The sequence below is a fragment of the Gymnodraco acuticeps genome, unplaced genomic scaffold (genome assembly GCF_902827175.1).
Source record: "Gymnodraco acuticeps unplaced genomic scaffold, fGymAcu1.1, whole genome shotgun sequence".
NCBI classification, from domain to species: domain Eukaryota; kingdom Metazoa; phylum Chordata; class Actinopteri; order Perciformes; family Bathydraconidae; genus Gymnodraco; species Gymnodraco acuticeps.
In genome coordinates, this window is record NW_022991375.1 from 579,627 (window position 1) to 696,798 (window position 117,172).

Sequence of the window (117,172 nt, forward strand, 5' to 3'; positions counted from 1 at the left end):
TATGGCTACTCCCCTCAGTGAGAAAGGGCAACACAGATGAGAGGGAAAGGCCAGAAATGTCCGTCATCCTTTGCTGTGTGAAAACTACCGCAACACGGTCAGTTGGTCATTAAGGTCAGGACTGTTACTGGGTCGTAGGTGTCAGAATATGTCAACACTCTTCTAGGGGCCTCCGAGAGGTCAAATGGGCGTCATACAAAGCAGATTACTGAACAACACAGCTACAAGACTAACCCTGAGATACAAATGTGACAAATACCTCAAGGAGTGGCCGAAGTGTGTGTGTGTATCTGCTTTTGAAAAACACCAAGAGAATGCAACAGCTGCCTGGACTAAGACAGATGGACGGTTGTTATGGTCAGTCAGCCAAGGGAGGGGAAAAAGGTGCCAACATGCCACAAAAAGAACACACACACACACACACGCACACACACACACACTTGGAGCATCTTCACTATCTGATTAAAGAGCAGTTACATGCAGGCGTAATCTCATAATGGCTCCCCAGCAGCTGAATTGGACGCATCGTTTCTGAACCAGCTGTTATGGGTCTAGGGAAACCAACACCGTGCACATGTGTGAGCAACGCTGCATGATTTGGACTTCCCACATTCACAGCATGCCAGAAATTCCTCACTGAGGGATGTGTGGGAATGGCAGGGATTCCTTGGAGCTGAGGGAGTGGACAGGAATAGGCGTCCATGACTTGGACCCTGACCTACATCCTGATCAAAGACGCTCTGACCGAAAAAAAAGCGAGCCAGTGTAGCTTCAGTTGACTTCATGCTTAGTTAATCTATTAATGTTTCACTGTGGGAATCTCTGAAATGATCTTGATTTTGACATTAGAGATTGATAAACTCATGTATGCAAGCACATTTTTTTTCTATAATCCAAATGTTAAGTGTTCAGGTTGCTGGGAGATGAGGCTCAGTATTTAAAAAATGGTTCAAAAAACGTTATCACAAGGACGTAACGTAAAACAAATACTAAAAGTGGCACGGTTTATCCTGCAACTCGGTATCCCTGTACTGACCAATCAGGTACCCGCACCAATTGAGTACCGGGTCTCAATACCCATGTCAGAGGCATTTCCTTCTCTAAAACTACAACTCTAGAATAAAACTATAAAAAAAATACTAGAAAATTATCATTTTTAAATCATCGACATGCTCTCTTCAATAGATGTATTCCGTAAACAAAATTATAACATTAGGAGATTATACTGTTTCATTCAGAGTTGTTTGATTTCAGAACGGGGAGATACTAGGGTTGTAAAGTTTTTACATATCTCCCAACCCTAAGACAAACAGGCTGCTGTTTTTGCGCTGTTTAAGCTTAAGGCTACTGATGTTACTGGGTGTTTCTCAATGTCGAGGACGCTTCCTTGGTAGGACAAGTCCCACCGAGTCAGGTCCTTCGGAAGCGATGCAAGAATCCTTCCTAGCCTCAGAAAACGAAAAATGGTGGAACAGGCCAACCGGTGTGCATGTGTGCGTCATATGCGAGGCCCCGCCAAAGATTTGGAAATTGGTCCGTGCGCAAAGCATTGTGGGGATTTTAAGACCGTGGAGAGTACACATGTGCAGCCTCGAAATTTCCCGCAACGAAATTTCCGTCCGCGGGACTCGATGACGTAGCATCCTTGAAATAGTGGCTCTGGAGCAGCCTTCCTCGACATTGAGAAACACCCACAGATATCTCCGAGATCCTACTATCGAACATGACATACCTTTTAAAGCCAGTCTACATACTCAAACCCATACATTCATAAAACTAAATGCTCCTTACACTTGGATTAATGTTGGGTTACTACTGCAGGCGAATGGACAAGCGAATGCTATATCAAACTAGATAGACACACTGATTAACATGTGATTGTGCTTTTGCTGTTGGAGAGCTGCCATGCAGAGAAATCAAAAGCTAGATAATTGCCTGGTTACGGTTGCCCTGCCACGGTTAGAGAATCAACGGTCAGTCGTCAGTAAATCGCTGCTAACCTGGATGCGTTTTACAGTACAAAGACATGTAGTGCTACTGTCTGTGCCTGGAAGTTGGCGCTGGTCATGTTGAGCGCATTCATTTTCCAGTCATTACACACTTTTCCGACACCCTAGGCAGTTTAAAAACATGAACCCCCTGTATTTGTGGTTCTGTAATTACTACATGTGGCTACAATCCCGCCAACTAAAAATTAGCAGACGATTACAGATAAATGTTAGAATGTGGCAGGTGTCACTTATTGTGTCAGAAAACAGAGGCTGAGACACTGAGGATGTTATCGGTGATCACAGCACTGTTCATCAACTCCATTCTCCTATTATGTTTACTTCTTTATAATGTTCTCATCTGACTCGCTGCTTTTTAGTGCTTTGTGTTTTTATAAACAGTCAGCTAAACGGTCTTGTGTGTTCCCTGGCAGCTGTCCACCCGCCCTTGTTCCTATTAAATAAGCTTTGATTGGCTGCTGCACACGGACATTGATGAAACAAGAGGGGCTAATCTGATTGGCTGTTTTGAACCGACATAGCTGTGCTACTCTAACAATGCCCTTACTGTGGGTACAGCTGGCACCGGCTCTGCCACTGTATACACGAAACAACAAGTGAGTAACTGGTTAACAAGTAACAGGTAATTACGCCCTATTGTTTCAGTACCCGTATTTTAAGTTGCCATTTGTGCCAAAAAAAAGACATTTTCCGATTCTTTCAAAAGAAAATCAGGTTTAAATATTCAGGTTGAGTCTCCCTAGGGTAGCATTTTAAACTGCATAACACATCTCTTAAACTAGCTGTTTAAGGCAGAAGGAGGCAGGATATGTTAGAGCCTGACACTCCTTAACTTGTGAATACAATTATACTTAACACCCATACAATAATTCCTCTGGAGATGATCGAAAAGGTGCCATTTTTAAAGTGATGTTTGTGTATAGACTCGTATAGACTTTTTTGAAAACTATTTTTCTTTTCTGTATTACTTTTAATATAATATACTTTAATATTGTTTTAATATTGTCTGCTTATCTGTATTATTGTGTTGCATTGTTGGAGAAGCCTGTGACCTAAGATTTTCAACGACATAATTACTCTGTAGCTATGTTAGTTTGACAATAAAGAACCTTGAACCTTGTGTAGTACTTGCTGCATTGAAAATCAGGCTGCGTCGATGAAAACTGGGTATCATTATCTAGAAACACAGAGCTGACAGTGTGAGCGATTAAACAGCCTGGGTGTTTGTTTCCAGTCCACTCCACTCTCCATCTCCTCGCATTTTCTTATTTTTTGTCCCCAAATCTGAGTTTATGCCTGGGAAACACACCATCTTTCCTTTGCCTCCGCCTCTTTTTGTTCTCTCCATCCGTCCAGACCTCTAATAGCAGGGTAGGCTAACCGAGCGGAGAAACAGGCCAGGGTTACCCCAGTGACCCAAACACAGCAGGGGAGTAGCAGAGAGGGAGGAGGGAAGAATGAGAGAGAGAGAGAGAAAAGACTGCCTGTTTTTGGTGCCAAGAGTTCATTTGTCTGGGTCTTTTAATGCCACCTGATGTCATTCAGACAAACCGTGACGATACAGAGAGAAAGCACTGTTGGCAACTCTAAGATTTATATAGAAATGTGATAAAGACAGGAAACCAACAACAACAACTCTATTTGAGTGTTGTAAATACTTCCACAGTTCCCTTCCGTCACCAGCTGAGATTCAGTTTTCGAGTCTTGTTTTCAGCTGTTGACTCCGGCTGCAGTTCACCGTCTAAAGCCAACAGCAAGCCTTTTTCAGTTTGAGCTATCGGCACGGATACGCCATCTGGAGGCAGCCATGAAATGAAATCTCAGCTTGCAGAATGCATTGATCACTCAAAATTCACACATATTTAATTCAGCAGCAGAGCTATATTTTTGACTAGTGAAACAGAGACGGACGAGGATGAAAATACTCGAGCTCACAACACTCAACTCCATGAAAAGCATTCTCCAGCACATCTGTCAAGGTCCAAAGGCATTTACATGTATTACATAACTGCACCGCTCCCCTCCCCTTGCAACCCACTCTTCAGCTGCCCAGTCAGACCAGTGGCTGAGGAGTCCAGGCCAACAGATGGACAGGCCTAATCCCCCCCCCCCTCTAACCCAGGAAGTGATAACTGGCAAGCACCAGGAAGCTAAGAAACACACTTGCCCTGACAGTGTTGCACAGACAAGCTGATCAGTGGCAATGAAGCCAAGTATTGTCTAGATTTAATTGCATTCAGGTTTTTTTGTTCATCTCCTTTTTTCTGCAGGCGCTAGAGCTGTCTTCATTGGGGCCCTCGGGCACCAGAGCAACCTGCCAACTCGCTGCCCTCTTTTATATCTAGGGTTGGAGGGGTTTCCTTCTGATAGTTATGGACCAAAGCTACTGAAAGTCAAACGTTTTTCTGTGTCTCTTTTTCATAGTAGAAGGCATTGTCCATTAAAGATTAAACATACCCCTGAAGCACGCGGGAGTAATAATCTTATACTAAAGTGGTCATATGGCTCCCTTTAAATGTCACATCAGAGGGGAGCAAATATAAATCTTTTTATTTTCGGGAATAAACCATCATTACATTACTTGAAACAACAGGAATGTCAAGTGTGACTGAGACGGAAAGGTCATTTTAGGATGAGCTAATGGCAAGCTGGGTGATTAAATCATAATGGACGATACAGCAGGAGCAACTGGACAAATCAACTCCATAACCAAATTATAGTCTGAGAAATAAGGCTGGAAACAATCCTGAGAGAATGAAAGCTACAGAACCTTTCCATCTGAACTCATCGTTATCTCATCACCACGAGAGTCTGCTGTCGCTACGGAGAGTGGGTGCTAGACACAGGTAGCCAATCACATGCTGGGAAATAGGGTATGTGATGGAGGGGTGGGGGGGGGCTGTCAGTGAGATGTGAAAAATCACGATGACAATGACCTGTCTTTGTCAACGGGAACACTGAAATATTAATCGTGTGTGTGTGTGTGTGTGTGTGTGTGTGTGTGTGTGTGTGTGTGTGTAAAAAGCACACTCCACCATTGCCACACTAACTAAAACCGACATTGAGGGATGGAAAAACAGCAGCAAACTTTAGATTGCGTAGATTTGGTTATTTATGCTTGTCTTACCTGCTATCTGACTCGATACATCTCCTTTTGGCTCTTTAGGGAGGGATCCATCTGTAAAAACAGACATTTGATTTTTATGACCAACAAAGAGATAGAGCTTGTGAATAAAAACATCATAAGGAGCAATGGAGAGGAGCATTAACAGGAATATATCTGTTGATGACTTTGGGGCATTATTACAATGCTGTTCAATTCACTGTGCCAAAAAAACATATTTGATATCCACTAATACAGTACTACCAGCACTAACCAGTAGTCCCACTGCTTTGCCGACACTTAAGATCCAACAAAATAAGAACATTCTATTATGAATATGCTAAGAAAACATCAAACTATGAGAGAAAATGGTCATGTTAGCAGCTGTGTGTTGCCTTATTTGGGCAGTGCTATCATTAGCATGCTAACATACTATTAAGCAGGCATTTAAGATGAACAAATGTCTTGAATTGAATTTAGTGAGTTATCATGCTAATATTTGCTCATTGACAAGTAGAACGTATGCAAAAGGTATTGTTATTAGTTTCACTGGAATTATTTGGGAACAAACCAAAGTGTAAAAATGTACAAACGCACCACATAAAATGTCAGGGGATCATAAAAGTCATTATAGTTCATTATGAAGAGGTCATGAATGTCTGCACCTAATAGTATTCCAATCTATTCAATAGCTGTTAATGTATTTTTCCCCTAAGGACAAAAACTATCAGGCTGACATTGCAGCTGGCGTGGCAAAATAAAAAAGTTTGTACCAGCTGCCAGAAATCTGCTGCATTGCTAAACAGCAAAAAGAGAAGTTATATTGCATTACGTATTGGCATATGGAAAACTCTCCAACCGTAGTTTGTTCAGTCAAACAAAAAGCCAACGTATCAACATTTCATAAGCACAGGAAACAGTTTAATTAGAAACAGTCTTATGAGCAATACAACTGGTGTTAGAAAAACTAGCTACTATTAGCCTCTACAACGATAATCACTCGTTTATATGACCAATGTACCATCAATTAATAGGACATGTCTTGCTGGACCAATGCATGCAGAAGTTATCTTCTCATCACCCTATACCTCATGACCGAGGCCCAGTGGTTTCTCAGTGGATGCAACAATCAGCCCATTGATGGAGCCTATAGCCTGAGAGAGACTGCTGTGACTGAGAAGAAGATATGGTCAGTGTCATGTGCTGTCAACATGTAAACAAGCTGGACGCTGCACTGGCTGACTCAGTGAAACACACTGCCTCTGTTCCGAATCAGGCTCACTCCTTCCCGTTTAACACCACGGAGCACGGCATTAAGGCAGAGGGAAGCTACTATATAGGATCTGTCAAGTATCTAACAATATGGATGAAGACGTAGGTCGATTTCTATACTTAACAAGACCTATTCAACATGTAGTAGATGCAGTTTAGGATTGATGCACTGCTTCCATAGCTCGCAGTGCTTCTCAAAGTGTGGTCCGCGGACCACTGGTGGTCCGTGAGCGCCCCCTAGTGGTCCGTGAGTATATTGGTAAAATTTCACATTTGAAATAAATAAATACATTTAAGTTTTCCGCACTCTCGCGGGAATATCTCCGCAATGGAGCGAGCTTAAGTTTCACTTTCGATTGCATGATATAGCCCAGATAAACACCTTCATCACACATGTGGCCACTTGTTTGTACCATTTTCAGGCGATTTGTAAAAAACGGTGTTTTTGGATATTTGTGGAATTAGGTGGTCCGCGAGTGTTTTTTTTATTGGTTAAGTGGTCCTTGGTATGAAAAAGTTTGAGAAACACTGCTCTATAGAGATAGACTTTTTTATTTATCGATTAGTCTGCACAATTTCTTTGATTATTCTTCTGATCTTTGACCAGTATAGTGTTATCAACAGCTCCCGGAAACGTAAGTTCTAATATTACACTAGATAGTAAACTAGAATGCTTTTCAGCCATAAACCTTGAACAATTAAATTCAATGATTCTCTCTTCTAAACCATCAACGTGCATGTTAGACCCAATTCCAACTAAGCTGTTGAAGGAAGTTTTTCCATTAATTAGCACTTATTTATTAAATATTATGAATATGTCTTTATTATCAGGCTATGTTCCACAATCATTCAAAGTAGCAGTGATAAAACCGCTTCTTAAAAAGCACAACCTCGATCCAGAGGTTTTAGCCAATTATAGACCTATTTCCAATCTTCCGTTCCTCTCAAAAATTCTTGAGAAAGCGGTCGCAAAACAGTTGTGTGATTACTTAAAAAACAATGATTTATTTGAAGATTTTCAGTTTGGCTTTAGAACACATCATAGCACAGAGACAGCTCTGGTTAAAGTCACAAATGACATTCTAATAGCCTCTGACAAGGGACGTGTCTCTATTCTTGTTTTGCTCGATCTCAGTGCTGCATTTGATACTATCGACCATGATATCCTATTGCAAAGACTAGAGCACTTAGTTGGCATACAGGGAACTGCTTTAGACTGGTTTAGGTCCTATCTATCTGAACGCTCTCAGTTTGTACGTGTCAATGATGAATCTTCCACGCAAACCAAAGTTAGCCATGGAGTGCCACAGGGCTCAGTGCTCGGACCTATTTTGTTCACATTATATATGCTTCCGTTAGGCAATATTATAAGGAATCATTCTGTACATTTTCATTGTTATGCGGATGATACTCAACTATATTTATCAATCAAGCCTGATGAAATTAATCATCTAAATAAAATTTTGTTATTGTACTTGGCCCGAAGAATCTACGAAACAAATTATCTAAGGATATATTAACTATGGATGGCATTAATTTGGCCTCCAGTGAGACTGTAAGGAATCTTGGTGTTATATTTGATCAGGATTTATCCTTTAACGCCCACATAAAATCAATTTCAAGGACCGCCTACTTCCATCTACGTAACATTGCAAAAATCAGGCATATCTTGCCTCAAAACGATGCAGAGAAACTAATCCATGCATTTGTTACTTCAAGGCTGGATTATTGTAACTCTTTATTATCAGGGTGTACCAAGAAGTCAGTCAAGTCGCTTCAGCTGATTCAAAATGCTGCAGCTCGTGTACTAACCAGAGTTAGGAAAAGGGACCACATTACTCCTGTTCTGGCTGCCTTACACTGGCTCCCTATAGAACACAGGATAGAATTTAAAATTCTTCTTCTCGCCTACAAAGCCCTTAATGGGCAGGCGCCATCTTACCTTAAAGAACTCATTATACCCTACTGTCCTACTAGGGCATTGCGTTCCAAGAATGCAGGGTTGTTGGTTGTTCCTAGAGTCTCTAAAAGTACAATGGGAGCCAGAGCCTTTTCTTATCAAGCTCCACATTTGTGGAATCAGCTTCCAGTTTGTGTTCGGGCGGCAGACACCCTATCCGTTTTTAAGAGTGCGCTTAAGACCTTCCTTTTTGATAAAGCTTATAGTTAGGGCTGATTAGATTCAGCCCCTAGTTTTGCTGATATAGGCTTAGTTTGTCGGGGGACATCTTACTTCTTCCTTCTCTCTGTCTATACTTGTGTACTCTCATGTTCCGATTAACCCAGCTTCCCCAAATGTCTTTCTTTTTGGTGTCTGTATACGCCGGGATCCGGAGTCATGGATGATCCTGCGCTCCTCTGTCCTGGATCTTGAGTCGTGGCTGTGGTCCTGGATCATAGGTCCTGGATGGATATCCTCGTGGATTCATCTTCCTATTATACACACATGCATTTCCAAACATTTGGACTACCTATGTTGCAAATGTATTATCTTTTCAATTTACACACGGCATCTATTGCACGTCTGTCCGTCCTGGGAGAGGGATCCCTCCTCTGTTGCTCTCCCTGAGGTTTCTCACATTTTTCCCTTTAAACTGTGGGTTTTCTTCAGAAGTTTTTCCTTGTACGATGTGAGGGTCTAAGGACAGAGGGTGTCGTATTGTCATACTGATATTTTGTACAAACTGTAAAGTCCACTGAGACAAATGTAACATTTGTGATATTGGGCTATATAAATAAACATTGATTGATCTATAAATGTCAGAAATAAGGAAACGTGTCCCAGTTTCTCATAGTCCAAGTTGTATTTTTCTAATCCAAAAACTAAGAATCGACAGTGAACATCAGGAAATGTACATGCATGAGGCTTCAAAAAGTATTTTCTGATAATTTTGCAAAAATAAAACATTTGGTCATTTTGTGTTGATCGACTAATCTTTGAACACAACGATACAGAGTTTCTATGTGTTTTTGTTATTTTGGATCATGTACTCGCTTTTGGCAAACTGACTCAAATCAGGATTGTTTTTCCAATATGTACAACATGTGGCAGTATCTACAAGTATACCTTCACATGTACACACCTAAAATAAAATGCAACATGACACACCCCAACACGGCATCAGTTGTGACAAATTTAGCATCCACTTCTACACGCATGCAAATCAATAGTTATAGCACTCTTTAGGGCTGGGCGATTTGGCCTAAAAATAAAATCGCGATTTTTTTCTAACTAATGGACAATTTTCGATTTAAACCTCGATTTTTTTTCTGTGTTTTTCTAAACAAACCAGACCAAGGCTCTTTTAAGTGAACGACGGGAGCCGGCTCTCGCCCGCGAACGAGCCGTTTTTTTTGCGGAGGGATCTAGATCGGCTTGAAGGCACATTATGCAATGTGCACATCATCCCGCTTATTACACATGGCCACATTCTCAACAAAGTAACGACATGACTCAATATTAATTGAAATGCTTTTATGGATTTAGAAAATGATTTTATTGACTTAAAAAATAGTTTTATGTATTGATTTAAATTGACAAGCATCCGCTAAGAAAAGTAGTCCGTTGTTACCGTTTGAACTAACGTAGCAACGGCAGGAACTGCTTCGATAGTGTTTTTGAGGAGCTTTTTGATTACAGATTTGAAAACATCGTTGCTTGCTTTAAAAGTAGCACAATTCATGATGTCAGACCTTGGGAAGTATCTAGATATCCCTGCCCTAATGCCAAAGTAACTGCCAACTGAATATGTGTCGCCGTTTGATGTCTATGTATGGGCTGCTGCGTAAAAAGGAGGGTTTCTGCCCCGTTACTTCTCTTCTTACTTCTATAAGAATAAAACACGGAGGACGGAGATCTCTTTTCCTCCCCCTCTACAGACCGCCCAGCAGCTGATCTCAGAGCACGCTCCCCTCTCCTGCAGGGGGGCGTGGTCAGCTGCAGCTCACAGAATCAGCCCCCTGCAAAAACAGCGCTGGAAAAAGCAAATGGAGCGAAATGAGGCATGGCTAAAATGCAAGATATTTTTGGTATTTTGAAAGAAAAAAAAATATTTATATACTTTATATAGGTCGATACAGTAGCCCCTTTTTTTTTTAAATAGTTTGTATAGGTGTTGCTATCTGTTTTGTGTAGCGTGGTTCTACAAGCAAGTCAATGCAATTGGGTGGTATCAGAGATTTACACGGGTCTGTAAATGCAATGAAAACAATTGGCCACAGCAAATCATTTATATTATACTTTATTTACTCTTGAATACTTCAGTACAAAGGATGTATTGAATAATTTAAGTGATATATGTGTACACAGAGCTGCAGATCGGGTAGTCACAGGCAATGTGGCTGAGTTTTGTGCACGTTCTGGAAAGTGAGAGAGTAAGCTACTACGGAGTCCCTTAAAGCAAAACAAATCTGCGGAGTCTAGAAATGTTTTTAAATCGCGATTTTTCGGTTCAGCCATTTCACAAACCGTAGGAAAGTAAAAATGCAAATTAATCGTTAAAACCGAAAAAATCGCCCAGCCCTACTTGGAAGTACCCGGAAATCTGTTGACATTGCACTCAAACATTTGTGTTGTAAATGTCTGGACTTCCACTGTTGTTTTTTAGTTGGGACTGGCATGCTGTAATTACAATCAAACCTAAAAAAGTAAAACTTCAACAAATGTAAGTTGATACCTCTTCTGTATTCAGTTGACTGCATCAGAAAACAACAACCCTCTTGCCTACATGTTTGCACTTGTAAGCTCAAAGAAGTGTGATCCAACTTATTCCTGCTATATCAGATTGATAGACGGAAACCAAAGACTTCTTGTATGACTGCAAGTTGTATGTGGGTCAAATGATACTGTGGATTAACCAAATAGAAACATGGATTACATTTGGATTTAACTGACTTGACAAATGGACTTAGTGGCTATTGGATCTTAAAATCCGCCCTTGTGTTAGTGGGTGTGTGTTGCAGTTAGGCACCTGTAAAACAAAACAATCCAGAAAGTCCAGTTTAAAAAACAGATTTAAAGGATTTTAAGAAGCCAAGACACTGAACAATGATCTGTTTTTTGCCAAGACAAAACTCTGGGAACGCCGACGTGAGGCAACTACTCTCCAATCTTTCATTGTGGCGATCGGGAAAGTGTTCACGTAGCAAAGTAGTTACAGCGCTGATGTGAATGGTAGGAACACATGGGAAACTTTTCATTCCAAATACTGCAATCTGACATAAATGTGTATGGCTGCCAACTGCCACAAATAGGGGGGACTGTCCGTGTCTGTTAACTGGAGGGTCCAGGTTCAAGGCTTGTTACCAGTAAGTATCTGCCTTGCTAAGAACTCAACACGTCTAGCTTCTTATGCAACAGGCCATGACCTCTGACCTTCAGAAGCAAGAGAAAAGAGCAGGGTTTCCCCACACAGACTTTACTTGGGCGGGCCACCCAGGTATATTAACGGCTGCCAAAGTATATTTCGCGACCCATTTAGGTTTAATCTTTTTTTATCCATCCGCGAGCACGACGCCATCTGCGATCGATTAACTACCCCTCCTGTTCGCTCTGCTATCGCGCTCCGCAGTAACCCCCACCCCCACCCGTTGATGTGTGTGCTCCACTACTTGACAATTGGTTCCCTTCTGTAGTGGATACTAGGATCAACTTAATAGACAGCTATGATTTGGCAATATTTTTGCTGGTAGCTGTTTGCATTAATGAACATATAGCATCAGAGAACACAATACATGAGCAGACTTGCCGGCAACAACTGCCAATGCCACAGGGGCTCATGTTTATAAGGAAAAAGATCATATAAACATGGCACAGGAAGTGAAGTGCAACGATCTCAAAGGATTTTTTCTCCAATGCCGTTTACCTGGGAACTTAACAGAGAAGGAATGGGATGAAGAAGAAAAGAAGGGAAAAGGAAGGAAAGAGAAAGACCAAACACCCACATACTTCACATATTTGTAATGCCAAAGATGTCCACTTAAGCCGCAGTGTGCAACATTGTAATACCAGACTACAGTAGTGGTTGCCCACATCTTATCGCAGTGTAAACAATCAGAGTTGTAGCTTAGCCAGAAGTCAAACACTCATGGACAAAAAGGAGATAAAATGCATTGTATGTGTGCATACAAATTAGCTGTGAATGGAGACTTTTCCTCTGAGATGGGACCGTTAACGCAGAGGTTGAATTCAACAACAAGGTTCAAGGTTCTTTATTGTCAAACTAACATAGCTACAGAGTCATTATGTGTTGAAAATCTTAGGTCACAGGCTTCTCCAACAATGCAACACAATGTGCAAAGACAAACACAGAGACAATTTTGTTGCAGACCATAGTAGGATAAGCCCACCACTAAAAACGTCAGCCTAGCTATTTGGATAAACAGACACACATCCAACGACCGTTGAGGAACTAAAATGCAACGGTCACAATCCCATAACACATCCCACCTCTCCAAAACACTCTTACAGTGAACTCACCTAGACCTCCGCTCTGCTGAACACTAGCTTTACTGTATCCCAAACTGAGTTCCCCTCCGCAGACAGCTCCCTCTTGTCCCGACACACACTGCTTCTGTCTCTGAGCCCACGTTAACACAAGACCACCCTTTCTGTGGGCCCCTGCCTTTCCCTTCTCGGCAGGCACACTCATCGTTTGACTCATACGCCAGTAGGAAAGACCCTCTTTCATTTAAACATACCTATTGTCTGACTAAAATGAGGCGTGAGGCACAACAACAATGAGCAATACCCCTGCTGTCAAGGCTGTCTTTGGAGTGAGTAGATACTGCTGTAGGGGTTTAGCAAAGGGCCATGAACAACAAATTTCACAATATATTACCTGAGGGATCGCCCTTTTAAGAGTTTGTTGGTGCCAGGTAAAAACTGTAGGTGGTAAGATAATAGTGGAGGGAGTGAAACTTGTAGGATGTCAAGAGGTAGGAAATATTGAACTTCAGATGATAATAAAATAATTTTGTGTTTTTGTTATCTCTGTATAAGTTGGTATTTCACCTCCCAGAGATAACCTCTTGGTCAAACAAGGCGATTACAGCGGTGAAATTGATCTGTGCTGATTTCTATAGAAGCCATTTTTTTCTGCAACTGGGGCTCCTCTCGTTGCTATAGTTCGGCTATGATGGTCAGCAGTTCACAGCTAACTAGGTTTGATTAAAAGTGTTGAGGTACAGGTAGAGAAAGAGTCCCGGTCAGATTCTTAGGCTTCAACCACACTAATGTTTTGAGCAAAAACTATCAAGCATTTTGGTATCATTTCAGAAATAGTCGTGGTCCATACTGACACACCTAAATCGCATATAGAATTGTTTTTCAGGTCATCTGGGCATTCATGTGCAATATGTAGGGCTGATAGGACAGGGTAATTGATGCAAATCTATCCAACAGCGCAACAGCTGCTAGCTAAAACAACAAAATTGCTTGTAATTTATTATTCATCATGTTACATTTACCAATATTAGTCAAGGCTGATGTTTTATTCAGGAGAAAGGTTGTGTGACAGGGGTGTGATAAATCAGGAAAGGAGACTCAAAAGGAAGCATTTGTAGGTGTCTGCTTCATCATTTAAAACGTCTCTTTTACCATCTGTCCAGACTAGAACTCAGCAAGACAGCATGAGCAGTGTTTTCAAAAGTCGTCATTTTAGATGTTTTGAGAAAGCTGGAGTATTTTGGTAGTTGGGTGTGTATATAGCAAAAGCTTTGTGTTTTAAAAAGAAAACATATCACTTTGGATGCAGCCTGACTCTAACATTAAAATCTAATAAAAAACGCTGTCGAATTGTAGTGTGCCTCTTTAACCACATCTTAGGACCATGATATACTTGCTTTTTTCCTTGCTAGGGATGAAGCAATCCGGCATGTCGGATCCAGATCTGTGATACTGATCTTAATTTAGCGGATCCGTCAGAAGTGGCCAATCCACATTAAACACAGTTTGATGTCATGGCATTATAAAATGATTGTTTCTGCAAGTTAGCGTACATTCAGTCAGTCATTCTTGAACTCAAACAAGCGTTCGGTTTGGTCCGACAGTCACAGTGTTTGTCTCTGTAACCCTGAAGTGATTGATTATTGAATCTAGCCAGTTCTTCTTCATTCTAGTTAAAGACTGAATACATCAGTACCAAAACGCAAGGAAATGCGGCACAGCCGGTTTCATCCAAAGATAAACAGACTAGGAAGACTAAATCTTAAACAGCTGCGAGATTAACACTTGGCGGACTCACTATGTCTATGATAGATAAATACATCAATATTCTTCTTTTCGATAGGACAAGAAATACTAACTGTGAAACGCTTTGTTTTGTTGAACCAATACTACTCCTTGTTTTCAGTCCTAATGCTGAAAACTGACATTTTTCTGTCCAACCATGTGGTTATCTGCCCTCCTCTGAGATCCCAGGTGCAAAAGAATCCCTCTTTGGAAAAGCTTGGCTCTGCCCTAAAGATCAGTACCAAAGACCATGGCTTTTAACTGCTCTTAATTTTTTTTCTCTGGCCCACTAGGACCCTTTCAAGGAACTCAGTGGTCCATAGCCTTTGCTTTGGGACACAAAAGGCTACTGACTGTGAGGTTTACAGTGGATCAATTTCCCTGAGTTCTCCGGCCCTTAGCAAGAGAGAAAAGGGGAGAAAAGTAGGAAGAGAAAGTGAGCGAGATGGGGAGGGCAACGGTGAGATTGCACTTTTGAATGCACTGGAGACCCAAAGAAAAATGGAGTACAATGGTCTTTCAGGACTTGTCCTAGTTTGGTTCAATCTCTCTGCGTGTCGCTTTCTACTTTCAAAATAGGAGAACATTCTGGCAAATCTTTCACACTGATCCTAATCAATTTACAAGCTGATTCAATTATTTTACCGACCTCTTTCATGAACCAATAGAAACTTAGTTAACACAGCTTGGCACACTCCTCCTCCCTTCATTATCTTTCCAAGGTCTCGCTCTCGCTCCGTCTTTCACTTTCTCCCGTCCACCTGAGCTGAATAGACTTCCTTATTTCCCTCTGAGAGGATAATAAAATCATTCACTCACTGTAAGGCTTATTGTTTATGCTCCTTTTACAAGAGTGCGTTAAGAAAATGGTTATCAGCACACGTGACTTCGCGGCCAATTGTAAACCTGCGTACCCCGCCTCCCTCGCGACCTACCTCCCATCTCCTCCTTCTCCATCTTCCCTCTATTTTCCTCTCTGCCCCCTCCGCGGTTTTCCCTCTCTCGTTCCAGCTTGTTTTCATAAAGACGGCGGTGGGGCGGCAAATTTTCCCCGAGCTCACACCAATTAGCTATCACGCCGGAGAGATTACTGACGAAGAGCACAGCAGATGAGAGGGAAAAGTGGGGCATGCTACTTTTTAAGACACAGAGAGGCGAGAGGTTTGTGTGTGTATGTGTGCGCGCATGTGTGTGTTAAAATGGCTCCTGAGAGGGAATTTGAACAAGCCAAAAACTCTTATTTACACATCTGACAAACATCCTAATGCTAAAATGCCCTTGTTAATTGACTGAAAGACTTAATTTGATATTATTATATTATACTTTTAAATACCTATCCATCAGCACAAAAATATTACTAGCCAAAGCAAATTGCCCCTCAATGCTTTTCATCTCTAAATTCCTATTTGTAAAGGCTCTGCTTGCCCTGAGTATTCTGATTGACAGCTATGTGATTTGTAGGTGAATTAGGGTTGCAGCACGTGTACATACGATCCACCATTCAACTCAATGGCCCACATCGAGACCATAGAAAGGGAACGTCCATATGAGCTCTTATCAGCTGACCTTTGGTCTTATCTAGTCTGTGTCAGGGTGGAAACGTGTGTGTGTGTGTGTGTGTGTGTGTGTGTGTGTGTGTGTGTGTGTGTGTGTGTGTGTGTGTGTGTGTGTGTGTGTGTGTGTGTGTGAAAGCTTTAATGATAGCACGTGTCTTTGGCGACCCAGTTTACATAGGCTTGTTAGTAAAGACCCAGAAGACATGGTGGCTGTTGTTACCATGGTGATTAGACTGCCAACCGAGCCTTTCTTGCTGTACATAAAAGCAGGATTTAACATGTATACTATCTACAGAAAGAGTCTTTATTATGAATAATTCTTCTTTGAATTACACTGTTAATGGGGCCTCAAAAGTATACACAGCCTTATTGTTTAATACTGTCTTTGATACCCTCCCAAAAATCTCCATTGCACTTAGTTTATATGTAACTAAGTCCTGAAAGTTGGTTAAGAAAGATCATAATAGTTTTGTGCTTATTCTTTGATCAAATACTTCTTGATGAAAGTGTTAACAATTGTATACTCTACTTCATTAAGCTTGAGTATGCACAATATTTAAAGGAATAGTTCAAGATTTGGGATGTAACCTTTCATTAATTTAAGGGCGACTGTGGCTGCGAGGGAGTGCGGTCGTCTTTCAACCAGAAGGTTGTGGGTTCGATCCCAGCCCGTGCAGCCAACATGTCGATGTATCCTTGGGCAAGATACTTAACCCTGAGTTGCTCCCGATGGCCAACGGTGTGTGAATGTTAGGTCCTAGAGCAAGTGGTACTGCTCGGTGTGAATGGGTGAATGACATGTAGTATGTAAAGCGCTTTGAGGGGTCGTAAAGACTGGATAAAGCGCTATATAAGTACAGTCCATTTACCATTTAATTTATTCTCAAGAGAAACGACTCTCATACCTGTATATTAAAAATTACGCCACAGCCATAAGACATAATGGTTAACTTAGATTGGAAACAGATAAAAACAGTTAGCATAGCGCTGTCTGAAGGTAGTAAAATCCACCTACCAGAACATCTAAAACTCACATCCATATAATGTCTTGATCAATCCGTTAAAAAAGTTTAAAATGTTAAAAAAAGGGCAATTATTTGTAATACTCCCTTGAAAAGGAAAGTGGTCGGATTTTGGGCTACATCCCAAAATGCAGAACGATTCCTTTAACCTTGTTGCGTAGGGATTAGGGGAAAGTAGATATTCCTTAAAGCAAAGTATTAAATAAAAGTATTGTTTTTCTGTGTGCATGTGTGCAAACATGTGCAAATCTACCTCAACGCCTTTACAGGGAAACACACAAAGTAATCCCAGAGAATAAACACCAGATCAGATTAGGTCAACCTGTGTAATCCAATGAACTCTCACCTCTAACATGCCTAATGTTGTTAGAGCTGACAACATCCCACCACAACTCACACACCAACAGGGTAAGGGGCTTGTGCTGCTGGTGCATAGCTCTGCTTTCCAATAACCCTGTATATACAGTATTTCTGTTTAAATGAGCAGATTTGTTATTAAAAACAGTCGTTGGGCATTCTGTTTTCCCACACACTCCCTACCCTTTAAGACGATCTGCAATCTGCTCACTAGATTATTTATAAAATACTGACTCTCTGGCATCAAAATATTGTATTCTCAGTGATACATGTTTAATAGTAACATATGTATCTATGGAAATATAATTTAAAGGTCACCTCTAATGCAAAATCCACTTTTTCATGTATTTTCTAAATAAACATGTGTCCCCTCTGTGGAAAGAGACTCTGAAAGTTTCAGGAAAAAAGATTCGCTCTGATCCATTTATATAAAAACCTGTCTGAAATGAGCTGATCAGATTTTGGCCACTTTGTGATGTCATAACGATGTTTTGGCTTGTGTAACCATTAGCCAATCACCAACCAAGGTAACCCCCCCCCCACCTTATCACCTGAATCTCCTCCTAGAGCACCATTGTGTTATTTTTAACCAAATATCTCTCAGAGGGGCGTGGGGAGTGGCTCCTGATTTTCATCTAATGGCGCATTTCCACTACACGGCCTCGCTCGGTATGACTAGGCCTCGTTAGGACTGGCTCACTTTATGGCGCATTTTCATTACAGTTTAGGAACTGGGGTAGTATCTATAGTAACACAGTGTAGGTGGAGCCGTGACGTCATCTTCAATGAGAGCCCCAGAAAAACAACACAGCCGTTAGCTCTTAGCACTCAGAGCTCACAGCTCCTCATATCTGTTCAGAAACTAGACAAAAGTTAAACAAGTACAAACCACAGACTGTCATGGCGAATACAGTCGCTGGTTTATTTATGTCTGTATAGGCCGTTGTTGTGAGTGTGGACGGTCGGAGCGTTTACAACGTTAGCTTAGCCGATCTCCATTTAGACAACACGCATTTTAAAAGGTTTTTCGCCTGCCGTCTGTCTGCAGACTTGTCAAAGCATTAATTCATGGTTTTTACTAACCGGTATCAGTATGTTGTTACTTGGGCATAATTTTGAAACGTGTATTACAATTAAATCACGGTCAAATATGTTCATCTTGTTGTAGTTGTAGCCCCCTTGCCAGCGATTCTCTCTCTAGTTTAGCATACTCAGCCCGACTCAGCCTGGTTGTTCCTGGCCCTAGAACCACAATTTTATGGGGCCAGAAAAACTGTGAATTAGGACCCGATAGCCGGTACTAGGCCAAGTGGAAACGCAACCAAAAACGGGCCCCGCACGTTCGGCACGCTTAAAGCGAGCTCCACGCTGCAGTGGAAACGCGCCATAAAGTAACAGACAGAGAATCAGCACTTTTGAAACAGGGCTGAAACAGAGGGGATTATGGGATGCTGCAATGATCTGTTTGGTATTTCGAGCCAAACACTTCAGAGACATGTTTTGTATATATCTGAGACCTATGATATATTGATGAAAAACAGTATAATAGGGGACCGTCGTTAACCCATTTCTGCAATGACTTTATTGCAGCATAAGTATGCTACACAGAGGATCAATTGATATGTCCCTTTTCAAATCATACACAAAACTCATGGTAAACTGTTACAGGACGCTCTTTACCATGTATAACATATCTACTAACAAAGAGAGACACAAAACTTGTTTGCAAGCATCTGACAGGGAAGTGAATGTTTTTCTCCCTGAAATGCAATCCGGTGCTTTTTGTTCTGGTTTAGGGTTGTATTACTGTGGTATAACGCTGACATCATACATGCTTCGGGCTACAAAAGGACTCAAGCTCTGTCATTCATTTGACTTAATGGCTTCTCTGGCCCTGTCCTGATTGAAAGATTTGTGTTTAGACTAACCAGATATCTGTGGGTCAGGTTTTCCGACCATTTCTGCTTTGGACCCCAATCTGTGTCTTAGTACCATGGCAGTCCCCAAAAAACGTATTTGTGTCAGCTATTTCTCTATTTACATCAATTAACAATTAACTTCATTAACTGAATCTTACCTGTTCTGCATTATATATATTAGTAGATTGTGGTTTACAGATTTCAATGTTATGTCCACTAAACAGTGTGGATCATTTTAATGCCAAAGTAAACACGACCCCGATGCCCAGTCCTGACAAGCCTGTGAAATGATACGCATTAGCAGCAAATGCCTTGAGCAGGAGGATATATTGCGCAAACTTGGCATCAGATTAGAAAAGAACACATTCAACCAAAAGTATTCCAAGAAAAGTCAACTGAATACAAATGAAGTTTCTGAAAAACTCATCGGGTTTAACAATAAAAGGCGCTTTAATCAATCATTTAACATTTAAAATGGATTCCACGAATACCTATATTTGAATTATTTGCTAACATAAAGCTTAAAGCTAAATTACTAGTGCTGAATCAGTTGTATTAATCAGTGTTTCCGCCAGACCAGGGCTGAGAGGGCGTCACGCCGTGAATTTTGAATTGAGCTGACCCTTATATACTATCTCTTTAAGTATTAGTGATCGGAATTCGGGATCTTTAGAGCCGGCTTTTTCGGCTTCGAAAACTCAGTTTCGCCGCTGCGAGGCTCTGGCGCTCGCAGTTATAATCCCACCAGACTCCTTTTGCCCCCTCCAACAGAGAGATGTCCTTGTCCTTTTTCCTTTTCGTCATTTCAAGCGATAAAAACTCGATCTTCTCTCGAATTTTTTTTTTTTTTGGACACCCTCGGCTCGAGTTCAGGGCGTTCCGAGCTGAATAAGGGCGTCAAATGACGGCAAGACGCCCCCACGCGGAAACGCTGGTATTAATCCAATTTCGTTTGAGTGAGATCAATAGCTTTTTGCATGTATGTGCTGGTCCTGCTTTTGCTGTATTAGTGAAACCAGGACAGGTTCTCCAAGCTTTACGAGCAGGTCGTTTCTGTCATTTCAAAAATAAATACGTCTCAGACTACGTGCTCTTATCCTGATCTGCCATGTCATTCTTCTCTTTAAACCAAGTCTGGCAACTCTGGGTTTGAATGCTAATGATTGACCAACATTTGGATCCCACTACCATGGCCTTCAACAGATGAGAATGCAAACAAAAAACAAAAAGAAAATCACAATCCTCCCTCCCACATAGCAGATGGGTGGGGGGAGTTTTGGCATGCTTGGCTAGCTGTAATCTGCCTTTAAATTTTAATGTACATGCACCTGTTATTAGACATGAGAAAGAGGATGCGTTTACACAACTTCTCATGGGAAAATGAGAGCAACTTAAATTATTTACTCTTCACAGATCTATTTTCTTTACCATTGTTTAGCCATTTTCTCTACAGAAATGTGAGTGTATGACAGAAAATGTGTTTATAAGGACATGATGATCTGAGAAACTAATGATGCCTGCACGGCTCATCTTGTTACCATGTGTTCAGTGAGTATTTGTGCTTCATTTTATGGGTTGAATGGCTTTCTAAATTAAACATCATATGTTTATGCCACAATAAAGGAAACAGTTAGAGCAGAGGGTTTTTCATATACCCATTTTTCATCTTCATCTCCAGCCCTTTCTAAAAAAGCTTTTTACCCGAGCTTTCCATTCATTGTTGCCTGGCTAAATAAAAGACTAAACACTCATAACCATCATCTTTCCCTCCAGCTGGCTTCCATTTATTAAATCTGCTCGTGTCTTTTGTACAATAGAGAAGTTACTTATGCTGCTTTCACAACAGCGCTTTTCCCTTTCTAGGTCCGAGCTAGAGCTTTTCTGGTTCAGCTCCGGTTTCCCTTTTCTGCTCCCGCTCTGTTCACACCGCCCAGAGTCCGACTGGTGCTGCCGCTGCTGCGTCATGACGTCACCGTTTACATCGCTGATTTGCTTTCCAACGGCGTTACGGCGCTCACAACAACGGAGAACTGCGTCGGGTCGATGATCGTGTTGCTTTTAATCACACAAAGCCAGATTAAATTAAATAACGACTTCACCAACCTTATGCTTTTCTCCAGAGTGCCGTGGTTCATTGTTTATTAATGTGTTTCTGCGGCATTTACCGACCGCTGCAGTGTTGACTGCTCTTCCACAGGAGTTTATTCTCCCGTTAGCTCACACTGCAGCGGCCGCTCTAAAGTATTCACTGTCCGACTCACACAAGCAGCTGAATTGATGCCGTTTGGCATCACAACGCTGTTATGAAAGTTTCTCTGGTATAAAATGGGTGATGTTAGCATAGCAACCGAAGCTAAACTGACTACTACTACTACTTGCTATTACTACTTGCTATTGCTATTCTATTGTGGCATAAACCGTTTTCTACAGGCACATTTTACCGGCGTATTTTTTATTATGATTCTACTTGTGATAGTCGGACACGACAACCTGTGCAGCCCATGTATTGATTCCATCCGATAGCTGCTATAATACAAAACGTCTGCCTCTCTCCACAATGATCAATAACAGTGAACGGATGGTCAAAGTAAGGTACAAATAAACAGAATCACACGAAGCCTGGTTAGTGTTGCCTGACTTTATAAAGTGTGTTTATAAGCACTACTGCTTGTAGGCAGGCATGACAGTCGACCCATGTTCAGGGGAGGTGGGTTTAATTTCCTGCACGCCTCGACGTAAGAGAGACGTAAGCGACGCCACCGCTTAGCTCCGAAGCTCTTGCCTCTAGACCGACACATTTTTGGAGCTGGAAGTGAACCGGATTCCGGAGCTAAGAGCTGGCGCCGCTGCGGTGTGAACAGGAAAAACCGGCGCTTTTCAGGCTCCAGCTCCGAGCAGGAGCTGAAAAAGCACTGGTGTGAAAGGGGCATTAGTCAGTGTGAAAAGCAATTGAGACAGAACAGAGGCTGACTATCATGAAGCCCCTCGTACTGCAGAGCACATGACGCCTGAGTGTCCAAAAGAGTTACCCCCTGATGACTCAGCTGGAGCTTCTTAAATGTTTCTTTCCAATGCGAAGATTTTTGTGCTCCGACACTTTTTTGCAGCGCAGTTCTACCTCTGTTTTTATCTTAAAAGTATCAATTCATTAAAACGGTCAGTATCTGCACAAATACCAATTTGGACCATCCTTTAAAGATCCTTCCCTTTAATATCTTCCTTGATGTATGAGACTGTCAATTGATTAGATAAATACAATGGTGTAAAATTGCATATAAAAGACCTTTTATTGGTCTCGTCAGTCTGCGTTAAAAGCATTATCTACCAAATGGGTGATTCTCACGAACTTGGTGTAACATGAGCCAAAACAGTTCGATGCAGATTTTGAAAATTATTTTTCTCATTAGTATCAACTAAATGAACTAGCCCTAGTAAAAGAAAAGTTCTGTATATGTTTTAAAACACATTTTTAGAGAGTTTTAACGAGTCATTGACCAAATAAATTCATTACCGTAACACATTTTCAATTGATAACTAAATATTTGAGTAAATGTTTGGCATTTTATTTTTTAACGTATGCTGCTGCCAATAGTCACAAGTAGTCACATAGTGTAATAATTCAGGTAAATATAGGGATGCACGATATTGGGTTTTTGAAACCGATACCGATACCGATAACTTCCTGCTTCTCAAGACCGATACCGATAATAATATAATATATATATATATATATTAAATGTACCTGTAGTTTTTGCACACATGGTGGTAAAAAAAAGACTAGTAGTGAGCAAATGACATGGGCATTACTACTATGAACAAAACAAAGCCAAGAACAGTTTTGACTCTTCAAAGTGACCATATTTATTTTCCCAAATAAAGTTCTTGCCTTTTTCAAAAGCCTCGTCGATAGGTAAAAGCCCGGTGCCTTTGCAGCTGGCTTTGGATTCGCTGCTAGTTTAGCAGCGCAGGCGTCTTCGTACGCTTTTAACACACCATCATAGCGATGGCGATGTTTCAGGTGAATAATCAGGTTTGAAGTATTATACCTCGTTGCCTTTTTCCCTCCTCGTGGAACTTCTGCATTGCATTTGTTAATACAAATAGCAAGCGAACTATCTAACTCTGGAACTTTGAAATAGTCCCATACTACCGACGAGTCGACATGTTTGTTTACTGTCCTGGCTTCACGGCCGCACAGTCGCACACCATTTACGTCACAGCTCCAGTTAGGGAGCGCTGGATTTGTGAAAAACTCCCCTCTTCCTAAACCACTAATACCACAGTACTGGCAAAACGGGAGGAGCCGAGTGAAAAACAAGCGCCCATCATCCCAATCCACCCACACCGCAGTATTTTTTCTTACCCAAAAAATATATTGTATATTATCGGGGCTATTAATACTTTTATCGGGTTTATCGGGATGACGTCATAATTCCTAATATCGGACCGATAATTATCGTGCACCACTAAGAATAATATAATAATTTTAGTTATTAACTTCATTACCGTAACACAATTTTATGTTCCACACATTGACTTTTACTGTGGTGTAAATTGTACAATTGATTGAAAAAAGACAATTTTAAAATATGAACAGACATACCAAACATTTCCTGTACAAAATGAAAATTTGAAGGTTTTCCATATTCCTATCAAAATATTAACTTATTAAGGAAGTTTTATGGTAATGAACAGAGCATGTCGGTAATGAAAAGCTTTTGTTATGGTAATGACCTTACATGGAGAAGAGATATACTATTGCTTTATAAATACTATCGCTTTACGTATATATGCACACACACACAATTTTGAATTGCACCGTTACTTTTATATACTGTCTCTTTACACACACACACAAGACAATAGTAACGTAAGTTACATGATACATAATGTACCTGTATAAAATCACCGCTGCCGGCAGGGACACCGCTCCTTGCATGGTCCTTGGAAAATGCAGCAGTGTTTTTCCACTCTAAACTTTTCCAGGGCTCTGTAGAAGTCAAACTGTTCAATGGGTGGTCCTTCAATGCAGATTCAGTCGAGATTTTCTGCTTTTATTCTTGCCCTGCCCTTGGTCTTTATGCGATTTTGAATGCTGAATCCACGTCTGCACGGCACCGTGCTCATTGGAATGACCGAGATTGCAGCCAGGAGCTTTGTGGTTTCAGAAAGGAAGCCAGCATGTTGTGTAGCCATGATCTTCACCAACTCCTGGAAGGAATTTTTGCTGTAGTTTGCATGGACCAGCTCCTTAAAAAGGTGACCACTCTGCGCTGCAGGTGTCCGTGTCAACGATAGGTTCCCGTCCCGCTGGGCACAAGTGATCCAGGATGGTCTGCAGCTCATCGCGTCCAAATCGCGCACGTTCAGTGTTGTTCAGTGTTGTTCCGTGGCAGACACCGTGGGTCAAATATGCGAAAAGCGGAAAAGAGGCCGATGTCGGGGAAACGATCTTCAATATTCTGGATGAGGGTGTCGAGGAAGCGCTGCCTTACACCATCCACGGCCTGCCGCATTGCCCTGGTGGCCTTTATCTTTTCTCCCTTAAAATACATCTCGCCGTTTTTCTCCGCAATGTTGGCCAGGAATTCTTGGAATTTTGGGCCGCCTTCATCTCCAATCTGCATGGCTCACAGCGCATTGATCGTTGAGGTTACAGCAGGCTGAACGTCATCAGTGTCCAGGATGACATGCATTTCTTTAAGCCGTGCTTGCCGAGAGCTGCTGTTGGAGAAGTATCCATAGATGCTGCCCACCGTCCTCTGGTAGCGCTGGAGGGATGGTATCGCCACAGCAGCCTGCTGGGCACACAAGTTTAGCTTATGTGCCACCGATGGCTGGGTTTTCCCTTTTAAAACGCGCCACGAACCCATTTTCTCTTCCAGTCATAACCGCTGCCCCATCTGTATGGACGCCAGTTACGTCGTTCAGGTCGATGTTGTAATTTTGCAACTGCTCCTTAATGGTTTGCGTTACGGTAGCAGCGTCGCATGCAGTATCTTTGTGTTGCACAAGCAGTGGCGGCGGGTCATTAGGGGCAGGTGGGGCACAGCCCCACCTAGTGTCAGAAGAAAGTATTACAAATAATGATTACAAAAAAATACTAAAAAATAAATAAAAAAACATATAAAATATATTTTAAGGTCATGTTTAATAATCTGATTCGTCTGTACATTTCTGTTTTAGTCTGTGTTCTTCTAATTAGTGTCTAGAGTGCCGTTTTGAGCTGTTTAGAGCCATGTGGGACAAAACCCGATCCTGCCCCTCCCTCTCACAGTCTAAGTGAACGGTGATTGTAAAAACTACACTGCGCATGCTCAGAGTATTTTTCTATTTAATGTGTGTGGCAAAAAAATAATGACCGTAGGGGCATAGTGCTCCCATCCCCACCATACGTCATCTCACATAATTCAGAATTGATTGGCTGTAAGTACTCACGTGTGCAGTGCTGCGAAACGTCACGTGTAGTTTGAAGAGGAGACGAGAGAGCAGCATATAGCTAACATCACCAGCGATTAAAAGAAGTAAAAAACTGAAAGAAAATGAATGAAGTTGACCATTTACTGGAGCACACATTTGAGACACTTAGTCTCGGAGAGAAACTGGAGGTAAAGCGCCTCGGTGCCCACCATCCACCGGATTTCCAAATGGTCCAGACTGCGGGCAAAGTTAAACGTGGGTTTAACGCTGAGTGGTTTGCTAAAAAGAAATGGCTAACGGCGAGCATCCAGAAGAATTCCCTCTTTTGCTTTCCTTGCCTGCTTTTTGGTGAAGATCAAGGTACTTGGTCGAGGACAGGTTACAAGGACTTAAAGCATCTTTCGGAGAGGACAATGAAGCATGAGAGCAGCAACAGTCATTTGGAAAATGCCGTAAAATTGGGATTACTTGGAAGGGTGAATGTTGCAGCTCAGATTGACAGCGCCTACAGACGCGGCATTGATTCTCATAATAGGAAGGTGGAAGAAAACAGGTACGTGCTTGGTCGGATCATCACCTGTATTAAACTGTGTGGGAAATGTGAGACAGCACTGCGGGGCCACAACGAGTCGGCGGACTCTCTGAATCCAGGGATATTCAGGTCAATTTTCGAGACAATGTGAGGGCGATTCCAGGCTTCAACGGCACTACGAAGCTCAGCTTGTTTTCAAAGGGACATCAAGCACCATACAGAATGAACTCTTGGACTGCATGTATGATGTGTACAGGGAGGAAATAGCCAAGCAAGTGGACAACACATCATTTGTTGCCGTTCAGGCCGACGAGACAACCGATGTCTCCTGTAAATCGCAAATGGTGATTGTGCTGCGATACATTATGCCTGACCTCACAGTTACAGAGCGTTTTTTGGAGTTTGTGGAAGTAAAGGACAAAACTGGTGTAGGTCTCTCTAACAGCATCAAGGCTGTTCTGGAACCCCTGAAGCTGAAAGAAAAGCTAATCGCTCAGACCTATGACGGGGCGGCCGTCATGAGCGGTAACGTGCGCGGGGGTACAGACGGTGATGAAGGAGACGTACCCAAACGCTCAGTTTGTTCACTGCTACGCCCACCAACTGAACCTGACCCTGCAGCAACTGTGTTCAGCAAGGATGAGCATCCTGAAGGTGTTTTTTGCAGATCTAACTGCTTTTTCCACTTTTTTCTCCGGTGCTCCAAAACGTGTTGCAGCTCTTGCAGAGGCAACACAGAGACGCATCCCACGGCCACCGGCTGTGAGATGGAACTTTAAAAGCAGAACTGTGAACGCGGTTTGGGAGACCCGAGATGCACTACTTCAGTGTATGAAGCATATACGCGCACAACCAGGATGGGATGCGGTCACCATAAGTGAGGCATACGGCCTGTCAAAGAAACTGCGGGACCGAGCATTTATGCAGCTCCTGGAGTTTTTTTCGTTGCTTATGCCAGAAGTGGATGTTCTATACAACACTCTGCAAAAACGAAGCATCGATGCACCTGGGATCAACAGCGCGCTCTGCCGTTTCAAGGAAAATGTTCAGAAAATGAGGCAGAAAACTGATGCATTGGCCGCCACTGCTCATGATGGAACAGACGAGCCAGGCCGACGAGTCAGCAGCACAGCGCCGGTGATGAAGGAGGCTTGTGACACAGTCATCTCACAGGTGGAACAGAGGTTCTCTCAGAGTGACCATTTGATCGCTGCAAAGCTTGTTGACAGCTCATTCTTCCCACAGCATGTCCTGTCATTTCCTACACCTGAGCTTGACTGCGCCGTGAAACTGTGGCCTGCGTTGGGAAACAAGGAGAAGTTGAAGTCTGAGCTGACCACGCTCTACCGCCACAGTGAGCTTCACACTGGAAACACTGCCCTGTCTCTGTTGAAATCCATTCACGAGAACAACTTGGAGGAAACGTTTGCTGAGACTGTTATTTTGGTCAAAATAATAGTGACAACTCCGATGACGACATCCGAGTCAGAGAGGAACTTTTCCACCCTCAAAAGGATAAAGACTTTCACTCGCAACACCATGGGACAGCCGCGACTTAACGCATTGGCCATGCTTTCAATTGAAAGCCAGTTGATCCAGCAACTACAGGACTTCATCCCCAAAGTGATAGACACATTCTGTCAGAGGAAGGAGCGCCGTGCCGCTTTTCTTTTCAAGTGAGCCTTCAGCTTTGGTAAGTTCATTTATGTCATATATTTTGTTGATCTTCTGTGTTTTGCCTCTGCTGGATCGATTGATATTGTGACCTCGATGATGAGTGTCTGTGTTTTCCTTATATTTACAGTCTATGGTGTTTTAATGCTAAAGCATTACGGTTGTTGTTATTGTTAAGAATTACTTTGTGATGGTGACCTTTACTCCATGTATGAAGGTGCATTACTATGACATCCCCACGCTGTGTACGTAAATGTATGCGCTCAGTGTTGCTCCTGTGGTCTTCAGTATGTAATTTGACACTCCCCCTCTCTCTCTCCTCCCCCCCTCTCTCTGTCCCCCCTCTCTCTCTCTCCTCCCTCTCTCTGTCCCCCCCCCTCTCTCTCTCTCTCTCCCCCGACCTCTTTCTGCCCCCCCAGTTTTGTACACCTAGAAACGCCACTGTGCACAAGTAGTGGGTTTCTAAGTCACCGCCATTTATTAGGTTAACATATGTGCAAAGAAGCTTTTCCACCGAAATGTCCGTGGACTCGTCAGTCATGAGCCCCTTGAATGTTGAGTTATTTAACTTTGCAATTAAATCCTCCTTCAGCACATTACGGCGCACTGCATGTCCTGCACTATGTCGTTGTGAGGGCGTTCTCTGAAACGCGTAGTTCTGCCAAGGTTTCACTTCACTGCAGAATGCACAGTTCATTCAAGCTTTTGTTTTTGTGAGTCAGCAACAGTTCTTTTGCCAGGTAATACACGTTCCTCTTGGCCGCAATTACCGCCTTTGATCTGGCACAGACCATTCGATTAACGGCAACTTGAACGTTGTTTCTTCGTAAATGCTGTGCATCTAGCACTGCTTTGTGATCCACCCCCTTTATGTGCATCTCTATAGTCTTCACCCTGAAGTTGGACGTCCCCGCGGTGCTTTTTTTCCCTTACACATAGTGTGCAATACATTTGATGACTTTGTTTGTTATAGCACAACCACGGGAACTTCATTTTCCAGGTTCCGACAAACTTCCTTTTGTTGTGGCTGACCGGTTTCTCTTCGTGGCTTATGGGTCTAGAAGTGACATTGTCAGATGGCGTAGGCTCTGGGTGGGGTGGGAGGCTAGATGACGAAAACTCCGGCCTCGGGGCACCTGCACGGGCGGGGGATGCTGGTGGAGACTAGGATGGCGGCAACTCAGGCTCGGGCTGATAGCCAACGGCAAGGCTCGCTGGCAGTACACTTTTTTCCGTCACAGGAACCGGCTTTGCTGGCGGCGAAAAAAATCCCACCAGCCTCCTTTGCCCCTCCAACAGAGGGATGTCATTTTCCTTTTTGTCATTTAAACCAGGGGTTCCCAAAGTGTGGGAAGGTGAGCCTCCCCTCAGAGAACATAATCACAGCCGCGCCCCCACTCCCAATTATTATTGCTATTATTATTATTGTTGTTGTTGCTATAATGCAGGGGTATTCAATTGCATATCAAAGAGAAAATGTAAGGTGAGAAAATGTCATAAAATGCTCTGTTTTCGCTACCTTCCTATTTTTTGATTGGCTGAGCGTCACCTCCTTAAAACATTAAACAATAGCTTTTTTAAACCTCTTTATCTTTATGTTTTAAACATGTTGAGGTTAAGGATGGCAGCTTCCTCATACGTTGCACTCGGAGAGAAATAGTTGAGACGGAGATGTCTTTAGCAGCAGGGAGGAGTAACGTTTCACCAATGTTGTGAGGTTTACCTGCCTTAGCTATCCGTAACGCCACTCGGTATGATGCTTCTGTTGCCTTTGTATTCATAGTGCTAAATGTGTCAATGACATTTTTCTGTGACTGCAATTCCTTGGGCTTCCGGTCAAAAAACTCCTGTGGCTTGGTCACCAAACACGGGTGTTCCGTCTCAATATGACGCCGGAGTTTACATGGTCTCATACTATCATTAGCTAGCACCTCGTTGCAGATAACACACTGTGGCAGTGGAGTGTCATCAGGACCGGTCCATGAAAATCCTAGCTTCAAATAATCATTGTCATACTTCCTCCGTTTTCTGACAGACGCTGTCTCCTCTCTCACTTTAGGTAACTTCACTAAAAATCTATCCATATGTTGCCGCTCGCATAAAGTTAGCTGAAGTTAACTAGCTAGATTTCACTGTTTCTCTTTCTTTTTTTTTAAGCTCTCTGGCGCCCCCAGGGGAGGCGCGCCTCACACTTTGGGAACCCCTGATTTAAACGATAAAATTGTCGATCTCTCGGATAAATCTTTTTTTTTGGGCCGCCTCGGCTCGAGTTGAGGGCGTTCCGAGCTGAAAAAGGGCATCCAATGACGGAAAGACGGCCCCCTGGCGGAAACACTGGCTCAGTCTCTCTCTGTCTCTCTTTCTCAGTCTCTCTCAGTGTCTCCCTCTTTCTCACTCACTCTCTCTCTCACACACAATGTGAAGATGTCCTGTTCTAACCTCTCTCTTTCCTTCCTTCTGTACTCTTCCAGCAGCTCTGGGTTGCTGTACACTTTCTCTCTGTGCTTCACCACCCTCACCTTGGAAGCTGCCCTTTTCCTTTCCACCTTTTCTGAACTTAATTTCAAGAGGGATTCAGTATTCATTAAATAAATTAGATTCAAATAATATACAGTATATAAATTATTTCTTTATAGTTAAAGCTCACCATACATAGCTGCACACATTTCTTTCATTACCGCAACAATTTTGTTCATTACCGTAACAGCATTACGGTAATGAATGACCATAACACTAGCTAGCATAATAGTTAGCATAGCCATGATGCTACAAAAGAAATATTTGCACTATCATTCTGGCTCTATAAAAGCTACTTTTCTATTGATTTTGGAATCAATAACTTTAAAAAACCATTATCTAATACCCCATTACGGTAATGACAGTTAGTAGTGTACACTGGGGTGTCAGTAAATGGAATCTTTAACATATCTATAGCTTGACCTTGAAAGGACATCTTACCTTGTAGCCATCTTGCATCTTCTCTTCCATGCAATGCATCATGGGTAAAAAAAAAAAACTAATTTAAACAAACAGGAATTGTAATGGGGCCAAATCATGGATGTATAATAAGAACTGGATACAGCGTGGGAGGCGGGGCCTCATTCATTCCTATGAGAGTTGCTCATTAGCGCATGATGATAAAATGGCACAACTTTTGAGAGAGTGAAACGTCACAGATTACCCGGCATGCCTGAGAAGTACCCGTATGTGCGCTCATAGCGCATGCGCAACTTTAACCAAAATGCTCGTTCACATCAAGCACGTCAATTTGCGTACACGTAACAGCACCGCGCGTTCATGACAGCATGGTAATGATTTGTTATTAAGATGGATTTGATATTAACGAGGCGGCAGTTAGCGGCTAGCTAGTCATTATGCTAATGTACACATCAATCGTTATGTACTTATATTACGCTGTAACAGGATCTAGTGATATCCAAGCAACAGAGCTTCATTTAGCATGAAAGAATGATTGCACTGTATATATATATATATTTATAATAAGTAATATTAACTTTATTTAATACAACATTTATGGTACACGATTTAATCATACAGCCCATGTAGTATGATAATGAATTATAGCAAACGTGCAATATATCCATTATTACAGCTCCGTGGGATGGCAGTAAGACGATATGGGTCCGTTCTTATTGTGCATCCATGGGTAAAGATAAACGCAACTCACATTGGTTTTTCAAACAGCATCTCTGTAAACTACGTGTATTGTATTCACTGAATTTCACTCTCTGCCTTTAACGGCTCGTTGTAGCTCCAATAGCTCCAGCCAGAGCCTGGCTTCAGCACCCTTCCTGTGAGCACAGTGTGCTCTGATTGGTCGAGACACGTAACATGAACGTGCCGGGCGGCGCGGTCCCGTGGGTTAGATGCGCGTTCATAATGCAGAGGGAAATAACTCTCAGAATAACGTTATTAGCACATTATTACAACTTGAGGAACGAATGTTTTTAATAAGGGCTATACAAGTGTTCATACTGGGTAGTTTATTCAGTTTTTAAAAAATTATCCAACGATTTACAGACCACTCTTTCCCCATGTAAGTCAATGGGAAAAAGTGTTTCCGGGCCTGGCAACCAAACGGAAGTGTAGTACCGCCGTTTGGCCAGCACGAATATTTTCATCTGAGTCCGGCGCACTTCCTGGGGTCTTGGGCCAAATAGGCAGTGCATCGGTAATGAACTTCACATGCTCCGGACACACACATTAATCCAAAAATATTTTAATTCATAAATCTTAGACCCAAAATAATTATATTACCAGCAAGAATGTACCATTTCAACAATTTTTTGTATTTATTAAATTGTGCAGATTTATTGTGATATTTTTGGGGTTAAATGTAAAAAAATAAACTCATTACGGTAATGAATTTCTACATGGAAAAATGGTGAAAAAAATATGAATTACTACCTCAACTACAAAAATAGCAATAGTACCACATACAATACACAATGCAGTTTGATATAGAATTGATTATTTTGATTATTTTTGTAATTTTGTCTGTCAATTCCTCACAGACATGACCAAAGGTGGTTTCGTGAGAATCACCCAAATATAGGAAGTACTTGGCTGGCAAAACTGAGGTTTGGTTGAGGGGTTTGAAGGGGCACTCCTCTGAATGTACACATACGTTCAGTTAACTTGGAATGAAGATGCCTAATCAGCCTATGAAAACAAAACAGTTGTCTTTAGTGCATCTGAAGGGAGCTTTCCAATGTCAGAATAGAATAAAATGATTATGCCATCAGGGGCTATCAAGTAGAACTGTGGGAAATGTTGTATCCAGTGTTTTGGGGGTGTGGCTCTTACTAGGGGCTTAAAAGACGGAAAGTAAATAAAGTCAGGTTTTTGTGGGAGGCCCTCGATCAGAAAACACACATTTTTTAACAAAATTATGTTATAGATATTGGGTGGATAAAGGTGTATCCAGGAAAGAGAGTATTACAAACAAATTGTGTTTTTTTAACATAACATGTAAGACAATCTCGAACCCTCCCAAAAAAAAGTACAAGCATGGAAAATGTCCAATTTAAAATCAGTCTCTCCCAAGCAATATGATCTTGAGTTATCAGTTTCTCTCTGATCACAGGTTCAGAGCAACCTGTCAAGTACTTAGGTAAAACATCTCGTTTCCGGAAGGGAAACAAAGTGACAACAAGCCCACCCTTCAATCAGTCGTTTGCATTGATCTGTGATGCACTAATCCTATGCTTAGTTCCATCCCATAAACACAGGACGATAAAGAGAATCTGCTCTGTACAGCATTAGGGCTTTAGCCTCTGCTGTGTGTCTGACTTGGCAGCTTTAAGCCTGGAGGAAACCTTTACTGAGGGAGCCCAATCAGTCTCCATCTCCTGGATCAATATCCATTAGTGTGTAGAGTGCATGTGTGTGTAAGTGTGTGCAGACCTCATCCTGGGTGAATGGGCCTGAGTCATAAATGCAAGCCCTGGATCAGATTTCTCTCCCCCCTTTCTTGCACTAACACACGTACACTGCAATGCTCATTCAAACATACAACCCAACCTCTTCATTCATGAAGTGCCTTTTTTTCCCACTGTGAATACCACACTATCAACAAGTAATAACTTTATGAAATCAACACTCCATCAGCCTCTTAGTCACCAGTGTAGCCAAAGATATGTTTAGCGTAGATAATAACTTGATGATTGACAACATGCCACAACAAAACTCCCCGTCTCAGAGCTCTGAGGCCGGGGTATTAATTCCAGTCTGGAAGGCAGGGGAGAGAGATGAGGGGAAGCGCATTTTTTTTAATAAGTTGTCATTATGCATTAGGACTGTGGCCCGACAAGAATAAGGGAGGGAGAAAACATGGAGCAGACATTGGCGAACGAACACTAGGACAGCAGGCAGTCGGACAGAGAGAAGGGAAGAAAGCAAAGAGGGAGGACATGGGAAAGACGAAGAGTAGGAATGCCAAAGGATGGAAAAAAGAGATGTGGAGCTGGGAATGGAAAAGCATAGCCTGTGGCAAGACACTCAAACCTGTGCATGTCAAAACAAGATTCTTAGATCTATAAGGAGGAAGTTCACGAGCAAAACAAAGAGGCGGGGAGAGCCAGAACGTGACACTGAAGCCTTCCAACGAGCTCATTGCACAAAAGCCATTGGTAGACTATACACAGGCCTGTGGTGGTTTCACTACTGGGTTGAACTCTGAATCTGAAAGAGTTTCAGAAAGGATGTCTTACTTTAAAACTGTGTTTGAGTTGAAAAACTGTACAGCAACTGCTTTTTGCACTTCCTGTATATTCTCTGCTTCTCAGAATAGAAAACAGCCCTTGTCTGGTTTTGTATGTTTTGCTTGTGCAGACAATAATATAAATACTATGTGACTGCAAAGAAAGAATACAAAAATGGTTTGAATGCATTCAGTGCCAGTTTAGTTTTACAAAACTTTAAAGAACTACAGATTGGGTGTAGTACCAACAAGACACAGAGCAGGAAAGTGTTACTACAGCCATTTAACATGGTATGGAGACAGATGATGTACTTTAAAACAAAAATCTAATCCCTCTTGGCCAAATCCAGTCTGCCGTGTACAGTAAATATCGGTCCACGGTTATCATTATCTCCAAATGTAGGTGGTCTTGTCAATCACTCTCGTGTTGCGCTCAGTGACATAACAGTAGTACTGATGGTGCCAGGTTCTCTCGGGGAGAACAACAACACTAAGGCCGCAGCTAACAATAATCAGCCGTACCACCTGAAAAAACGTGGGTCATATTTAACATAAGGACCTGCTCAGTGACACATAATCATTGCTAAGTGTAGCTTTAGGGGTTTGTTTAACAAGGTCTGTTGTTTTTGGAGAAAAAAAACATATACTCCTAAAGTCCTCAAGCAGCTTATGATAGCATTTTGACAACACATGGTTTATGATTGTAGCTGAGTGCCAGTGGGACATTTGTAGGTTTAAGGACACAAACACATGGATTCCAATGAACTGTCAGGTTTGAGTTAAGATCTCGTTTAAGATCAGATGTAGTAGAGGTCTGGTTAAGGCCTGCTTTGTCCAAAGTGCGGGTCTGTCCATTACTGTAGCGAGAGTAATGGGCAGAGAATGCTTCAAGTACAGACAGGCCTGACATGTTAATCATTCTAATTGTTAAATATTTGTGTGATTTTTAATTACACCGGCAGCAGAATAATAAAAGTGTATTTTTATGCAAGACAGACACAGATTTATTTTGTATTTAATCAACAATATATTTTTTATTATTTCAGAAGGATCCCCACTGCTGCTCTAAAAATGTAAGACAGACAAAAACAATTTATTCGTGTCACTTCTTCTGTTAAACAAACCAAAAAAAGTCAATTTAAGTGCTCTATTAGTAAATAAAAAGCTATTTCTAAACTACAATATGAATCTACAGCAGATGGCATTGTGGTAATAAGAGGAGGCATATCTAAACATTTTTTATTATGCTACAAATTAGCAGCAGATTTGATTAACAATGAGGCAGAAGGGCTGCAGCTGTGCACCATCAACAAAACATACAAAGTGTGGATGCAAGTGAGTTACATGATGCCTCTCGCCTCTCTCCATGAAAGGAAGCCATCGGATCAGCTCAATACGGATACTGAACTTCCCTCTGTGGCTTATTATCTCGCTAGACACAAAACCACAGGAGCCAGAGGCTGGATGTCAATACTCTGCATTCTCCTGCTTGTTTACTCCCCTCCAACTCTGCTTCAAAATCTCACTTCCACCACAAAAGGTCCCACATGTGACAGTGCATTTCAACTGCCAGGGTTTTGGCTTGGGAATGCATTCCTAGTTTCTGTTTTTCAATTTCTCTCTTATGCCACAGTTTCATATTTGAGTATCGCACACTTATGCAAATGTCACCTGGCGAAATAAACTCCCCACTACTACTACTACTACTACACATATAAAACACAAGCTTCAGCTATTGATCCATGGATAAACTTGTTTTAAATGCATATAAAAAGTAAGCTGCCAAAGAGAGGGGAGTTTTATGATGACACTGGCAGACATGACAACAGGCACCGGATCTAATTCACTGCTAGCTGACACTGAAAATAGCTGGAGGGTTATCTGGCATTTCCAAGTGCAGCCCATAAGCTCACAGACAGGCATTCACCCATGGATCACTATTTAATGCAACTGTATCTCAGGAAACTCCAATTACAAACATTGTGTTATTTTTGTACAAAACACTTACACTGATATGGACATGGAAATTAATAGAAAATAAAATATTCTTAAACAGTTTCATAATGCAAAGTCTGCTGGGTAGAATAAAACATCTATATATTTCTCAGATCCCTTCATTTTTATTAGGACCACTTGAATTCTCATTTAAAACCCGTTTAAGGGCCATTGTTGCAGCCTTTAAAAATCACTGTAGGCCCGTGTTGGGACTTCAAGTCACAGTCCTTGCTGATTAATTAGCCTACTTAGCTATTGTTAGCGACATGAACATGCAAGTTTCCCACATATAATAATGTCTATAAGCAATAGTTCATATGTAAATCACTGTCACTGACATTCTCGGGTGTTATAACAACCAACAGACCGTGTTATTGATAATAGGCAGCCCTTTTTGGCCTTGATAGCTATGTTGCAAAGCTAGCTTATCCTGCACAGTGCACACCCAGGCTCTATGTGCCACGCCATGTATTGTTTACATTGCTTCCACAGTTCTGCTATTTTCTGACAGCACAGAAAACGACAAACAATAAGTCATTGGGATAGTGTATTTAAAATACACCAATACTGTATTATGTTTTGTATTGAATACACATTCAAGCTGTTCAGATACACGAGAGCTTTGTCAACTCACTGGCAGGCTAGCGATGCTAAAGTAGCTAGCATGGCTAACCAAAGCAGACAGCCAGGATTCGCTGAATCTGATTCAGGATCACTAGCTCACATGCTAATACTGGAAGCTAATATTGAAACTAGTTATGAACACTCAAGTCCATTATCGGACAGCTCTGACCTGCTTATTTTCCTTCCTCTCGGCAACGTCTACATGTTATGCACTGGATATATAAAACATAATATATAAGATATACGGATTTATATCTGCGTTTTCATTTTAATTAGAAAAAGTTGCTTGGATTCAATTGTGATGGGGTCTAGCTGTACGAAAATCATATGTTTGCAGTCCTTGTGTTTTCCTCTTTTCTTACATTTACTGGGTCAAAAATACACTTTACAACCTAATTTTCACACCTGTCAGTGGTGTTAACGAGCTTAAGGAGTGTCATGGAAAGATAAAAACACAGAATAATGTATTTTTAAAGAAAAGTACACGGAGAGCTTTGACAAATCTAGGGGAGGTGTCCGAAGATGGAACTTGGAAAATTAGCGATGTAGCTAACGTTGCCCTGGCTACACCACTCTGAATCAAATACTGAAGCGTCTGTTAGATAAATGCATTCAAGAAACACATGTTAAGTGATTTCCACGACTACGTTAGTCATTGCTATATGTTGTACACTTCATTCACAACAGTAATTGGGCATTTTAATCCCTATTTTTCCCTGTACGAGCACCCAATGTCCCTAATTTGTGCACCAAGAGGAGCAGCTTCTCAGTAAATACTACTCCGACTATCCATCTCCTTTTTCGGCTTACCGTTCTTGAAGAACGCCGCAATTTCTCCAGCGTCCTTCGTCGTTTCCTCCGCTCCTTCCCCGGAGCTCATGGTTGCCACAACCCGGACCTGGAGCTCAGAGTCTCCCAAGTAGATCCCCCAAAACACACGACAGAAAGATGGCACAAAATCACTTCTGTCCTGAGAAAAGCTTGATTAAAGACACAGAGACTCGTAGTAGCTAGCAGTGCCATCTGCAAACCTCCATCTTGGGGTAACGTAATTGGAAACGATCAGCCGGGGGGCACCGGGTTCCTCCTCGGAGTGAAGCCGAGGGGAGAGTAGCTGTAGCTGGGAGGAGGAGGAGGAGGAGGAGGAGTAGGAGGAGGAGGAGGGAGGGGTCGCTGCTCGGTGAATCTCCGTAAGCTTTCGGAAATGTGCAGACGGTGGGTCATCAAGGACCGACGGCAGTCATCGTGTGGCCGATTTACAGTGAACAGGGGTGGAAGAAGTACTCAGAAATTGTATTTAAGTAAAAGTAGAAAATACCAGAGAGTAGAAATACTACAAGTAAAGTACAATAGCATTAGCATCAAAATACCTTTGAATTGAAGTGGAGTAGAAGTCAATGTTCCTTACTTGTTTACACCACTGACAGTGAAGCATGGCATATTAAAACCAGGAGAGAAACTACAAATGGATTAGATTATTAGAACAAACCATGGCTGTCAGTAGTGATACTTATCTCAATGACAGGTTTATTGTCTATTTAAGCCAAATCCTCACTGTCACTGATGGGAAAATATCAACTTTTAGGGAAGTTTAACAGACTATGATTAATTAACTGTTGATTGTGCAAGTGGGTGAATGTTACTCATGCGTAAATGGAGGACTAGAGTGGTGAAAGCTCCCGGATACAAACAATTGAAATAGAAAAAGTCAGCTGTTTGGTTTGAAGGAATTATTTTTATTTTCTTTGTGAGCCGAGGTGTGTTACTGAGGCCATCTGCTGGAGAAGAAAATATAAGAATAAGAAACTTTTGTTTTTTTATTGTATTGACACAAAGCATACTTCTTGTTTATTGTTCCATCCTTCACTGTCTTTCAATCGGGTTTTTTAAAGAAACAATTCAAACAAAAAGCAGACCCACTTCATTAAATATTACAGATGATCAGTTTTGGACAAGATACTATTGTAGATAAACAACGACCATCGTTCATTTTTCTTACATTACATTTATTTAACCAACACTTTTATCCAAACACATGAAATAGGAACAGAGTGCCCTTTTCTTATCACCTTGGGTCTAGTCACCAAAGAAGAAACTCTAACAGTTTGTGCATGTCAGGGGCCAGGGCAGGGGATGTCCAGTTTTCCAGTGATTGCACCGCACTGATTGAAAGTCTGCGGTCTAGTCAAAGCAGGATTTATTCTGACGCCTGTGTTACTGATCCAACATAATCAGGATAATGCGGCTGCTTACTTGCGGATTATTACACAGTGATCATCCACAGCTTGTTGGTTGGTACTAAGTGACATTTGGGGCCTCTTCAGCTAATGCCAAATAAATAGTTTCTGGAAGAGTCCTCCTGAGTACTGAAAGCATCAAAGTTCCCCCACACAAACTGCACTGCACAATGCTCCATATGACTTTCAGTTTTGTATATAAACCAACTGAAGTGGAAATGTAGCAGCATTAACTAGAGTGATTTATTTATGAGACAGCATTATCATTTGTTTTAACTGGGAACTCAACATAGAAAAGGACCTGTAGCTGCCTGTAACATATTCATTCAACACAGTGGAGGACTGCAGAGCATATTATATGAATTATTTAAATAATTGTTTAGCACACCTGATGGACTGTTTTTTATCTGTTCTCTCTTTGTGTGGACATGTGTGTCCTCTGTCATTATCATTGGCTTCATTGCTTATCAATACTTCATAGATGCATTAACCAAAAGCTGATAAGAACTGAACAAATATGTAATAAAAATATATATAGATTGCTTTGACTGTTTACGGTCTTTTATACACATAAAATAGGTTTTATTTTGTTAATCTTGATGTATTACTTGTCATGTCCAGCAGGGGGAGGCTGATACAAGTGATCAACTCTTCTCCTCTTCCATTTAATAGTTTTGATCAAATAGCATGTACAGCATCACTGTTTTAAGTACAAGAAAACAACAAGAAAGAAGCAGATGATTCAGGAAAAAAACGGCTTTCAGGGCCTTTAACCTTGAACTTTAATAACCCATATTAGAAATAAATGGTTGTCCGGGATAGTTAAAATGGTTGTCCAGGTTAGTTAAAATAATGTTTCTGTTGCTTAATAATAGATATGACCTTCATTATCACTGATCTTTGTCCAATGAATCCTCATTACCAGTTGAATATGTGTTTCAGGCTTCATTGTGATACGAACTTCTTTCCAGTAAAATGTACTTTTAATAATATACTAAAGCAATTCAATTGCCCTATAAATAAAACATCATCTGAATCAGGGGAGAAAAATATGCATTATGAGAAGAAGTCTCAGCAACACTGGTACCTCCTTTTAATAAATCAGGGCCATTGAATGACTGACTGCTGCCTTCAGGTGCATTCATTCCCACTGTGTCGCTGCCAAATAGCAATATTGCCTCCTGAAATGTCAGCAGTAATTACTCCTGTGCTCAGAGACAACCTCTGAAATGAATGAAAGCAGGTGGTGATCATGCCCCCCCCTCTTAGTCCACATGTCCCCCCTCTACGTCACAGTTGTTGGAAACCTCTTGAACTCTGCTGCTGATTTTTTGGCAGTTTTATCCAACATCTGGGCACCACTGCTCTCAGTGAATTTCAAGGCTTTGTTCTGTGTGTGTGTGCGTGCGTGTGGTGTGTGTGTGTGTGCGTGCGTGTGTGTGTGTGTGTGTGTGTGTGTGTGTGTGTGTGTGTGTGTGTGTGTGTGTGTGTGGTGTGTGTGTGTGTGTGTGGTGTGTGTGTGTGTGGTGTGTGTGTGTGTGTGTGTGTGCAGAGGCTTTAATGCCACACAAATAAGGTGTTTCTCTATGTATTGTCTGTATTCTCCAAAAGGGAAACAGCCAAGAGGTTTACCAAACCAATTATTAGGACAATACCCACTTTTTCAGGACACTTTCATTGCAAAAAACACTGTTTCAGTGGCGGGTTAACGTGTGTTTATGTCCATTTGTGTGTCTCAAACTAACATAATGCTTATTTTGTGTGCCACAAATTAAAATAACAAAACTGTTTTTAAAATGTTGAATAAAAAATATACTGGTTTTATCAGCATACTCATAATTCTCTTTTCCGTTTATAAATGTTCCAAATATAATATTTATATAATACATCTCTACATAGTGCTGAGGGACTGTGAGATTATTTATAGTCTATTTGAAGCCCCAGCAATTGGACTTTCTTGTCACCTATAACTGAAACACATATTCCACACTGTGCTCGAGGCAAAGTCTTTCCAGAGCTATAAATTGATTCTGCAGCAGATGCAGGGAGAGACCTTTGAAGGACCTTGAATTGACAAGTGTTATTAGAATAAAAGAAGACAATGGTGCAGGGATGACTATTTTGTAAAAACTCAATCAGCTAACAGACAATTTAATAGGTATTTTCCTTATGATGGAAGATATTTTGTTACTTTATCGAAGACATATGTATAATTTTACAACAGTTCGATCCGTTTTTCAAAAGTTCAACCTGTATGTACACTTGTGCATCACCTACTCCCTATTGAACTTTAGTTAAAGATATATCAATACAAATCAATAACATACTTAACATAGATACATGAGTTACTCATCAGTTAGGTTATTATCTCATAAATCAGTTTCATAATTGGAATTTAGCAATCATCTTATGAGGGTCACCCAAAGTTGCCAAGTGAAAATAATGGAAGCGTTATCAATAATTGATGGTAAAAGCATAGCAGCTGTAACAACTACCTTAATAAACCCAGGAGTGGCTTTCCTCTTTCCGCTGCTTTTTTTTCTTTCTTGTGCCTCATGAAAAGGGGTGCATTAGAAACGATTATCAGGTCATATCATAAATTGTGCCTTTCGTAATTTCAAATAATGAAAATGTGGAGAAAGGAAAAAAATAATTCAACAAATGTATTTAGAGGACAAAAGCAGCATTGGTTGGCTAGTATTCCCACACATTGATTTAATAACAATGGACATCTCAATGTGTCATGCTTCAATGTAAGGACATTTAAGATAAGACTTTATTTATCCCAAAGGAAATTGTTGTGCCAGAGTAACAAAAATACAATAAACACAGCAGCACAACACTAAAAGTGCAGTAAAAAGAGCAATTAAACATCTACAGAAAACATGAAACATAGATGGTCACACAATCAATGCAATTATTAGCAGTATTTAGTAGTGCAAAAAATAAAACGTAGTGGCAGTTACGTAATTGCACGTTATCATAGCATATTATTAATAATATTGCACATGTTATATAGCAGAGAGATTTGAAGAGATGTTCACATACAGAGGTAACTAAAACATGGACAATATCAATAAAAAAGAAGACAAAAAATACATAAACATTTTATAATGCCAAGGTTACTAACTGAAAGATCTCGATAGCTGTTTTGCTTAAAACATTAGAAGTGACATGTCCTTTTTTATGTATTAATTCATTAATACAGGAAAGTTGGCCGACCACTTTTTCTATAAATATGGAATTTCCCCCAAAAATGTAATAAATAGTTCTATGATATTCAGTATTTCTTAATCTCATATTGACACAAATATAGCATGAATTCTAATATATTCATATTCAGTTTATTTTAGCTGCATAGATCCATAACTTTCTTATATAGGCCTACAGTGAACACATCTGAGTTTTTCTTTTCCACAGAAATCACTCTTCATATCAAATACACATCTTTCTATAATGTTGTTTGTTAAAATGTAGACACTTCCTTTATCTTGCATTTATTTAAACATTTATCACACATTTTACATGCTTGTATTCTTGATGAAGTGACAATAACATAGCTAAGTGTTTTCCCAATACATTTGTAAAAGGAATTTTTAGTTTGAATCTCTAAAGTACAAACAAACAAAGAGCCCATGAAGGCAGCATGCCAGTATCCTAGCGACCACAGACGCCAGTCTCTATTAACTGGGGGATTCAGCTTGATCTTTTTAGCTTTACTAACTATAATAAGTGTTTGTTTTTAACCGAAAAGATGGACGTTTCCCTCGAGGCAAAAACCAAACCACTTGCCCTCTTGTCTCCCTTCAGTTTTATCCCACCACGACGAAAGGACCCAAAGGAAATGTCGTTTTATAACCAAGACTCCAAGGTAACGTGGTGGAATGTGAACTGTTGTTGCTATTCAAGCTAGCTCTAGCTAACGAATCATCGCGATATTGTGACAATATCAAGCAGAAAACATGTTTGAATTGTATTCCCATCGGCCACACTGTCCACACACAGTAGATAATCTAATAATATTTGAAAAGTATTGGGTGATCTGGACAGAACATGTCAGGGTAGTTTGTTAAAGCTAAAGCTAACTAGTTTAATTTAAAATGTTTTCTTTTTTAAAACATCACCTGCACTTATTTTCCATATAAACAAACATACGTGATGTTAAAAGACACAAGAAGAACCATTTTATACATGCAACTGTAATAATATTTCTCAAATGCACTACAGATACAATTGTGCTCCAAGGATAAAGAGTACACTGTAGTGATCACTGGTTGACATAATTCACCACGGAACTGTGGGGTTGTTGTTGTATCGCCGGTGGGGATGCCCTCGACCTTGTTGGGCCCCTACCCTCTCCTGCGGCCCCGCCCTCCTCGGCCCCTGTGGTGCTTCCTCCCGGACGCGAGGATTGTGTCCATGGTTGAATTCTGGGGGGGCTTGTGTAGTGATTACTGGTTGACATAATTCACCACGGAACTGTGGGGTAGGGGTATTGTTTCCTTACGGACATATGTGTTGCTACCTGTATATATTGTGTGCCCTCCTGGCTTTCTTTCTCTTGTCTACTCGGACTGCAAGCCAGTAACATGTCCTTTTCTGCTCCTCATTAAAGTTCCCTTTTGCACCTTCGATGCACCGCCTCCGACTCCTATCTCTCGGCACTACAACACTAGAGTTTATTATAACCTATTAAGGCGATTGAGATCACTTCATTTAGAAATACATTTGCAGAAACAATTCAAGTTAGTTGATAAACGTTAAAGTAGTTTTAGAAGGAGATGGAAAGATCATGAACCTTTGTCCAACAATGTCATAACACTCTGATTGACAACAGAAAACTACAGTTACACCATTGTATTTTATTTGTTTTCTTTGTTTAACTTGATTTGAAGAGGTTGTTTGGATAATTGCTTTAATTTGACCCCTTTTCTCCTTCAGCCAAATGAGCATTTAGGACGCACTAGTGTTTGACAACATGCTTTGAATGATCAATGTCTTCGTATTTAAAGGTCCTGGAAGTTTCCATGTACGACCAAGTGTTCAACCAGACCGGGAGCTACGACATGAGGCTGCACCGAGATGACAGGAAACACCATAAAGGGACAGGGCTGGACATAAATGAGGAGGTAATGATTACACTTTAAACTGCTTGCTGATGAGCTCCAACTTATGATTATAACAAGTGTCTGGCCTGGACTCAGTAAAATATTAGCATTGTTTGTCCTAGTTAGGGAAAATTGTCTCTTTGTTTCTGTTGTTCAGAACTCCTGAATTTCATTTCACTTATGCAGATTTTACATACCATAATAACATCTGTTATCAGTGGTTATTCTTTGATAACATTTCATGTACACCTAACAAACATAGGGACATGTATATAGCCCTAAACATATTTGTTTATATGATTTATATGATTCTTAAATGTCTCTCATATTAAAATGGTGGGGCAAAGACACACATACTTGAAAACAGAAGCTGATATTTTACATACAGCTTCTATATTTAGAAATGTTCCATATGAACCGTGTGGTAAGTGACACATACATCTAAGTTTTATGACATCTGTTGATGGCTCCTTTTGAAGCCATTTCATCTCCACAGAGGAATTATTTATGTCCAGTAAACTGGCTCACAGAGAGTTTGTGGGTCCCTGAAAGCAGAGAGGGTGTCAAAATAACACGCGCACGCACACACGCTCAAATGCAAACTCAAACACACACACACACACAGTGGAGTTTATAATTACAGTGAGTCAAGAGGCTTTCTGGCAGTGATGGTGACAGCTCCCTCTGAATGTAGATGTTTCTGTTCAGGACTTCACATTTGAATGTGAATTAAAAACTATTTTTTGTACAAACTATTCAGAGGATAATGGCAGCATGTTATTATTTGATCCTGTCACTAATGGAAATAGAAAACCCTGCAGTGAAGGGAGGTACGGTCTATTCTGAAAAGAGTTAGCCGGACCTCCCTAAACTAAAAGGATCTAAGTCAGGGGTGTCCAAACTTTTTTCAGCGAAGGCCAGATACAGAAAAATATACGAAGGGCTGGGCCACTCGCTAGAAGTGAGGTATATTGCCTTATAAGTTAAATTATAAGTTAGCAAAATCAATCAAATGTAGGTAAGTTATGATCTCCATTTACTTTGCTACAAAAAGTGTTTAGCTCATTCCTTAAAACAGAAGCCTCAGATTGATTGTAATAAGGGGAAACAGGAAGTGTATACGTCAAGCTTGTTATGTAAATAAGTTATTGGGCTTTTTTCTTATCAACTTAGATTTGTTAGAAAACGTTTCCAACTTTAATGGACTGAATTTATTTGAAAAGTGGGTTTATTATTAACACATGAATACTACTACGTGATATATTTTTACATATATATTTAAGAAATACAATATAAAAAAAGCACAAGTTTAATTTGTGGGCCATATTCCATTATACTTTTTGAAAATGCTGAGGGCCGATTCAAAATGGTCCGCGTGCCGCATTTGGCCCCCAGGCCGTAGTTTGGACACCCCTGATTAAGTGTTCAAAAATGTGTCCGGGTCAGACTGGGTTATTATATGCAATACATTTCCTAATTCCATTGTCTGTTTTCTAATTTAACATGGATGGGGAGTGTCAAGCCAAGATTAGTTTAATTCACTTATTTTTGAGTATTTATTCTGTATATTTTGTCTTGATCGTCTCCAGGAGAAGTTGCGGATCGTCCCGGTGCGCTCCTCTGCAGAGTATGGCCGTCGCCCTGTTCCCGCCCTCTACCAACCGGGCCGGCAGCACTCTCGTGTCGCTTACACAAAAGCCGAATTTTTCATGAAAAACGGGATCACCTGGAATGTGGCACAGGCATACGGATCAGTGGTCCCTATTTGAAAGTATCATAAAATAAGATGAAAGTGAAAATAATAAAACAGTGTTGCAGCCTGTAGATTTCAGTTGAATTGATGAAAATTAGAATCGAGCAAACTTTAATTAGGTTACACTTCATTCTGATACATTCATTATGGTTATAAGCAAAAAAAATCGTTATTTAAATTGACATTTTCCGTCAAAATACGAGAAGATATTAAGACAGTGACATTTCCTAGGAAGCTCAAGCTATGTTCTTGTTTGAAGCTAAGATTGCTCCATCAGTACCAGTGTTATTTAAGCTTAAGGTGGCACACATCCAAAATGTCTTCCAGTTATTGCATCTCGACATTGCACCATATTAAAGATCAGTCTGTTCAGATTTCTGCCTTCAGTATAATGACGGCTTTTATATATATAAGACACTGAATGTTCTGGATGAAAGGCATATTGTGGATTTTTACAGACAGGATTTCTCTCTTTTTACTTACAGAGGGACAAAAGTTATCCACATAAAATGTACAAGTTACAAAGTATTTGGTCACCCTTTCTTTATGTAAAAACTAGGGCCGGGACTCGATTAAAAAAATTAATCTAATTAATTAGAGGCTTTGTAATTAATTAATCGAAATTAATCGCATTTTTAATCGCATATACATATTTGACCTAAGAACAGTGAGAAGCAATTTTTTTTCACATGGATTTTAGTATACCATTAGGCGCATTCACACCGCAGTACTTTTCCCACAAAGGTTCATGAGAATTTAGTTCATGAGAACTCTTTGAACCTGGGGGTGGATTAGGCAAATGAAGCCGCTGACGTCACTTCTTCTTCTTCTGCTTTGGGTTTACTGGCAGGCCGCAAACCACTTCACGGCGTATACTGCCGCCCAAAGTCCCCGGAGTTGGGGACTGGCTTCAGTAGAAGCTGCTGGGACTCCCAGCAGCCTTCCGAGTAAATCGCCAGAACGCCGACACCTCCTCATCTCCACCGCTCCCATGTTTTATTTGGTGTTGCCATAAGTTAGTCTCTCTGCGTTTCTGCGCTGGGCTAATGCTAATAATGCTAATGCGAGGATAATAAAATGGCGGCTTCACAAAACTTTTTGGGAGTTTTACGGGGCGTGGTTTGCAATCCGCCCAGCCAATCAGAAATATAGCTCTTTTCTCACAAGAGAGCCGTACGAAAGTCCCTGCTCTCTAGCAGCTCTCTGCTCTCTAGCAGGGACTTTCGTGGGGGTAAAAAGGTTCTCATGAACTAATTTTAGTATCGGCTCTTTTTGGTGTGAACGCGATAAAAGAGGCTAACGTCCACGCTAGCTGCTATATGTTTTTGCATTGAGGTGATACTTGAGGCTTGATGTGCTGCGGTGATATGCGAATTCCTTTTTTGCATAATTTGCACACAACCGTGCTCTTATCAACGCTTCCATCCGTCCGTTTTTTAAAACAACATTTCCCACTGTTGTTCACTGTGGTTTTTTGTTGTCTGAAGTCATGAACGTTAGTTGGTGCTCCAGTATAATCGGTACGCCTGAAACTCATCCAGTGAGAAACGTTCCGCGGTGCAAAAATAAGTGCGATTAAAATGCGTTAATTTTTTTAACGCGTTAATTTTTGTGTAATTAATTAATCTTAATTAACGCGTTAAAGTCCCGGCCCTAGTAAAAACCCATCTTAATCCACATCAATAACCTCTTTGATTTGGAAGATTCCTTTTTATAAATACTAAACTTGTGCAACTAAGACCAACCTCTTACATAATGTTTTTTTTTTAACATTGACATATCTTAAATTCTTCTTCCTTTGTACTTTGGTAGAAATAGAGCATGTATTTTTAGAAAGGACACAGTATTTGAATCTGTTTCTTTGTTAGAACAGCAGTGTTTATTTAAGGGGTGAGTAAATTGGAAATGTTGTTGCATAAAGTGGACAAAACACTTTCTAAAACAATGGTTTCACACCTCCATTAGAGATTCATCCTGAGAGATGTCTGCTGTAAAAGTAGCTCATTACATCACCGTCCATTTCAGTTGGACAGTCTTTATTATAATTACTGTTCTAACTTACAGAACATATCTGATGATAGTGTTCATACTAAAAAATACAGTGTTATTGATTATTTGCAATTGTAAACGAGAGGGTATTTTAATAAATGAGATATTTACATTTACACTAATATAGTATCATGTTAAATTTAAAGGAAAACATTGACATTTGGAGAAATAAGCATCTTTAATAATAGATGATCTTTCCATTGCTATAGATTTCCATTGTATTTCCCCCAAAATGGCTTCTATTGCTTTAAAAATAGATCCTATGCTATTAAAGAAACTCTTGTTCATGTACTATAACATGATTGTCTGATATAATAGATGCTAGTATAGTAGCTACTGTTAAAGTAGGGGTCAGTATTACTAATGCATTCTGAATAGAGTGCCACAGTGACGCATCCTAAAACCCGGAAGTAACCTTCTTCCGTTTCCCTCGACAAAAAAGCAATGCAATTTCTCTATAGGATTTTGGAAAATAGCTCGAAATAAGGTCATATCTATCGATCATAAATCTATCGATTAGATTTATGATTCGAAAATTATAAAAGTAGGGTAGACATGTAGAGATTATCCGGCTGAACAAAACGTGATCTTATTTCGAGCTATTTTCCAAAATCCTATGGAGAAATTGCATTGCTTTTTTGTCGAAGGACCGGGTTTTAGGACGTGTCACTGTGGCACTCTATTATCTAATGAAATAAATCAGCTGATTTCAGACAAGCTTAGAAAAAAGGCCCCCACTCACCTTCCTTAGTTTTGATCATTTACTTAAGGGATTATGACTGTGATATTTGATCTCATAGACACACAGTGGAGCCAAGATAGTTTAATATTTCTGTTTAATATAACTCAGACTGTAACAAATACATATGTTATAATGTCTGTCGTAATATGTGTCTGACTCTGGAAAAGTTGGAAAAACAGCGAATACTTCTTGTATCTCTGACTTCATCACACATATTTAAGCTCTTCTTTGTGATCTTTTCATAATGCATGTACTATTTTTTCTTCTGATCACTGAGCCTGCCCTTAAACTGTCTTTTTGCATTTAAAAGTCTCTACAATAAATAAGTATGCCAAATGAAAACCTGTGTTATCTCCAATCATTCAAACCAAAGATGATAACAAATGTTACTTTAATGTGATGCTTCTTTCAAACTGCACTTGTTTTTAAAGCACTAAAACAAACCCACAAAGACAGCAGACGTCAATTTATATACAAATGTTTAATGAATAACAAAAGGATGTCAGTGGACATTACACACATTGCTGTTGGTCTGGTTCTAAGTGGATTATAAAAAAAAAAAAAACGTTTCTCTAAAGCTATAAATACAATTCACAGGTTTTGGCAAACTATCCATCGCACCCTAAAAGACAATTAGCTGTTTTAACATCCATTTAGGATGAAATGGAACAAACCGGATCACAGTGCCAAACAGGCAGATATATAAAAATAACACACAGCTCTGCAGGCAGCTCAAGTATAAGGCTCTGAAGCTCTGCAACACTGGCACTTAGCTCCACACCACTACTACTGTACAGACAGGCGGCTGCAGTCCTTGAGAGCAAACCTCTTTTTAGTCAGGCACTCCTTTAGTCAGTGAAGAGACTCCTCAGGGCAACGTCTTGGTCACACTCGAGTTTATAAAAAAATCCAGAGTGCAGCGTTGAAGGACTGCGACATTTCACCTCTACGTTGTGATGCTATTGCTAAAGACAAAACTGCTTCTCAACAATCGTGTATCCAATGTAGGCTGCTGCTGGTAATGGGTTTAAGTTACGGCGCATGAAATATCTACGGCCACTTTGCGTATGATTGTTTTTGTTCTGCCCGCTCAAGGCATCACAGTCCCTTGTGAAAGAGATCGGGTCATCTCCGTGTGGACAAAGAAGGTCTTCAGCTCTCCTTTGCCCTTCACGTTAATGATGCCCCGACACGAACACATGTACCCGAGTGTGGATAAGATGTGATTCGTCTCCTCTGTTACCTGCACAGGAAGAAGGAAACATGACTAGAATAGGAAGTTCTCTATCACACTGGAAGACCTTTAATGTGGAAAGAGAGACCCTCACTTGTATTTTTCCCAGAACCCCCGTGGTCTCCATCCTACTGGCCACGTTCACACTGTTTCCCCAGATGTCATACTGAGGTTTCTGGGCCCCGATGACCCCTGCGATCACTGGCCCGTGGTTTATACCTAGAAATACCAAATCACAAATATAATGGATCATTCTCCTAAATAATTAAGTATTCTAAGCATTACTTTTGCATTCAAATGGGACATTTCTGCCGATAATTCGCCATGAAGAAATTTCCTCACCAATTCTGAGTCTGAAGTCGTTGAAGGAGTGTTTGTTGATGACATCTAGCTTCCCCACAAGAGCAAAGGCAAACTCAACCATGGTGCCAATGTGCATGTTCTGTCGGTCATGTTCCTAAAAATGCATGGGGGAGAAAACGAGGTAATGCATCATTATGAGCACCCCAATATCATGCAGTGGAATAATCATTGGTTGCGTCTTTGAAATTCAACTTTTGCATCCCGTCGCATCTTCAATCAAGTTTTCTTCGACTGGCTTTTTAAAAAAAAACATTATCTTGATGCCACCTTCAAATAAAACTGGACTATTTTATTAAGTTTGGACCATGTGTTCAACCCAGGTTTTCCCTGTATGGCATTTTAAATATTATTCTTCCCAGAGTTACAAAAAACGACTAAGAATTTAGAGTTAAATCTGCCTCACGTGCGGTACTACAATGGGAGGCTTGACAGGTGAAGCAACATCTAATGGGGCAAGGGATCTTAGCAAATGGTCAATTTAGCAGATTCCCTACAGGCATTAAAGAGATTTGGTTTTAAAATAAAAATGTGCTGCTACCTCTGTGAGTGCTGATCTAGATTGCTTCCAGTGAAAACACTCATGTATTCAAATGAGCACAGTTATGAATCACTGGTGCTTAAATGTTATGTGTAGCACATTTTAAGGGCAACCCACACAAAGCAAATAAACACATTTTGATGCTTAATCTTCATTCTGTTTTGTAGCCATAAATGACAAATGACAATATTTTTGAATATGAGATCAAGCTGCCAAAACTACTTGGCCCTCTGTTTTCGCAAAAAGGCTCTTGTTCTCTGTTCTGTTATCCAAATATGAACTCAAATAAAAGCTTGACAGTAGGAGTCCTATCACATGCAATGTCAGTGTGAGTGACAATGTGTGTAAGATCATGCCTGTGCGCACTCTGGTCCCGGAGTCACATTCAGGCCAGTTGCAGCCATGTAGGTGCTGCCGATGGTTTTTATCTTCTCCACTCCGCTGAACTTTGGTTTGGACAGCAGCTGAGGAAAAATAACACACACAGGCGTAAAAACACGGCATATCTCTGCCGAAACGGCTTTATTGGTGTTTACTGGTATTTACCTACAAAATGTCAGTTATAGGGACATGGAACAACAATGAATAGAAACAAAATGACCATAAAGCAACACAAAATGATTTAAACAAGACTCAAAAAGACTACCAAAAACATTGAGACGCAAACATAATTAAAAATGAATATAAAGTGATACAAAACAAGCACAAAATATTCAAAATGAATTTGAGTCTCATTACAATGACAGAAACTGACTAGGAAGAGACACAAAAGGGCTATAAAGGGAAATAGAGCAACTACAACATGAGTAAACATGACTGCAGAGACACACAGAACCACAAAGAGACACAAAACTGTGTGTGTACATGTGATGATTGAACATGAATGTGATTCCTTCTCCATTCTGAACAGACACAAATGACTTCAAAGGGAAAAAAAGACTACAAAAAGACTAAATTGACCACAAAGAGACTTAAAATGCCTACAATGCTAGAAAAGGGGACACAAAAACCACAGAAAGATGCTTATACAAGACACATGACATGACTACAAAGAGACACAAAGAGGGACGATGACTTGAGAGCATAATCATTCAGTGTGGCTGTGTCTCAGAAAAAGATTATTTATTTCCACATTGTCAGATGGCAGGATTATTAGAGTGAGAGGGGTTTACCTCATCAAAGTCTGCTATGATCTCGTTGAGAAGACGGAGGCACTCCAGTCCCTCCTTATTGACATCAGACTCGGTATAAAACTCTTTGAAGTCCGGGATGGAGGCGAACATCACACACACAGACTCGTAGGACTGATGATAAAGGTCCTGATAACGAGAGGGAGGAGATAACAGCTGCATGTGTTGTATTGATCGAGCACTGAAAGAAAGTAAAGAGTCCCAAGCACAGAGGGAAGATCTATGGGCTGAATACCTGACACTGATCAATTACGGCATTTCTTTAAATAAATAAAATGACACTTTAATCATTTCTGTCAGGGCACAGTGTCACTGCAGCAGCAAGATAGCAACAGCATCCATCACAGTAAAGACAGGATTCAGAGCAGATTAAATGAGGGTACCGAGAGTGCAACTTAAAATGGACCAAATCAAAAAAATTGGAAAGGTGGCAACATCAGTTAAGGAAGGGTTAGCATGCAAAAGCAGGAGAGCATGAAAACAAAATGATACTGTACTGGGAAGTATGTATGGCAGTATAAACTCCCTACTTTCAATTCATTATTTTAAGCCGTTATCGCAATATTTCTTAGCAAATTGTCTCTCGTTCATTTGTGTCTATTCTTAAGAAAATAAAAAAAGGCCAGTTTCTGAAGATAACAACATAATTATGGGATTGGAAAATGTATGTTTTGTTGATTTGAGATTTATTTTGTTGCATAAACCCTTGTACAAAACATATCTTTGAGTAAAACTTGATCTGACATTTAACATCAGTTGTTAAAGTTGTTGCTATTTAACCATACAGTAGCACATGTTTAATGATGGTTAATACTAAACATATATCACAAAACAATAAAAGAAATAAGGGTGGCTTAAATTCAATTACTTATTGATACTGTACATGTAATAATCAGAATGTCTCAATAACTTCATGTAGATCTCAGCTAGCTAAAGGGTTGTGTCTCCAGCTACACATTATACAACCATATCATTGCAAAAGCAAATAAGCATATTCTCAAACATTTTAAAAATATTCCTATAACTTACAATCATAAATACATGTTTTAATAAATAAAACCTGAAAGATAAATACCGCAGCTCAACATATAGGAAAAAAGACTGTACTGTTTTTTCTTGAATATTCACCTCGTTTTTCCAGTTGCGTCCCAGGAAGTGTTCGGCGACGTGTGCAGGTAAAACGTTCTCCAGCAGAACCCGGTTGAGGTTCTCCATGGTTTCGATCTCCTCACACTCCCTCTTGAACTTGTCCCTCCACAGAAAGTCCAACCTACAGTAATATTCATTCTGTTACAGGAGGACACAGAGTAAAGAGACACCTGTGTCATTCACACCAGCACTCTTCTCCAACACTAACGGACACTTTATGAATCTACAGGTGAAGAAAAGAAACTGACCACATTTCATTTTTCAAGTTAAATTCTGATGTATTCAGCTACAGAAATGTACAAGACATGAGAGTGCACTCTCATGTCTTGTACACAATTGAAGTGTTATTTGTCATGAAACAGAATAGCACAATTAGTGTGCACTTAAGTGGTATCCGGAAGTAGCTTATATGTGAAATATAATAGTGATGTATTGTAAGTATGCTTCTGTAGCACATAACCCAGTACTTGCAGTGGTAACAGTATTGTACTTAAAATACACTTCTATTCTGTAGCACTTCTACATTATAGTATCATAACATTATACTTCAAATACATGGATTTATGGTGCTTAAATTGTGATAGAACCTTACAAAAATACATTTTTATTAACATAATAGCACAATTTAAAAGTATTGAATACAGTCAGAAAGTGCATTTGAAGTTCATTTGAAATATAACGTGTGTGCTTGAATAAGTTTGTTCAAAACACACTTATACACTACTATGAATTGAGCTAAATACCCTTTTAAGTATATTTCAAACACCCTGGTGATATAATACAATTGTACTTAAAGTACTTCAGTAGACTTAAAGTTTACATAAAGTTGTGCCAATTTAGCACACAATTTACACTTCAAGTATACTCAACTAATGCTTAAGTAGTACTCAAGTACAACTTGAGTACACTTTTGTATACTTGAATGCGACAAAAATAGTACATTTATCCTAAAAGTGCACTTAGTACATTCTTTAAAAAGTATAATTTAAGCATAATATTTTTTTACCTGGGTGTGTCTTAAATATTTATATAATTTGCCATTCAATGAAAAATGTATAGGATTTCAGGGAAAACGTAACCAACTGAAACTTAAAGAGCCTGTGACACGAGTTTCCCCCATCATCCAAACCCATCAATTTGAGTAAATATTGTCCCCTTGAAAACCGTTACTGAACTGATTTTGGATATTTGTACTTTGATAACCATTAATCTGCCCTTCAATGTTGACCATTTCCTGGATCTGCTCGGGGATTCTTCAAGTCCCGCCAAATTACGTGTGACGTCATTGCGGGCACAGCGCTCCAGCTGCACCGTTCAGGATCCCAGCATCTGCATGTAAACGCGATGGCGCACACAGCAGCAAGCTCAGACAGCGATGACAGTTTAATGTTGAACGTGTCTGAGAGCTCATATGAGTCTGAAGGATCGCTTTATGTTGTATCTGTTAGAAGTTTAGGAATTAGGTGCGTCAATATGGGCGATCATACGGTCATGTAGCCAATGGTGGACTGGGACTAAAAATCATCCCGGGACTCTCGACCGGCCCACTTCGGTACCGCTAGTAAGTTGTCAACGGGGGGAGTGGGGGATGTCAGGGGCGGCGGGTGCTGTAGGTAGTAAATGTAAATATGTAAATATTTGTGTCACTGCATCCTGGTAAAATACAAATATAATGCAATGTCTGTGTCTTTGACATTAGCGCTGCCAGCCACCTGTGCCCTGTACTACGAAGCCAGTTCAACATACCCTGGATATGTTTGAGTAACAAACTAACTAACAACAACAAACTAACAAACGAGATCTCGCTAAGCGGTCCTACGACGCTGGTTATCAACTCGGTAACTCAAGCCAGGGTTTCTCTCACCAGCTGAGAGCGCGTTGACGTCTAAGACACCAGTGGATCTGACTTTAATTACATTTGACTCGAGTGTTTCGTCAACATAATGTGTTGCTAAAAATAATACTTCTGCATACAGTATGTGACACTGTAAGTGTTGCACGGCCAGACACGGCAGATAAGGAAATATGATATATTATGATATTATATGATCGATGATCTGATTGATGATGTAATATGAATGATAAGTGCGACACGTCGGCGTCTTCTCTGCATACGGCAGTTTAAACTGTATTTCCTTTATCCTGTAATATGACTTGAGAGATTTAAACTCCGCACACGGAGTTGATCTCTTTTCTATAGACGCCGGAGGCGGGCAGCGTCAGGTAAAAAAAGTTATTTAGCCTTCCCAAACCTGAGCCTCACGCGCCGCATATGGGGGATGTGCTAGTGCAGGGTCGGCGTCATGGGGGGTCATTCGCGGGCCATGCCCCCCCAAATGAGTCACTGTGCCCCCCCAACGCAGGGTGGGCAAGCCTTGCCACTTTGCAGTTTTTTTTTTTTTAATCATATCAGTGAAAACGTTTCCACTAAAGGTTTTTTGTGTGAAATACATCATAAATAAAGAATACAAATATAAAACACAGCCTGAGGTGTGCTCACTGCTGCTCTCTGATTGGTGTGTTGCTTGACCAATGACCCCCGACCTTTGTTTTGTTATCATTACGTGGCTGTGTGTTTAGATGAAAGCCCAGTGGCGATCTGTTCATCTGTTACACTGATTATACAGTAAAGCCATCGAAAATAATATGATATACAGTAGAGTACAAGTAGCCTACTTCTGGGTCTCTGTGTTTCATTCAAGCTCGGCTCTGTGTGTGTGGCACGAGCGCATTTTGTGAGTGCGGGAGTGGTAACGTGGAATGTTGTTGTTAGCATCTGGTTAGCTAGCTATGCTAACGGATATAAAGAGCTGTTTCTACACCAAGGTGGAGGAGAGTCCTCTCCTGTCAGACTGGGAGGATCGTATAACCTCAGCTCAGTGAGGTAAGGACTCTCTCAGTGTTTAGATAGTTAACTTGAGTGTAAGTTATCTCAGTGGGTCTCAAACGGTTTGGTCACCATTTATGTAAACAAGTATTTGCGAGGAATACCTTTATATGATCATTATAGTTATTAAAGAATAAGAGACTAAATGAAAAACGGGTATGAAATAGGCTACTATAGGACAGTAACACAAGAATACAGTTTAAAAGGGGAGTGATTAGTAAAATATCCATAAAGAAAAAGTTAATCTGTTTACAGTTCTGTTTCATATGGATGCTGAGAGATAGGCTATAGATCTCTTCATTTTGCTCTCAAAGTGCACCAGATTGATGCTTTTAACTTCAATATTTTAAAAATAATCTTCCCGGGGGAGCTTGCCCCACGGACCCTCCTAGAGGAGGTTAGGTCCCCCCCACCTAAAACATGTTCACATGGATAGGATACTAAATACATTTGCACACTTTTCATATGGTGGCCTATGTCCATATGTTTCTGTTTTGGTGGTCGTGCCACAACCGTGCATGTATGCACAAGTCATAGTACGCTATACAATAGCACTACACCCTGCAATGTGTGTGAAATACACTTTACAGAATTTTTTTTAATTGAAGTTGCGTTGGTGTTTGTGTGTTGGTTGTTGACGGCAGTATGTGCCCCCCCATGATAAATGATTTCCCCCCCATTCGATTTGTTCTGGAGCCGACCCTGTGCTAGTGACTTATCCGACCGGCCCACTTCGGTACCGGCCCATCGGGATTCGTCCCGATGGCCAGTCCGCGACTGCACCCAGCCCACGTAAACTGTCAACGGGGGAGCCTCGCTGCGGGGAAAGGGTGGACCTGGTGTCCCGATCGGAGTGGGAATAATAATAATAATAATAATCTGTGCATTTTATCCATTAATTTCCCCAACATTGTGGTGAAAAAACCACACATTTAATCCATGTTGGTGTACAACTACAAAAAGCATCGGTTTGTTTTCTCATCAGGAAATGCAGACCGGCACAAACAAACGATTTGTAATCATCATTCTCACAATCATTTAATCTATCATATGTTCGCCGAATTGACATGAAAGCACTAATAAATGTAGTTTCATCCACTTGAGTTTACAACTACAAAAATAATCGATTTGTTTTTATATCACATCCGACGGGAGGAAATTCAGTAGCTCTCTACCGATTTTTAATCCTAATGTAATCATCATCTTCACCACGATCATTTATGTTTATGTTCGCCGAATTGACATGAAAGCACTGACAAATATGAATATACTGTAGTCAACTTCATTAAAACGTTATTAACGTGCCTAAACTCAGTAATTCACCATTTCTACGCATGACAACACACTTTGTCCGTGTTTGGCTCTCTCGCCGCACAGTGAAGCGTTCCCGCATTGACGTCACTTCCGGCTTCCCCAAAAACTTCAAAATGAGTCGAAGGAATTTCCCCGCGATGTTCGACATTATTGATATTTAACGGAACGGTATCGCTTTTTCTTTTTTAAACTGACGGTTCGAGATTACTAGTAGCCCAATATTTCATTGCACAACAGTTGTTGGGATGCTGTCACAGGCTCTTTAAGGACTTGATTGGTATTCACGATAAAAAAAGCCCCTCTCTCATGGCTCAAGGAAAAAGAAAAGAAGCAGGACTGTTTTGCATAAAAGGTAGCCACTGCTTCTATTTTTTCTTTTTTATAATGTTTCATGCTTGAGGGAGTTTTCTTTCTAGCGGGGTCAAAACATCCCACGAGTGTGTTTGTGCATAAGACAGAGTCCCTTGAACACACCATCATTATGCTCCTGTATATCTGAAACCTCCAGGCTACCTGTGGGCTGCTGGCCCCTAAAGTGAGTGTGTGTGTGTGTGTGTGTGTGTGTGTGTGTGTGTGTGTGTGTGTGTGTGTGTGTTAGGGCTGAACGATATACCGTGTCATGGCGATAACCACGGTATGCGCATGCGCGGTATTCACACCGCAGGGACGTGCGGTTTTATTCATTTTTTTTAAAATGCTAACGCACTTTAGCACATAATTCAAAAATAAAGATACCCTTATTACTTATCGAAACTGCACATACAATATATCCGATTAAAGCTGAGACTCCACAGATTATTTAAGTATAGTATCTAAGCGATCCGATCTCGCAACAGGGGAAGCAAACACAGACATCACAACACGTACCTTTTACGGAGCTTTTACGGGAGATCGTCTCACCGTAGCTGTCAATCTGATCAAAAGACGTGTTCAATGGCATTAAAACGAGAAAGAAAAAACGCGGCTGAATCGGTTGATCCATAGGTTGATAATGTATCTGTGGCTTTGAAGCAATTGTTTATAATCCATAATTCCATTTGTATGTAAAAATCGGAGCACAAAAGTTAGCTGCTAATGGTAGCCACCTTGGTGGTATGCAGCTTCCGGTTTTGGCTACGCGTCGTTACTCTCACTCCTTATTTGTTCATGTGTTGGTGTGTGTAGAACTTCCCCTGATATTTGACCTTTTTAGACAGATTTAGCACAAAAAAAACCCTCTTCTGGGGCCATTTGGGTGGATTTTCCATATCTCTGGCCCACCTTGCTGGATTTTGACATGTGACATCTCTTACTGACCGTCAGAGCCAATGGAATCGAGGGGCAATCACACAGTCCTTATTTGGTAATGTGTGTGTGAGACTTCCGCATTGCCAAGACCGGAAGCAGCAGCCACTCTGGTAGCTACCATTAGCAGCTAACTTTTGCTCTGCGATATTTACATAAAAATGGAATTATGGATTATAAATTAAATCGTTTTTTTATACAGAGACGTTAAAAACCTATGGATTAACCGATTCAGCCGCGTTTTTTATTTCTCGTTTTAATGCCATTGAACACGTCTTTTGATCAGATTGACAGCTACGGTGAGACATCTCCCCTAGAAGCTACGTAAAGGTACGTGTTGTGATGTCTGTGTTTGCTTCCCCTGTCCGAGTTCAGATCACTCAGTGATGATACTATATACCTAAATAATCTGTGGATCCTCAGCTTTAATCGGATATCTTGTAAGTGCAGCTACGATAAGTAATAATAAGGGTACTTTAATCTTGAGTTCTGTGCCAAAGTGCGTTAGCATTTTTCGCTCAGGGGTCATTTAGATGCTTCTTATGAGACTTGTGTTTTGTTTTGGTATAAAATGGTTTGTATCGTCAGTTAGCTGAGATTATTTCTGTCAATCTGGTATAACACATTAATAGGTTCTTAAATATTACGATCCCCTGAGACACAGTGTCGTGAAAAAAAAAAGTAAAGTACCCGCCGGGACTTTGGGGTTTAACAGGTTAAAAAAAAAACGCAATATATACCGCAGGGGGGGGGGAAAATCGCGATGTCAGTTTTTTTCAATACCGTGCAGCCCTAGTGTGTGTGTGTGTGTGTGTGTGTGTGTGTGTGTGTGTGTGTGTGTGTGTGTGTGTGTGTGTGTGTGTGTGTGTGTGTGTGTGTGTGGGGGTGGGGGTGGGGGTGGGGGTGGGTGTGGGAGCAGTTTTGGCCTCCTGTGAGATGTATTTGATGTGCGTAGTTAGCAGTCTGAAAGAAATGTGCACTGAACACTTTTTCCCTTGAGATGGAAGAGGTGGAAGTAGCCTACATGTCTCCATCAGTGAAGCCCATATGCTCTGTGCTGGGATGTTTTGCTATAGTGTTGAAATGGAAATAAAGATAGCATAGAATAGAAATAATGATGTGGATCATTTGTGTATGAATATCAGGCATCCGGAGTAACGGAATACTAAGAACCGCGTTACGTAGATGTCAGATGTACTTGTGCACATATTTTAACGATCCGCAGCACACGTCTCACACAGTCGCCTCTAAAAATACTTTTACTGGGTGTAGAATTCGTCATTTTTCTGTCTTTCAGGCACAGAAAGTAGAACAACTTTCCAGCTCATAAAGATTGTTCTCTTTGGAGAGAGGCATCCTAGCATGAAAAGCCGGTTTGCAGGATATGAGGAACTGCAACTGCTTCAGATTGGTGTGATACAGGATCCACCATGAAATCTGCATGTAGGTTAATTTAATTTAATTGAACTGCCGCTGCTCCGGTAACACTAATGTGCCAAATGATTAACATCCTTGGAGGATGACAGCATATCACATCTGGAAGGCAGAACTCACAGACTATGCTGTGTTTCCTTTTTCTGTTCTGAATTTTTTTCAAAAGTAGGATCTTTAGGATAACAAATGCCAGTTTTGAGACCCAAAATTCATCCAAATCAGCCCGGATCAGGAGTACAAATATGGCCACTTCCAGGTTCAAACTGCCATTTTTTTATCCTGAAAATGTAAGAAATTGATTCATCACCCCCAAAACCACTACAAAATATTCCAAATCGGCCAAACCATTGTTTAACTATTGTCTGCATATGCTAATTAATGCTGATAAATGCACCTTATGATAATTGTGCAAATTGACCAACATATGCAAATAAGCAACCGACAGTTTCTATGACCCCTTCTTTACGTTTCTAATATACAACTTTGGGGTGCTCAACACTTCCAAGTTCACAATAGGACTATATGAGCTGGCAAACAGACTATAATATTGTTGAGTAATGCAACTGAAAAGGGAATTAGAAAAAGTATTGGAATATATTTTAAAGCACCCCCTACCCTGATATGTGTGTACAGTTTGAGCACTTGCCTCTCTTGCAGAAAGAGGAACGTCCTCCCGGAGTTCAGAAAGTAGGCCGTTTAGAAACCTGCTAACTAGTCTGTAAATGAGCTTTGCTCCATCGCGCATCTGTTCTTGAGGGATGAATTAAAGATGCGTATGTTCTCCTAACCTGCTTTCTCCTCCCTCTGACTAAATGGCCAAGTAAACATCTCATTAGGGATGACGATGAAAATGTAGCAAATGTGTTTATAGCAGGATACAAGTTCATCAAAAGGATGTTCTCATACGCAGCACCTATTGACGTATACTTCTGCGTCAAGGGATTCCAGAGACGTCACTTCTTACACCTTTCGACCTGTTTCCAGAAATATTTTGAGGATAACGGATGAAGCATTTCAATGCACTCATTTATACCCAAACAGCATTTGGGAAGGACAAACCAAATGAACCCTGGGAGACGCTGATAAGAGAGCATAGCTGAATAAGATATGACAGTGATAAATTGTTTACCACGGCAAAGTTGTGTTTCCAAAATAAATGCTCCCCTCCCTTCTGGTGACCTAGATTGAGCACAACACATGGAGCTGTTTGGACCCATTGGTGTTCTCAGGGGAGCCCCAGTCTTGGGTACAGAAGCTCTGGGGGGGAGTCCTTCTATCCTGAACATCTGTGTTGGGGTCAGATATGATGGATGGTACCCCAGGAAAGATGAAACACGCACACCAAATCTGTGTCAGCTGAGTTTTGCTCTCACATGAAGCAAGGATGTTGGACACAGAAGAGATGGAGGCAGTGGGCCAGACTGGCTGCTCCAACGCGACAGAAATGTCAATCTGAAGTATTTTGAGCATTTCTGAACCAAATCTTTGAAGGCAGGTTCACTTGCTCTGTTTCAAGTGTCTCGCAAATGTCTCCACATGCAGAGTTGTTTCGCAAAACAACTTTAAATGACGCACTGGATGACCTAATAAGATCTTACTATGGCTATTATTATTATCACAGATGTAGTTATTTCATTGTGGTGGATTTTTCAAGAAGACTACTGACCTGCCTGGCTAATACCAGTAAGGTGATGAAGAAGATGAAGAGAGACACAGAGCCCATCGTCTTCAGATCCTTCAGCACTCCTGGTCTGGACACAGAGGTAGAGACAAAACAATATATCAATGTTGATCATGTGGGGCCAAATCGGACGATCTTGTATAATCAACAAATTCCGTTAAGATGTTCTGCTTTTCTTTTTACAGAGGACCATTAACTCGCTTATGTTGCTGTTAGGTGAAGGGATCACTAATATTAAAAATCATTTTTACACATTTTAAACAGTGAGCTAACATTTAGATAAAAGTTGAAAAAATGTGCTTAAAGTTCGAGGATAAACCGTTGAAATAGTACATTTTAAAGCTAGCTTAAAGTTAAACAGTTGATATAGTTAGCTTACAGTTAGCTAAAAGTAATGGACAAACCATTGAAATATATAGCTTATAGTTAGCTAAAAGTAATTCATTAACATTTGAAATAGTAAGCTACAAGTTAGGCAATATTCTCAAAAGTTTAAATAGGAGGGAAAGGTGGCTCACATTTACAAAGTGATTCTTATTTTTAAGCAACAGACATTTTGAAGCACCAGAAATACTGCTAGCTTTCTTGGACTACTAGTCTAACCTGACCATTTGTCTATTTGCTTTTTATTTACCACTGTCTAACAATTCTATGTACCGTATGTCCCAATCCTTTGGCAGTACTCTTCATGCTAATAAAGTCAAGGTTGGAGTTGGAAAAAAAGTTTTCCACAGTCTTTCTAACAGCTCTTAAAACTGTTTGCAGAAATGGATTTCTTCAGCAATGAGACTCCAGCTGTCAGTTAAAAGCCAGATATCATTTCAGCTCCATCAACACAAACTGCTTTCACTCTGCCACTCATCCTCCTTCTTTCCAGCAGTTGCACTTGATTGACAGGGATTTAGCATATTGCTACCTCAGCTATAATCTATCCCTCAAGACTCGAGTCTCATTAGTGATTTTAATCCGCTCTGCTCGACTGATGTGAGCAGGCTGCAGGGTCAAAGGGGGGTCGAAGGGTTTCACACAGAAATTGTGACCTCAACTAATTATGGTTATACTGTAAGAGGAGAGAGAGAGAGAGAGAGAGAGAGAGAGAGAGAGGAGAGAGAGAGAGAGAGATAGGAGAGAGAGGAGTGGGGAGGAGAGAGAGGAGGGAGAGAGAGAGAGAGAGAGAGAGAGAGAGAGAGAGAGAGAGTGTGTGTGTGTGTGCAGGTACCTGTCTAGAGTATTGGTGGGGTACAGTGCTTTGCTGAAGGCATCCAACAGAGAGGCATGTGTCTGGAGGATGATGATGTTGTAGATCACCACGGCAACCAGCATCACCACCATCTTCAGCTCGTAGTTTATCCTCAGGAACACCGAGCACGACACCAGCCCCAGGATACAGCAGTAGATGAAGTACTGGGGACAGAGAGAGACAAAGAAATATGGAGGTCTAAAATACTTTTCCACACAGGTGAAGCACTGTGAGACCTTTACTACATTACAACACAATATAACATTACATTGAGATAACATGATGTAAGTTTTACTGACCAGACGTGTTAAAAAAGTACTTAGCCCTTCTACTTAAGTAAAAGTAAAACTACAATGAAAAAGTAATCTGTATAAGTACTTCATTCAAGTTATAACCTGATTTAAGGAACAAAAGTATAAGCTCCTAAATATAACAAAAGCATAAGTATTTATTGTGCAGAGAGGCATTTTATTACTAGATTATATAATTATTGATGCATTAATGTGTATGTTAAAGTTGCAGATTGTAAAGATGGAGGTAATTGTAGCTATTTTGTGTCCTTAATAAGGATATACTACTATATATTTTGTATATTAATTTGTATTTAGTAACTAACTAACTTGTCAGATAATTGTAGTGCAGTAAAAATAACAATATTTGCCAAAGAATAGTGGAATAAAACTGTAGAAAATTGCACAAAATTCAAGTCAAATGTGTACTCAAGTAAATCTACTAAATTTTAATCCACCACTGACAATGATATGATTATGATATACTATAAAATGATTAAAATGTGTGGTTTACTGTAAGCCTAGAGTTTGTAAAGAAGGCCTCTGACGCTTTCCGATGATTTCAACTATAAACATCTTGGTTTGCCAGCTTGGGTGATTTTTTTTTCAGCTCGGTGTGAAATAATTTAATCAGCCTAACAGTTTTTGAACAGCTGCGCAGAAGATTCCCCGTGTAAATAGAAAACATTGACATAGCTTTACGTTAAAGAGAGAGGATAGAGACATTGCCTCAGTGAATGCCTTGCAGCTTGTTTAAACGTGGGTTATTTAAACTAAAAGAAAAACATTTCCATGACTGTTATGGTATAAAATGCAAGTAAAAGCTCAGTAATTAGCTATCTAGACTGTGACGGACCGCTGCAGAGACATGATTGGGGGATGATTTAAAAATCCATTATCTACTGGGGCAAACTGTCCTCAGTCTTGTGTTCTTGTTTACCATGCTTTGTGGGGTGACTTTTTTTGCCGAGTCATTACCGTAAATATTTGTACAACCAAAATGTTAATGGTAATAGCACAAAGAGTTCTTCATGAATTAAGCCTCCTAATTTTCAAAGTGCAGTGAAGAGTTTGACCCTGTGGAAAACATTGAAGCTGAATTTTTCCGAACACAAATCTCTAACTTTGCAGTTTTAGATACATTTAAACTCATTTAGGTTAACTTTGAGATACTGGTGGTCAGTAAGTAGACTTTTAAAAACTAAAGGGGCCCTATTATGCTCATTTTCAGGTTCATATTTGTATGTTGTGCCCTTTCTGTGACATGTCTCCATGCTTTAATGTTCAAAAAGCTCTTTATTTTTCTCATACTGCCTGTACTGCAGCACCTCTTTTCACCCTCTGTCTGAAACCAGAGCCCATTCTGCTCTGATTGGTTAGCTGGTTGGCTCTGTTGTGATTGGGTAACCACTTAGAGATGTCCCACCCCTTAGCCTATCACGTACAATATGTTAGAGTGCTAGCCAATGGAAGCGCAGGTATTAGGTAGTGATGTTACTATGTCACCGAAGTAAACAAAAGGGTTCAATTGAGGAGTTTCAGGCAGGGGGGGGGGAGAGAAATTTGGGGTTTTAGCCTTTGCAGACCATTTACATGCACATAATCCTATATTACACACTACAGGAAATGGTAAACCTCAACAACTATAATAGGGCCCCTTTAACCTTCTTTCCATCCATATTGATGACTCTCCCTGTTGTACTTACTGGCAGATAAAACCTGTTTTCTCCTGTGTTTTCTTCCATGTACTCCAGCAGGCTGTCATTAGTTATATTCACAGGTGGAGTAGTTGTCATGACCTCCTCCCCCGATCCTCCAGGGTCCTCCACGAAGAACTGCAAAACAAAACAGAAATCACCTAACAGTTGCAGGCGCCAGAACTGGTTAATATTGAGTTTAAGTTTTGCCCTGAAGACAAGAGTTGACGGATAAAAACAGTTAAACTAAATGTTGCCCGCCTGTTAAAGGGGAGTTTTTCTTTGCCACTGAGGCCGAGTGCTTGTTGATGGTGGAAAATGTTGGGTCTCAGTAAATAATATAACAGTCTAAACCAGTTCAAAATAAAAAGTGCCTGGGATAACTTTTGTTGGATTTGGTGCTATATAAATACAATTACATTTTCATTATGTGACTAGACAATCAGAGCCAGATGCGGCTGAGTAGTATAAATCAGGTACTTCATCATTTTAACCTTAAAAACAGTATTCAGAAACAGTCCATGTTACCAATTTCAGGTTTTGTTGTTGAATGGGGCGAACAAACAAGCACACACACTTTCTCACTTGGTTTCATGTTGGTTGTTTTTATATTTTCTTGCGTTTTTTTTATTAAACTTATCTAAAAAAAACAAATATAGAATGGTTCGACAACTTCGTAAATGACCTGATTTTTTGTCTTTATTACAAATTAAATGTTATAAACTAGATACATGTTACTTTTGATACTGTTAAAACTTGCCTATATGTTATGGTTTCGAAATAATGCATTAGCACTTTATGCAGGTATGAATGCCAGTCCACCACATAGTAACCTGTAACTTCTCACCATGTTGAACACCGCCATCACAAGTATGAGAGCTGTGGTCGTCATGGTGAGGACCAATCGCAGCCAGGGATTGTTGGTGACGATGATGCGGGAGGAAGTGGGGAACCAGGTGAAGGAGCAGAAGGAGCCCTTCTTCCCCTGCTGAGGAGGCAAAGAATCAGGTAATTAGGGGTTTAGTGTGATAAAGTCCCTCTGGAAATGTAGCCTTTGCAGACCATTCAAATACACAAAAACAACACACTACAGAAAAGGGAAAACCAAAAAAGCACAATAGTGCCCCTTTAGAATAAAAGCATGTCAACATGATCTTGTAGACACCTAAAATACAAGCATGAGCAAGAAAATGAATATAATATGTACTCTGTGAAGATGAAATGAACATTTAAAACACGCTGAAGTCTGTGATGGTTCATAGATATATCGATGTTTTCTTCTAATTGTCGCTAAATAATGGCATTGTGTTCTATTTCATACCTACTGACCGCCAGAGGCGGTGCTTTAGCACTGGATATCTTCTGTCTCGCGCATGCGTAGGTCGAATATTTATATCAACAAAGTCACGTGTGACCTCGTACGACCCGGAAGGCATAAGTTCCGGTGCCGTCGACGAGTTCAGTCCTTTTCATCTTCTCGCAGCGTAGGTTACTACTTTATGAGTAGAAGCCAAGCTAGCTTACTGAACAATTAAGATCCTAGCTCATCGCTATCTGTAGCCTTGTGATCGTTAGATCGGAGCTGCGGGCTAGAAAGCGCTCGCCCTCCAAAGGCTGCGACGAGCTAGCTGTCCGTCCTCCCAAGGGAGGGGACCGCGGTGTTCACCGCTCGGATCTTAGGAGCTCCGGATCGGTAAAGAGCGGACGCTCCTGCACGTCAGCCGGCTACCGTTTTTGCTGTTTGTGCTATATATTCTCAAACTAATGAGATAATTGTATACAATTAGCCGAGGGCTCTCGTTAATTGTCACTGCGCAGTTAGCTGAGCGCTTTCGTTCAAGCTAACTGTTACTGCACTAGTGAAGAGAGCGTTTCCGCCCTCTTCTCACTACAAACATTTGATTCCATCGTACCTGATTCTATCGTCCATTTAGCTGAGCGCTTTCGTTCAAGCTAGACTGTTACTGCACTAGTGAAAGGAGCGTCTCCGCACCTCCTCTCACTACATACATTGGTTTCTTATCTGATTCTATCGTCCATTTAGCTGAGTGCTAGCCCGTTCAAGCTAACTGTTACTACACTAAGTGAAGAGGGCGTCTCCGCCCTCCTCTCACTACAGACATTTAATTCCGTACCTGTATATCGTCCAGCTAGTTTGAGTGCTCCCGTTCAAGCTAACTGTTACGGCGCTAGTGAAAGAGTGTCTTCGCCCTTCCACGGCGCACAATTGGTTCCTGTGCCATCCTCCAGTTAGCCGAGTGCTCTGGCTCATAGCTAACTTACTACAGCGTTGGTGAAGAGTGTTTCCGCTCCCCTCTCCTTGCACACAGTTGGTTTCTGTTCCATCCTCCAGTTAGCTGAGTGCTCTCGCTCAAAGCTAACTCGCTACAGCGCTAGTGAAGAGAGTGTTTCCGCTCCCCTCTCCCTGCACACAGTTGTCTTAAGAACCATTCCATCTCCAGTTAGCAGAGTGCTTTCGCTCAGGCTAACTCGCTATGGCGCTAGTGGAGAGAGTATTCCCGCTCTCCTCTCACAGCATACATACCACTAACTGACCACACACTTGTTCGCACCCCAGTTAGCAGAGTGCGTACGCTCACGCTAACTACTTTGTGCTCACTCCCCTCCATTGTGGAGTTTGTTTCCTGGCCAGTTATTTACAGTCAGCTGAGTGCTTCCCCTAAGAGTGGCGCTATGTTTAACGGCTGTAACACCTGTATGGCTTCTCTGCAACCAGAGGATGGTCATGACCTTTGCCCCTCTTGTCTTGGCCTCGAGCATCTGAGGGAGGGCCTTTCGGAGGACTCGTGCATGAATTGTACCATCATGCCTCGTGCGGTAAGAGCTGCTAGACTAGCCAGGGTTAAACTACTGACTGAGGGTGGCCTTCCCCCTGCACAGTCGACTACATCCCAACCTACCCGTCCTAGGCGTCGGGCAGCAGAGGCTGCGGGTGCCCCGCCCAAGAAAAGGACTAAGCCTGATAGGCTGTCCTCTAGGGTGGACCTACTCACTACTGAGGTTGCCCAGATGAAGTCAATCCTCTTGGCTCTCCATTCTGGTGTCCGTACAGAGCACGCCGCTGCACCCAGTCCACCCAGCCCACCCATGCCTGAACTGATTCCAGAGGACGATGTGTTCTCATTGGCAGCTTCAGCCACTCAATTTAATGAGTATGAAGGAGAGGGCCCGTCCCAGGCTTCTGGGCCTGGCTCCTGTACCTCAGATCATGTCGGCTCCATGAGTACCGTCATCCGCATGGCACTGGCTCGCCAGCAGTTGGATGTACAGCAGCCCGAAACAGTGCCTAGCAGTGCGTTCTTCAGGCGCACTTTGGCACCCGCCACCCTTGCAGTTCCTCCCTCTTGTGAGTATCTGAGGGAGTTCCATGCATGCTGGAGGGACACTAAGACTTTTTCCCGTCTTACGTCCGATGGCCGAGCCCTAGCAGCCATTCAAGATGCGGCAAAGGTCGGCCTTGATCACATGCCGGCTGTGGAGCCTATCATTGCTTCCCTCATAGTTTCCCCTGATGAAGCTCTGAGGTCGGAGGCCAGGTGCCCTCGACCCCAATGTCGGGTCACTGATGACCTGCTCACTAAGGCTTACGATACAGCGGCACGCATGGGCCGTATAGGCAATTCCCTCTCTCACCTCATGCTCGCCCTCTCAGCTTCCCTGCAGCAGGAGGCTCTTAGCGCTTCTGCTACCAGCCTCAGTGACGCCTCATTACAGGCGTTTGCTCTGATGTCAAGAGAGCTTGGGCGCCTGATGTCCACTCTTGTCCAGACTCGTCGCCAGGTTTGGCTGGCACAGTCACCTTTATCAGAGGCATGTAGGAGGACTCTCCTTGCTGTCCCAGTGGAGCCCGGGGAACTGTTCGGTTCAGCTGCCATACAGGTGCTTGAACGGACTGTCCAAGCTAGTCAGACCAGGCAACAGTTCTCAGCTCTTCGCAGAGACATGCCCCCCCCCGGTAGGCCGAGAGGCTCCGCATCTGCCTTCCGAGGCCGCTCCCGTCCACCAGCTCACCCCGGTACCCGCCAGGGACCTCGGTATCCCACGGGGGGGCCGGCCCGATACGGTCCTGTTGTCGGTTATTTCTCCCAGCAGCAGCTCAACTACTGGGTAGCTCAAGCTTCAGACCCCTGGGTGGTTTCCACCTTAACCCAAGGGTACAAGCTTCAGTTCCGACGCCGACCCCCAGCCTTCAGCCGGGTCAAAATGACCACCATAAGCGACCCGGCAAAATAAATCGCCCTAAACCAGGAGCTGTCAGTCCTCCTTGCCAAAGGAGCAATCGAGCCTGTAGACCCCATCTCAAAGTCTACAGGCTTCTACTCGACCTCGGTAAGGAAGAAAGGCGGTGGACTTCGCCCAATCCTAGATCTAAGGGGACTCAACAAGTTCCTAAAGATCTTACCTTTCCATATGCTGAGCACAGCGGACGTTCTTCGTACCGTTGCCAGGGGGGAATGGTTCATGTCCATCGATTTAAAGGACGCTTATTTTCATGTGCCTATTGTACCTCATCACAGGCAGTTTCTTCGCTTTGCCTTCAGAGGCCGTCATTTTCAGTTCAGGGTGCTCCCATTCGGACTCTCCCTCTCCCCAAGGGTGTTCACCAGGTGTGTCGCGGCAGCCCTATCACCCCTGCAGTCTCAGGGTATGAAGATTCTGCCATACTTAGACGACTGGCTAATCTGTGCACCGTCCCGGTTGCAGTCAACCCAGGACATGGCTCTCCTTCTCTCTCATGTCACCCGGCTAGGCCTCAAGGTGAACATGGAGAAGAGTTATCTGTACCCCTCTCAGAGCCTAACCTTCATTGGGGTGGCTCTGGACACAGTCACTATGCGGGCCTGTCCATCTGCTCAGCGCCTGGACAACATTCTCCAGCTTCTTCCCCTCTTCAAAAGGGGCAGGTCTCTGGCATTTATCCTGTTTCTCCGCCTCTTGGGCATGCTGACAGCTGCCTCAACTGTCATTCCCTTGGGCTTGTTATCACTGCGCCCCCTGCAGAGATGGCTGAACGGCCTCCACTTAGACCTCAAGTTGCACAGGCACAAAAGAATCAGGGTGTCACAACAGTGCCTCTCCACTCTATCCCCATGGAGGGAGAGGTCATATATGTCGAGGGGCGTGGCCATGGGCTCCGTCCCTTTCCGCAGAGAGACTGTTACGACGGATGCCAGCCTCTCGGGATGGGGTGCGGTGTGGCAAAACAGGACAGCAGTGGTCTGTTCTGGACGGCACGGAACATATCAATGTGCTAGAGCTACGAGCTGTGCACCTAGCACTCAGGCACTTCCTGCCATACCTAAGGGGGAGGCATGTGCTTGTCCGCTCGGACAACACTACAGCGGTGTACCATATAAACCACCAAGGGGGCACCAAATCTGCACGCTTGCTAGAGGTGTCCCAGACTCTCCTGACCTGGGCAGCTCCTTGCCTGGCCAGCCTACGGGCAATGTATCTGCCCGGAGAGCAGAACCAAGTCGCAGACTTCCTCTCCCGTCACAAGCCCCCACCAGGGGAGTGGCGGCTTCATCCAGAGGTGGTGGCCAACATCTGGGGTCTCTTCGGCAGGGCAGAGGTAGATCTCTTTGCCTCGAAGATGTGGACCCACTGCCTCCTGTGGTTCTCCTTGAGCGAGAAAACCAGCCCTTTGGGTCAGGACGCCCTGGCTCATTCATGGCCAGGGTGTCTTCTCTATGCCTATCCACCCCTCCCTCTGATCCTACCAACACTCCTCAGAGTGCTTCATCAGGGCCACAGGCTTGTTTTGGTGGCCCCCTTCTGGTCAGCCAGGACTTGGTTCTCCCTGCTGCACAGACTCTGTTGCGGGACACCTTGGCGTCTCCCCAACAGGAAGGACCTCTTGTCTCAGCTGGAGGGTCAAATATGGCACCCCGACCCCTGCCGCCTCCAGCTGTGGGTCTGGCCACTGGAGGGCCCGACCCACTGCTGAGCGACTGCATAGAGCCTGTCAGGAGGACTATTCTCAATGCGAGGGCACCATCTACTCGTAGACAGTACGAAAACAGGTGGAAACTGTTCTCTGACTGGTGCCAAGGGCGAAATGAGGACCCAGTACATTGCTCGGTGCCTACTATCCTTGAGTTCCTACAGTCCCTCCTGGATGACGGCCGGTGTCCCGCTACCGTCAGGGTGTATGTAGCTGCTATATCAGCCCAACATGCAAAGGTTGACAACAGTACAGTGGGGAGCCATAGACTGGTATCCCTCTTTTTAAGGGGAGCACTGAGACTTCGCCCCCCGAACATCCCAAGGGCCCCTTCATGGGATCTGCCCTTGGTGCTGGATGCCCTATGTTCGCCTACCTTTGAACCCTTGTTAGAGGCAGAACTGAGGTGGCTCTCAGCCAAGACTGCTTTTCTTCTTGCCATCACCTCAGCAAAGCGTGTAAGCGAGCTTCATGCCTTGTCTGTAAACAGCTCGTGTCTGAGGTGGAACTCAGATGGCTCAGGTGTCACCTTATGGCAGAACATAGCGTTCCTCCCTAAGGTGCTGACACACTCTCACTTTAATCGGCCTATCCAGCTGGCAGGGTTTGACCCCCCATCAGGAGAGGGGGAAGAGAGGTCAAGACTCCTATGCCCGGTGAGGGCCCTTAGAGCTTATGTCCAGACTACCGCAGGCATGCGTCAGTCTGACCAGCTCTTTTTATGTTACGGTGGTCCTAGAAAGGGCCATGCGCTCTCAAAACAGCGCTTGTCCCACTGGATCGTGGACGTCATTGCCCAGGAATACAGGGCGAATGACCGTCCCTTGCCACACAGAGTAAAGTGCCACTCTACCAGGAGTGTCTCCACGTCATGGGCGACCTTGAGAGGTGTGCCCCTGGAGGACGTATGTGCTGCGGCCACATGGGCATCTCCGAGCACATTCGCCAGATTCTACAGGGTGAATGTTGCCGCCCCTCACCCGCTGGGTGTGGTCCTCCTGCAGAGTCTGCCTAGACCATCCTTATAAGGTGAGTATTCAGACTTCCTCGTGACTCTGTTGGTATAGGTCATCCAGTGCTAAAGCACCGCCTCTGGCGGTCAGTAGGTATGAAATAGAACGATAGTTACGTATGTAACTACGGTTCTATGAATACTGGATGACCGCCAGAGTTCTTGGTCACTCGGAATTTCGTGTTTCTGCGAGAAGATTCCATAGGACTGAACTCGTCGACGGCACCGGAACTTATGCCTTCCGGGTCGTACGAGGTCACACGTGACTTTGTTGATATAAATATTCGACCTACGCATGCGCGAGACAGAAGATATCCAGTGCTAAAGCGCCGCCTCTGGCGGTCATCCAGTATTCATAGAACCGTAGTTACATACGTAACTATCGTTTTACATGGTAGTTGTGGTAGTTGCGGTGATGCCTTCTCCTATAGAACAGATGATCTCATTGGATTTTCCAAGAAATGTGTTTCATCACAATAAACGTGTAATGCAACTTTTCACAGATAAACTAATCATGTCCTTTAACTTTATTTAGCCTCATTAAAAAGTCCTTACACAAACCCAACCAGCGACACGCACATGCACACATTTGCCGTGAGACTTCATCAGTTAACAACGGGCTCTTTCACCAATCAGTGACCACAGCAGCTTTCATTGAGCGATACAATTAATGGAAAGCACAACACACCCATTAAACATGATCTCTCTCTATGTTGTTACTGAGGCAGTTTATAAAATTGATATCTGGGTCAGCGCAGATACAGCATTATAGATTAACCCCCTCCCATTAATTACAAGTGACCCACTTATAGCGATATAAAACTCTCTTGAGAAGGGGGGGGGGGGGAACAAGGCTCTAAAGGGCGAAGCATTTATTGATTGACCATAAAACACTTGTGACAGGCAGCTTGTAAATAACACCCATCCCTCCATTGTTCCACTGCGCACAATAACAAGCAGCAGTGACATGATGGATGGACTGTTGTATGAAGGAGAATAAAGCTCATATAAAGCCCTTATAGGAAGGCTGCAGTTCACACAGTGATCCAAAATAAAAAAGTGATGACAAAAGATACCTCGACTCAGCAGTATCTTAGTTATTGATCAGTAAAGGAAAGACATCTTTCTTTGTGTAAAGGAATGAATCCATGTGAAAAAAGAGAAAGATGTGAGCCAAATCTCCAACAGCTGGGATAATTAACACATCGATTTGGGATGAAATCACAGCTAAAATGAGAAAAAGATATATGGAAAAACAGCTAAGGTGGGAATTCAATGATTGTTTTCTTCCTCACAGACATACATAAAATCATGTTCTGAAGCATTAAGAGTCATTAACTGCTTATTTTAAAATGTAGACAAACTTCATACAAGTTGTAGGCTTTTTTTATGCACATAAGATATGCCATTCCCTTAAGTAGTTAAACCTTACGGACATAACTAATGTTCTGTATGTTTGTATGGCAGTGTGAATATGAATGGAAATGGGAATATAAATAAATAATAAATGGAGAAATAGAGAAAACTACGGAGCCCCCCTGGTGACATTGGTGAGAAAAATATTAATACGTGGCCACGTATTAATAATGCGTGGCCACAAATGAGTTATTATGTTCCCACGCATTAGTAATTTGTGGGAACACAATAATTATTACGCAATAACTAAATCCAGATAGTCTATAGAAACTGATGACTGAGTGACAACACTACAGATGTAGCACCTCATTTCAGACAGTTTGAAACGCGAGGGCCGTGGCCGGCACGGGGTCTGCCCTCGCTCAAAGGAAAACCTCCAGCGTGACTTGAGACCGCCCCCTTGATAAATACATTTAATTATAATGAAGCCAGCTGCAATGGATCATGGACTCTGATATAGTACGGTAGATTTGTGTCTGGTAGGCTACTACTGTATGGCGGATCTTTGTTAAGATCCATATGTCACGGATAGGATCATACTATGTGCTAAATAAGAGACATGTAATCATTTAGGCTACAAAACATCACCATGTTTTTATTTAACAAAATAATGTTGGTTAGTCCACAACTAGCTACTGTACAAAAAACATCAGGAAGCCCGCCGGCTCCAAAAACGAACGGGAGCAAATGCTCTCGATTTGTAATTCTAATTTAATCATCATCTTCACCACGATCATTTATGTTTATGTTCGCCGAATTTACATGAAAGCACTGACAAATATGAATATACTGTAGTCAACTTCATTAAAACGTTATTAACGTGCCTAAACTCAGTAATTCACTAAAAATATTTATATTTTAATGGAGCCTCGTCAGGCAGATCAGGGTCCCGACGCGTAGCGGAGGTGAGGTTTACTCATTACAGAGCTCAATAATTATTGTGTGGCAACGCATTACTAATTCGTGGGAACATAATAACTAATTCGTGGCCACGCATTATTAATACGTGGCCACGTATTAATATTTTTCTCACCAATGTCACCAGGGGGGCTCCGTGAAAACAACTGCATATGTGAATATAATTTATTTACAGATAAATAAGAAAGGTACAGGTTTTTGTTTATGATGATTCTACATCTTTAAAGTAACTCTAAAGTACAAAGAATATTGAATTATAGATTATAATGATATGTATTGGAGTAGAAGTAGAAAGTAGCAGGAAATGGAAATATAAAATATAGAAGAAGTATCTTTAAACAATACTGTGTGTGTGTGTGTGCACGTGCGTGTGTGTGTGCGTGTGTATACACTAATAAAATCAGTGCAAACTCACCAGTATGTGACCACCGAAGCAAAGGAGGAGGATCAACGCCAAGAGCAGGAACGCCAGGCCAAAGGAGATCCCCAGCACAGCAGTTCTGCCACACACACACACACACACACACACACACACACACACACACACACACACACACACACACACACACACACACACACACACACACACACACACACACACACACACACACACACACACACACACGTGAGTGATTAAATGCAGGTTCTAATGTATTCTACATCCGACCTGCATTCCATTTTCACAGAGTAAGCAGGAACGTGGATATAAGCAGGAACGTGGATGCTACGGTACTGAATGTGCTTTGTAATACAGTAACGCCCATATATCGCATTTTCTGTGTTCGTCTGATTTAAGGACCCTTGCCATAAAACAGATGATGTCACTTCTAAATGTGCGTAGCGATGCTGTGACACACAGAGCCAAGATAAAGACATGTTAGGGGTGAATTGTACGATCAATGGCCCTCAGAAGCTGAATTACACCTTCGGCTCCCAGAGGCAGTAAATTAGCATGACGGTGAATTTCTTTCCTCGCCATGAAAGAGGCGACGCAGTCTGATTCACCTGATCTATAATCACTAGCAGACATGGAGCCTTTTCATCTCGATCTGCTTTTTAGCATCCTGCCTCCTTTCATTTCAACGTGGTACTGTTGATGAGACAGCTGCCGTCAAATGGCTCTTTCTCACATCAACCCGCGGCCACAGCTAGAGTTGGCTGGTATGTAAACCCTTTGGGGGGGAGGCAAACTTACTTGGGCAGGACGAGGACCTGCACGATGAACATACAGCAGAATATGAGGCAGGCGCAGGTCACGTAATACTTGAAGGCTGGTAATGTTGTGGATCTGTACTGTTGAGAGAAGGAAGGCAAATGGGAAACAGGGTTCAATGCTATGAGGAGCAGCAGAAAAAACATGCTACGGCAAAGTCAACATTTAATTATATTGCATGCACGATAACAATATAACAGACTTCTGTGAGGGATAAAGCAGAAAACTATAGATCCATAAATAATGAGTAGAAAAGTTGTTACTGTATATTTTTTTTTAAATGATACAATAATTTAAAGAGGCCCTAATATTCTTTTTGGAGTTTCCCTCTCCTGTAGTGTGTTATATAGGTTTTAGTGCATGTAAATGGTCTGCAAAGGCTAAAATCCCAAAGTTCCCTCCAGAGGAAGTTTCTCTCACACACACACTTCCATTTTTTAAATTAAAACTGAGTTATTCCTTCTAGACTCTTGCATGGATTCTTTTCCCCAGTAAATAATGCTTGCAGGGATTTTGTAAGATTTGCCTACCTCTTTCTCCAGAGCTTTGTTGTGAAAGAACAAAGAGATCCTCTGGATGTCTTCAGACTTCAGCCACTGTCTGCAGACACACACACACACGCATGTATTATATGAATATCTAAAAGCTGTTCTGTATTTGAACATTAGCGTTAGTCTTTATTACATTTTAAGAATATTTATAATTGCTACAATGTTATGAAATGTGCTAAGAACACCTTTTTTAATGTAAGACAGCTGTTTCTTTGTGTTTCTTGAAATACAGAATAGATCATAAAACAGATATTTACATAAAGATGAAATCATTGTTGTTTAATATATAATAACTGGAGCACAATAGCCAGATAACTTATGAAGATGCTTTTTCTTGTTCAAGCTGACTTGAAGCTTCTACTTCTCAGTACTGGGAGTCATTCTTCTCATAAGTGATAGTAAAGAGATGAAGGATGTGCAGCAGCAGACATGGTGCTTACTTCTGCGAGTTGATGCCGTCGATGGTGCGAATCATTCGATCGTTGAGTTCTTCCTCAAACCTCCTCCTTTGAGATTTGGACCTGGAAGCGAGGGGTGGGGAGGGGAGGAGCGATTCAAACATGGAGACGGAATAAAAATGGTCCCATATATGTGAAGATATTTTGTAAAAACTGAGTTGTATGTCATGACCTGATCATATTTTCTGGCTCACCTTTCTCGTCTCTGGAAGTGGTACTGACCCATTGGAACGTCCTGAAACAGGAAGTCATGTATCAATGATGGATATCGGCATCTAGAGTGTTTTTCTTTATATCCTTTAAAGGTCCCCTATGATACTGTTTTTCATCAATATATTACAGGTCTCAGATATATACAAAACATGTCTCTGAAGTGTTTGGCTCGAAATACCAAACAGATCATTGCAGTATCCCATAATCCCCTCTGTTTCAGCCCTGTTTCAAAAGCGCTGATTCTCTGTCTGTTACAAGTTTAGATGAAAATAAGGAGCCCCTCCCCACGCCCCTCTGAGAGAGATTTGGTTAAAAAGAGCACAATGGTGCTCTAGGAGCAGATTCAGGTGATAAGGTGTGGGGTGGGGTGGGGGGGGGGTTACCTTGGTTGGTGATTGACTAATGGTTACACAAGCCAAAACATCGTTATGACATCATAAAGTGGCCAAAATCAGTTTTTTATATAAATGGATCAGGACAAAAAGTGAGCAAATATTTTTTCCTGAAACTTCCAGAATCTCTTTACACAGAGGGGACACATGTTTAGGTATAAAAGACATGAAAACGATTTTCCATAATAGGTGACCTTTCAATTCATTGCATTGCACTCACAGTTGTGTTGATCTTGCCGTTGTCCGTGGTCATGCTGTCTCGATGGTGGAGGTTGGCGAAGGGCTTGGCGGCCCCCCAGGACTCCAGGTACCGAGTCATCCTGACAGACGCTCTCATCTTCCCCCCGTCCAGAGAGGGCCGGGAGCGGACCCCCAGCAGAGGGCTGTGCCTCTCAGTCTGAGGAGACACACAGGAACAGAAGATCATGATTTTGTTGAGTTGAACGACAACGACCCAGCAGTCAGACTATGTAACATTTGCTTATGAATTCCCATTGTAATTACTTGTAAGGGAGAACACAATGCTATTTTTGGATTAGCTTGAAACGTGCATAATGTTGCTACCTGGACCATTTCAGACCATTTTGGAACATTTCCTTGCATTGTGAGCTCTTTTAGAACATGTTTTGTTAAATAATGCCAAGCTAACAATCCTCATTGTGATTAACCTAGGTGGATTGTGTTTGATGTTATCAACAAAAAGCGCTGAAATGCACTATCTATAGAAAAACACAGTCAAATGATGTTCCTAGTTCCAGTCAGCTGATTCAATATTTAAATTGCTGAAATAAATGGATATTGTGACTGAAGCAACGTGGCACATTAGTCTATAAGAGTTTAAATAAATAATGGCAGTGTTCATTTCCCGCGGGTTTAGAGAACAGCGCTGACAGTGACGGTCAGTGACAGGGGAGATGACACCTCCTGTGAGCCGTGATCCATATTTGGCCTTGACTCTTTCAGGGCTTTCTTGAAAATATCACAGAGCTCCCACAGCGTTTTTCCAACATCTATCCAAGAGCTATCTTCATTACAGAAATAAAAGGAAAGAGAGTAGCATCTGTCATGTTGTAGAGACCTCCTGGCCATATTCATGAAGCAGAAGGCATTTTAAATACACTGGCTTAGGCTAGTATTTTGTAATGTTGTTGTTGGTTTGTTTTAGCTCTCAGTCTATCAATTAATTATTAAACTTATAGTAACTTCTCAATCCTTTATGAAATAATCTGAGGCAAATTGGAGTCCTTTGTTTACTTCGGTAACAGTGACATAACCAAGCTCTGTGTTAGAGCCATTTTTTGTGTTGATAATGAATGTATTATTTTCTTATTAATTTAGATCTTAATATATTCTTTCCATTTATGAATTAGTATTGAATTAAATATTCGGAGAAAAGCTCTGATTTATTGTGATCAATCAGCTGTTATATAAGGAAGGGGTGCGGAACGGGGAATCGGTACAGTCTTTGACCTCACGTTATAATTTTATGGAAGAAGTAAATAAATCCGCCAGAGGAAGGCAAAGAAATCAGCGCCTACAGAGTTTTATTTGGACTGTTTTTAACGTGTGAGTCAAGAAGCGTGTGGCACACTTTTAAATATCCTACAAGAATGGGCCACGACACTCTGCTATTGGCTAGCGCTTCAACACATTGTAAGTGATAGGCTAAGGGGCGGGACATTTCTGAGCGGTTGACCAATCCCAACAGAGCCGACCAGCTAACCAATCAGAGCAGACTGGGCTCTGGTTTCAGACAGCTGACCACATCATCTGCTCTTTCTTGTGCTTGAGAAGGATATTTATTGGTGCTTTCTGAATGTTGAATGAATTAAACCGTGTTACTAAAGGTGACTGACCTTTGGGTTGATGACCAGGTAGGTGATCACTCCATGTTCTTTCAGGTACGAGTCTCGGCTCAACCCGTCTCCAGGCTCCACCTTATAGGAGCCCTTCAGATGCTCCAGCGTCACTGAAGAGATGTGGACCCTTCTGGAGAGGAGACAGGAAGTGGTGATAAGAGGAGAGGGGGTGAGAGGTCAAGAGCATGCGTCACTGTGCCATTAACAGCTCTCATGACTTACTACAACAATCAGATGCAATTATCCCTTTTCAGGTTTGTTTCTACCGTTGTGAGCAGAGAGAGATTTAGTGGAGAGACAGTTTTTTACAGCGGGATTATTTTTCAGACACCTATGAGCAGACAGAACCATTAGCAGCCTGGTGAGGATACATGAGGGACACTGGGGAGCTCATTTTCTGTGTAGCATCCACAAATCCACCAGCTTGTTACAGTGCAGACCTCATGTCCACATGTACAGATGATTGGTCAAATTAAGTGGCGATAATTGACCGAAATGTTGGGAGGAAGTAGAACCGACAGATGTTACATGTGAGCTTTTAGACATGCGCTTCCTGTTAAACAAGTTAGCAATGAATGGGCAGCAGACGAATTTAATAAAGTATGTTTATTAAATGATTGTACTTTAATTTGATATACTTTTCTTGAGTATTTCAGTATTATACTGCATATACTTCTACTATATTTGGTGGCAAATATTGTGCTTTCTACTCTATTTACCACTCATTGTTACTAGCTCCTTTTCACATATAAAAAAACACATAGTATGCTAATACGAAATTATGAAACACTGTTTTAATAATCTAGCGACGATTTTTAAATGTAACTTTGATTGGCTCAATTTACAAACTTCAACTGTTAAATGTAATCACAAGTATTTGAGCACTTAAAGAACATTTTGCTGATAATACTTTTGTAATTTTACTTAAGTAATATATTGAATAAAGGACATTTACTTTTAACGCAGTATTTCAAAGGGCCCCTATCATTGGCCAACTGCATAAAGATGTCCTGCCCCCTTAGCCTATCACGTAGGTGATAGGCAATGTGTTGTAGCGCTAGCCAACAGAAACGCTAGCCAATAGAAACGTGAGTGTTACATAGTGATGTCATTAGGCTACAGAACTAAACAAAGGAGTCTAATTGAGGCGTGTCAGGCAGGGGGGGGGGACTTTGGGATTTTAGCTTTTTCAAACCATTTACATGCACTACTAAAACCTATATAACAGACTACAGGAAAGGAAAACCCCAAAACACATAATAGGGCCTTCAACACTAGTAGAGAATATGAGGGCTTTTTCCACCACTGGCAATGGGGGAATGAAGAACATTATGGATAAAATGAACTTATATAAAATGATAAATTCCTTCTATAACCAACAGATTCTGCGGAAAGCAGAGAGCATTCTGGCCTCTCCAGGTCATGTTGTTTCACATGAATTTCGTCTGTTGCCATCAGGAAGATATGCTCTGCCTGCTCAAAGGACTAATCGCTTTTCAAAATCATTCATCCCTTCTGCACTCAAACTTTGAAATTCTTGAAAGGCTTTTAACTTGATTATTTATTTATTTATTATTGTGATGCTTTGAACTATTTATAGTGTAAATTGGAATGATCCACATCTGTGCTCCCGGGTGTATCTGTGTGTTTTCTTCCTGTATGTTCCTGCCTGTGCACATGACATAAACTGCTGCTCATAACCAATTGCCCCTTGCGGGATTAATAAAGTTGTTGATTGATTGATTATCATATCAATTGTAACCTTTCTTATTCTTGGTGCTGCTGCAACAGATCAATATGTTGTTCTCTCAGGTGTATCTTCATATTTATATTTCAGGGGGGTGGTTGAATGTGGTTCAACCAACATCGATATTATTAAAACAATTTTTGGTTTGGACTGTCCTAGAGATTATGCTGATTACTGATAAATGTAACGCCAAGTTCTGAGTATTATCCTTTTAACAGTGAAAAAGCCTTTAAAACAACCACCTTGAGACCCAACCTCAAGATAATGATACGTTGGAGCTGTTGGCCTCTGGGACTTTCTCTCTTCTACTTTAGGCCACACGGAGCAGATGGGAATTCTGTGACTTGCTAAGTGCAACTCAACATTAATCACTGAGAGAGCAGGAAGTGTCAAATCCCACAGCTACACACTCCATCTGCATTATGCAACTAAAAAATGATGTCAGTGATTTGCAAAGCAGCATAAGCAGTTAGATCAAGAGTTTTGAAGAATTGGTTATATCTTACCCTGGCACACCTCCCGCCTCCATGTGATTGGCCAGCGTTACGTCATGTGACCACACGTCATACTGCCACTTGCGCAGGCCAATCACGCCACACAGGACATTCCCAGAGTGAACACCGACACGCATGTTGATGTCGACTCCAGTGGCATCTCGGACCTTCCTGTGGAGAGAACGGAGCACGATTACACTTTAAATAAGAAGTTTACTACTTTTGGGTAAATGTGCTTATTCGATAGAAGATTTAAATCAATTGCAGTGTGAAGTTAAGAGCTGGGGTAAAGACGTGTTTGCCTAGCTTATAGCATAAAGATTGGAAGAATGAGGAAAGAGCTACTCTGAATACACCTATCAATCTAAATACATTTATAATCTTATTTTCATTATACAAACCACATTGTATGTTATTTTTTTAGCCTATACACAAACAGAGAAGTCAGAATAACGTGCTCTAACTGTTTCTTGTCTGATAAAACATTGTCAGTAAAATTATGATTTTGGGTTAAGCCCCTGTCTCACTGTCCCGAAATTGACACCAGATGGACACGATAAAGGAAATGTTCAAATTCGGCTCTGATCGTAACAACATCGGGCCATTCGTGAGGGCATCTTAAGCCATCGTATGACCGCCGGTGGAGTTTCTCAGGCTCCGGCATCAACTTCGTGAGCGGTGGCAAAATCTTCTGCATGCCAAAAAATTGCCGAAGGACCTTGCGAAGGTTCATTTTCGTCTTGAATTTGTGTGTCCATTTTGCCCTTCGTAAGGCACTCGTGAGGGCATCTAGTCAAATCGTGTCATCTTCGTCTGATCATCGGTGCCATCGGGCATTTTTCGCCTCACGAAGACAACACGAAGGAAACAAGAAGCTGCCCGATTGTCTTAGGAAGGCAACACGACTTCGTGAAGCCCTCGCAATGCCGTCATGTAGCCATCGTATTATAGTACGATGACATCGAGATTGCATTTATTGCACAACAAAATAATGTAAACATATTATGTAAATAACCCAATTTGTGTTCTGTGAAACTGAAAAGGATATTACATTGTTTGTGTTACTTTCGTTGCAGTTGTATGTCTTAAATGTAATTTAGGTTAACTTCCTGTTTTATTTAGATGCTTTTATTTTGAAGGTGAGTTTACGCTGTTGACAGGAAGTTGTTGTTGCTATGGAAACAACATGACGGAGTGTATGGTTCGGGTGCCATCGTGTGGCCTTCTGTAGGCATCGTACTTGCTTGGCTGTTGACCAAGTTCGGGGCCATCTTCGTGCGGAATTCACAATTCCATATTCGTGTGTCCATCTGGTGTCAATTTCGGGACAGTGTGATGCGGGCTTTAGCCATTTACTCCCATAGCTTCCTGTAACCACTATTTTATTTTGTGACATATTTATTTTTCTCATACTGCCTGTGCTGCATAACCTCTTTTCACCCTCCGTCTGAAACCAGAGCATACAATGTGTTTTGGATTTGGGATTTTAGCCTTTGTAGAGAATTTAAATTCACAAAAACCTATATCACACACTGGAAATGGAAATCTTCAAAAAGCAGAATAAGGCCCCTTTAAAATGTCATTTAAAATGTGGTTTCCTTGTTTCTTGCCTTAAATATTTGTCTTTGTTGATGTTGCAAATGGAAGTAATGGAAGATACGTGTTCCACTATAACTGACAGAAAAATCTTATAGTATTGTATAACTGACACACAGATGATTCAACATGACATCTTTAATCTGATTGTGACTAAAGGTCAGTTCCTGCAAGCAAACATATTGGACAATAAAACTGATGTGTTTGACGTCATGCATGAGTGAACAACAGGGAGACAGAGAGCAGAAAAAATGGCGAGCTGGAAAATAATATTTTTTCATTTGTTTGCCATTTCTAGGGAGGCTTATCATATTGAATTCACATTGTGTTTATTCTGGAGTTCAAACAGAGCTGGAATGAAGTCTGGCATTCCTAACGCTCAATCTGTTTGACGGGCGTGTGTTTGTTTGTTTGTTGTTTGTGTTTGTGTGTGTGAGAGAGGCAGAGAAGGAGAGAGGGAGATCTGGTATTTTACTTGATGGCCTCACACATATCCAGGCCCATCTTCACGCAGTTTCTGGCGTGGTGAGGCAGCGACTCAGGCAGACCGGACACACAGTAGTAACAATCTCCCAGGATCTTGATTCGCATACACTCGTTTTCCTGAAAGACAGAGACATTAAGAATGGAAATAGGTGGATTAAAGGTCCCCTATTATACTGTTTTTCATCAATATATTATAGGTCTCAGATATATACAAAACATGTCTCTGAAGAGTTTGGCTCCAAATACCAAACACATCATTGCAGCATCCCATAATCCCCTCTGTTTCAGCCCTGTTTCCAAAGTGCTCATTCTCTGTCTGTTACTTTAGATGAAAATAAGGAGCCCCTCCCCACGCCCCTCTGCGAGATAGTTGGTTAGAAAGAACACAATGGTGCTCTAGGAGGAGATTCAGGTGATAATTAATTACCTAATAATGATTACCTTGGTTGGTGATTGGCTAATGGTTACAATTACACAAACCAAAAAATCGTTATGACATCATAAAGTGGCCAAAATCTGATCAGCTCATTTTCAGACAGGTTTTTATAGAAATGGATCAGGACAAAAAGTGAGTGAATATTTTTTCCTGAAACTTTCTGAATCTCTTTACACAGAGGGGACACATGTTTATGTAAAAAAGACATGAAAAAGTGGATTTTGCACAATAGGCGACCTTTAAATTGGTCAGGAAACCGTGTACATTTAACGCTATCTTCATAATTTGTCCAACATTTACATTATCTTCAGCAAATTTTCATTGAAAAATATACTTTCTCCTGCTCTGTCTCATGTTCACACAACCCAAACACCTGTACAGGAAGAATTATGATCATATACTTAAATAAAGGTACTATACCACACTGTAAAAAATACTTTAGGTAGGTATACTCATTGGGAATGTACCTAAAGTATTCAAAGTTAGAGTACTCAATAGAGAATTCTTTTTTTTTCTTGGAAAATCTCTCTCTATATATAATATAAACCCTTTAAACATGTAGGCTTTGTTTGTAACTTTTTTGAAATTTGAAAGGTAAATAGCAAATAGAGCTGTCAGATAAATATAGTGAGAAATATAATATGTAACATAAGCAGCATCAGAATACTTAATTTATCAAGTAGAAAGTTGGGTATATAACAGTTCCTCCATTTGAAAAGGAAATAAAATAAAAGATAATTTAAATAAAACAATACAATATATATACAGTCAAAGTTAGAATGTGCAATGAAAGGTAAAATATAATAACTATAATTATATCTACATATAACAAGCACTCATCAACGACTCAATGCTTACAGGGGGAATAAATAAGTGTTTTTATTTAAGTTACTGTCCAGCACACACACACACACACACACACACACACACACACACACACACACACACACACACACACACACACACACACACACACACACACACACACACACACACACACACACACACACACACACACACACACACACACACACACACACACACATTCACATCCAGAATCATACACCCCCACACATCACACATCAGCTCCACATGTGATACAGCTCATCGTCGGCGCGGCTTTATGTAACGCCGGCTTCGTCAGAGCTTCTGGACAGGAACGCGGAGAGAAACTGACTCAACTGTTTATCCCCGGAAAACTGAGAGCCCACGAGGCCACCCACACACACTCTGACCAGCCCACACAACCCAACCTGCAGCTGTTAACATGCAAAGCACTCTGGGAAGGTACGACGCTGGCCCCAGGACAGAGAAGACTTTCATTCAAGGCCGAGCAGTGAGTGAGTGACAGCACAAAACTCAACCTGATCTCTCCTTCGCTGTATTTAGCAGATTTGTGCAAACAATTCCAATAAGGTCAACTTGTAAATACATCAGGCCACATTAGCTGAAAGCACTGGGAAATGAAACACATTATTTGATGTCTTAAACATCCTTAATTCCTCTATTAAATCCAAATGAATTCTTAATAAAATTGTCATGTAATTCAAGATAGTGGGCTTAGTAAGATAAGATAAGATAGAGCTTTATTGTCTCCCTTAGGAGAAATTTGTCTTGGGCATCGAGATAATACACATAAAACATTCAGGTCAATCAGTCATAGAAACAGAACAGAGATCACATATCACATGGCAAAGAAACAAACAAGAAACATACAGCACTTTCCCTATTGCACATACATAATCTAATTGCACTTTCCCTATCAGTGTTTCCCATACATTGATTTATGTGTGGCGGTCCGCCACAATTAAATATCGTCCGCCACAAATGGATATTATTATTATTTATTTGTATTTATTTTTTGGAGGTGGTCTAATGGATAGTGAGGTGGGCTGATGATGCGAGTTCAAATCCTGCCTGGAACACCACTACTAGTGTGCCCTTGAGAATGTCCCTGTAATTGGTCATTGTAAGTCGCTTTGGAATAAGGCGTCTGCTAAATGCCTAAATTGTAAATTATATTTTTGGGAGAATAAACCCCAGAGATCCTCAACTCCGGTGTGTCTCACTCATAAACAACGCAACACAGAGCAACAAGAACGCTGTCTACAGTAGCCATGAACTCGCATGTATTATCTTATTTGATAACCCGAATTGGTTAAGGGGCCTTTGGCTTTTCTTGCCGGGGGGCGGTGCGGTGTCCCCACAAATAGAATCAAATTCTGTGGGAAACACTGCCTATTATATATATAGTATATATATATATATATAGTGTTGTTGTGTTGTTGCATGGAGGCTCGAGCAATAAAGAGTGTTTTAGGAGATCATTAGGGATCCTTGGCTTTTCAATTGCTTTAATCTGAAGCAGCACGCTGTGTATAAAATGTGGTTATATCGATAAAATGGGATATTTCTGAGTTACCTTTGCAATTTGGTCAAATTTGCCGAAAAGTTCATTCAGCATGTGGACCAGTTCCCCGGGGGAGCAGTCACTGGCCAGCCTGGTGAAGCCCACGATGTCTGCGTACAGAATGCTGCACAAAACAAGAACAACAAATAATATAATTAAGATTTCATTACTGAATAAAACTACCGTGAAATAACACTTTCATTCATGGCATATCTTGTTTGTACTGCATTAGGAGAGGCAGGAGAGGGCCATTTTATTAGTAGAGCAACATGAAGATGGAGCGTTTATTGCGTTTTGCTTTGACTTAACTTGTAAACTTGTTAACTTAACCTGCAGTGTTGTTTTCCACAAAGCTATTCAGTTGAACACTTTCACATTGGTGGCAGTAGATTCAACATTTTACTATGGAATAAACCTTCTCCTTTACTCCTTCTAGTAAACTTGAAAAACTACAAACCCTACAAAGACTGAATGAAGGAACACTTCTCTATTCAGGTTTCTAATGCTATGCAAGTTATTGTCATCTTAATGATAGGGCTTTGTACTTGCAAGAATCTGGATATACGGTACATGTGAGAATACAGGGGTACAATTCTAAATATTGCAATATCTTTTGCAAGTCCTATTGACTCATAGTATCATAGTATAAAGAACACATTTCCATTTGAATAGAATCTGAGTCAAAAGTAGACATTTTAGGGACAGCAGAACAGTGGGATCTGCAGTCCCTGTAACATCAAACCAGTCTTCAATCTAAGTAAAGGAATTAGCATTTATTTATATCAGTAATTACCGACTCTTTTTGCAGTATTCTTAAAAGTAAAATTATCCAGAATTGAAACAATATCACAAAACAAACTATAAACTTCACATCTTCCTGAATCCTGAACAATGTGGCAAGTTTTAGCTAAATGTATAAAAAAGTTTAGAAACAGACTTCTAGCGTCAACACTTCTTACGTTTTGTCTGCTCTTTGGAAATATGACAAGTCTGCAAATGCACCAGACGATTTCCAAAAGAGAAGGACATGTCTTTCAATGAGCATAAAACACACACAAAGCAACCAACAAGCAATTATCGCCGCTGCAGAGAGGAGGCTGCTGTTTGTCTCTGCACTAACCGTGTGTGTGTGTGTGTGTGCGTGTGTGTGTGTGTGTGTGTGTGTGTGTGTGTGTGTGTGTGTGTGTGTGTGTGTGTGTGTGTGTGTGTGTGTGTGTGTGTGTGTGTGTGTGTGTGTGGGAGGAAGCAGCAGATTCACACTGCCACATATCCTTGGGTGTCACTTCTGAGATTGCCCTCTTCTCTGTGAGCTAAGACCGAGTGAGAATCTGTTATTACTGAAGGATAAAAGGCAGATCAAAACACACACACACAAACACACACACACACACACACACACACACACACACACACACACACACACACACCTGAGGCCCACTTGAAACGCTCACAGTCATTGTTTCCCCTGTAAACCTCAGGCATGATGGGAAACAGGTTTTCTATGGAGAGGCTCTCATGGTCAGCCTGGATTTGTATTGCTATGAACCTCCACAACATAGAAGGACGTCTTTGAGTACAGATTGACCTTAGAACCAACCTAAGAACAATGGATGAGGATTAACTATTGATTTAATTTGGTCATAGCAATAAAAATAGATAAGAACATGGGATTTAAAAGTGATGGCGAAAAAAGAAAAGGCGAGGAGGTTAGAAAGGGAGACTATAGAGTCGTTCAGTCCTAAACCCCAAAATGAGTTCTTAGCACTTCCAGGTTTGTAATGAGTTTTTGGTCCGATGCCTGAAATAAGCTCTGTGGTTAACACAAGCTAAAGGGATTATTAGGTTTTGTTCTACGGCGTTAGATACGTCAGTAAATACGTTAATACTCCTCTCGTAATGTCCAAAGCTTCTTTGTGTCTTTACAAAGCTAACAAGTGACTATAGGAGACTATTAAACCAATTATTAGCTGCCTTTAGCTTAGCTGTGTTTACATGAAGTCGTGAGACCGTGATGGAGTTTGTTTATAGTTTATGTAATGTTATAGTCTTCTGGTAATTGCTATTATGCTTCGACTGCAATATTTCAAAATTCAATGGAAAAAGGCCATTGGCTTTCTGCAAGGAAACCCCAGCAATAATAACTCACTGCTCGACCTAGAAAAATACGTCAACACTGCACCACTCTATAGAGCACAGAGTAAAGAAGAAATCCAAATATAACTGCAGGTAGACTGTAAAAAAAGAAGACTAGGGGGAGGACAGGATGTTAAAATAGAGCAGGAGATTATAACCTTCATTTTGTGGAAGCACAGATAAAGAGAAGCAGCCTCACCTGACGTTGGTGTGTCGCTGCACGTAGAGGTTGTGGAAGTTGTTGGTGCTCTCGGTTCGACCGAAGTTGGGCCCCTGCAGCCTCTGTATGATCTCAGCCTTCATCACCCGGGCTATGTGAGCCGGCAGTAAGGACAGCAGTAAACGCTCCTGAGGACAGAGAGGGGGGAGGAGGGAGGGGTGAGGAAGAGTCAAGCAGCTAGGATGTATTAAAATATGTTGAAAACTTAAAGAAGCCCTATTTGGCTTTTGGGGGTGTTCCCTCTCCTGTAGTGTCTTATAGGTTTGTGTGCATGTAAATGGTCTGCAAAGGATAAAATCCCTGTGTTTCTCTCCCACAAAATGTGCGTTATATGTCCTATTTAAATGTAAACAACAACTTTGATAATGTGCTGCTTGGCCTTTTTGTTTTAGTGGGGCTGGAAATGTTCCATCTCATACAGCCTGACTGCTAGATTGTGAGTCAAAGGCATAGCCGCAAGTGGAAATAATTCATCATTAAGAAGAAGTGTTATTTGGGGTGGTAGTTTTATTCTGCTCTACTGTGTTCTGTCACTAATATATATGCATTTAAATATAACCTTTGTCCTCCACAGACAATATTTAACCTGTTGAATATATTTATACATTCCTCTAATAAGGGTTCATCAGGGGTAATTTTTCAGCGCTGAGTACTGGAAGATTAAGTCATGCAAAGAAGAGCGATGGTGATTTTCATCTTTAATAATTAGGCAGCACAGCAGAGGAAAGAAAAGGAGCAAGTTCTGCTAATGTGATCCTACATAACCACTCAATCAATAAATCCTCATGTATAGAGCACTTTTTATACACAAACATGAGGCTAACACAACAAAAAACAGTAACAACCCCACCTCCCAATCCATAAATCGAAAAAATATATATATGTTTATGATTAATATAGTGAAGAGAAGTGACTAAATAAAGCCATATTAGTTGGCTGAGTTGGCCCTAAAAGTATGAACATAAAGAAGACACATGTTTTATAGACAATACAAGTAATAAATGAACGATATTGATCCCCTTGCAATCAGTGTAGTGTTATACTGTTGTTATCTGTGTGCCTGCCTGATATATTCCTCATTGTAAACTTTTCTTATAGGAACTTTGGAAATGTTTACAACAATATGTCATTCTATAATACGGTCATTTCTCTGAGGGAATGGAGAGCTAGAGAATCAACATCCATCACTCATAGCTGTTGTGTAAGTTGTGGGTTTTGGCTTTAATTTAGCACCATCCATATTGGATGGAGGGCAATGTTGAGCGTGCATGAATGTTTGGGCATGTGTGTGGGTGTGTGTTTGTGGGTATTTTAGAGAGAGCTGCCTGAGGGGGTGTGACTCATATTGCGGATCGCAGCAGAGAGGGTCATTACATTGTTCACACACCACAGGCTCATTTCCTAAAACACAGCAGCAAATTAAGTAGAGAGAGGGGTGCTCTAAAAATAGAAACCCACACGTATTTACTTATTCAGCACTGGAGCAGCATGAACTCTCTGCTGTGAGAGCGCAGAGGGGGAATAACAGCCTGAAGAGATGTGGCTTTATTAATCATGTGTTTGATTAATGGACTTAAGTATCTGCATTCAGCTTTTGAATGAGATTTGGCATTTCGTTTTGCACTGGCATTTACATGCACCCTCACCCTCTCTCTCACACACACACACACACACACACACACACACACACAAACACACACACACACACACACACACACACACACACACACACACACACACACACACACACACACACACACACACACACACACACACACACACACACACACACACACACCACACACACACGACACACACACACACACACACACACACACCACATCACACACACACACACCACACACACACACACACCACACACACACACACCACACACACACACACACACACACACACAACCTGAAGGTCCTTGCTAAGAGAAAATATGTTTTGTTATTCTGCAAGCAAACTCAAATATTCACATAAGTGTGTGACTAAATATTCATCTTTAAAAAATGAAAAATATAGAAATAACATTTGTTTTTTCACATGAATTTGTTCTGCACACCTGTAGAATGAATGCTATGTTAAACATGTCGAAAAAGGACATAAATGATAATAAATTGTAAATATATTTACACATAATGGGGAATTTGCAATGACATTAACACTATCATATTAAACAAATGCATTTAAATAGGAAACATTGATGTTAAAACTATATTTCACAACAAGCAAGGACAAACTACACATTTTATATTTCCAAAAAAGAGTAATCCTGGTTAGTCTCGAGTCCGACTGAGTGGACCACCTTATTAATGAGCAATTTCCTGTGTCATTTCCCTGGTCGCAAGGAATGGCTAATGTCAAGCAAATGTCACAAGATAATGCCTCTTCAGACATCACCGACAACTCCTCATCCTGACGAACTCAGGAGAGAAATATTTGGGTAATAAAACCAGAAACTTTTAAAATGAATTAGAATACTCAGTCCTACTGCTCTGAATAAGAAATATAGGAAAAACAAGGAAATGCTAAAGCTAAGCTAGCAGCTCGATGAGGCTATAGAATTGTGCTAAAGTCAGCATGCACACATTCTAACATTGACAATGCAGATACATTAAGCAGGAAAATTGCTAAGCATGTTAATCGTATTTGTTTAGTTGTTAAGCATGTTAAAATATTCAAAATAACAATGCTAATACATGTAGCAGGAAATGTTTTCATGTTCACCATATTAGCTTAGTTTGTTAGCATGCTTGCATTTGCTAGCACTGAACACAAAGCTGAGGTGTATGGAAATGTAATTATTTTGCAGGTTCGTTTTGGAAATAAAATCATTGTGACTTGCTGAAGGCGCCTTTAATTCTATATGATTATACAGAAACAAGAGGTGAATTGTTTAGATACAAAGACATCCCCAAATCACGTAATTGTTTTACTCAATATCGCAATTACGACGACATAGAGTAAAAATATTGACACTATGAGATTTTAGATGTTATGTTATGTGGACTTAGTAGGTAGAGATCCAATAATGAAAATTGTTTAAATGACATGATTTTACTGTAACAGAGGCTTTGAAACTACCAAAAGACAACACGCATGCCATATAACAACATTAAAATATCCTAAATCTAAATCCACAACTAATCCATCCATCCATCTTCTCCCGCTTATCCGTGGTCGGGTCGCGGGGGTAGCAGTTCCAGCAGAGAGCCCCAGACTTTCCTTTCCCTGGCCACATCAACCAGCTCTGACTGGGGGATCCCAAGGCGCTCCCAGGCCAGCGAAGAAGATATAATCCCTCCACCTGGTCCTAGGTTTACCCCTTGGTCTCTTCCCAGCTGGACGTGCCTGGAACACCTCCCTAGGGAGGCGCCCAGGTGGCATCCTAACTAGGTGCCCGAACCACCTCAACTGGCTCCTTTCGACGCGAAGGAGGAGCGGTTCAACTCCGAGTCCCTCCCGGATGACCGAACTTCTCACCTTATCCCTAAGGGAGACACCAGCCACCCTGCGGAGAAAACCCATCTCGACCGCTTGTATCCGCGATCTCGTTCTTTCGGTCATGACCCATCCTTCATGACCATAGGTGAGGGTAGGAACGAAAATGGCCCGGTAGACAGAGAGCTTTGCCTTCTGGCTCAGCTCCCTTTTTGTCACAACGGTGCGGTAAAGCGACTGCAGTACCGCTCCCGCTGCTCCGATTCTCCGGCCCATCTCACGCTCCATTATTCCCTCACTCGAGAACAAGACTCCGAGATACTTGAACTCCTTCACTTGGGGTAAGGACTCATTCCCTACTTGGAGTGGACAGTCCATCGGTTTCCTGCTGAGAACCATGGCCTCAGATTTGGAGGTGCTGATCCTCATCCCAGCCGCTTCACACTCAGTTGCGAATGACATCCACAACTAATGTCATTACTATATTGATATACAATCTATATTGCCCAGCCATTGTTGTAGATTAGCTATTGGATAGGTTGCAATTTGCAGTCATTCATTGAAAAAAATGTACTCAGATCTAAACCGTATTAAAGCAGAGTCCTTCAACGTGACACATGCATCCTCAGAAACCAGAGTTTAACCACAAGTTCACTTCAAACATTTCCATCTCTCTTTCTGTGTGTGTGTGTGTGTGTGTGTGTGTGTGTGTGTGTGTGTGTGTGTGTGTGTGTGTGTGTGTGTGTGTGTGTGTGTGTGTGTGTGTGTGTGTGTGTGTACCTGTTGGTGCTTCTCAAACTCCAGTTTAATGGGGGACTTGATGCAGTTGCAGGTGTCTTGGTAGGTCTGTTTGAGGGCCAGGTCCATCAGGTGTTTGTGGTACGCCCCGGCTAAGTTTCCACATGTGAAGATTATCACGTTGGCTAAGATCTGCCACATACACCACATACACACAAAGAGTAAGGCATTAAAGTAATGTCAGGAGGTGACGCATGTTCCAGGTATGCAGTTATATGTTATTTTCTCATAACATTGTCTGGCTTCTTCCACTACTACTATTACATCGTAAAAACAGAGCCCGAGCACACACTGAGAACAAGCTTTTTCCACCACTATGTCAACCTCAAGCTCTTTAAAATGTGACCGTGCATATCAATAGGTCTTCCAGCGCTGTATCCAATTAACGTTTCGTGAGCATGTTTTATTGTTAGTGTGCTTTTCCACTGAGTGTATGTGTGTATGTGTGTGTGTGTGTGTGTGTGTGTGTGTGTGTGTGTGTGTGTGTGTGTATGTGTGTGTGTGTGAGTAAAGAGAGTATATCAAGAGTTGAGTGTTATCAGCCTGTGTGTACTTTGAAGGTTGATTAGAAAGAGTCAGGGACTGTGTGTGTGTGTGTGTGTGTGTGTGTGTGTGTGTGTGTGTCAGCCTCATTTGATGCAAAAAAATAAATTATTTTTTGTCGTTAAGTGTTATCTGTATCTTAATGTAAATGTACAGATGTTATGCTTAAGGGTCTGTGATGTTGGTGTGTCACACAGGTTCTCAAGGGTCCATATCTTATTTGTATTCAAGGTCAGACATCTTGAACAATTATTATGCCCCATTATGCTTTTTGGGGGTTTTCGATTTCCTAGAGTGTGTTATATAGGTTTTTTCTGCATGTAAATGATCTGCAAAGGCTACAAATTCCTCTGTTTCCTCCAGAGGGAGTTTCTCTCCCACACACTCCCCCCTGCCCGAAACGCCTCCATTGCACTACTTTGTTTATTTCCGTAACATACATCACGACTTAACATTGGCGCATCTATTGGCTGGCCGTCCAACACATTGTGCGTGATAGGCTAAGGTGCAGGGCATCTCAAAGCGGTCTACCAATCACGCCAGAAACGGCCAGCTAACCAATCAAAGCAGACTGGGCTCTGGTTTCAGACAGAGGGTGAAAAGAGCTGCTGCAGCACAGACAGTATGAGAAAAATAAATACCTTTTTGAACATTAAAGCATGGAGACATGTCACAGTAGAGGCACAAAGTACACATAGGAACCTGAAAATTAGCTTAATAGTCCACTTTAAATGTATGTTTCTTTGCAAATCAAACATGCTCTGTGCTGACTGGGATAACATTAACTCATATATGTCTTTCCACTCCTTTTTAAATACACAGTTTTCCTCATACATTTTTTTGCAAGACCTAACTTACCTTTTTTTGCAATTTGTTGAAGTCACATCACTTGTGATTTGGCCAGACGACACCAACCCACACAGTTTCTGACTTCCGACCCATTCTCTATCTCCGATTTAGAAGCTGATTTACGACTGAGCCAATTGACTTGTGATCCAAAAGCGCTTTGAGTGGTCGTAAAGCGCTATATAAAGGCAGACTATTTACCTTTTGCATAAACAATTATCTGTGTTACCTGCCACACGAGAGGCTCCAGATCTGGGGCGGTGGAGGCCAGGCAGACGCTGAGGGTGACGGTGTGAGAGAAGCAGGTGATGGCGCTGGCTATAATGGCTCCTCTCATGGAGAAGGGCAGCATGGTGTAGACAACGAACACGATGAACAGGAAGAAGGACACCTGGAACCAGGAAGATGTCGATAGGGGATTAAACAAAGAACGGATCAGTGCAAAGCTCTTCATGTTGTGAACAATCTTCTGATAACTTTTCTTTATTTGTGTCTCTCAGCCTATAAATATGAGTGAACAAAGACCACTAAATAATTCAGCTACAGCTTGAGAGAAATGTCATCATCATCATTTTCCAGCTTTGAGAACCACTGTCTGATTTTCAGAACCAAAACTGCACACGACATGCTTTCCCTGAAATAATGTGGGACATAGTCATATCTATGAAAAAAGGTATACATCAGGAACATGACTGCAATTGAATCCCTTCTGCTTTTGCCCAATTGGATTCCTTTGTTTACTTCTGTAAGATAGTGACAACACTCGTGCTTCTATTGGCTAGCGCTACAACACATTGTACGTGATGGGGGCGGGAAATCTCTAATCTCTTGACCAATCCCAACAGAGCCAGCCAGCTAACCAATCAGAGCAGACTGGGCTCTGGTTTCAGACAGAGGGTGAAAAGAGGTGATGCAGCACAGGCTGTATGAGAAAAATAAAGAGCTTTTTGAACATTAAAGTATGGAGACATGTCAGAGTAGAGACAGAAAATACAAATATGAACCTGAACATTAGCATTATCTGGGCTTGAATATATACAACAACATTTCTTTTTTTTCATATGAGAATGAAAATGAGACTTTACTTCTACAAGTTTTTGGTATTCCAGGTTTCCATCAAAGTCTCTTACTCTGACCTTGCCCGGACTTTGGACGTGTGTGTGTGTGTGTGTGTGTGTGTGTGTGTGTGTGTGTGTGTGTGTGTGTGTGTGTGTGTGTGTGTGTGTTGTGCACAATGTGTAGAAGTGTGTTTCCCACTTTGACCCTGCCCACTTCCCAAGCTCTCAGTGCTCCACTTCCTGTTATGGTGGCGAGCAGCGCAAACAGGTCACAGTTTCAGGTGGGACTCCAGATTAACTTTGACCTTCCTCTGTCTGTTTACAGCAGACAGGATTCTTCTTTGAGCGAATCAGGTTTGTTTAAAAAACAAACCCTGACAGAAAGTGATCTTGCTGCGACCTGGACCCCAATGTGTCACTCACTATTATCAATGGTGCCTAAATGCACAAACAAAGGTGAATATTGTTATTAATAAAATGGCAATGTATGATCATTTCACATCAACATTAATATTCATACAAACAGTCTAAGTCCATTTTATTTTTGGAAAGAAAAGGTTATCTATACACAGTTGCATGATCAGCACCATGGACAGAGACATTTTATATACTTCCCAACATATCTATTACTACATTTCGACAAACATACACTAATTAAAACCCATGTTTTTAACCACTAAAAGCTGGAAAACTATTCACGAAAACAGTTCACACAAAGAGTAAACAGATTAAATACTTGAAGCCAACATAGTAAAATGTTTAATACCAGCTCTTAGCTTGGGATGTGTGCAGATGTAATTGATTAGAGTAATTGTATTGGGTTGTAACTGTGCCCACAGTCTTCAGATAACCGAGCTTTTGACGTATTGTCTATTATTGATGTAATGTTGTCTTCTATCAACGTCCTTTGTCTCCTTTGATCAAGCGGGAAGAGCTCTTCACAGTGTTTATGTTATCAAACATAATTCAAAGTGACAGGTTACTTGGTGAAGCCTTGTAAGGAGAGTATTACTCCTTCCAATGACCAGTTGTATGATTCCTCAGAAAAAGACCTCGACAGAGAGTGTTTTGGACGGGCTTTTTGTTGCTAAGGGGACTCAAAGGGAAGGATGCTGACGTCGGAGGTAGAGAGTCATGTATATTTATCTTTGCCATAACCTTGAACTCAAAACTAACCCTGAACTCCCAGCACTGACAAAAATACGACAACAGAGGGCAGTTGGAGTGCAGTGTGACGTGCAGTAAGTGTGGGTTTCGGTGGGAATTGAGGGTGGCTTTCCAATCTCAGGTGCGTCACCTGCTTCTTTCTGCCAGGCAGCCAGACACAATCTCCCCTGCAGCGCAGCCTGAATCATAATACCTCCTCAAACACATCGAGATGGGATCTGCAGCAGTCATCTCACTTCAGCTCCTTCGATTACTTTTCTTTTCTTTTTTTAACTCTCTTTTGTTCCAGGAGCTCAGCCCTCCTCTGTCTCACACGCACAGATATGCATGCTTCAATTCCCACATCAAGAATGCCTGCTCACTTCTTGCTCCGTCTTTCCTCTAGTCAAACGTTATAACTCCTCCCCCTTCAGTGAGGAGAACTGAGAATGGTAACCTTTATATATACAGTCTATGATGGTAACACCACCAGTAGTGTAAAGTAACTAAGTATATTTACTCAAGTAGTGGACTTAAGTACAATTTTGAGGGACTTATAGTATTTCCATGTTATGCTACTTAGAACTTCTACTCCACTACAATTCAGAGGGAAATCATGTATTTTTATTCCACTACATTTATTTACCTTTAGTTACATTGCAAATTTGGATTAATGATGTGAAATATAATCAACACTTAAATAAGACTTTAATTACATCTTTTCACTTTAGTATGTAAAGTCATTCAAATAGGTTCCTCCTCTTAATCCTCTTAATCCCCACGGACCCATATCCGGGCCCGAAATCGCGTAATTTGCAGGAAACAACGTCTAAGGAACCTTCATATTTAATAAACTATGAATGTTTTATATTCATATAACGGAAAAAAACTAATTTGCCTGATCTTTTTCATTTTATTTTTTTTAAACTCAAAATGCTAACAGTGACCCTCTGAATTAGCCCCGAGCGAAAAATGCTAACCTATTACTGCACCGAAAATAACTCCTAGCACCCTTACTGATCCTAGCTGCACATCCAACACATCGTTTATGATCGTAAGGAGACACAGCATCTATGGGTACCCACCTCAACACTCAAAGATTACAAATTCGCGGAGAAAATAACAAAAACCTACATCAAAACATGTGGCGCTAGGTAGCCCAAAACGCTAACATGGCTTACCTTGGTCTTTGTCTGGTAAAAACTGGTCTTCAATGGCATTAAAAACGATGGTGTAGTTAACCTATGGATTAACTACACCATCGTTTTCATCGTTTTAATGTGTCTGTGTCCCCTTTGAAATGTTCTGATAATCCATAAACAATAAAAACTGCTTTTCCGTCTCAAGATATCAGAGCAGGGATATTCCTACGCTCTGCAACAATATTGCATGCGCAGAGACACAAGCTTTTTTAATATGAGAGTCGATGGAACGATTTCCCTTCGATTCTATTGGCTCTAACGGTCAGGAAGAGATGTCACATGTCAAAATCGAGGAAGGGGGGCCAAAGATATGGAAAATCCACCCAAATGGCCCCAGAAGAGGTTTTTTTTGCTAAATCTGTCTAAAAGGTCAAATATCACTTGTTTTGCATCAATCTTGATATAGGGCACTTATTATCTGTTGTACTTTGGATTCCTAAAGCTTTTAGTCTACTAACCCATCATCCAAGGTTAGTTTTCACTATAAGTATAACATATTTTTTGGACGGACACTATAATTTACAGTTTTTTACCATGTTCAATCTGAATTTTCTTTAAAATAAAAAACATCTATATTGATTCTGACTTTTCTACATCCAACCCACAGGTTTATCATTACTTTGAGAAAAAAGATTATTAATTTAACCCTTTTAGAAGGGAAGATATGGTCATTTGTTCTGGGAATGTCATTTTCGAGCCTGAAACCTGAAAAACAGGCTTTGGGCCTAACCATTTCTCTCAAATATTGTTCACAAATCTGAAAAAATCTGTGATAGTGAGCACTTCTCCTTTGCCGAGATAATCCATCCCACCTCACAGGTGTGGCATATCAAGATGCTGATTAGACAGCATGATTATTGCACAGGTGTGCCTTAGGCTGGCCACAATAAAAGGCCACTCTGAAACGTGCAGTTTTGCTTTATTGGGGGGGGTCCGAAAACCAGTCAGTATCTGTTGTTACCACCATTTGCCTCACGCATCTCCTTCGCATAGAGTTGATCAGGTTATTAATTGTGGCCTGTACTCTTACTTGAGTAACATTTTGAAAGCAAGACATTTACTTATAACAGAGTATTCCTACATTCTGGAACTACTTTGACTTAAAGGTGGGGTAGGTAATGTTGGAGAAACCAGCTCGAGTGCGCTAGAATTTGAAAATACACAGCTGGAAAAAATCTGCCACTTCCTTACAGAGCCCCTCCTCCAACACACACAAACGCGAACATGACCAATGAGGGCACGAGATAAGTTTGTGCACAGATGGAAGGCTGACAGGCAGGTAGGCCATCCAGTTATTTTAGCCGGGCCGGCTCAGATGATTGGTTGTGCTTTTTACAGTACTACGGATTCCACAGATGACATTTATTTATGGATTTTTTGTCAAAGCACTTAAGATATTCATTGCTATCGGGATGTTAAGAGCATTCCATGGAATATAACAACAAGTGTATCTCGAGCCGGTTTCTCAAACTTACCTACCCCACCTTTAATGCATCAATAATTATAATCAAAACACATCATTTATATTATTCTGAAAAGGACCAATCTGCAGAATAATTACTTGTCACTTTAAGTATATTTTGATGCTTATACTTTTCTACTCTTACTTGAGTAACATTTTGAAAGCAAGACATTTACTTATAACAGAGTATTCCTACATACTACTAAGTATGTGAAATATCATTAATATCCTTACAAAAACATTCTCTGCTTTGCAATGTCATGTATAATAATAATACCGTGCAATAATAACATCATATATGCCAAAGGTATTATTATTATGTTTATTGTACAGAATATTTTGTAACTCTGGCACAAGAAGTTCCTTCAGGATAAGTAAAGTCTTATCTTTTCTTTCTTATGAAAAACTCATTCTTACATGAGTGTATAGCTCCGTAGCACGCGCACACACACACACACACACACACACACACACACACACACACACACACACACACACACACACACACACACACACACACACACACACACACACACACACACACACACACACACACACACACACACACACACACACACGCACACACGCACACACACACACACACACTCGTTCCTGTGGTACCAGGTGTGGCAGCCATGTTTATTCTGCCTTCTAGATGGATCCGTGGCGTTCCTAAATTGAATCAAACCCAGGCTAACGGGTGGATGCAGCTGGATGCTGGCAGACACATCTTGTACGTTCATGGACAAGATGTGTTTCGGTACACAAAGAGCAGGTTGGAAGTGCATGACAGAGCAGATCAGCAGCTACTCTCCCTCTGTCTCCCCCTCTCTCGCTGTTATTAGCTCTCTGTTCTCCGGTAGACATGCTGTTCCCTCAGTAATCACAATCAATCCGACCCACTGAGAGCAGGCCCCAAATCCAGCTGTTCTCTCTCACAGGATTTCTGTATTTCACTCGTTCTCTCCATTTATTTTGTATGCTATTTCAGTCTGCTTTCATTTTAGGAAAGAGAGCCAGGGAGAAAGCCTCCAGTCTTTTTGTTTCCTACCTTTCTATCAGTCTCTTCTACCTTTCTTATAGTCTCTCTTGCCTTTCTTTGAGTCTTTCTTGCCTATATTGTAGTCCTTCTTTACTTTCTTTGATTGTTTCTCACCTATATTTGAATCCTTCTCTACTTTCTTTTAGTCCTTTTTTCCGTTCCCTAAGTTTTTCTCACCTTTTTGGATAGATGGATGGATGGATAGATAGATAGATAGATAGATAGATAGATAGATAGATAGATAGATAGATAGATAGATAGATAGATAGATAGATAGATAGATAGATAGATAGATAGATAGATAGATAGATAGATAGATGGATGGATAGATAGATGGATAGATAGATCAGTTGGAGTCATGGGAGCAGAATAAAGAGATTAATAATGCAGAATGATTATGCTCCCACAGGTGGCTGATGATAAAAATATCTCCAGTGCAGGGAGAAGGGAGGGAGGGTGAGGAACGAGTGGAGAGAGGAAATTTGGGCTTGGTACGGCGGGTCGAGGGGGGTCTGAGGAGGAGGGGGGTGGAGAGAAAAATGGGATTTGATGAATAGGTGGAGACAGCAGGTTAGACTGAGAAAATAGGATTCCTGAGACTGAGAGAGAAAGGATTCTGACGCTGAGAAATAATGTGTCTGTGTGCTGATCTGCTCACCTCCAGCTCTCATCATGACTCATTAAGAGGTGTCACACACATTCATTCTGCATTCTTGACCGTGCACACACACATCTTTTGAGAATTGATTCAGAATCTTATAAGAATCCTGACTTTTGAATAAAATAGTGAATGTTTCATAACCCTGTGTTGAGTACTCATTTAAAAAAAAGAGTCCTATGAGAACATGAAAACGTCAGCTGCAGAGACAGTACCATTAGCCGTATTTGCCAGTTAGCTACAGCTGCTATGATGTGCGTACTGGGCTGAAATACATTTTTGTAAAGGCCGAACGCTGGTATTGTAACTTCCGTGTCACTAATGTGATGCCATTGGGACACAAAGCCTTGTGGACTTACATTGGTAAAGTCACATCTGTCAAACAGCATTTTTATGATATATGGTGAATTGACTTCGCAGTACAAAAACCACTATATCATTGAAGCCACTATTTTAATCAGTAGCTGAAGTTAGAGGCATGGATTGGATTGAGAAACGGCTGTAACGTAGTGGCTTGGAGGCGGAGTTTAATGAGATTGTGATTCACATGCTCTTTGGCTCCATGGATGCAGAAGATTGCAGTAAAATCTATAAAACAATCCAGCTATTCTTGTTCTCAAGAGTCAAGCCATTTGTGCTTCATGCGCCAGTGTGCCACTTCAATAGGAATGAATGGGGCCTTCCTTCCAACTCTTTATCCATTTATCTTCATACATTCATGTTCAAATCAGTTAGCAACAGTTTAATTTTCAAATGGTCAATAGTCGCCAGCTCTAATGAAAAGCCTGCTCATAGTTTAGGAAATGGGTAAGAATTTCAAATGGTAAATCCTCCACCATTATTACTGTCAATCGCAATATGTGACTTGCAAGACCAGAACAGCTCATTTAATCCATGTGCACACCAAACTGCTACATTAGGAATAACCATGCCAACAGATGCATCTGCATGTACTTTTACACACACACACACACACACACACACACACACACACACACACACACACACACACACACACACACACACACACACACACACACACACACACACACACACACACACACACATCCAGATACACACACATAGAACACATGGATTTATTTACCTGGTCCCAGGGGCTGAGTATCCCTCCTGAGAACATGAACAGGTAACCCATGGTGACCAGACATGCCCATATAAGGATAGAGAAGAGGCGGAGCATCCGCTTGAAGACCGATTCGATGCAGACGAGGATGAAGATGGACAGGAAGAGGAAGAGCGCAGCGGGCACCGTGATCAAGAACGTCAGGTGGTCCTCTGTTTTCTGGAGAGAGAAACAGAGAAACAGAGACAGTTTCAGGTTTGGAGTTCAACAAATTCATAACCTATAAACACACTTATAGAATATACTTACCTGTTAACACATTCAGAAATTTCAACAAATGAATATAATTTGTAATAATGAACAAGTGAAGACTAAACTATAAAAAAATATAAAATGCCTTTTTTTCGTAAAATATTTTGTTTTGAGGACATTTTGGATTTACTCTGCTAAGATTTTTTTTAAACATCTAATGGATATATTTCTTCAAATTTGTCTTTGTCTATTTTTATGGAAGATATTTAAATAGTCAAAGTAATTCCCTTGCTTTTTTCAGTTAATTTGTTACCTTTATAATGAGCTCTATCGGGTGGATAGAGCTGCACCACTTGTGCAATAAGAGGCCACTCGTTTGTTTCATGATTTTTTACAAACTCAGTTTTACACACAACCTTATACAACCTTAAGACTTGATGACTGTAGTGTTATGTAGTCTTGATTTGGGTGTTCACAGCTACATTTCGAAAATGTAGTTCTTAAACGAAATTGTAGCGCACCATAACGAATCAATGAATCTATGACTTAAACCGTAAATCCCCAATAACAAAATGTGGCTATAGTGAAAATGCTGAGTTGCCTTTGGAAAACCAATAGCCGAAGTGGCTTGAAGGCAAAAAAAGGTTTATGTCAAGCACTGATTTACCTGCTGCAATGCATAAAACCAAACCAATAACCGATCAGGAGTTAACCAAAAAATATCCTTTAACCTTAAACCTAAATATCAAGATACAAATTAACACAAAATGGACGCCACTATAGTCAAATTCTCCCTTATTTTTGTGTCCTATTGAGGACATTCAGTCCTTGGATAGATGTATAACATGAAAAACACACACACACACACTAACAGATGACACACAGTTCGGCAGACAGACAGTATGAGCCCAGAGAATGTGCTACAGCATCACTTCTGCACTCACACTGTCAGCATTTAAAGCTGTCAACACACACTCACACACTCATACACAGCATCTCTATCTCTGTGACTCCGACTAGACCTCCATCATCCAACTGCCGACCCTGTCTCCGAAAAATCCTGTTTCCACTTTCCGAAAAAGTAGTTCCTCCTTGTCACAGTTTTAAACTGCCCTATAACGCCTCCCTTTCCAGTAGTGTGTTATATAGGTTTTAGGGCATGTTAATGGTCTGCAAAGGCTAAAATCCCATGGTACCCTCCAGATGGAGTTTCTCTCAAAACACACTCCCCCCCTGCATGCAACGCCTCCTTTGGACTCCTTTGTTTACTTCAGTAACATTGTGACATGTGACACTATGTAACACTCGCACTTCTTTTGGCTAGCGCTCCAACACATTGGACTGGGCTCTGGTTTCAGACAGAGGGTGAAAAGAGGTGCAGCAGCACAGGCAGTATGAGAAAAATAAAGAGCTTTTTGAACATTAAAGCATGAAGACATGTCACAGTAGAGACACAGAATATAAATATGGAATCTGAAAAGGAGTATAATAGGTCCCCTTTCAAATATATTTCCAATATCATGGTTATGGTTTAAATAAGTATGTGTTTTGGACAACACGAGTTATGAAACGTAATTCTGCAGAATAAAACGACACTGGGAAAAGCGCAGTTTATTCTTGTTGCAAAAATGATGAAAAGTCTGTGCAGTTATCCAGATAAAATAAAGTAAGCAAGACATGTCATGTGTTCCATTATTCATGTGAACATGGGGGGAGTGAAACACCTTTCAGGTCCCTTTAATGTCTTCCTCTCTAGCACTTTCATCCTCTGACCTGTCCCTGACCTCTGAATGTCCGTGTCCTACAGATAATTATACATTGAGTGGCCAAAGTACCTCTCCTGATTCTGACTAGAAAACCCTCTATATCCAAAAATCCCATTCACACAAACACGTAACTCCACAAACATGCACACACAAATGTGTCAAGGGTGATAATAAAGTACTCTCTTTGGTCTTTTGCCCTCTTCAGACTGTGTAAATTATGAAACAGCAGCAAAATCACCATCACCTGCTCCAAGAGAGCACTGAGAGCTTCTCCACACTAAACCCACTCTCAAAGACTTGATCCGTCCACACACCCACGTAAACCATTTTAACTCATTCCAAAAGTCATGATTGCACGGACGGGTTCGGCTTCTGTAAATGTTAAGTCAGCAAGCCACCCCATCATTAAATATCACCAAATTTGCATCAAAATGAACATCAATGTGGGCACAGAAATGTGTGTGATTCGCTCAACACGCAATTCACTAGGGCAGCGAACAAAAAATATGTCACCGACTTAAAGAGCACCTATTATGCAAAATCCACTTTTTCATGTCTCTTCTACATCAACATGTGTCCCCTCATCAACATGTGTCCCCTCTTCTCCATATCTCTTCTACATCAACATGTGTCCCCTCTTCTTCATGTCTCTCTACATCAGTGGTTTTCAAACTTTTTCTGTCAGGCCCCCCCTTTGGAGAAAAAAAAAAGTCGGGCCCCCCCAACACAAGTCAGGCTCAGTGGCGGCGCCAGAGATTTCTTTTGAGGGTGCTGTGGGGTAGCTTGACGTTTCATAGAGGGTGCTCAAACATTTAGGGTTTCCCATTAATGTACTGGTCGCTACAGTGGAATTTTCTACTGCAACACTCCCCACACGATAATCAGCTCACGGCTAACAACAACGATCTCCGGTACCGGTGCGCTCTCTCTCGCACACAAAATGGCTCGTTCCACACACACACACACACACACACACACACACACACACACACACACACACACACACACAACACACACACACACACACACACACACACACACACACACACACACACACACACACACACACACACACACACACACACACACACACACACACACACACACACACAGAGCCGAGCTTTAATGAAACACAGAGACCCAGACGTAATAGTACTGTACTGCATCATATTATTTTCGAATCAATCATTTTTAAAATTATGATTTTTTTTTTAAATCTTTTTTTTTTCCCACTTTGAGAACCACTGCTCTACATCAACATGTGTCCCCTCTTCTCCATGTCTCTTCTACATCAACATGTGTCCCCTCTTCTTCATGTCTCTTCTACATCAACATGTGTCCCCTCTTCTTCATGTCCTCCTTCTACATCACTATGTGTCCCTTCTTGTCCATGTCTCTCTACATCAACATGTGTCCCCTCTCTTCATGTCTCTCTACATCAATATGTGTCCCCTTCTCTCAGGTCTCTCTACATCAACATGTGTCCCTCTTCTTCATGTCTCTCTACATCAACATGTGTCCCCTCTCTCATGGTCTCTACATCAACCATGTGGCCCTCTCTCAGTCTCTTCTACATCAACATGTGTCCCCTCTTCTTCATGTCTCTTCTACATCAACATGTGTCCCCTCTTCTTCATGTCTCTCTACATCAACATGTGTCCCCTCTTCTTCATGTCTCTTCTACATCAACATGTGTCCCCTCTTCTTTCATGTCTCTTCTACATCAACATGTGTCCCCCTTTTCTCCATATCTCTTCTACATCAACATGTGTCCCCTCTCTTCATGTCTCTTCTACAACAACATGTGTCCCCTTTCTCCATATATCTCTTCTACATCAACATGTGTCCCCTCTTCTTCATGTCTCTCTACATCAACATGTGTCCCCTCTTCTTCGTGTCTCTTCTACATCAACATGTGTCCCCTCTTCTTCATGTCTCTCTACATCAATATGTGTCCCTTCTTCTCCATGTCTCTTCTACATCAACATGTGTCCCCTCTTCTCCATGTCTCTTCTACATCAACATGTGTCCCCTCTTCTTCATGTCTCTCTACATCAACATGTGTCCCCTCTTCTCCATGTCTCTTCTACATCAACATGTGTCCCCTCTTCTTCATGTCTCTCTACATCAACATGTGTCCCCTCTTCTCCATATCTCTTCTACATCAACATGTGTCCCCTCTTCTTCATGTCTCTCTACATCAACATGTGTCCCCTCTTCTTCATGTCTCTCTACATCAACATGTGTCCCCTCTTCTTCATGTCTCTCTACATCAATATGTGTCCCTTCTTCTCCATGTCTCTTCTACATCAACATGTGTCCCCTCTTCTCCATGTCTCTTCTACATCAACATGTGTCCCCTCTTCTTCATGTCTCTCTACATCAACATGTGTCCCCTCTTCTCCATGTCTCTTCTACATCAACATGTGTCCCCTCTTCTTCATGTCTCTCTACATCAACATGTGTCTCCTCTTCTTCATGTCTCTTCTACATAAACATGTGTCCCCTCTGCGTTAAGAGATTCTGAAAGTTCCAGGAAAAAAGATTGTCCTGATCCATTTCTATAAAAACCTGTCTGAAAATGAGCTGATCAGATTTTGGCCACTTTATGATGTCATAAAGATGTTTTGGCTTGTGTAACCATTAGCCAATCAGCAACGAAGGTAACACCCCACCTGATCACCTGAATCTCCTCCTAGAGCACCATTGTGTTCTTTGTAACCAAATCTCTCTCAGAGGGGCGTGGGGAGGGGCTCCTTATTTTCATCTAAAGTAACAGACAGAGAATCAGCACTTTGGAAACAGGGCTGAAACAGAGGGGATTCTGGGATGCTACAATGATCTGTTGGGGATTTCGAGCCAAACACTTGAAAAACAGTATAATAGGGGACCTTTAAATCAGCAAGCCACTCCATGATTAGATATTACCAAATTTGCAGCAAAATGAACATCAATGTGGACACAGAAATGTGTGTGATTCGCTAAACAAACAATTCTCCGGGGCAGCAAACTGAAAATATGTCACAAACTTAAATATTTGTGGCGGATTTGACAGTTTCAGAAGCTTTTTGACCTGAGCTAATTTGGGAAGAGATCTTTTTGCTGTGTGTTGGTGCAGCAGCATGATGAAGCAGAGGTAGTGTGTGAGTCAGGCTCTGGTGAAGGGATCCCGTGGGATATGACTGCTGACGCCAAGCCAGCTATACAGTCAGCCCGGAGCGCACGTTGAATCCAAATGAGGATGTGAGCAAAGACTGCAAACACTGGAGGGATACCTGAGTGGACTTTATGACAAAAACCCATCCTAGCTGTATGCTCACACATAACTACTCTCAACAATTCACTGCACTCTGCACATTTCTGATTGTTGGCAATCTAATCCTGTTAAAAACCCTTTTGAAAGCTTTAAAAGCCATTTCCCTCGACATGGCGTAGAGGCAGGGTGTTGTGCCCGCTATAATATACTCCATTGTCATCCAGAACAATTATTTCCCTTTTTAGCCCAGTCTGGCTTATCCAGCTATTATACTGGGAGGAAAAAGGGGAGACACAGCAGCGGCAGAGAAACGCAGGAATCTAATTATTCAGCAGTGAAATGAGAAAAACACACCAAATACATTATCAGAGAAAAAGAGGGGGAGAGGTGGCACAGAAGCTTGTGTTCAAATCATGGTACTGTAAGCATTTTACATGTTTTGGTGCCTTATTATTAATATTCATCCTGCTTGAAGATGCAGCAGCACTCGTGGCAGATTTCTTCTTCACTCTGCCTTCAGCTTGGTCATCAATAATCAACAAACCTTTACTTGAGTGCTCCATTTGCAGGAGGAACATTAACATATACCTTTGCTAAAATAGGTCAGAGCATCGAGCCTTGACCCAAAATATTATGATATAAATTAAAGGGGCCCTTTTATGCTAATGTTCAGGTTCATACTTGTATTTTGTGCCTCTACTGTGTCATGTGTCCATGCTTTAAAGGTAGGGTAGGTAAGAATGGAGAAACAAATCTGCCCCTTCCTTCAGACTTCCTTACAGAGCCCCTCCTCCAACACACACGAACGCACACATGACCAATGAGGGCACGAGATACGTTTGTGCACAGATGGAAGGCTGACAGGCAGGTAGGCCATCCAGTTATTTTAGCCGGGCCGGCTCAGATGATTGGTCGTGCTTTTTACACCGCCACGGCTTCCACAGATGACATTTTTAATGTATTTATTGTCAAAGCATTTAATATATTCATTGCTATCGGGATGTTAAGAGCATTCCATGGAATATAACAAAAAGTGTTTCTGAAGTGAATGACCTACCCCACCTTTAATGTTAATAAAGCTCTTTCTTCTTCTCCTACTGCCTGTGCTGCAGCACCTCTTTTCACCCTCTGTCTGAAACCAGAGCCCAGTTTGCTCTGATTGGTTAGCTGGCCAGCTCTGTTGTGATTGGTCAACCGCTCAGAGATGTCCCGCTCCTTAGCCTATCATGTACAATGTGTTAGAGCGCTAGCCAATAGAAGCGCAAGTGTTAGGTAGTGATGTCACTATGTCGTGGAAAGTAAACAAAGGAGTCCAATGCAGGGAACTTTAGGATTTTAGCCTTTGCAGACCATTTACGTGCACAAAAAAACGATATGACAGTAGAGTATAGGGAATACCCCAAAAAGCATAATAGGGCCTCTTTACTAAAACCAGTTAGAAGCATATTCTCAAGTCCTGATTACTTATACAAAAGGTAAAATGTGATACCACTCTCAATGCTTAAAAATATAATTAACTTCAAAGGTGAGTTAATTCTGGCGGATCTACACACCAACACATTTCATTGTGTAATATTTCAGACGTATACCACGTATTCTGATGTTTTTCTGCTGAGAGAGACCTTGAGGTTTTGTTTCTTGTGAACTTACATCTCTTCACCTCAGCACCCGGGGGAGGAACGCAGTGAAGAAATAGAGATTTCATAATCCATGTCACAGCAGTGGGAAGACGCTGCTGCATCAAATCAGTTTGAAACACAGATATAAGACCACATATTCCCACCAGCCAAATCATAAGGAACATACAGGATAAAGCCATGGGAAAAGGATGATGGCACTCAGGAAATGTGTAACTCAGGAAGTGTGGATTCATTAATATTAGGAATTTCGAAATTCTGAAGGCTTTTACGCCAAAACAGCACTTGATAATCAAAGCAAATGTAGTATTTCTTATATTTAAAATCACAATTACATTGCATTATAATATCTTGCAAATATAAGGGGCAATTCGTCTTTTATTAACCTCTATTTATCTGTCATTGGAAGTTGGTATTAGCCTGTAAAGAAAATGGCATGTCTTCTGTTGCTTTAGTAGCGCTTTCTATGAGAAAATAACATTTATAAGGTTAACATATCATAAGGTTTGGGTGTTCACCAGGTAAGCAAAGATCTGTCACGGTTTGCATCATGGGAAGTGTAGTATTTAGTCTCAAACTGTATCTACTCTATGGACTAAAAGGCATAATATCTCAGACTCTGTTGCTCCATTTTTTTACCGAAAAGTCTTTGTTTATTTGGTCAATTGTGAGATCCTGGAAGTTTGATACTAAACCGATGGATACTCCTTTAATTTGAATGTATTTTCTGTCAAAATAGCACACTAGCATGATATGTATGGTTGAGTCCAACACATATTATCAAAGAAGTAAAATGGCTGGAATTAAATGTGAACAATTTGATTTAACTATAAACTGATGTAATTTCACAATGAGAAATTAACAAAATATCTTCATTTCTTCAACATGTATTATTTGAAGTCTTGTGTTTGCGTGTAGAACATTAATGCTTTGTTGTATTGCGGCTCTGACCACACCTCGGTCGGTGATTCATTCACAGTCCTTTCTGATTGGTGATCCATCATCACAAAAACACCCTGCTCTCACTGCCCTGCATCTATCAACCTGTCAACGAGATGGAGAGAAATCATTGATTGCAGACTAATAATACAAAGATCAATCAAAAGACTAAAATGCAAAGATTAATGTGGGTGTTGCAAATGGTAATAACGTAAAAAACATGAACAGAAATGACCATTGCAGTCAATAAAAGAACATGTTTTTTGTCATGCGTAGATTTCCAATGTTCCATTACCAGATATGTTATTGATGTCGATTAAACTGTCACTGAGTTAGCATACTGCCATGTAAATGCCGGTTAAGTGCAGGCACAAACACACAAGGACACACACATACTTATACACACCCCAATGAATACAACTTCAAGGCAACCAAAATAAAAAATAATTATTTTTGGGGAAAAATGCAGATAAGCCCGAAAAGGAAATGAGAGACTTCCCTTAGAAACACACCCAAACAAGTCACAGTCACAAACATACATCAAAACGAACACACAACACACACACACACAACACAAACACCACACACACACACACACACACACACACACACACACCACACACACCACACACACACACACACACACCACACACACACACACACACACACACACACACACACACACACACACACACACACACACACACACACACACACACACACACACACACACACACAACACACACACACACACACGCGCACACACACACACAATGTAAAGTATGGGTGGATACATCTATGATCTATGTCACTACACTCACTCACACCAGCCCTGATCTCTAGGGAGAGATAAAAGTTTGCAGTCATTTTGGGAGCATTAGCGCTGCTTTGGTTGACTTTCTGCCGGCTCACTGATAAAGTCAGAACAGTTACAACAACATCCTCTCCTCCTTCCCTCCCTTTCTCCCCCCCCCTCAGTTCAAACCCAACCCTCTATTTATTCCTGCCATTCTTCTTCGTCTAGCAGTAATACATACACTCGATTGTAAAGCTGGGAAGACCCAGAAATAGAAAATGGAGAATAAGATGCCTGGCCGGGGGCAATAAGATCTATTGATTCGTCTTAAATAGAAGTAAAGGAATCGATTTGGGTGGAGGTTTTCCTGGGAACGGCCCCAGTGTGGAGCTCAATAGAATGTAACAGGATTTTATTGACAGAATCCAGCAAAGTCTGGTTTTAGAGGTGGTGTAACATTATCAGTCTCTACACAATGTATAAATATTACTCATGATTATTTAAGAGGCCCTATCATGCGTGTTGGGGTTTTTCCTTTCCTGTATGGTTTGTGTGCATGTAAATGTTCTGCAAAGGCTAACATCCCCAGGTTCATATTGATATCATGTTATAAATACACCTAGGCCTACATATTGTGTTTATCATACGGCGCCTCTTAAAACTCACTTTCCATTAGTGTAATTATTATTTTTGTACAGTTACTAAGATTATTTTTCCATCACACTTGTTTTTCGAGTGTAAAACAAAAGGACAAAATAGAAGTATTAAAAAAAAAGTCAAGATCAGGTTTTCGTAAGCTATGATATTGTTATTATTGGCCGCAAATAATGGTGTAGTAACTATCTGGTATTGTGACAGCCCTTATTGCAGACTAAATAGAGTGGTGCAGGAATGAGTACTAAAACCTTGAAATGACGGTTGTGGTAAGAATCCTGAAATAAGATCTGTGGTTAACACAACCTGAAGAGATCTTTAAGTTTTGTTCTACAAAATAAATACAAACAGTAAATACCCCACTCATAAATGTCTGTAGCTTCTACAGTAGGCCTATGTGTTATTAAAAAAGCGATTGCTAACAACTAAACGTCAGCACGACAAACATTAGCCGCCTTTAGTTTAGCGGTGGTGATGCGCAGTCATGTGACCGTGATGGGGTTCGTTTATAGATTAACTTTGGCTTACTGCATTTACACTTCAAAAATCATAAAGTGGTATTAATATGTAGAGATGTGAGTATCATAAGTGTGCAGGGTTTCCCACACATACACTTTAAAGTCTATTAACGTCCGCCACCCATTTCGCTACCCATTTAGGTTTAATCCTTTTCTATCCCTCCGCGAGCACGACGCCATCTGTGATCGATTAACTACCCCTCCTGTACCTTTTCCCTCTGCTATCGCGTGAATGCGCTCCGCAGTAACTCCGCTCCACTAGCATTCCCCCCCCCCACATTTTTTCGAATACCACCACAAGTATATTTCAGATCTGTGGGAAACACTGGTGTGGGTTTGCTACAAAGCCTATTTTCTGCAATATTCTAAAATCAAATGGAAAAATCCCATCGCTTTTGTCGAGGGACCCTCACTTCAGGGTCGGCCTACACAAATACGTCATAATTGCAACGCTCTATAATGCCCGGTTGAAGATATTGCCTTTAGTGTCCAGGCGCTACAGAGAGAAGAGGTCGTCCCGAAAATAAAGCAGCAAAACAATCAATCTGAAACAACATCACGGCAGTGAGTGGGATTCCTTTTGTATGGCTTTGTCATAAAAAACACAAAAGCAGGACTTGAGAAACAATAGCCTGTGTTTGAGTGTTTGAGTCCAAAAAACACTTTTCAGTTGACAAAAGCAACAACACCTACACAACTTCAAACTAAACTCTCATCCCGCTCTTCATCCACTCTGCAAACCCAGCGTTGCCATTTTAAAGTGTCGCTTTACAGCCTCTTCTGTTGTCACATATAAGCACATACACATATAATCACACACACACATGAACATTGGCCATTCAGTCTCGTGACGGTGCAATATAAAACGTATTCAGACACTTCAGCGATCCTAACAAGAGGGCTTCTATCGCATATTTAGCTTGAAGCCATGCAGAATCTGTTATGGTGCTTCAAATGAAATGTGCAGTATTCCACAACATCAAACACTGTGACAATATTCTGACAAACCTTTTGTTGCAGATTTAGTTTTTTGAGAAATATTTTCTTTAGGAAGAAGAAATGCAACTTTGGTCTTTGACTGCAATTGTGGTTATCATCTAACATGAAGAAGCACAGGATTTGGAAAACAGGCCAAAATAAAAATGATTAAGATCGCATATATAATTCAAAACCATCCATATGTTCCTATTGTCTGCAGTTCTGTAGACGGTGTGCTTCTCTTTGGACTGCTGACCTATTTCATGATAAATACGCTTATTCATTATCTTTTCAAGAGTTAGAGGAGAAGAATAATATCACAATTATGTGCATTCAGTAATACTTAACCACGAACGTCAACAAGCGCTCTGGTCCCTCTGGTTTTAGTCTCCCGTTTCCGTTTAGTTTTGAGCTTCTTGCAAAAAACAACTCTTTTAATACCACAACATTTTAATAAATCACCAATTAAGCTGCCTTTTACTGTTGTTAAAATGTTGTGAAATGTACAACAGAAAACATTTCCTGTTTATTGATGCGATAAACTGCATTTATATTCAACGCATATATCAATATATCAAAGTACACTATACTGTATACTTAAATGTATTATGCCAATCACAGAACTGTATTAGGTTAGTTGCAAGCCATAATATTACATTTAAATAAAAACAATACTAGGTTCAACTTAATATTATTGATTTCACCTTACCTAATACAGTAATGTGAAATCTGTTGACTTAAAGGTCCCCTATTATACTGTTTTTCATCAATATATCATAGGTCTCAGATATATACAAAACATGTCTCTGAAGTGTTTGGCTCCAAATACCTGTCTGTTACTTTAGATGAAAATAAGGAGCACCCCTGAGAGGTATTTGGTTCAAAAGAACTCAATGGTGCTCTAGGAGATTCAGGTGATAAGGGGGGGGTGGGGGGGGGGGTTACCTTGGTTGGTGATTGGCTAATGGTTACACAAGCCAAAAAATCGTTATGACATCATAAAGTGGCCAAAATCTGATCAGCTCATTTTCAGACAGGTTTTTATATAGACAAAAAGTTAGCGAATCTTTTTTCCTGGAACTTTCAGAATCTCTTAACGCAGAGGGGACACATGCTGATGTATAAAATACATGAAAAAGTGGATTTTGCATATTAGGGGACCTTTAATACATTTAATTCAACGTATTAGTTCTTTCAGTGGTCACTAACCAACGCCTCTAAGCACTTACCTATGCACACACACTGTTAAAACACACACACACACACACACTGTTATCCCACACACATACACTCACCAGTCCCGAAGCGAAGAACACGGCGAGCAGTGCGAGGCAGGTTCCCATGACGATCAGCAGCAGGAACACGATGAGCGGGTGCTGCTGGCTCATCCTGTAGTAGGACTCGTACAGCCAGTCCTGGGGCTTCTCCCCCTCCACACACACCTCACCCTGGAACCCCAGGCCCCCGTCCCCCCCCAGGCTCTCGGGCCCCTCGCCACCCTCGCCGCCATCGCTCTTCTCCAGCAGGTAGCGTCCGCGGGTCCACAGAGCCTCCTGCCACATGGGGAGCGTCCTCCAGGAGGATGGTGCTGCTTTTGTTTATTACTGACCAAAACACACAGTCCACCACCTCCTAGTCCTGCTTTGTAAAAAGTTTGGTCAGCTGTGAGGGATGGATGCACGGCTGAGTGGAGGAGACACAACTTTTACCAGCATCCTCTGCCGCTCCTTCAGCTTGAGGTGACAAACTGAGTCAGGACAGTGTGAAAACCAATCTCCCTCCTCTCTGAGAAGGTGGTCAGACAGCGAAGGCGAGAGATGAGTTCCTCGTGCTTCTCCTTCTTGTTTATTTTTGGCCAGTCGGATAGAGAGCCTCTGCGTTGTAGCTCAGACCAGGCAACATGTTACTCTGCTGAGGTGCAGATGAGGAATGAGAGCTGAGGGGAGAGAGGAAGAGAGATTGTGAATAACTGGGAGGGAGGAATGAGAGGAGAGAGGGTGTGTACTAATGTGTGTGTGTGGTGGGGGAGAGCTACTGGGTAAAAGTGTGTGTGCTGTACCTCCAACAATGTGAGAATGGTGATGTGTGAGATTGAGGAGACTCGAGATGGTGTTTGCAAGATACAGCAAAAGAAGAGATTGTTTACATAAGAGAGTTGGCAGAAGAGAAGAGATGAAGAAGAAGTGTGTGTGTTTGTCAGCATGTGTGTGAGTGGTTGTAACAGCTGTGTAAAAAAGAAAAGAAAAGAGGAGCAGCAGAGTGAGGAGGGTAAGAGAATGAAATGCCATGCAGCAGCCGGCAACGAGATAAAAAGACGAGCAAGAGAAAAACACAAGGAAAGGGGGGAGGACGGGGAGGAAGAGGAAGAAGAAACAAAGTCAGGAAGGAAAAACCTCAGGAGACAGACAGAGAGTGGGAGGAAGAGAGACCCGCGCTTAGGAGGGGGGGGAGAGAGATCTGGTAATGAGTGAAAGTTTGAGAGCGGCAGTAACTGTTGTGTCAGCGCTGGGAGTTAAATAGAATCTGACGAGCCAAATTCCCAATATTCCTCCTCCTCCTCCTCCTCCTCCTCCTCCTCCTCCTCCTCCTCACCACTTTCATTTGTGTCCCTTTTTTATCCGACTTCTGTTCTGCACGACAGGTTCCATCTCGTCCATTTTGCCAAGCTACATGTGATGCTCCCTGAAGTGTGAAGACGGCCATGCCACTTCATTCTGTCAAGTTTGCTTTCAGCACGCTAACCACACAGAGTCAAGTCAACATACTGTAATATAAATATAACTGGAACTGGAGGTCACTTTGAGAAACCACAAACGACGCAATTACAGCGTTATAAAAAGATTGTTTACTTTATCAAAATAAAAATAGCATGTGCCTCTGAGCATTTTCTCATAGGCTTCGATACAATCTGAATTATGTTGGCCCCCTGCTGGCTATTAGAGAGAATGCAGGTTATAAAGTACTTCTGCATTGGCTTCAATTTTCAGACCCAGATCCATTTCTTTTAAATATGAAATGCTCTTGAAGCGTACCATGAGCGGAACACATAACAATGAAATTAAATGAAAGCTGTATTTGAAAAGTTAAAGAACCATCAAAGTTAGCGTAACATAGACATCTACTTAATTTTGAGAGAGACCATCTTTTTGTTGAGATTTCTTCCACAAAACTCAAAATACCAACCTCTATAAACTAGAACTAGAAGAAAACATGGCAACCTATCCAACATTTGGACCAAAGAACTGAACAACCAAAAGCCCTGCCGCTAGCTTTGCAACACAAATGCACTTTTAGCAGTCTTTAACAGTGCTTGTGTTGCCTTGTTTCAAAACAGTTGCACACATGATGTAGTCAGGACATTATTAGAAATAAATGAAAAATCCCATGTGATGGATTGACACGCGCCAGGATCAAAGTATTTTCTACAATGCATTATTCAATGTAATCAAATAGCATAAAGAAAACAACTAGGTATCATGAACTCTGATTCAACACCACCACTAACTACAGTCAGAGAATTGTCTGGACATTTCAGGGCCAGTTTGCTGCAGAAATGGGTCAAGAGCATCACATCCTCAGTGTCAGTGACCTCAGAGAACGACTCAATGTTATCAGGATGCTGCTGTAAGAGATGAGGCCGTGTGGAAGAGCAGGAGCCCAAATATTTATTTTAGAAAGACGGCAGAGAGATAGGAGGGGATGACTGACGCCAAGAGTCACGCATTGCAGTAACCCAGATTCCCTCTGACAAGATGATAGCTGTATGACATGAAGTGTGATGTATTTACAGACAATCACTGTTGCTCATTCTGCCTCTTGAGAGTCGGCGTCTTTTTAACCCCGAGGAAATTGGTGAGAATCTGTTTCATTGCCATCAAATCCCCCTTCTGGTGGTAACAGACAACATGTGATGAGGTCTTAATCTGCAGTGTTTGGTGTCTTTTTGTGTGTGTGTGTGTGTGTGTCTTTCTGTCTGTCTGTCTGTCTGTCTGCCTGTCTGTCTGCCTGCCTGTCTGTCTGCCTGTCTGTCTGCCTGCCTGCCTGTCTGTCTGCCTGCCTGCCTGCCTGCCTGTCTGTCTGTCTGCCTGTCTGTCTGTCTGTCTGTCTGTCTGCCTGTCTGTCTGTCTGTCTGTCTGTCTGTCTGTCTGCCTGCCTGCCTGCCTGCCTGCCTGTCTGCCTGTCTGTCTGTCTGCCTGCCTGTCTGTCTGCCTGTCTGTCTGCCTGCCTGTCTGTCTGCCTGCCTGTCTGTCTGCCTGTCTGTCTGTCTGTCTGTCTGCCTGCCTGCCTGTCTGTCTGCCTGCCTGTCTGTCTGCCTGTCTGTCTGCCTGCCTGTCTGTCTGCCTGCCTGTCTGTCTGCCTGTCTGTCTGTCTGTCTGTCTGCCTGCCTGTCTGTCTGCCTGCCTGCCTGTCTGTCTGTCTGCCTGTCTGTCTGTCTGTCTGTG

General features: G+C 41.4%; 3 protein-coding genes across 9 annotated transcripts in view; 1 reads left to right on the top strand and 2 right to left on the bottom strand.

The window, feature by feature from the left end:
* LOC117563062 (triple functional domain protein-like) overlaps positions 1–38,051 on the bottom strand; it is a 108,173-nt gene extending 70,122 nt beyond the window's left edge. For 4 of the 5 annotated variants that reach the window (XR_004571652.1, XM_034241225.1, XM_034241224.1 and 1 more), the window contains exons 1-2: positions 37,747–38,051; positions 5,137–5,187 (exon numbers count right to left, since the gene is read on the bottom strand). Coding sequence is in view for 4 of the 5 variants with exons in the window: in XM_034241225.1 (XP_034097116.1) it covers positions 5,137–5,187; positions 37,747–37,816 (121 nt within the window). In the remaining variant the exon portion in view is untranslated. The remainder of the gene's footprint in view (positions 1–5,136; positions 5,188–37,746) is intronic. The other variant, XM_034241223.1, reaches the window with a different exon arrangement.
* Positions 38,052–42,852: 4,801 nt separating this feature from the next.
* cunh5orf49 (chromosome unknown C5orf49 homolog) lies at positions 42,853–46,582 on the top strand. Its single transcript, XM_034241139.1, has 3 exons — positions 42,853–43,044; positions 44,186–44,302; positions 45,871–46,582. Exons 1-3 carry the CDS (start codon positions 42,928–42,930, stop codon positions 46,048–46,050), a joined length of 414 nt encoding a protein of 137 aa, XP_034097030.1. The 5' UTR covers positions 42,853–42,927; the 3' UTR covers positions 46,051–46,582.
* A 2,704-nt stretch (positions 46,583–49,286) lies between these two features.
* Positions 49,287–114,842, bottom strand: adcy2b (adenylate cyclase 2b (brain)). Of its 3 annotated transcripts, none has more exons than XM_034241038.1 (25): positions 114,026–114,292; positions 101,956–102,153; positions 94,512–94,673; positions 92,876–93,025; positions 88,628–88,776; positions 86,308–86,419; positions 83,439–83,566; positions 81,380–81,538; positions 79,124–79,256; positions 77,488–77,664; positions 76,857–76,897; positions 76,645–76,725; positions 76,184–76,253; positions 75,636–75,733; positions 74,856–74,940; positions 65,974–66,114; positions 65,136–65,264; positions 63,119–63,303; positions 61,885–61,969; positions 53,279–53,437; positions 52,133–52,279; positions 51,317–51,424; positions 50,402–50,516; positions 50,154–50,278; positions 49,287–50,068 (listed from the first exon to the last, which is right to left on the bottom strand). In XM_034241038.1, exons 1-25 carry the CDS (start codon positions 114,290–114,292, stop codon positions 49,916–49,918), a joined length of 3,357 nt encoding a protein of 1,118 aa, XP_034096929.1. In that variant the 3' UTR covers positions 49,287–49,915. The 3 variants fall into 3 exon arrangements, 2 of the variants coding, with proteins under 2 accessions (XP_034096929.1, XP_034096930.1); XM_034241039.1 differs by having other exon boundaries at positions 49,901–50,068; positions 65,974–66,111; positions 114,026–114,842; XR_004571641.1 differs by lacking the exons at positions 49,287–50,068; positions 50,154–50,278 and having other exon boundaries at positions 50,418–50,516; positions 52,133–52,331.
* Between the last annotated feature and the right edge of the window lie 2,330 nt (positions 114,843–117,172).

What these genes read in the sequence shown, in the direction of transcription:
- cunh5orf49 (XM_034241139.1), top strand. Translation starts at nt 42,928, where the DNA reads ATGGACGTTTCCCTCGAGGCAAAAACCAAACCACTTGCCCTCTTGTCT. An exon ending in TTTATAACCAAGACTCCAAG is followed by an intron (nt 43,045 to 44,185) that starts GTAACGTGGTGG and finishes TCGTATTTAAAG; the next exon opens with GTCCTGGAAGTTTCCATGTA. An exon ending in GGCTGGACATAAATGAGGAG is followed by an intron (nt 44,303 to 45,870) that starts GTAATGATTACA and finishes GATCGTCTCCAG; the next exon opens with GAGAAGTTGCGGATCGTCCC.
- adcy2b (XM_034241038.1), bottom strand. Translation starts at nt 114,292, where the DNA reads ATGTGGCAGGAGGCTCTGTGGACCCGCGGACGCTACCTGCTGGAGAAG. An exon ending in CAGCGACACACCAACGTCAG is followed by an intron (nt 86,420 to 88,627) that starts GTGAGGCTGCTT and finishes TGTTTTGTGCAG; the next exon opens with CATTCTGTACGCAGACATCG. An exon ending in CGGGACCAGAGTGCGCACAG is followed by an intron (nt 50,517 to 51,316) that starts GCATGATCTTAC and finishes ATGCATTTTTAG; the next exon opens with GAACATGACCGACAGAACAT.